The sequence below is a fragment of the Aptenodytes patagonicus genome, chromosome 5, assembly GCF_965638725.1.
Source record: "Aptenodytes patagonicus chromosome 5, bAptPat1.pri.cur, whole genome shotgun sequence".
Classification (NCBI taxonomy): Eukaryota; Metazoa; Chordata; class Aves; order Sphenisciformes; family Spheniscidae; genus Aptenodytes; species Aptenodytes patagonicus.
In genome coordinates this window covers 21,512,912-21,653,094 of record NC_134953.1, presented here as the reverse complement: position 1 = coordinate 21,653,094, position 140,183 = coordinate 21,512,912, and the positions used below count along the sequence as shown (strand labels likewise).

Genomic DNA, 140,183 nt, shown 5'->3' with positions numbered 1-140,183 from the left:
CAATATTATTTGTTTTCTGGTTCAGCGAGGGCCAAGGGCTGGTCAGCGCTGTGTAGCTAACAGATGGCTGATCTTCCAGCAAAGGAAAGGTAAGATCTGGCAGACAGGTGAGGCAATGCATGGAAACAAAAAGTTTAGCATGCGGTGCTATCTTTGCCCGAGGTTTAAAGTGAGTCTCAGGTGTCCGCTGATCATCCACAGAAAAAGTGGCTTTGTGTGAAGTTCCTTCTTGTTACAGCAGCAGAGAAAGCCCCTGAGAGACCAAGCGACAGCCACTTTCTGCTGCCTGTAATCATTTGAGGAAGTGAAAGATGGTGACTCACGGCTCAGAGAGGAGCAAGAGCACAGCTGTGACACTAATGCATGGCCCCGGATTAGAAGGTGGATAGTCACAAGAACGTGTTACTTTGCACAGACAGTTAAATTACAACACTTGTAAAAATGGATCAAGTGTGTTTTACTAGGCACTGCTATTTCTGCATTTAATACATACAGCGTCCAACTTGGCATTCAGGCTCAGCATGGGGTCTTAAAACTCTGCAAAGATTTTCTCCATTCACTCTCTTTAAAGCCACAGTCCTCATCCCCACGTCTGCTTTTTGTCAAGGTTTTTTCTCTTTTGCTGTCATACCACGGTGCTTGGCTTGGCACGATCCAGTGTGGCAGGAGCACTGCCCCCTCACCCCCAGCTGGTCCCTGCCTTACCAGAACGCACTAGCACAAGGCTCACTCGGACGCCGAGGTATTTCACCGGTTGTCCTACGTGGAAATAAATGGGTGGGTGTATTACTGCTTGTGAACAAGCACAGACTGACTAAGGTTCATGGACTTTCTTATTCAAGAAATCAACATAAACAGTTTTTTGTCCAAGCCTTACAGCATTTCTGGTGCGCTGCCATAAGAGAGGAAGAACAGTAGCTGGGCCAAACAACATTGGTTTAGGGTCTGGATTTTGCAGTAGAACTGAACAAGGGCAAAGTGCTATACAAGTTCCTATTCTCCTAATATGCAACGTGGTTACTTGTGCACATGGAGAAGTTGTATCTGTAGGTTTTTTCCCTCAGCTAGAGTCGCATTCTGTGTTAGTGTGACTGTCAGCTAATGGTGATTTTGGCGATGAACTTGGCAAAATGCTGACTTTCCTGTTGCTGATGCCTAGTTTATTAAACATCTATGATTTTAGATTAAAACTGTTGATTTTTTCAAAGTATCTATGCCATGGGCGTTAATGAGCACTCATGTAAAAAACACTCCTAGCTAATAATTTCAGCTGAGATTAATATGCTTACTGCATCTCCACATATGATTAAAAACAACCCCCACCTTTTACAATGCCTTTTTTGGTTTTCCAGTTGTAGGAGTCTGCATGCTAAAACTGAAATCCTGATCTAGTTGCTCTTCTAACTTGCATGAGTATAAATCAGAAGCAGCTCTCTGGTATACATGAACTCACAGCCAGAATATTTAATTTTTAGGAGGATAGATTAACAAAGGCACAAGCAGAACCCAGGAAAAAGAAAGGGACCATGAAGTAGAAAAGTGATGGAGCCAGGCACACACAGGATACTGTGTCCCCAAATAGTTCAGCGTCAAATAACAAAAATAGCTATAACTTCATTGCTTTAAGAGCTCAATTAACCATAGAGTTACACAGTAGCAAGGAAACACATCTAAGAATAAAAGATTATATCAAGTCAATGTGCCTATTACTCCGACTAAGACCTTTCTTTGGTTCGTGCCTGAACCTGTTTGTTTCTCTGTGACCTGAAATTTAATCTTTTGTGAATTCAATACCCTAAATGTAATCCTCTGTGAAATTAATAATATATAATCAACCCTCCATTATCAGGGGAAACGGGGGATTCAAAAAACTGAAAGATGGAAAACCTAGATAATACAAGTACTTCTGTGCCAGGGTTAGCCTGTTCATAAGCATTGTGCCCAAGCGTAAATGTCCTGCTCAGTTAAGCTGCAAAGTGCAGAACCAGTTTAAGTACCACTGCATGTGTAACATGGCTTATTCCCAGACTGGGTAAGGCACCCAGAAATAATGGAGAATAAACATTTTTTTACTGTCATTACAGTGCACAAGAATTTTAATTCATGTTTATAAAGTGTGATGTAGATAGTCTTGTGATGGTTCTGCAAGCAGCAATAAAATAGTTATTAAAATACAAAAATGACTTCATGAAGAATAAGATGTCAGGTCTTAAATAGGATTGAAGTAATGTAAGTATCCAGTTGCAGGAATAAAAAACTTCATCTAGGAAGAATGGCAACATCGTACTCCTTAACACACTGTGGAGGGAGGCAGGAAAGCACTCTCTTACTCGACTTCTGAAACTAATGAAGGAAAATACCTACAAATTCCATAAAAAAGGATGAAAAACACTTCAGGCCTGGCAGATTATGATTATTAACACATTAGCTTTTCCCAGGTTACACCGAACCCTGTTTCTGGAGTTTGCTGTGCATGTTTGCTTGTTGTTCTCCCCCATTGTTGTTTGGATAGAGAAGCTGAAGACTGAAGCAGAAATTTCCAGTGCTTGGGTATACGAAATCTGCCTTCTGGGTAAGTCTCTATTTGCTTCTATGAGCTTTTGCTATCAGCTTCTCCTGAAAAATACCTCAGTCAGCACCGCTTTCCACTGGTTCCTTTTTGGTGATTTTCTTTTCACTGGATGTGAATGGAAACAGGTGGCCACAACTAGTCGGTGCTTTTGCAGTTACTCTTGCTTTGCTTTTTCCTGCACCTGCGTGGGCTCTGCTGCCCATGACTGCATGTCAGTGGAATGGTGATGTTCAGAAATACTCAGGGTACATTTACGAAGGACCAGGTAAAATTTAGCTTAGGACTGCAGGCTGCTTTATAAGCAAACAAAAAAATTTGTCTGATATTTGAAAGTACCAGAAAGTTTCCTAATGGTTTGAAAGGCAAATACAATGGAGATCTAGTGCTTTAAAAGTATTTGGCTACAAAGCTGATGTTTTTATAGGGGAACAGCATCACCTGGAGAATTTGACTAAACCCATTAGGTGGGAAGCATAATAATCGCCCCATGAACAATCAGAAAATGAAGCTTCATGAATGACACACCAAGAAAGCCAGGCCTGTTCCAGATCTGCGAAAGGAGACGGACAAAACTCGGGAGCTGGACTGACCACTGCAGTGATGATCATGTGCCTTCAAGATTCAAGCAGATCAAGATGTGAAAGGATAACCTTTGGAGACAAGCTAGCAGACGCTCAACCATGGATAGCTGGGACTTTCAAATATGCCAGGGCAGCCAGCTAATGAAAGGCACATACTGCAGAATTCTGGTCCTGATGCAGAACAACGTGGAATAAATTAATGTTGCCCTTTTGCATTTACTGTGAAAAGCTGTACACCCCCTCAGCACCTCAAGCTGGTGACAGTGTAATCCTCAATTCACATATTGTAAATTTAGAAAAGATTGGAATGTGCAACTGATCATACCTAGGATGTTTACACATGCTGTTTGATCCCAAAATACTGGCTTATGTCATTAATGGCTTGTGTCATGCTCCTTTCTAGCTTCAGAAATGGCAAATGTTTACCATTTTAACTACATTAGCTAACTGCTTAAAGAAAAGCAAAAAGGAAGCAAAGAAAGCATAATGGGAACAGTAAAAAATGAATGTTAAATTACCCTGAGGAACAACTGTGCTTTTAAAAAAAATCTTTGATGTTACTTTCAGCTTTTGAGATAACCAAAACATGCATGTTAATAACCCAACTTATCTTTCCATGCCTTCACTATTACACACTTCAATTCATATCATGGCGTAACTGGTCTGTTTCCAGTCATCCTCACTTCTGGTTCTCATCCTTCATGACCCCAGAAACACAAGAGAATTTACAGTAATTGCTTATTTATTTGTTTATCCCACCCCTTTCTAATGCATCTGTGCGTATATTGGGAACTTTTTCCTCTCATCCGCAAAGTTGTGGATAATAACTAGTAACCCTTTACTATTAGTGAATATAGCCATAACTAATATATTTAGTACAGATTTTACTTCAGTAATTTTTAATTTTTAAGCATATTAGATTAGAAATAATATCTAGCCCCTAAAAAGCTTAATTTTTCAAGCCTTTAAATACTAATTCTTCTTTATGTGCATGAAATTCTATGGATATATGTATAGCTGGAGGCAAAGTCTAAACCTTAATGGTTTCTCTCCCCATGGAAAAACACTGGTTTTTTTCAAAACTGCCGAGTACCATTTGATAGCGATGAATACTACTGGCGCTCAAGGACAAACTGAACATAATTTAGATGCAAAGTAGGGAGGTTTTGAATTTTATATGAAGACAACTGATTTCTAAAAGTATGCCTAAGTAGTTCAGTATGAAACACTGCACATCTTATGCACCTATAACTGATATTTGGCTATGGTGATTTTATCATCTTGTAGAGTTGGGACCTTATTAACCAAGCAAATTATTAATTTCATCGTAAAAGTCCCACATGAATTTTGCTGCGAGTCGTTTTAGTATCAAACCAAACCCCTCTTCACTTAGAGACGCACTTGATTATTGATAGTTCTTGTACACTGCTACTGATGCTGAACACCAGCAGGGACAAAGCTGAGCATTTAAAGCATTTGGGTTTCAAAACAAGAAAGAAGAGTGGGTAGCTATCAAGAAAACCTTGCATTTCCTTAAGAAGTACAGTCCATGGGGGTTTTGTGCTTGGCATGCTCTCTCCAACACAAAATCAGATTTATTTTTTTATTATTATTTTTTGATGACAATTTTCTCAGATCCACATATTGGAAACATCTGGCAACCGATGGAGTTATCATACCTAAGTTCTGCTTTGGTGTCCTGAGAGCCCAGTGTGTGATGGGCAACGGGAAAAGATAAATATCACTGAAAGTAGCCAGGGATGAGAGACCTATCCCTGTCAGGAAGTCTGGTCTGGACTAAAATGACTCACACACACTGATCTGGTCTATGGCAAACAGATCTATTCCTGGGACCTCTCACTTGCAGAAGATGTTCTGCAGGACTGAGTTTTTGACAGGCCACTTGTCCAAGGCCCATCTGCTGGCGTGACCTGCCCAGGTGCTCTGACTCCGGGAAGGTGCAAAGCTGGTGCAGTGCAAACACCAGAGCTGCACTGCCTCCCAACGGGCTCAGGGAGAGCTCCTTCCCCCTTGTCTGCTGACAAATTGCACAGCTGTGGTGTTACATGTCAGCACTTGCACTGCGGATCTCCAGAGACAAACCAGGAATGTTCTGCATGCCAGACAGTGGCGCTGAGCCATTACATTGAGACAACCTTCTTGAGGGAACTGTGGGCCCTGAGTGAACAAGAGTGGGGAATCCACTGACGTTCTGACCTGCAGCTGTGTAACAAGAGGCAGCCTACTGCAGCGAGGCCAGCTCTACAGCTGAAAGAGAAGATGTCTTGCAAAAGTGTGCTAAATCCATGCACCATTTGCTGCACAGGTACTACACTGATTTGAAACAAGTCGCATGGCATTTAGATAAGGTAGGTGAGACTATATGTCCCTGAAGTCTGAGGTATGCTTTCATCAACATTTGTGGTGAGCGTGAAATTATTTGATGAAGTTCATCACCATCTGGAATGCTTCCAGTGGAAAACATGGTCTTGCTGACCTGGAATTTGACTCAGATCCTGCGACCTATATATTCAGAGTAAGAGTCAGACAAATTCACATTGACATTTAATGCAGAGAAGCAAAGGACTCTCGAGTTACCTGAAATGATCTGCTCACCTGTTGAGGTCATCTTCTAAAATTAGCCTTTCAGTTCAGGACCTACAGTTCTTGCTTGTTTCACTGAACTACCACAGCTGCTAACCTTTGTCCAGGTCCTTCCCCTTTAGAAAAGCTAAAGGGGCTTTTAAAGTCATAGTCCTACTGGGAATCTGAAGAATCTCCATTGGATTGCAGAAATAGATTTTGTAAATAATTATCACAAGGACTGAAAAATGACAAAGCAGTCTTGAGAGATAGACAATTATGGAGGGAAAAAAAACCCCATTATTGTAACCATGGAGGAAAAGGTAACCATTATTATCTGTGATGAAAGATTAGTTTATTGAAACATATGACATCTAGGATAGGGAAATAAGAATAAAAAAACCCCCTTTAACTCTGGACGGCTTCTCCTTTGTTATTTCCCACTTTAGTAGCAAGTTTACCTCTTTATTTATCAGCATCTTGTGAGAAAGGGCATAGAAAAGGAATAGCAAGGACAAATATTGGGATAAAAAGAAACATGACTTGAAGAGCAATAACTCATGGCCACAGGTAACACAGCAAAAGCTTCACTGTCTCAGAAAATATTCTTAAAAGAAAACTAGTGACACACTGTAGATGAGGCTACCAGATGGATGCACAGCTTCTTAGAAAACTTCACTCAGCTGGTAGGAGTAGTTTGCTGTCAAACTAGAAAGGTATATCATTTGGGAATCTGTAAGGGTTAAGTCCTTTTCCTATGTTGCTATTTGGCAGTCTGGGTAACAGAACAGGTCACACATTTGAAATCTGCATGTGGGGTAAGGTGCTGTAGGCAAACTAGAGCAGAGAGAGTTTTCAGAATGATTTGGAGAGATCAGAGAAACGGTCTGAAAGACACAGGATTCAACTGAGCAAGGACAGGTGCTAAGTCCTGTACTTAGGAAGGGAAAATATTGTCTGGGAAAGTACAGGATGGGGAATGACTAGACGGATAACAGTTGTTCTGCATAGGACTTGGGGAGTATTACAGAGGATCAGAGCTGAACATGAGTCAACAATATCATGCTGTCGCAAAGAAGGCATATCCATCAACCTGAGCTGTACAAATAGGAGTTTTGTCTGACGTAATTCCCTTATTTTTCTTGGCGGTGATAAGGCCTAAGTAAGAACACTACATCCAGTCTGGCAGTTGTACTTTAAGTAGGAAGTAGATTGAGCAATTCAGAAGAAAGGACAGGACTAATCAAGGACTACAAAAGGAGAGCCACAAAAAAAGGATGATCGAAAGGGTATTGTTCAGTCTAGAAAGGAGAAGACCGAAGGCAGAAAATAACCTTTAAAGAAGAATGGAATAAATTGTTTTTGATACCCAGGGTGGAGAAGATGGAGGAAAGACTTAAATTACAGCAACAGAAGTTCAGATTAAACCTCCTAATGGCAAATGAGAGAGTATGCCAAATTTTGAAACCTCTGACACTAGCAGTTTTAAAAGTAGTTTGCACAAAACATTTGTCAGGAATGATTTAAACACGATCCACCTTTGGGGCAGGAGGAGGGATTAGATCACTCCTAGGTGTCCTATTTTGCATGATTACAGGAGCGAGCAGACTCTGAGGTGGCAATGAAATATGCAAAATCCCTTGGAAAGCAAGAAGAGCAAATGTTGATATAACCTGTGTAGTTTGCAGGCTCCAGCAATTCTTTAACAGTCCTTACAAGTCCACGGTTCAGGAGATTTTAAGATGGCCAACATTACGTTCATAAATGGCAAGACCACGCATCTAGAGAGGGTCTTGAAGGTGATGAATAGATACAGTCAAAATAGGGAAGAAGAAAAGGCTGTTTTATTAGGGGGAGAGACAGAAGCAGAGATCACACAAACATTTTAAATATTTGTATTTATACCTAGTGAGAAGGTAAGTCATGGAGTGTCTCTAAGAAATGCATCCCTCTCCCAGACACAGAAGCCATTGCAGGCACAGGCCCTTAACAGACAGCAAGATTTCACACATGGAATACGTCTTAAATTCAGCTCCATCCAGGAGGCCCTGAACCAGAGCCTGAGGAAAGCTTAACTGACGCTTGTTTAAGTTCAAATTATTAAATGTTTTAGCTAATAGGCAGTGTCTGTTTAAGCAAGAGACCTGAAGAAGCCATGTCTCCACATAGAAAATATAAAATAAATACTGTCATGTCAGGATACTCTGCACTTAAAAAGAATCCTGGCTGAACAGAGTCAGTGTCGTGGTTTAACCCCAGCCGGAAACTAAGCCCCACACAGCCTCTCGCTTACTCCCCCATGGTGGGACGGGGGAGAGAATCGGAAGGGTAAAATGTGGGAAAACTTGTGGGTTGTAGATAAAGACAGTTTAATAGGTAAAGCAAAAGCCGCACACACAAGCAAAGCAAAACAAGGAATTCATTCACTGCTTCCCATCGGCAGGCAGGTGTTCAGCCATCTCCAGGAAAGCAGGGCTCCATCACGCGTAACGGTTACTCGGGAAGACAAACGCCGTCACTCTGAATGTCCCCCCCTTCCTTCTTCTTCCCCCAGCTTTATATGCTGAGCATGACGTCATAGGGTGTGGAATATCCCTTTGGTCAGTTTGGGTCAGCTGTCCCAGCCGTGTCCCCTCCCAACTTCTTGTGCACCCCCAGCCTGCTCGCTGGTGGGGTGGGGTGAGAAGCAGAAAAGGCCTTGACTCTGTGTCAGCACTGCTCAGCAGGAACTAAAACATCCCTGTATTATCAACACTGTTTCCAGCACAAATCCAACAGATAGCCTTATACTAGCCTCTGTGAAGAACATTAACTCTATCCCAGCCAAAACCAGCAGAGTCAGATGCTTTAATCCACTCATAAACCCAGCCCCTTTTCCCTCCACTGTTAAAAAAAGATGTGTGATGAGAATGTGGCTAGTAATCCCGGAGTGAAAGAAGTGGCATAAAACCCACCCATCAGTCACAGTCCACAAAGCTTTTACTTGGATTGCCCTTGGCTGTGATAACACACCATTGGTAATCTTCCAAACATTACACACATACAATCTGGAATGCAAGAACTACCATACAGTCCATAAACAGAGTGAAGCAAAGCCATTGGATTAGTTCAGTCTCAGGATTCAAGGGGAAAAAAAAAAACCAAAACAAAAGCACCCTTCAGTCACAGAAAATCCTTACCTGAAATCACTTATGAAATTAATTCTGATTCCCAGAAATGCTCAGTTATAAAAATGGGAAAACTCACAGTAGTCTCCTTGAACCAAACAACACATAATCCATTTTAGGCACGGAAAGCTCCCTTAGCTTTAGTAGTTTACAAGGAAATTAATTAGGTTGTAGTTACAAGATACAGACTTTTCCATTTTTTTTTTCTTTAATTAGGCACCTGCAGGACAAAAAGCTATAAAAAGAAAAAGCAGCTTTTAAAATTCTACCTTTCCTCCTCTCCCCCCCCCCCTTTCCACTTGTTTTTTTGTAGACAACTTGATATTTCACACATTTTTTTCCAGTAAGCAGATCAATTGCCGAAAAAAATGCAGCCTCAGGCAAACTTATCAATCAGGTCACGTTGAACTCAGCCCATGCGAAAGTTGACACTCCTGAAAGAATTATATCACTGATCTTCATTTTTCTCACAGTCACAGTTGTGTCCTTACCCTCTTAGTTTCAGAAGAGACACTAAAACTTTAAGCAGTGTCACAGACATTACAAGTGAGGTCAACATGCTCGAGAGAAGCAAGGAAACTTCTCAGGACCCCTGTGATATAAACAAAAGCCCAGTGATAAGGACAAACAGAGGGAAGGTAAGACAGACCTCGAAGAAAAAATTTAATCCTGAATAGTTCCAGTTTGATAAAATTGTAAGTAACTAAAAAGAGGCTCTTAGTAAAGAGAAATGTCGAGAAAGTTCAAACTCCTCTGCCTTTTCAGAGCATGAATTTGAACTGCAGGTTCCCATCTCTCCAAAGATACCTTAATTACCAGTCTGTTAGGTTTCTAGGACTGGTCTCTTTTTTTGTATTGAAGCTACTTGAGCTAATATAAACACACAAAAGGCAAAGCAGCAGGAATTCAGTTCATATGCACATCACCTCTCCCTAGGTCTGACTTCTGGTGAAGCTTCCACAAGATCTGAGGTTATTTTTCTTTCTCTTTGCTTTGGAATAAATACCTAAGGGTAAAACAACTTCCTTCAGTTCTCAAAATGTTCTCATAAAAGTTGTTTTTTGGGTCAAGCTGAAACAAAACGGAGTTTGGCCAATGACCAGAAGCAGTTCTCTGGCTGCAGTATTTGCTTCCAGCTGATCTTTTTGAAGGTCTCCAGCTAAAGTGTCTGTCCTTTCCTAGGACACGATTACAGGACAATATATTATTTGGTTCACATTGTGAAAAACAACTTTCTGAACTTTTCATCAAGAAATTTGGCACCTCCACACTGTGAAGAAGAGACATGAAGAAGCAAGAGATCCAACTGCTCTTCTTATGTTTGCTTTTCCAGGGCATATTATTTGAGTAGGAGAAGCAATGGGGGAAAAAAAGTTTGTCAGTATGGAACCAAGCATGCAGCCCTCCTCAGTACAAACGGGTGACAGGAGTTTGCTCAGCATGACTTATATTATACACCCTGTCTGCCTCCGCATCAGCACCAAGCAGACAAGTCAGCCACAAACCCTTCCTAGAAGGCCCTAAGTGCAAAAGGCATAACGGATTTGTAGGCAGTGGGAACTAAGGCTGCTCATCTTACACTGGCCGCAGCACACAAAGCTGCAGGCATCTTGTATCCCAGGGAGCTTGGAATGAGGTAAGGAGATACAATCACTCATAATCTTTTTCCTGGCCCAGCTACCTGAGGTGCAGTGGAGTCATCGCTAGAGGCATGTCAGAATTAGGCAATGAGGTCCCTAGAAATTCTTCTTCACTGGCACAGATCACGATGCTCAAACTGTCTATTAAACATTGCAGTCTGATAGCATACATTTATCCCCTCCTCCTCAACCATATTTTCCAAGAAATCTCTTCTGCTCTGTTCTTGGTGTAGTCAGGAAAAGCCAGAAGCCCTAATTAACTTCTGACTGAACTTTCATTAACTTAAATATGTAGGGCTTGCAGCCATTATCACAGCCTGGAAGACAACAGATGTTACATATGTTGAAGTAAGCTGGCACCAGCCTCACTAGGTAGCCTCAGGCAACCCAGGAAAATATCAGTAAACTTCTACCTAGCAAAATCCTCTCTAAAGATGAGACCCAAAAATTTTCAGAAATTGGTGGCTCCTTCTCCCTGTCCTCTATGACTAAAAGCTTGGAAAAAAATTGCAATCTGTGTTGCATTTCCTTAAATTCCATCTTTTTTTCCTGGTAATCCTTCTGCCTTATTAGTGCTATGTAAAAAAGTTTTTCTGAGTCATCTGAACAATCTCCTGCTTTTTTCACATAGGACTTGGCTGAGCCATCAGTGACTTAGCTGGTGGTGATCCATACCCAGCCTCTGCTGAGCGTGTTCAGCCAAGAGCTGCTAATACTTATCCTGGCTTCCCAAACCACAACTGCTGCTGCTGGTTAAGGCAACACAAGGCACAGGGACTGTGAGCCCATCTCCTGCTGACAGGAGCAGCCTTCCTGCTGGGCCCTCTGAAGGGAAGGAGCGCTGCTCCAGGATGGGGGGAGGCGGTGGAAAGGTGCAGCTTTTGCACCTTATTGCCTAGAGTGCTGAAGGAGGAAAGTAGGACTGGGAGCCAGAGGGGAGGCAGCAATAGCTAAAAAAGGACAGAAGCTAGGGGATAAAGCATGGAGGGAGCCAAGGACTGGCTGGACTTCCAGGGTGGGGTCTCCTGGGTACCTCTTGGCAAAGCAGTAGCAACCAACCAACCAACCAGAGGTAGGGAACCTCAGCTCTTCAGAGCCTCGAGAGGCATTGAGCGTTCACCTCCAAGGCCCCTGCCTGAGCAGTGATGAAGCACTGCAGCAGAAACACCACCCTATCTCTGGGATTCAGCACGAACAGGCAATTCCAGCAAAGGACCTCAGAGAGACATAGAGTATGTGTGTGTGTATATATATATGCATTTTAAACCAGGAGAGATGGCTAAGGCTCCATCCCACAAGGCACTGCCCAGCTCCTGTAGCTTGCAGAGTCTCTTGACAGCACCAAAAACACTGCTAGAGCTTATGAGAGATGAGGGCAGCCGGAAGGACCCAGCCCAGTGGGTCTGAGGGTGCAGCACTCACCAGGAGCCTCCATCACCTCAAGGAAATGGCCCCAGTTACACAAGTTACAGACAGCTCTGCCATTCCCCAGGCAGTGAGAAGAGACCCCCTTTCCAGGGGAGCATCCACATAAAGGTATGGCTGGATGACAGCATGTAGTAAATGATACCATGAATTGCTCAACAGTAACATATTGTTCCACTGAGGTATCTGCTTCATTATTCCAGCTGGTGGTGAGTTTATGCTCTGAAACATGAGGATTGGTAGCCCTTGACATTTTATCTAAGCTAGTCTGACTACAGATGCTGCTTTTACAATCACAACTGCCTAATCCTCATTTGCAAAATGTCTTTAAATTGTCTTGACAGCATCCTACAACTGTAAGCACCACAGGTTAAATAGAAGTTATTATTTGTTTTATATTAGCAGTTCACAACCCACTTCTGAAAAAAGCCCTAAAGTGTGAGGCTGCGTGGAGAGCCTTTCACACTCTGTCCCTTCGAGCAATCCCATTACAATATCTGGCCCCCATTCTGGATATGGCCCCAGTGACTTGCCCTGAGCCATCCAAGAAATTTGTGGTAAACCCGGGTATTGAAACTAGCTCTCCCAAGGGCTCATCCAGAGCTTATTTAAGTCAACAGCAGTCTTTCCAATTGATTTCAATTAGCTTTTGAGCAGGTTCCGAGTCTCGGGGCACTGCCCTTGCTGTGACAGCATGCTTTTTATACTGCTCATTTTATACACCTATCAGATTTCTTCCAACAATTCTTTCCAAATTAAATTGCCTCAGTGTCTAAGGAAACGTTTCAGAGAGATGAAGGATTGTAAGCTATCCTATTCTCATTGAAAAAAATCAATGTGACTTGGATACCTATCTCCAATTTATGCCATTTTAAATTTTCCCTTTAATCAAGCCAGACCTGTCTGCAATGCTTTTCCCTATTTCTCTCTCTTTTCTGTGGATAATTTTTGCTGTCTTTTCTGATGCACAATGGGAAGATGACAGGAGATCCTAGCACAGCTAGACACTAGACATTGCTGAGAGACTGATGCCCAAGAAATCTATCTCAAAGAGTACAGGCCCAGAAAAAGGATTTATTAAAAATGGGTGAAATTGGGTATTAGTTTAGTTGAGATGTGCTCCTCCAGTTTTATCCTGATTGCAGTAGTACACAAAAAAAGCTGGAGTACTGCCATGACAAACTAGGCCTATCATTTTCCAGTGGCTTTAATATGGGTCAAAACATTTAATCAGCCAATATTAATTTATTTTAGTATTCCCTGGGGAAACCCAGGGTGACTTTAACATAGTTAAATTCTAGCTATTTAAACAAAGAAGAAATGGAAGGACATCCGCTGTGATTTATTTTCTCTGGATGATCAGTGGAGAAATTGGATACGCATGACACACATTCATTTAGTCCTCACTTCCCTTTGATGATGAGGGCTGAATTTGCGTTCTGGTGTATGGGGATTTGTGTGTGTCACTCCAAACAACAAGCGTCATACATCTAAGTCCAAATGTAACTTTCCAAGAGTGAAGTTGAGAGGCACAAAACTCCAGTGTAAGTGGCAAAAACAGAATATTATAATTGCATGCAAGCAATATTTATGTTCTAAAGTTGAAGCTTCAGCCTCACAGAGGCTTGACTGAGTTTGTAATTAAGATCCTTTCCCCAGCTTTAGTAAAACAAGCACATTGGAAAGATGTGCAGGCATCAACTTAGTTAAATCTATAACAATTGATTAGCCCTTTCAAAACATGTGTTACTTGGTCCTTTGTACACTACTGCAAATAACCTCAATAATGAGGTGTGACCAATTGTTTTATTGCATGAGCATTGCAGCCTTAGTAGAGGAGGGATGAAGAGGCATAGCTGTAGCTCGAGCTGATTGCAGTGAAATGCTAGGTCTGTGTAGCCAAGTGATGGAATTTCATTTGTTTATAACAATTGTTTGTTTATTAATATAACCTTTTTACAGACCATGAGAATCAGATCGAACTGTGAGCAACTGTTTTTCAGAAACAGTCCCTTTACGCTTCAGGACTACCTGACATTCACTAGAAGAAAGGACTTCTCCAAACAAAAGCTAATGGAAGAATGAAAAAAAGCTTTATAATGGATTATAAAGCTTTGTAATCGCTGCTGGCAAACCCAGCAGCTACTGAAAGGCTACTACTATGGCGTAATATTTTCCAGTTTTCATGCGGTCCCGATGTCAAGTGATACAAGCAATAAAGCTCTCCCTTCCCCTGTAAGACTATTCCATACATCACATTGTGAGCAAGTTTTATTTTTGGACTGTGATGAACACCTCACAGGATCAGGCCAGTAGCAAGGCACCAAGCATGTGGCAATGATACATCACATGGATTCAAAAACAACTGCCTTTACCACTGCAGCACTGGGCGCACTCATTGAAATGACCACAGAATTAAAAATACAGCACAACCGCACTGCTGTATAAAACCCAAAGAAATATAATCTTGACTAAATAATCACATCGCACTCAGATACTGAACATCTGGTAGAACTATTTTAAGAATAGACACGTGCCACCCCCTGGCCAGGTCTCAGCACTAGAGTGGAGATTTGGTCCCAAGGAATCAGATGCGAGCGCTCATAACCACACAAGTGCACTGCGAGAATGGGAAAGACTGACCTTGAACACGCCGAGCTGTACCCAGCAAAAGTCAGGTGGCAACAGCAAGCAACTGAAGCTCTACTTTGAGGAGGCAGCAGCTGTGAAGCTGCCTCTGCTTCATTTGCAGGTAACCATCCTTGACCCAGCTCAGGAGAGGGTGCTAATGCACTCAGTTTCTGAAACACCTCAGTCTTCTGTGTACATACATATTTTATGCATAAATCTGGAGAAGGGGGGAAAAAGGCAATGGAAATATAACTTTTTGGTACCCAAGGTTTATGTCTGGCCGTTTAAGAAAACTGTGCAATTCTACTAAGCTGGAACAATGCTACAGCTCTGTTTCAGCTGGGAAGCTTAAAACAAATTGCTTGAGGGAAGCGAGAGAAGAGCAAAGGTTTTTGATAGGCATTGTCATGCAGAAGGAGTGAAACAGAGAAAACATTCTCTTCTGTTATTCCTCAGCAGAGTTCAGATTTCCTAATTTCAGGCATTAGTGTTTCAAAACCTTTGCAGTGTAAGCTCCAGAGGACTCCTGTGCCAGCAGGAGGCTTGGGCTGCAATGCACTCAGAAAAATTAAGTCCGATAATCCTCACACAAAATTTCCATGCTGGAGCATTTAATACTGTAATTTCCAGCACACATGGATAAACCCCTGCTGGAAGGATAACACAGAACAAATGCATTCCCACTGGACGGGCTGTTTCAGCTTTGATTCCACATAATAGATTGCATAATACACTTGGGGAAGCTGTTTTTTCAGCATCTTCACTGAATATTCCAGAAGAATTTCAGTGGAAACTGTAATACTAACAACATCCTATGCACAAAGGCAAGGGATGGGCAGGCCTACAATTTCAGGACAAACACACTGTCCAGCTGGAAGTCTTCCCCCAGGCTGTTCTCAACCTGTATTTGCCCTCCCATCCCCCAGACAGTTTTCCTGACGGGCTAGGCAGCAGGCAAGTGATCTTTTCCTGTCACCATCCCAGCTCAAGGATTACAAGACAGGACTTTTGCTGCTCTAAACGGGACTCCTTTAAATGAACAATAAATGACTAGTCTTAAAATTTAATTTGAATCATCTATGATAAAATTTTTCATTGGGGCACAGTTTCTGGTGCTGTTATAAGGACGTCAATTTTGGTGGAAAGAAGGTTGAAACCAACAGAACACCCAAGTCCCAAACCCATAAGCCATCTCAGATATACTCTAACTGGATCCCACCAATGAACATGATTTATGGACCGTGGATACTGTTAAAGTCTTACTGTAGAGAACTGTTAACGCTTGTGAGTTTTGTTTGGCTTTAGAAGTATTTTTTTTTTTAAGGAGCTGGTCTTTTAGGTCATATGTGAAAATATGGAAACAATTTAGCCTTTCAGACTAGTTATTGATACACCAGTTATTGATACAGAGTGTAGGGTGTATCTGTCCTGGTTTCAGTTGGGATAGAGTTAATTTCCTTCCTAGTAGCTGGTACAGTGCTGTGTTTTGGATTTAGGATGAGAACAAAGTTGATAACACACCGATGTTTTAGTTGTTGCTAGGTAGTGCTTACACTAGTCAAGGACTTTTCAGCTTCCCATGCTCTACCGACTGAGAAGGCTGGAGGGGCACAAGAAGCTGGGAGGGGGCACAGCCAGGACAGCTGACCCAAACTGGCCAAAGGGGCATTCCATACCATGTGACGTCATGCTCAGTACATAAACTGGGGAAAGCTGGCCGGGGGGGCTGCTGCTCAGGGACTGGCTGGGCATCGGTCGGCGGGTGGTGAGCAACTGCATTATGCATCACTTGCTTTGTATATTATTGTTGTTGTTATTATTAGGATTTTATTCTATTTCAATTATTAAACTTTTTATCTCAGCCCACGAGTTTTCTCACTTTTACCCTTCCGATTCTCTCCCCCATCCCACCGCGGGGGGGGAGTGAGCGAGCGGCTGTGTGGGGCTCAGTTGCTGGCTGAGGTTAAACCACGACAATTTCTTACTCTCTTTCTCTGCAAATTTGACAATTAGATGGGTAAGACGACACATTTTGTATGGATTATTACAGTGATAGGGGTTAAATGCACTTGGCCTACAGCCTTGTATGTCACTGTATGCCCAAGGCCTCTGATAATCCTTCAGAAATACACTGTGCATCGAACCTTGTTGCTTCATTAGAGGCATACTTTCTCAGTCTGCTTTCCAAAAATCTTTCAAGGCATCCAGTAGTTGTGTGGTAAGCCACTCAAATTACAGGTGGTGGAGGACCAATAAACCAGACTGAAGTAGACTTTATTGGCAAAAAACTTATGCATGTTTGCCTGCAGCTGATTTTTTACTGCAACTACTTTCCCTCTTTGGGGTTCCTTCCTAAAAACCTATGATCCAGATCAACGTGTAGAAATTACAGAAGGGTTGAGCTTCCCATGGAGCATTTAGACACTTCCACAATGTTTACTGTGTGCTCCTTCACCTTGTGTCCATGTCCGATTCTATGGAAAGCCTTTCTTAAATATTTTTAAGAAACTGCTAAAATATTGCCATACCATTTTTCCAGAAGTCAATAGCAACTGTAGATCAAATCTGAAAAGAATATGTAATTGATGTGACAAATATAGTAAAAATTGTTATTCAGGTCCTCACACCAGCGTGGGCTTAAACTGGAAAATTACAGCTAAGTATCCTGAAGAACTTAACTCAAAATTGACTGCTATAAAACATTTCAACTTCTTACAAAAGCCACCTATCACCACCCTTTACACATCAATCTGACTGAAAGATGAGATAAGCTGAGGGATCAGCTCATGCAGCAGAGTGAACCCACCATTACAAAGGTCTTTGGAAATGGGTATGTTTTAGCTATCTCTCACCCAACTTGCAGTTAGGTCTCATTTCCGAATGACCACCTGAAGAATTGTCTTCTCTCCACTTCCATTCTCAAAAAAGGGTTGTATTTTTCCTAAATCCCAAATTTGTACAGAGAAAACTCAAATTGAATAGAGGTATTTTCAAGGTCTTATAAGAAAGCATGAAAAAATTGGTATTTTTCCAACTCTTCGTTAGGACAGGATTTTTATTTGCATATCTCATCTGAATGGTTTTTAAGTAAAATTATTTATTTTAATTAATTGTAACAGTTTAAATTAACTATTTAACTATTAAAAACAAACAAAACCTATTTAACTATTAAAAACAAACAAAAAAAAAAAATCAAACTCCTGCACTTCTGAGCCCTTAACACGTGTAGTACAGACAGCAGAATTAACTGATTACGTATCCCAGAAAGTTCAACTTACGTCTCTATCACAGTCCACAGCTTCAGCTTTTATACCCTTATCCAGGCATAATGCCACACTCTTTTGCTGTAAAGTGACGTGAAAGCAGCTGTTAGCATTACAACCACACGTGACAATTTTTAATAAATTTCAAAATTAACTAAGCCCCTTTCCAGTGATTCTTTGATGTCATCTAGTTTTCTGCCAGTTGGTAAAGTCAGAAAGACAGAAGTCTCAAAGTAATCTGAATTTTATGGTTCCAAACTTTTCTTCCCTACAAGGAGCAAACCATTTTCTGCTTTGGTCTTTGAGGGATTATGAAGACAGAGGAACTATTATAACAACAATGAAGGGAATATTTGATTTTCATATCAACTCATAAGCCCACCTCTGTTCTTGAAACTGAGATCCCTTACACCGTGGTATACACTGAGAACCGATTAAAAGTTGTCCAATCTCAAAGGCTCATTAACACTTCAAGACTAATAAAAGCATCAAGAAAACAGTCACATTAAACTTTTAGTCACCCCACCACCAACACCCCCTTTTCCTCACACTGAGGTTACATGCAGTCTATTCATTTTCTCTTCCTCTAGGTCACTTCACAGTAAGAAGTCCCAGTAAAGTCACAAAGAGAGGCTTAAGGGTTTTTTAAGCTAAATTTAAAAGATGTGTTGACATGGTGCTTAGGGACATGGTTTAGTGGTGAATTTATCAGTGTTAGGCTTATAGTTGTACTCGATGATCTTAAAAGGTCTTTTCCAACGTAAGTGATTCTACGATTCTAAATCCCAGCAGGAGGAACTGAGGCTACGTTTGTGCTGTCTCCGATGGGAGGGCCAAGGCTCCCTCATGGCAGATCTACTCATTCTCTATACTGTGGTCCTGCAAGTGCCTGTGAATGTATGCTCCAGACCACGTGTGAGGGGGTAGCACAGCATCCAACTCAGTGCAGCCGCTTTTTGTGCCAAGGCGGGCAAGCACAGGGACTCACATACCTGTGACCGCTCGAAGACCAACCTTTTGGTGCAGCATAGGCAGGACCTCATCTCAGAGCAGCAATCTCATCTGTCAATAGACAACCACAGTTGAGTCTAGGCAGGCTCTGATCTTTATGAGAGGCTGGACTCTTCTCAAGGGGTGAGAGCAGCTATTTGTATTTGCAGTTACCATCCTTCAGCATCAAACTCTTCAGCTGCTTCACCCCCAGACGGGACTGCTTGGACCCACAAGACAAACCTCTGAACACTGCAGCCAAAACAGGTGCAAAAACATGTACTTGAAGTTAGCCAAGTGAAAAAGAGAGCTGAGAACTAACAACCCCTTGGAGTTGTTGGGCTAAGTAATATTGTGCCTAGAATTTGCATAGCACAACTCATAATTTTTCCTTGTCAGAGATAATCCTGATCTAGAATCACAAGAGTTACTCTTTTCCAGGCATCCTACATCTGCTCTGTCGTCAGATGTTGTTTTGATTACTTACTGTGTGTAGGAGTTTCCCCTTCTTCCCCATTGCTGGTCAACTCCATTAAATCTCATTCCATCATTCCCTCCGCTAGCTCAGTATCACCTCTTCCAAAGACATTAATGCAAATCTCATGATGCTCTGTACCATCTTTTAGGCCTATGTGATGGAGTCATATCACTGCATGGGAATTTCAGGTTTCAATTAAAAAGAAGTTCCTGGCCTTCCTGGGTACACACAACTGCTTTGAAGTATGGTTTTCATGCATCTTTAAAGGCCAAAAGGGAAATATCAAACAAAAAGAACCTACTGCCTTCTATTTAAAAACAAAGCCCCACGATTTCCATAGTCTCACTTTTTTTTTTTTTAATACTTGACTCATCATTTTGTAACACCACTGGCAATACTGCAAAAGTCCCTTCCCTGCAGAGCTGCACAGGCGCTCATATATCCCTATGATGACTGCCAACAGCAGTAAATAAGCCTTCCAGTCTTACACTCATGCTAAAGATCTAGCTGTTTACAGGAAAGCTTCCCAGAGATTCCCCAAGTGCTTGCAGAAATCTTTACCACTGCAAGCTGTTAAGTAAAGTCTTTTGTATTTACGCACTTAATCAAAAGCCCAATAAACTCAGTAGAAAAATTCCCATTAATCTCATAAAGCTTTGGATCAAGTTCTACAGTTACTAATACTACCTTGGTTTATAGGGGTAAACCTTCCTATCTGTTTGGCTGCTGATACGTATGTCACCATCACATATTTTTATTTCAGGCAAGGAGCAAAGTGGAATGAGCCAAGACAAATTTACTTGGCTTTCTATTTCTGTTTCGTCAAAGCTTTCATCTGTCTCAGTGATGTCTAAGTGCATCTGCATTTCACATTTTCAGACTTATGTTCAATCCATTTGATTTCAAGTGTCCTCTGCCATTTTTGGTGCAAATCATGAAGCATCCCATTTATGTTTTGAAAAACTAGCTCACTCGTTAACTTTAAGCCTAAATGAAGTACTCAAGTATTAGCTACATGCATGAAGGAAGTTCCTATTATCACATTCTTAATGTTACTGTAAATGGATCCCTCCTCCTTGCATGGCATCTCAGACCTGTGGGTGCATAACATACTGAAGAATTACCCTAGGAAATTGAGGACCGAACCATCGTGGTCTCAGCAGTGAAGGTCACAGACCCAGGCTCCAGACCTTGACCTTGGCTGACTGTGCAACAGTGCCAATATACCAGGAAAGAGGAGAGTGGGGGGAAGGGTCAGCAGACATTGGAGACAGATGGCCTAATTCATCATCCACCAGAAATAAAAAAAAAAAAGCTGTTCCAAGCATTACACACAGAGCAAGAGCGACGATTGTAAATTCCACAACTGTGGAGACCTGCCAAGCCATTATACACACACCCATACTGCAGTCACTGTGCATAGCTCCTGAAAGGTGAAGTCAGGAGAAACTACAAAGCATAAAGGGTGCTCAGCTCTCAGGAAATTGGTTCATAAAATGATTATCCAAGCCCCAGTGGAACGAAAAACATGTAGAAGTTAGGGACTGACAGGATATTACAGTTTATTCATAAACAATACATTTATGCAATGCATAACTAAGTTATCCATGGATGTGATTCTAGATATTATGTACCCAATTAGCTTCTTTCAACCTTTTTTTTTTTTATTTTGCTCTTAATAGTTTCCCAATTGGAGCTGCTTGATTGCATGTCCTGCTAAATAAAGTTCTCTAGTCACCAAGCAGAGTACCTCATAGGAACTGGCAATGCTGGTGACACTGCTCGGGAGCGATGGCATGCAGACCAACCAGAGTTTTCCCCAGACCATGTGCTTTGGTTTCTCCGCAAAGAGAATGAAGGAGCATCCTGGGTCCTGCCTTGGATTTTTTGGCACCTAGAAATTCACAGAGAGCCAGGAAGCAGAGTGGTATCAGTAATGCTGTTTGTAGCACAGGCTGAGTGCTCCAAGTGGTTTTGTGAGCGCAGCTTCCCTACAAAGACAACAGCAGCCATTGAGTTGCTGAATGTCACAAAGCAAGTGCCAGAGAGCTTGATCACGGCCTTTGTCCAGCCCTTTAGCCCTCTTTCTACACAGGCCAACGTCTATGCACTTACACAACAAAGAGTTATTAATACAACCTCCACAATCAGCCAGTGTAAAGACCCACAACATAGATCCGAGGGCTCCATTGAGGGATTCCTTAGGAGCGCATGGTATGAATAATTCTGCAAATTCTTGTCACCGATCTGAAATCGGTGCAACCCACTGAGCAGTCCTTCCTTTTATTGCCAGGTGACCTTGGAAGGATCAGACAGGAGAAGATACTTGTTCTGTGCAAGCAGGTTCAATAAGCAAACACACTTGACAATCCAGATGTCCTTATCTGACTGCCAGTCTCCAAGTTTGTGATTCTGGGTTGCTCTCCTAGAAGCTGATGGTACGTCAGAACCAGCACAACATTCCCTTCTGCTACCTCAGAGCCCCCATTGGCTCCCACAGTGAAGCCACTTCTCTTGAACTCTTATATAGTCAAGATAAAACAACACGCTGAAAGCCTGGCTGTCCTGGGAACCTCCTCTCCAGTTTTATCATGCCAGCTGTATCCATCCATGCTTTCCCCTCGTCTCGCTGCACATTCCAGAAATCAGCCCAAGCTGCCTCACTCAGCAACTCAAAAACAAGGAGGAATTAGACAACAAAGCAGAAGTGTACCGTGCTAAATATTTCTAGCTGATCCCCGTTCTGACAGGGAACATTTTAGTCGCTGTTCGAAGAACTACTCTACATCCAGAGTGTCCCAGCCTCCTGATGAAGGGGGAGGAGGAACTAAAAAGCAGAAAGCAAACAAGCATTCTCCAGTTGCTCCTGCTTACTCCAGCTACCCACCAGACTATTACTTCACGAAAACGAAGTCCTCATCCTCCATCCAGTTTGTGGTCTCCCCGCTTTACCTTTACACTGGACACTGAGGGAATATTTATATGATCCACCCTTGAGCATCTAATCTAGGTGTGATTCTCTTACAGCTTGTACCCTTGATGTCTTATGTAGCAGATGGAGATGCCTCCCCCAGGAGACAACTCCAAATGGTCATTAGGGATTCGGGTGACTCACACCAGTACAACCCCAGTTATTTTACTTCCCTACCTCTTTTGAAGGAGCACAACTGTGTGGGTTCCCTTCTCTTATTTACCCTGAGATTTGCAAGACACCTTTTACAGACTTAATCCAGATACACAGACCATTGTGCATAAAAGCTTTTACATATATTCTGTAAGTAAAAGGTGTGTTCACAACTATAGAGTATTAAAGAAGATATTTGAATGTTGCCATGCTTCTGAGTTGTGCATCCATCTTAGCTAGGTACCCACCTGAATCTCTTTCTTAGCATGAGAGCCATCTTACAAGCTTCAGCATAGTTATCTTTGTGGGGTAAGAGAGGATTCATGAAGGCAAAGAGAGGACGAGTGATTTGAAACTTGCACTCGGGAGCACTGCCTGGTCCACCAGAGCATTTTTCTGTTGGAAATTTGTTCTCTGAATGAACCAGAGAACAAACCCAATAATGCCCAGGATCCAGCACCAATCAAGGAAGATCAGCTTAAACCTCATCCTCGGTCTGTGTCACCTCCGGTAAGGCCCACAGAAAATCCTGGGGCACTGACTGAAAAGTGGTCAAAGAATTGTCATGCATAAAAAAAAAAAAAGAGGCTTGGCAAAAGACTTTTTTTTTGAAAGGGGCTGTAACCATTAACAGCGATGGATGACTTGGTATCTTTCCAAGATAAATAATCAACACCATAACCCATCAAATACCCCAAAACTGTTATCTAGTGGCAAATCTACATGATAGTATTATATGTAAGTACAACTGGGAGAGAAATGTTAGGACTCCAGAACTGTCCTGGCCCATGTTTTTTGAGCTTTTTTAGAAAACACCTTTTTAATTTTTTATTTTTTTAAAACAGGTATTAGATGCCAGCATCATGCATTCTAAGAACTGTGTGTAAATATGTCCTCTACATTACAGTGCTTATCATCTAAGCAAGCAAAAGCCATCAGACAGAATATTGAATATAGCACTAGGCTAAAGTGGAAAAGAGTATTTCCTTAATAAGTCTTTATATATTCTAAATAATTATATTTATAAAATATAAAAAATATAAAAAATTTTAGATTAAATTTCTATATAAATATTTATATATGAATTATATATATTAATAATAGAATGTAATGTATATTATATAATGTATAATATTATATAATATACGTATGTATTATATAAATCCCTCCTAGCTGTTACGGCAACTACATAGAGGAACCCTAGTACAGTTTTGGCTTCTGCAGTATCTGTCAGTCTGTAGGTAATCACAAAGCAGTGGGAATGCAATTCACTCCCAAGCAGCCAGGGTTGCGAACTACAACTGTACTTGAGAGATTCCAGCTACTCAATATTTACAAGTTTGAACTCTAAAACCGACCAGAAATTCATTCACAAGCTCAGATTTCCCCCCAGTTTAAGCAAGGGGGTGAAGTGTTCTCCCCTGCACTACGAGGGCCTGCATCCAGCTGGCTAGATGCTGTTTGGGTGATCTGAACACTGAAGGTCATGGATGCATTTTTATCCTTAAACTAAGTAGAAAAACTTGAGCTCTTCTGGAGAGACAGAGGCAGATTTTCATTGTGCTCAAAGCTCCACCAGCATCTGCCTACAACCTTTAGTGATATCAACAGCAATTAGATGATGTACTTCTGACTCACATGTATGCTCTGTCTGGAATGCCTCCTATTTAAAGCATAGTATACACAGACACTGTTATCTTTGAGGTCCTGTAACCCAACAAACATCTTACTGATACATTCTCTCAGGCATAGTTGCAGAAGTGAATTCTAAATGCTGTTCCCACCTGATGTAAATCTCATTTCTAGAATGGTAGGAACTGTCAGGCATCAGAACCCGAGAACGTGCATGTAATTTCTCATCTTTACATTTCCACACAGAGGAATAAAACTATCCCACATGCAAGCCATGCCTATAGTAAGAAATTACAAGTTCTTCTTTGCCTTAGCAAATAGAAGTTTGGAGGCATTTCAAAAGAATAATGTAATTCTCCTAGAAGTGAAGTACAACGTGAAGCAGCTGCCGATTCAGGAGCACTGAAAACTGATGATGGGCTCAGCATCATTACAAAAATTTATAGGCACAGTTAACACTTAGCTGAAACTGCAGCAACAGAGGAATCCAAGGACTACCGAACAACGATTTTGTCCATCATTGTTGCTGCATTATGTAAGAAACATTTGTCTGAGACAAAATACATAGGCAGAAAACTAAAATTAGAAAGCTGAACTTGAGGCAATCAAGGTTAACAAAAACAAGAGATGCCCCCTTGTGGTTACAAAGGTAGCAAACGAAAGACAAGTTTGAGAAGGAAAGAGTAGAAATAAGGATCTCAAGCCTAACTGGCTCCTCTCTGCACTTCAGCTGACTGTAAGAGGGAGAAGAGACACATCATGCCAGGACCGAGGTGAAAAATGCCTCCAATTAAAGTAATCCCCAAATATGCTTATAACGCACTAAAAGGAAGTGTTATGTATTTGCTTTTCTGTAAAACCAAATCCACTTTTATAACCCTCTTTGAAAAATAAGACAGTATCACTAGTTAAGTGAACTTAAGTGCACATGTGAAAAGATTTAGATTTTGTTACTGGGAATGCTTTTATTGACTATTAGGGAGATAGTAAAAGTATCCATTGTGCCTAATGAGGAATGAAAGCAGATGCTGGAAATAAAGACCTTCCAGGGTCTAAGGTTACCTTTCCCTAGGAAAATATTTTGAAACAGTATCTGAAGACTCTCAGCTTGTAAAATCAGCAGGGCTCCACTAAGAGTCAATAAAAGAGTGCCATTCCTCCCCAGGTGAAGAGCTGTTGTCTATTAGAACCTGGTGCTCCAAAAGCATAGCAGCTGTTCTTCAGAAGTGCTCTTGTGTGCCTATGGATAAATACACTCAGATGGGAGCAGCTGAGAGGATCCCAGCAGTTGCCAACTTCAATAGTCAGGGTAACTCACTTCATACCTCCAATTTGAGGGAAGAATTTTAACAGAAGCTCATCCCCTCTTCATCCCTGCCTTAGGAATCATCACTTCCCATGCCCACAGGTTCAGCTGCAAGGAGAGAATGACGACTTCATTCACTAGAAAGAATTATTAGTCATTTCTCATATAGGAACCGGAGGCTTATATTTTTGTGACAATCTGTCAATTTTTTTTTTTTTTTTTTTTTTTAACTTTACCCATACAATGTTTATTTTTACATAAGTTTATGCATACATTTTTCTGGAATGGCAGTTCTACCCAATAAGAACATTTTAGCAAATTATTAAAGTCTTAAAAGGCTTTTATAAATTTTTAAGCAAAAAGTGTAATTTATTCCCATTTACTTACATTCTTGTCCATGTAAAACTATTTATAATTTGTATTTCTCTATTTGTTCAGGATCCTTATGACCACTGTAACAGTCTCTGGAATTCTGAAAATCTCATAGAAAAGCTTTCATTTTACCCTCAACTTTAACAATAAAGCAAATTTCCTTTTTGCATTTAGTCCAGTTTTGCTCCATCTCCTGCCCAAAGTTAGAAACTACATCTTGTAACATTTACGTAAGATTAAAAATATGAAACTCAAAGGTGTTAACCTTACAAAATATTTGAAGAATGTTTGCTAGAGGTGAAAACTATCCTAAGATATCAGAAATGATCAGCAATTCAGTTGATAAGTTTCACATATTGATAATTAAGAAAATGAACAGTTGAACACCTATATTGGAGACATTCAGCAGTTACATTACATTGGTATTCCCCAGGTGACTTTCAAGCTTGCAGTAGGAAACGCAGCCCCAGGTGGACATCCAGAAAACAACAGTTGTGTTTTAGTGGAAGGACAAGTATAACCAGAAAAATGAAAATAAAATGGTAACATTCTCAAGTTTCGTGTTTCTGGATCATACCACCAGTGATTTTTTCCCAGTACACCAGGGCAACAAAGCTGTACTCCTGACACTGACCCAGAATACAACCACCAGCCCTGCGTTGCCAGGTTTCTGAGAAGCAGCTACCAGAGCCACTATGCGGATCCTACAGTCAATATGTCTAAGCCCAGGCTCCCTGGGCATAACAAGCAGGTGCACCATGGGGCACCCAGGATTTCTACAATTTCTGGGATGTCCTACAGTTCAGAGCAAGTGTATAGTGTCACTGAATTCTGCCTTAAACTTCCAGGTGGAAAAAACAGGACACCTTGTGAAGAAACTCAAGGACACAGTAACACCCAAAGCAGCTTATTTTTAAGATTCTAGGAAGAATTTAAAGTACTAGCAGATAGAAAAGGCAACTTGTACACTACTACATTGAGTGGACCAGATATGAACCACCACAAATGGAACACAACAAAACACATACACCTTGGAAACCTATCACTCCAATCACTGCATTTTGCAACAGCTGTGTCACATTTTCAGATTTATGCAGCAATCTGAAGCAATTCATTAAGGCACAGACAACAAAGAAAACTTTTCTGCCACTCCTGACCTTAACCATGGTCAAAACCAGGCTAGGAAAACCAAAATCCTTCTTTAGGTTGTATGTACTGGCATTTTTTCAAGACAACTCTTCCTCCTTTGTACAAGGACTTTCCTTAAAACATACAGCAAAGGATGAGGTTCTGGTTTTCCTACTTTCATGCAGTTCTCTCTCATGTAATGTATTTTCCAATATAGCGAGCTGGTATGGATTTTGCTAAATAACCTACCTTACTCCATCCCTGTTTGAGGCCCTCTTCAATTCTAACTATAGCTTCTAACATAGCAACCCAAGCTCACTGTAGGGCATCCGCAGCACCGAAGGCTGTGCTTTGACATCTGGAGGAGGTGCTAAGTTATTCAGCCTTTCCCATTCCAGTCCCATGCATGCCAGCATTAGTGGTAACACACTCAATGAACCAGATGAAGGAACTGATGCCAATTAAGTTTTTTTGCTCTTGCAGTATGTGGCTGCACAGCAGAGGGGCATCACAGCATTGAGAATGAGCATGTGGGAAGGGGTATGCTCACAGGAAAACAAGGTGTCATCTTAGAAAGTAGCCTCTCTATTCTGTCCTTTAAAAGTGGCATTTCTAAAGTTTAGTAGTCATTTAGGTTTAAACAAAAAAAAAAAAACCAACCACCACCACCCAAACTTACCTTGAAAAGGGATTCTGAAAGTCTTGATAAATCTCCCGTTTTGTGCAAGTAGTTCTAAACCTTGGTCTTTAGCAGACAAGAAATTGAAGTGATAGCTAAAGGCTTGTCTATTCTTACCCTGCATAGCAGCAACCCAGTATTCAGTTGTTTCCACCAGCTTGCTAGAGTTAGCCATTTTCCTCCTGTGCTTGATAACTTAATGCTAGACTCAACCCAGAGGAGAATTCCTAACACAGCTGATATTACTCAAGTTATTCAGCTGCATTTAGGCTCTATTATGCTGAGCACCATACAAAAAAAAAACCCCTCTACTAATCTACTCCCACTTTAATGAGATTATTTGATAAAATTCATTATCAGTCTTAGATGGATTTAGTACACTTCTTAATAAGCACAGTAATTAGCTTCATGGCCTATGAACTGCTTATCTCTTCCAAAATTCAAACTAACAACTGTCAAGCTGATGCCCTAGCACTAGCAAGCCTAATGAGTTAGCTGAGAGCACAGCCTGCTATTACCACAGGCAAGTTATGTATCTGATCATCACAGATTACAGACACTTCCAAGTGTGTCCTTACATGCACTGGATCAAATGGCATGAGATCAGTAACCTTAGGTATGAATCTGTGGCTAGGTTCTTTAGGTCGTTCTCTGGACTTTGAACTCACTTGTGAGTAATTCAGGAATGCTTTGCTCTGTAGCCACCCTAAATGCATATTCAGAGCTCTGTATGCAGAGGACAAATTTCAAATTCTTCAGGGTTCTCAAATATAGTCTATTCACATGCTAAAAATTTGGGGGGCGTTTGGGTTACTTTGGCTTCAAGAGTTTGTTTCATGTTTTGTACCCTACCCTCTCTTCACTGAGAGAAGTCTACTATGTAGCTAGTGACTCCCTAGGACTACAGAAAGCTTTGTTATGTCAGGTACAACATCCTCCTCCTTCTGGCTTAGATTTACTGTAGGTAGTAATTTCCTGCATGATTATAATTCCCTGGGGAAGTTACTCCATACCAACTTTAGTATTCTTCTCTTACCCTGCCTTGTACGGCAAGTATATGCACTCCTCAGCTCAGGAGGCTTGCAATGAGTTCACGCTCTCCTTTCCTGCACTTCCTGGTTCTCAGTGGAGAGCAAGGGTGCTTGCAGATGAAAACCTGTAAGACAGCTTTGTTCTTCTGCTTCATCGAAAGTGCCCTACAGAGTAAATGCAGTATACAAGTTCACTGTTTCTCACTGTACTATTTAAAGTTACATAAGGTACTATTTAAGGTTATTTTATTTTTTTATATATACACTATTGCAACACCAACTGATTTTGTTTTTACAGCTGCTTTGCCAAGAAATATATGGTCCATGGTAAAACCTTAAGTTTTCCAGAGTAACACATCAAATTATTCAATACCCCTTTGCCAAAAGCCTAGACAGTAGGAAGCGATTCACATTTTGACTGGTGACTGTCGCTTGGCTCAAGTTATGCTGGTGTCTCAGGCTGAAGGGATATGATGGAGGAACTGTTACACTGGCCAGGGTGCCAGGAAAAGAGAAGGGGCTGTGATTTGTCTTGATACAGTTTCAGACTTCTCAGTATCTTCTGATACTTACATTTTTTTCAGTTCAATAACCAGAACACTATGAATTTGGACAAGCACAGATTTGGGGCGGTTTTCTGCTGGCATCGGCAATGTGCAAAAGAGGGGAAAAAGAAGTAGGAATGGCTTGAAAGAATGGCTTTGTCTCATACTTCTGAAATATGCAGCTCTAATATGACCAAATAGTATTTACTGCATCTCAGTGGAATCCTCTAAAGAAAGACAATAGAAACCAAAAACTTAATGCATACAAGTTACAGCGATAAAACCAACCATTTTAATTGAAGCCATTTAAAAAAAACCATGGGAGGCAATATAAAGGATAAAATTATACTTAAGAAGGAATAGCTAGCACTTTCTGAAAAGCTTTAAAACAGCAACAGACACTTTACAAAAGATTTGAGGGAAGAGAATAAAATTTCCAAACTACAGGTACTGTATAAAGGTAACATTAACAATTATCTTATAAAATACAGCAACAGAGACAAAATGGATACTTAAGCTCCTTTGAAACTAAGCCTTCTGGGGTCTTGGGGTCTTGGTTAAAATGTATGTTCAAAAACTATTTTAAACAAGGACTAAATACTTCATATTTTAAATTTACAGGTCCCTGGCATAAACATAGCACTATACACATCTTCCAAACAAGCAGTAGGTACAATTTCGTTTAACCATGCGTTGTATCATCTTCTACAAAGTCTTTGGCCATTTCTGCCGTTATCACATCAATATGACTAACCTGGTGGAACAAAAAGAAGTATATAGTTATTACATGTCTCCCGCAGAATAAGACAGACTTATTTATGAAGGCTCCAGGACTCAGCAACAGGCCTAATAATCAACTTCTAATTTCCTTTAAAGAACATGACAAGGGACATCTGTAGATGTTTAAATTCTTTTCCAGGAAGAAGGGAACTTTTACACAAGACTGCAATATAACTAGAAATCCATCACTGAAATAAGACTGATTCACTTTCAACTTGACTTTCAAGTCGAGTCTCAAATGCACAACTTGATAAGGCTCTCAGTAAACACCAGAACTAAAACATTATTTACCTTGTTTCTGAATTTTACACCATAGAACTTGTCAGCCGACTCAAGAAGTTCAGGCCTAAAAGTTGTTGTAATAAACTGAGCATGTTCAGCTAGTTCCATAATCATATCTAAAAAAGAACACAAAAATTCTTTATTAATGTAATCTTTACAATAAAGTGGAACAGGTCTTAATATGAGACAGGCAAAGGGTTTGCTATCCCTTATTCAAAATGAGGTTTTGGTTAATTAAAAAAAAAAAACCACAACAAAAAACCCCCCAAAAACCACACAACCCACAAATCAAGAAAGGATCCATACCAGGTTTTTAAATATTATCATTAATTCCAGTACCAACTCTGACAAGTCCAGCCACTCAGCAAAATCTGTGGGGTATTAAACTTCTATGATGAAAAACAGTAGGCACTTTTCCAACAATGTAATGAGCTAAAAGTTCATTTTTAAAATCAAACTACACTTCAAAACAGCACTATTTCCACCACACTGAAGTGTAGTAAGGAGACCCTTTAGACACAGTAGACAATGCAGAGCTTCTACCTAAAAACAAGTTCATGCAAGTTTCAGAAGGCACAAAGTTAAATTCTAACACACGTGTTGGGATATTCAGAAATGTGCCTTTATGATTAAAAGCTTTTATCTTAAACATCAGGGATGAGAAGACAAAGACTATCACCTTCAACCACAATGAAGAAGAATAAAGGTAGACAGTTACCTGAAACAGCTTTTCTGTGCTGAGCATCCAAGGCTTGGTCAATTTCATCAAACAAGTAAAATGGAGCTGGATCACATTTCTGGATAGCAAATATCAGGGCTAGGGCCACTAAGGATTTCTGTCCACCTGACAGTTGCTGCATTTCTCTCATTTCACCCTGCTTCCCTGTGAATGATACCTAAGAAAACAACGCAACAGCAAGATGATTTCAAAATATTAAATGACATCATCACTTGCTATTATAGTAAATAAACAGTACCAGGTAAACATTGCCTTTTGAAAATATAGTTAAAAGGCAATCTAAATGAACATTCAGAGTACTGAAACACAAATATTTTTCTTTACCCTTATGCCAACTCCAGTGAACTGGTCTACAGATGGAACACTGCTCTGAGATCCAGATCCCCTTTCACTCTCAGTGCTGCCTTCACCTTCATCCTGGGACTGACTGCCCTCCACATCTCCTTTCTTCATCACTAACGTGGCCTTGCCACCAGGGACTAACTTCTGGAATACTTCACTGAAATTTTTTGACACCTGAGAAAGAAACAGTCAATACACCAGCTCACTTTTACATAATTAAATCAATTGCAGACAACAGGTGTTTTTACATGATCACACTAAGTATCTGCTTCAAAGCAGAGATCCACATTCATTCTCAACCACAAGTAGAAGTGAGAAACATATGCTATACAGAGGTTGGTTTAAAAACATCTAAGCCAACTGTTCTTGTACTATGAGAATTTTCACCAATTTTTCAAGAAAATGGTAGAAAACAACAGCAAAAGCAAGTATTATTTATTTCAGTAAACTTCAGGTGAGATCTCAGTTAAGCAAATGATCTTTTAAGAGACGACTTCACATACTTCATAGTTAAGATACTTTGTTAACATTAAGAATTACTTTCACTAAATCTGGAGAATGGTTTTGGTGCGGAGACACTCCGCAGAAAGGGTTGTATGTAGTACAAAGAGATTCACCAGAAAGGAAGTATTTAAGAGCTTTAAAGCAAAACTAGATTTGTAATACAACCAAGATGAACACGTATTTAAAATGCTAGCCTATTTCTTTTTCAGTATTTACAAAACCCACAAACCTCAAGTCGCATGATACTACCTTCTATTATTATAGAATAGACATACTTAGTATCTGCCTCTTCCCATATAGCTGCTACATAATGGGACAATTTGATTTCAGTACAGTGCCTTTACAGTTGTTGTCATTTTGTTACCTGTTTGAAAGTCAGCTGAATAGCCTCGTATTTCCTGAGCTCAAGGACATTCATCAGCTCCATGATGGATTTGTAGCCCCTGTCCAGTTCCTCTTGTCTTTTTATCAATTTTTCCTTCTGCTCCGAGAAATTCACAAACTGATCTAAAGCTTTTTTATTAACATGACTGTATTTCTTCAGTTCCGTGTTGCACTGCTCTAGTTTGCGGAATAACTGTAAATGGAAAATATTAACGTATCAAAGTGACTTGCAATTCTAGCCACATTTGACACTCAAGATGTACGTGATGCTAACATTTCAGGTCATGAAACACAAAACCAAGCACGCTTATTACCTGCTTTAAACTTAAAGTCTGATACTTTTCAAAAGCCTCCTGTGGAAGTGAACCCAACTCTCGGATTTTCTTCATGCATTCCTCTTTCTTCTTGAGGAGCATACCTTGCCTGTTAGTCATTTTTTCAAGTTCTTTTGTGTCATGGTTAATGGCATCCATATGCTCCTTTTCCATGTTCTTCCAGCGTTCCATGCTCTTTTGAAGCTCTTTAATTCCCGCTTCTGTTTTGTCAATAGAATTATCTAGATCTGAGACATTGGGGGACAGCACAAAACCCGAAGTGGTAAGTCTTACATGCCTGCATAAAATCAGCAGTTATCCAGTCAAGTATTTATGAAGCAAAAAGATAATCTAAAGAAAAAGATCTTTTAAGGAGTAGGAAGTTAATTTTAAGACAAAAAGCTGAAAATCCCTCTCTTCTCTTCCCCATGAGTATATGGCTTAAAAAACCTAACAAACATACTAAGGTCATATTGTTAAAGGCTAGAAAGGAAGCAAAAAAAAGTTTGAGCAATACAGATGCTATTTCCTATTTGACAGCAACTTAAGTTTTAGATAGGTTAGACGAAGTTCAAGAACAACTATACAAGATCATGCTTGTATGAAGATTGCTTCAGAAGTACTATGTCCTGAAGCCAGAAGTCTGTTATTACCAACACGTACTTATTGGTATTACAGTGTACAATTGTGGACACTTATTTATGTACAACATGCACAAAATCTTGTTTCACTTATCTTTTGCAGTAAGTTCCAAAAATCTGTTGCACACTATGTAACTACTACAGCATATTGAAATTAGTAATTACTTCTCATATTATGGTTTATTTTCTAAACCAAAATATGGTATGTGTGAACTTTCAAAATCCCAGAGATTTTTCTTTGAAAAAAATGATGCTACCAACCATCTGACCGTGCCAGTGTATCTTTCACTCGTTTGTTGATAGCCTCAAGTTCCGATGTTGTGGCAGTAAGAACTGTGCCACCTTCTGTTTCTCGTAGCTCATTCAGTTCCTACAGGACAAAGTAAATGCCACCAAGCTTCAGCATGGAGAGGAACAAAAGTATAAGCCAGACAAACGAGTTATGTCCCACTACTCTACAGATTAATTATTTTATTAAATATTTTAGTGAAGTTTTAGAGAATAGTTAGATTTTCAAACACATCTGCCGTTATGATTATACATAGGCTGTGGATCTAGAGTAGATTTCTGTCAAAAATTCACATGCCTAAAATACTGTGCTGAAATTTAAGTAAATAACTCAGCTTGGATACAGGGAAGCAAAACCCACCACAGTTAATACAGGGTAATGAGTGAATATTTATCAAGTGATTAATACGTTAAAGCCCTGGAAATAAACTAAAAACAGACTGCAGAAGTACATTTAAGAGAAAATCCTTACTTGTTCCACTTGGTCTAAGCGTTTTCTCAGATTCTCATTGAGATATGTTTCAACTCTTGTGATAATGCCTTCTAGTTTAATCCTCTCATTCAAAAGCTGTCTGTTTTCCTGAAAAAATAAAAAAGTATATTAATTGCCTTAACTGACTCCTAAACAACTATTTTTTCCTTTTAAAAAAATTAAGACCAAAAAACCACTCTTCACACAATTCTGCATACTAAAATATCACACAATTCTTTGGACTGTTGCTCTAATTTTAACAGGTAGAAAGAACCAAGCAGTAAATATTTTTGCAACTGTCTAACATAAGTCAATCATACAAATCGGTAAGTTTCTTAAACTGTATTAGCATCTGAATCCAATTCTTAAACCAGAAGAGCTTTAGAAAGTATACTGCAGAAGTAGTATTTTTTCAACATGGATGCCAGACAAAACCTTAGTTTTGGCTCATCTACCACGTGCCTAAAGGCACTGTTTCATTTTCCCCACACTGTGCATCGTTCCTTTCAGATGATATCCATTTGTATTTATCGTTGTAAAGTCCAAGAGCAGGAGCAAGGACGCCATGATGATTCCAACACAAATAGCCATAATTCTCACACAATACAGCTAGTATCACACAATACACCCAGCATCTGAGAAAAACATGCAAATACACTTTGCAGATGAGAAAACTCCAAACATGCCTACCTACTGATGACACACTACTTTAATTACACTATATTCATCATAAGTGACTTTTCATACAAAAGGACAAGAGTTTATTGGGAAGAAAATTACCACATTTAATGGCAAGACATTTTCAATTCCTTACTTGCTGTAGTTGTCGAATTTCATCATTAAGGGCATCCACACGTTTCTGATCTTCAAGACTGAGCTGAGACAACAAATCAGTCCCCAGTTCTGCTTTTAATGATTCTCTGGTTGACTCCATAGCATGTAAACTTGCCTCCAAGCTCTGCAAACTGCGTTGCTATGGGACAGATATTAGACAAAATCATTCCTCAAAGTGATCTGTAGATTTATATGAATTTCACTTTTCTGTTTACATAAACACATTTTTGTGACATATCTCTAGTCATGTCTTCATATTTCATATTATGATATTAACCAGAAAGGAATGCAAGTTTACAGTAATATTAGTGAAACAATTAATATAAAACCAGTAACAGCTTTCAATATCCCCATACTATACCTTAGGCATAAACGTCTTTTCAGACTGCTGCCTTTTCTCCTTCAGCATTTTCATCTCTGACAAAATACTGTCTCGAGAGGCTTTGAACTTTCTCTGCTGTGTCTCAATTTGCTGCATTTGGTTCATTAGCTGGTCAATCTCATTATTAATCCATACCGCGGGCTAAGGAAAACTCTGTCCTTGTTTTAAAAGGCATTTTATATCTACTAGTACCTTCAATTTTTATTCCGTTTGGCATATCCAGCTGCCATCAAAATAAAAAAAAACCCACAAACAAAAACCCCCACAAAACCAACATATTCAGTTGTACAGGAGAAATCAAGAACCATCAACAGAAGTAACTTGAGCACCCTTATCAACACCAAGAACAAACAAGGAAAGATTCATTTAGCTGTTAATTTTACAACATGGCACTCAGAAGAACACAGGGATGCATATGAACTTGTAAGGAAAACTCAGATCTTACAAAAATATAGAAGAGCAGATGCCTACATTTAAAAAGAAGTATTAGAACAATTCAATTATCCCTTACTCAATTCTGAGGCAAAAAGTGTAATTTGTTCATGCTAATTTTGATATAGTCATGGTGCAGAGCTTGCAGAGGATTCTGTTTTAATTTATGTTGAATTGCTAACATCATGTTACTCCTACTACAATGTATATTTTAACATGACATCAACTTAAATGCCCCAAAAACTAAATAATTCCCCTAGGCAGAGGCTACAGTAAAACACTTCACTACATACTTAAAACATTCTGCGAAAACTAAATGAGCTACAGAACAGAAAGTTAACAGGAATGGGTATTTTACTTTCAAAATGACTGAGGTCTGTTTGTGGTACGTTCTACAAGTTACTGTCAAACTGCAGTAACAGCTCTTATTATAGTCCCTGATCTACCACAGCTGAAGGGTATGCCGCACAGGAATTTCTATCAGTTAGATGAGCACTCTACCTAAATCCTCTATAGATCCCTCCTCAAAAAGAAAGCCAGGCCTAAAGATTTTGACTTAAACGATAGCAAGAAAGATTTCTCAGTTCCAAAATAGTAGTCCTGGTTAAAAGTTATACTGAAACCAAAGGGTCCAACAGGTAATTGGGGAATTTAACCGCAAGCAGCAGGAATTCAAGCTCCCATTCCTAGTTACAAAAAGCAGGCTACCTGTACAATGCACACTGGCATTAGTGTTAAAATTAGTTTCTGCACAAATCCTTTTAAACCATATGCCTACATATTTGTAGTTTAGAAAAAGATGTAAGGAAGGAGAAAATGCCACACTTAATAAATAAATAATTGTAGATACACAAATTGAGTCCTGCACATTGTGTACAGGTAACAGTAAGAAATAATGAATAACATTCATTATTGCTGGTGCATGTAAAGCCAGCTGGCAAATTCAGTCTATTTAAGTCACGTTTAACAGACCATTTCAACATTCTCCCACTGACTTAAGACATAAGTACATACTTTTTGAAGTTTTGCTAACCAGCTGTGGATCTAAGCATAGGCTTCAGTGTTCTGCTTATCTGCTGCCCCAAAAATGTCTCTAAGGCACTGCTGCAGGTCAAAAAACAAAGGAGTTCAGTTCAAAGGACAGAATGACCTGGATAAAGGAGAAGAAAATTGTATAAGCCTCCCCTACCCCTGAATTCTAGACATTGGATCTCAAAAGGACACTGTAGCATTAAAGAGGTTAGAGTAAAAGGTGACAGTTACTTGATTTTTCGTACAAAGACACTGAAAAGACCAAGACCGTCAAGCAACTCAGAGCTTAATTATAATATAAGGCTCTCCATCTCCTCCCCACAGCATAAGTGGACTATGTAACACACCAATTCAGGACACAAGTACTAAAAATATAGCATGAATCAGAAGAGGCAGTGAAGATTAACACAGATAAGAATATCTGGTTATAGTAGTTATTACAACAAACTCTAGAAGGAATAGAAAGCCTCAAAGTTAAGGGTTTAACCCCATCTCTAAACTTTAAAGATCGAGATCAAATTTTAACAGGGACAGATTACTAAAGCTCCTTTTTTCTGAAGCCTACAGTGCCAGCCACTCTCTGAAGCAAACTATTGGACAAGGTGTACTTCAATCACTATTTTTCAGTCAAGTTTCCCCAGTATGGAAGTTTTAGCAAAAGATTAAGAGCAATGGTAGAAATAGAAACTATTTCTTAACTAGTTGCATTGATCTAAAAATTATGTTTAAAAAAGAATGCAATTCAGGCACATAAACAATGGATGTTTTAAAATCTGTTATTTTCACTGGTTGTACACCAATTTTCACATGCAGTGTTTTTGTTTGTTTGTTTTATCATTGATTTATTTTTTACTAAAATCTCTACAGTAACATATAAAACCAGGTTGCACAAGCAACAGTCAAAACAAATGCCACAGCCAATATGTAGCATTGTTAGTCTCCTGTTTTTCATCTATTACTGTAACCACAAAACAAGAGCTTTGTCATCACACAACCTTTCCCTGAGAACAAAAGGATATTTTCAATGTTTCTGCGTAAGTTTTCATTGAGTTTTGCTTCGAGTTCACCAAGTTCTTCTTCTGCCTTTCTAACATCTTTTTGCAATTCAAGCCGAGATTTCCTTGTGTCGTAATAACCTCCAGTCAAAGCACCACGATGGCTGACTTGATCACCTAAGAGCATTAACAGAATGAGACTATAAACTGCACGCTACACACTCTCCATAATGTTCAGAGCAGTTTCTACAACACAACTTAACAGATTAACTATAACATTTCAACTAACCTACAGAAATGCTGCACCAGTATCAGGAATCACATATGTAAGTTTACAGTAATTAGGGAAATGTTTATTTCTGTATTCAATTTAAAGTGAATTTCCTTCCTCAAGACCACAGAGAGCTATGATCTCCTTTAAGCATTAGCCAATTTTTTTTTTTGTTTTTAATTAACTTCTGAAACCATGCAGCTTGAAGGAAAAAAATACTTATATTAAGGGGAAAATGTAAATGCCTAGCACTACCAGTTTAAAAAAAAAAAAAAAAACAAACCTCAGATCTTCTGTGAGGGAGAAAACAAAAGAGAGCCTGAGTAATTAGCATCATCTGTGGCTTGTAGAGTATACTACCACTGAAAAATTAATCATTTCCTCCTCAGACATCCCTAGAAATTTTTTCAGATTGACTTGAAGAGACAAAAAGACAACAATAAGCCTGCGAGCAATCTTCCCTTCAAGAACAGGCAATTAACAAGAGATATAGATTACTTCAGAGAACATAACATGTAAATGTGTCTGTATCCTGGTTCCGGCTGGGATAGAGTTAATTTCCTTCCTAGTAGCTGGTACAGTGCTGTGTTTTGGATTTAGTACCAGAATAATGTTGGTAACACACCGATGTTTTAGTTGTTGCTAAGCAGTGTTTACATTAGTCAAGGACTTTTCAGCTTCCCATGCTCTACCGACTGAGAAGGCTGGAGGTGCACAAGAAGCTGGGAGGGGGCACAGCCAGGACAGCTGACCCCAACTGGCCCAAGGGACATTCCATACCATGTGACGTCATGCTCAGTACATAAACTGGGGAAAGCTGGCCGGGGGGGCCGCTGCTTGGGGACTGGCTGGGCATCAGTCAGCAGGTGGTGAGCAATTGCATCGTGCATCACTTCCTTTGTATATTATTACTTTATTTCAATTATTAAACTGTTCTTATCTCAATCCGCAAGTTTTCTCACTTTTACTCTTCCAATTCTCTCCCCCATCCCACCGGGGGGGGGAGTGAGCGAGCGGCTGTGTGGGGCTCAGTTGCTGGCTGAAGTTAAACCACAGTCTGGTATGCAGAAGAATTCACCTTGCACTTATCAGTAATTAAGGCCGTACATTCACACCCTAAACACTGCTTTTAGTTTGTGGAAAACACCATAAATACTCCAGGAAAACAAACGCCTGTTAAATTGGATACAACAAATTGGATTAATACAAACCTAATCTGCTTTACAATTCTCAGGATGGAGATACATAGCTACTAACTTTTAGATCATAAGAAAATTCAAACGGCTTGTGAAGAAGTTCTGTATTTTTAAGCACTGTACTTAACACCAAGTGCAACCTTGTACATCTCACTCAAGTATACTATTATTTAAAGTAATCTTATTTTGACAACACTAACAGACGATGCTTAGTGAGCCTCACATTCCAGCCATCCCATTTTTACAATAAATAATTTTAAAAATTGCAATATTTACCTTCCAGAGTAATACAATCCATAGTGAAAGCTCTGGCCAGCTGGGTAGACACTTCCATGCTACGACAAATTAGAGTCTTTCCAAAAACATGTTTGAAAGCTTTGTCAAATCTTGGATTGTATCTCAGCTTACTGATCATAGGAATAGCATCCTGAAGTGACAGTGATTTTAATGAGAACAACATATTGATACAAATATGGCATGTATATTGCAACTAATTCATACACAGAATTCAAGAGAGCCCTGGAAAAAAGAAACTACCATCAAGAGTAAAACCAGAATACACTCTAGCCTTATAACAAGAATTTCTAAAAGTTTAGCATATCTCAAATTCACTGAATATTAACATTGGCTTCACAATCAATAAACTTCTAGAATGAAGACTTCTGGAGCTGTGTATATAGTTATTTACATACAGGATGTCAAACCTGAAATCAAAGCACAATATTGTGAATGATACTTTGGAAATAAACAGCTGTCAGTTGGTAGAAGGATGACACACTCACTGAACATTCCCAAGACAAATACATAAACACTATGGAAATCAAGTGCAAGATTTTGCCATTTTAGCTTTTAACAGCGAGGCTTCAGCCTTAAGTCAACTAAGAGTCTGCCAGGAATCTCATCCGAGTATTAAATTGCTACTGAAACAAGTTGAGTAAGTATCATAAATTGGCAGTACAATTTTTTTCCTCCAAAAAATTATTCCTTTCTGTAGAGAGCAGGACACAAACATTACTAGTAAAACTGTGTTAAAGCCCTCCCAAAATAAAGATGCTACAAGTCTAGTTGTTTCCTGTTTATTTTTTCCTACATTTATCTGAGGAAAAAAGAAAAAAACAAACTATTTTTAAAGAACTTATTCTACCATGATTATTGTAGGAAGCAGTTAACATTTACACAATTAATTCACTACTAAAATTTCAAATAAGAGCAGATACTTTCTTGAAATGTATTTCAGAATTACTTTTAAATGGTTGTCACTGAAGGTTTATTTATGCATTTTTAAATATAAAACCACAACTCATTTCCAATAACTTTGAGAAATTGTTACATGTTACAGCTGTAACACGTAACGTGGCTCTTCAGCTTTTGTCCATGGCAGCATTTCACCTTAAAGAATTACAATTCAGTAATTCAGGCAATTATTGATTATCAGGTTACAATAAAATTCTACTTCTTTTTAGTATCACCTATTTACTTGTAAGATGAAGTTAAACTTTAAAGAGCAAATACCTGGTAGGAAAGTTAAGTATTTTCCTGTAACAGAGTTTTTTATGTTGAGAAGCATACATTAGAAATAGTATTTAATTGCAGACATTCAACAGCAAAGCAAGTTGTGGGCAATAAGCAATATACACAAGCAACTCAAAATACGAGGCTTTACAATTATGAAGTAGAGGAAGGTTCAAAAGGAACTCTAACTCACATTAGTCTCAGGATAAGCAGTATCTCTAACATCCAGCTTGTTCAGAGGGAGGAAAGTAACTTCTCCAGGAAGGTTCATTTTGTTAAATTCCATAAGGATCTTTGTACTGACCTCATCAGAATCCACAATGTGATAAAACAACCTAATTAACAACAAATTAACAAACAAATAAATGCCCAACAAATAAGCAAAACTTTACTATGCTAAAAGCACTAACATATTTGTATGGAAACAGTAAGCACGCAGGTACCACTAAACAACATATCAACATAAAGCTGCATTACATTTTCTCTTCAAGCCTGTGCCTTAGAATAAGCAAGTGGATACACTCTATTCGCTTTCATTACAATAGAATCAGGCAAGAATTTTGCATTCCACCCTCCAGTCACAAGAGCAGCTCAATATGCGTACAGTGTCACTGTGTACACAGTCTTTTTTCATTCAACTGCAAACCTCTGTCCTCCATACCATTTCAATATACAATATTCAGCCCTCTTTGCATGGATTTACAGAGTTTGCATCTTACGCCTCTGTACACAATCAACAGAAACAGAGACCACATCTACCTTTCTGTGCATGATTGGGACTAGCATCAGAGGGATTGAAATAAGTGATCTTTCTTTTGCAAGTTGAACTAGTTTGCTTGTTACTGCTTTTCCCAAACTATGGGGCACAACAGGATTCAGAGAAAACTTAAGTACTTCGAAGAAACACCCTTGTTCATACAGACACAGATGTTTCAGATGAGGGACTGCATTTCAAATTGTGATAGCATCAACATTTCCATATGATAGTTTGCAAGATCATGTCACCTCTGTCCTCTTTCCTGCCCTTATGCCACTATCTACATTTCATTAGAACAAGAATTTGTATGACTACTCATGAATTGGAACAGGGGACTTGTAACATGAAAAGACAAATTAATTTGAAGTGTCAGATGCTGCAGGAAGCGGTAGATCACCCAACAGGCACTTACTTCTAGAACACACATTACACACAGACTCATTAACAGTCAGCATCTTTTCAGATAGCTTTTAAATAGCTTTTTTAAATAGCTTTTTTGGCAGTTTAGAGATCATCCTCACCCATGAGATTTTCTAGTGTAAGTGAAAGAATTCTTATTGTTATCACTGAAACATCAGCATTGCTTACTGTAGAATTCTCCAGACCAGAAGATGCTATCCACTTTATTCAGTATAGCTCAGCCTCACCACCAATCCTTCTCATAAATGTCAGGAGTGTGGGTCCGGGGCCTTTTTTGGGCATCTTTGTGTCGTTTTGTTTTAGGTTTTTTTGGACAAAATCAAGAGCAGCTAGGGTTAATTTTTAGATAGGCAGGATTCTTCTTAGTTCCTTCTCAAAGGAATAGCAGTTTGATCATGCTATATAGAAGGTACTTCGACAAAAAAAAAGATGAGAGCTCAAGTTCAAAAGAACAAAACTTTCAGTAGCAACTGGCACCAACAACTAAATTGTAACATTGCAGCTGCTTTAACTTAAGTAACACTAAAGAGCATGTAATTACCTGTTCCCTGCAGTAACTTCAACACAGGTGTAGAAAGCCGGTTCGCATTCAAAGTTATTCATCACAATGCCATGATAGCCATTTAGAACATGCTGGTTTATGCCTTTTCGACGGAAGTGCTCCAAAACTTTGTTTATGCTGTCTATACCATTCAAAATGGCCTGTTAAAATATAACTTATTATTGAATTATATATTAACTGCAATTAAGAGATGTAGAAATAATATCCATTTTACCTTTAACTTTGTGAAAGTCATAACCTTCTTTTTCACCAAGTTCCTGCTAACTAACCTACAGCTCTAACAGAAGATACCGAAGTATTTGAGTCCACCACCTTTCAGGGTCTCTTTTTTTTTTTTTTTTTTTAAAGGAAAGCAAAAAGGTATCAAAAGAAATTTTTAGAAGTATTCCATTTCTACCTGGTCTACTTACCTCTCCCCAATTACCTTGAGCTTACAAAACTAATTTCCAAGTAGTTCTAGAGCTATAAATATTTGAAAAATTCAGCTTACAAATATAATTTGTCCATCTTAATTATGACAGTAAGACCATAACCAAAAGAAACAGCTGTCGTATCTTTCAGACATGACTATGATTTGTCCTTTAAGAATGAGAAAAGCTTCCCTTCCATGTGGAATTCTCAAATACAAGGTATCTTACCTTTCCTGTTGCTGCTCTGAGAAGCTGCTGTTTCTTTTCTAAATCCTCCCGCTTTGCGGCAAGAGCTTGTTGTTCTGCATTCTCTTCTCTCCATAGGTAACTACAGAACAAAAATAATTAAAATATTTTAAGTGTGAATGAAGTCTGAGGGTTTTAGTAGTATTATTATTATTATTATTCTCAAAGACTGCTAATCTAATGGGAAGGCGAAGTGCAGGAGCTCATACAAGGCTATATTTAAAAAAAAATACCTACATGCCATGTTAACAACTACACAATTGGGGTCCTTCACATTATGTGAGGTTCAGACATATTTCAATTAATTACTAACTTTCTTTCGCTCTGTAGTTCATCCTTTTTATTTTTCACTTCATAGTATTTTCTGTCCAGTTCTTCAACACGAGCCTTCACTTCATTAAGATCCTGGTCCAGTTTCTAGCACAAAGAACAGAACAGTATGAAACTACAGCTCTCTATGTTAAAAAAAAAAAAATCACTTTTATTCAATACTAAATTACTACTTAAAATTCAGAAACAATTCCTGCAAACATTTTAACCAGTTTACAACAAACTGCAAAAGCACTAAGAATAAATACATCTTTGTAAGGGAGCAGTAACAAGGTGAAGTTATCAAGTGGACTGCAAGGCAGGCACTGAGTTGAACTGTGCATCCGGGTATTACTCACTGAATGCGAGTGAAATGGCTCACTAAGTCATAGTAAGAAACTGAATCAAAACAGTAACTATCATACACCTATGTGTAATCATGCTCTGAAATAACATTTGTGATAAGAACATACATACTAGTCTTGCATACCATGCCATACTGCTATTAGTCAAAAAATCTTAGCCTGCTCTCCAGCAGTACTAATACTTTACCACAGCTGCTGTCAACAGCATGCTGTTTAAGCCAATGCACAGACATCCTCCCCTTGCTCATTTAACACTTGCAATTTTCAAAGCCGCTCAGGGCTAGCACTCAGATAATATTTTCATAGTTATCTATGTGCAGGGGGACTAGCTGTGTTCTCAAAACATAACCAAGTTTTTCCAATCTAACTTTGCAAGCTCTCTATCCCATTCACCCAAGACACCTCCCCTTTGAACAACAAAAAGCTATACAACTCTTAGCCTAAGCATAAATTGACCTTCCTTAAGGAGAAAAAGAAAACCAAGACATGTTTACAAAAGGAATCAAAGGCCACCTCAAATTTAACCTCTTCAATTCTATAGAATTCCTGTTGAGCAGTACAATACAATTACAGTCAGTGGTAAATGCCATTTCTTTCATTCACCGACTCAGAGAATCATTACTTTGCTAATGTGGGCCCCATCCAAACAGTATTTTAGCAGAAGACCATTGTCTCTGCACAACTACATTCCTAGATTTTGTCAGACTGATCTTCGATTTCAGTAGATATATTATTACACAAAGACCAAGAACACTGTCTATCAGCACACACAGGGTAGCAACGTTGGCACTGGATGCTCTCCCACCATAAGTGCAGGGATTTTCACTCCTGCAGCTCCTAGCAGGAGTGATATTTTTGGATTGTACTGCTGTGTTTGCAGTGTAAGAGCTGTTTCTGAATGGAAATTACAATCTAAAAGTTATGCAGAAAATACTGAGACAGATTAATCTCCTAACATGGATAGGGATGCAACTTCTAACCAGCTGCAATCGTGGTGCAAAGTTGCAGTGCTTGCAGCACAGTTTAAGATCCTGTTTAGGGAAAATAAGAGAAGAGTGAAAGCAACCAACTCAGACCTCTATGAAAACTTAACAAATTGTTATCTATATGAAATGGCGATGTTCAACATAGATCTGCCTTGCTGTTGTCTAAGTCTCTTCCTGAAAACTCAGGCCAAACACAGGGGAAAGTACCAGAAAGAAAGTCACATACAGAGTGAAGTTAGATGCAGTGCTAAAAGGGAGTTTAGTTTATCTGCAGATGTTTTCAATAACACATTTTTAAAAGACCTCACCCAACCAGAAAGTCTCATCCTCCTTTATAAATAGGCACTGAAGTCTAATTGTGCAAGATCAGATTGAGTATTTAACCCTTCTCTCAAAAATACTGAGAAGTAATAAGCTGAAAACTTACACTGTACTGTTCCAAATTTTTCTCCTTGTTTGCCTCTGTATCCTCTAAATCCTTGTGTATAGCTGCAATCTGCCGCTTCTTGTCATTGATGGCTTGATCTAAAGACTTCAGTTCTTTCTTTATCCACTTATCCCTTTCTTCTTTGGAAGTAAACTGGCTTCCTCGACCTTGTTTTGCATAAAGATCTGTTCTTTCCTGTGTAGCCTGTGCAAGTCTATTTTGAGAAGGGAAAGCAATGCTGTATTATAAAGAAATCTTGAATTTATTAAGAGTAAGCGTTAAGAATTACCATAAGAATTTTCAAAAAGTGTCAAACCAGGCTCTAAAACTTAAGCACCAAATCCCTAACAAAAAGGATCATGTTATAGATCATAAAATCACCCAGAAGACTTCACAAAACAAAAAGTCGACAATAGCCCACAAACGTGGTTAAGCTTAAAAATTAGTTTCACCAAATACTGTCCCCCCCCGACAATAAAGGAGGGTTTTTACAGACCATCTGTAGTATATATAGCTACCCCATTCTCAAGCAACAAGTACAACTCTTGAGTTAATTGCACATATAGATAGCATTGACAGTATCTTAGGGTTTTTTAAAAATGCTTTGACTCCCCGCTGTAGAATGCCACAGACCTAGCAATTCCCCTCTCTTCTTTTTCTTTTACACTGTTGAATTTTGGCTCCGTTTCTGCTAATTCTTTCTGCTTCTCCTCAATCTTCTCAAGAAGCTTTTGCCTCTCTTTTAACAGTCTTTTCTGAAAGTCAAACAAAGCAGTATTTAAAGTTAAATAGTATCAGGATGTATTATTAGATAAATACACGCTTCTAAAGAATAATTTAGTTGTAAGATTGCAAGATGCCATTGCTTATCTGATACTACGCTGTTTCAACACTTAACAGAAGTGAATTCAGTTCCAATCAGGATAGCAAAGAGGGATGAAATGAAGCATTCTCAAGAAGCTGAACTATGCAAGCAAGGAAGGTCTGTATGGGCCAAACAACCAAGTTCAAATTAGTGCTACAAACAAAAACCTCCTTCCCAATACTTGCAGCAGTTAAGATCAAGAGAATTATAGGCGCTTGATTTTGCAGTGTGCAGGATGATAAAAAAATGATCATAACACAGGAGTCTATGTTTATATCCCCTAGAAGCACACAAGAGACATTACAAGAAACTAAGATATCTGTCTGGCAAACCTTAGAAAATAATGAAAGGCCGCAGTCTAAAAACCAAAACTTCAATGTACAAGTATACCATCATGTGCCAACGGCATTTTAAGACTTCACCACTGTTAACGTACCCTTTGTTCACTGTTGCCAGCCAATTCATCCTGCAGGTCTTTAGCCTTCAGCTCCAATTTAGTCCTCTGTTTAATCTGCTCCTGCCTTTCAGCACTAAGTTGTTCTTTCTCTTCTTTCATTGCCGAAATCTTTGTTTTCAGTTCTCGAACTTGCCGTTCTATTTCCTATGCAAATTTAAGTATGTAGTATCTTAAACACTGCATGCACATTTCAGTATGTATCAAAACTCACACGATCATTATTAAGTAGATCAAGATACACTGTAAGTGTGAAAAACTTCTCCCCTTTCCAGACAGGATGAAAGCATAAATTAGAATTTAACATGGTTTTAAGACACCCCCCACCCCACCCCACCCCAAAAAAAAACCCAAACACAAAGCAAAACACACCACTGGAGAGCCCTTGTTAAAAGTATTTTTACCTCCATTTTATCCCTAGCATCTTGCTGTGCATCTCTCAGCTGCCTGGATTTCTCCCCACTTGTCTCTCGTTTGGCAGAAAGCTGTATGGAAATATCACCAATAGCTTAAGTAGCAAGATTCTGTTTTAATAGTAGTTCCAGAAAGAAAATGATTTGTCAAAGTAGTGAAGAACATTGACAGGATTCTATCAAGGAAACGTTGGCAAAAAGCAAATCAACAGCTCATGTCATTTTGTATTAGCCAAGATATTTTACCTCATCAAGCTTAGCTCGGGTTTCATTAAGCTCCTGATTATAAATGGTGTATTCTAATGCTCTCCTCATTTTATCCCATTTCTGGTACTGAGCCAGCTCTTCTTTCTCCTCTTCTAGGGTATGCAGTCGCTCTTCAATGTACTTCAACAACTCATTGATCTTCTCTCGCTTGCCCTCTTTAGAAAAGATGACAAGAGTGAAGTTCAGTTAAACACACTAATGCATTCCCACACCTTTAAAGCTACCGAATCTCCTCCAGCGATTACCTATTTGTCAACAGTTATGAAATGTGAAAAGGAGAACCCGTGTCCAAAGTTACCCAAAAAAACCCATCCTAACAGCAGAACTGTTCATACTAGTTATGTAAGGCAACACAAGCATGTACTCTCTTGGCTCACACACTTAAAATAACTATAGACTATACTACATAAACTTTAGTGTTTGCATAGCAGTAGGTATCCTGATTTTTGGATCATTGCCAGCTGACATCACTCATGTGTTTTGAGCAGTACAAATATCCCTATTAGCCTAGCTAAAAAGTTTTATTACTAAAAACTCACATGAAGCCACTTACTAAATCTTTTGAGATATTTAAAATTCAAGGAGGAAATATAACATGTTCTGTATCGTTTAACATACCACAAATAAAATCTATCTAGCAATTAGCTTTACTGAAAAAGCCATAAACCTTTAATGGAATTACTGTGGCATAAAAAATTCATTTCTTAAACTATTTTTACCTGTTTCTTTCATTAGTGAAATACTCTCTTCTTTACGTTCATCGTACACTCTGGTACCAGCTACTTCTCTTAGCAACTTCAGCCTTTGAGAGTCAGGAGCTGTGGCCATCTGGTTGATCTGAAAATTCAAGATCTATGATTTCAATAGCCTGCTCTGGATGTATGGCTAACCACAACAGATCAAAGATTGCACTTTTTTTGCTGTGCCTGCTTGCCTGAGGCTTTGGCAGGAAGATTCAGATACCTAGTATATACCATACTGCTTTCCTTTTGAAACAATTACTTTAGGATGGCAAGTATTTTGTTTGTAATGAATTTTGTTCATTTTCAAGTGCTACCAGTTATTGCTAAAACTCAAGATACTAGCATTACATAAACTGAAGAGATCATTACCCGCTCAAAATTATGTTTAGAGAAACTCAAGCTTGGGCTTTGTAGTCCTGGTGCTAAACCAAACAGTTTAAACACCCCCATAAAACCATACCAAAATGCAGGGGTTATAAATCTTAGAATAATTCAGGTCATGAAACACTCATTAATACAACATTAAATCAGTCATACAATTAAGCCTCAGGTAAAACTCACTTTCCTTCAATAGCATTTCAGTGGTTGTATCTTTTTATAAGAAGGTAACTGTTTCTAATTTGTATTATATTAAAACCAGTATGTGTATTTTAGCTGTGAGAGTCATGTGCACCAATCCCCACCACAAAATAAGTGACTTTCCAGCTGACGTTGTTTCTTCCAAATACACGCGTTCAGCTGTATAGGAAAATTTATCCTGATAAACATTTGAGAGGCTGAACTGCTGTGTCAGCATTTCTGCCATCAAGTGCTCCTCAAGTCTCCTGCATTCCCCTTTTAAGTATGCCTTTCAGTTATCTTCTGGAGCTGACAGTTATCAGTGCCTCCATGGTGTCCCACCCTGTGAGCCATTACAAGTAATGTGTCCTTTGTCTCCAGATCTGGGTGTCCTTTGAAAGCTCTGGTAAGCGTGCTTAGGTCTTGAAGACCAGTTAATACACGCCATGCTGTGAGCCCTTTCTCTGCTTTGTGTTCACTTTTGGTGCTTCCACATGTTTCCATTCATCCTCCATTAACAGTATTTTTAGCCTCTTAAAATTCTCTACAATTACTTTACTGTCTCACCTTAAGGTCCAGAAATCTATGAATTTACACTGAAATAGTCACAGGAATTATGTTTGCTTTGTATTTAAGTATACAGAAAAGCATGTGATTGCAAAGATTACCATAAAAAAACACTTTTCTAAATATCAACATTACAGACATTAAAACTTTTTTCTCAAAATCGACATAAACTACTAAAACAGTAATATTTGCAAAAGCGGCATCTACAAGAAATGTTTCAAACTAAAATGGATTTAGGTTTTGGTTTACTTCTACAGTGATTGAACTAAGTTTGGCATCTAGGAAACATGATACTCTTGATAGTGATTTCTTCCACTTTGTGAAAAAGAATCTTACCTTTCCTTGTTTGACAATATAGTAGGGATTACTGCGAGAAAATCCAGCACTTTCAAGAAGGTTCATTACATCATTTTTCCTGAAATGTTATTGTGAATGTATTAAAAACACTTACAGCAACAGTGACAGCTGTAAATATTCAGTAAAGTATCACAACTATACATCAAATACTATAATCACTATGTGCAATGCATGCTCTGTTTGAAGAAGCCTCCTTATTTGATAATAGCTAATTCTAAAATGAAATGAGAATAAAAATGGAAAAATATCTAAAATGCTGTAACGTTGGAAGGAGATTAAGAAAGAAGCATCTTGAAGCAAAGAGGAGGCAAATACAGGTAAAGATATCACAAGGAAGGATATGAAACAACCTAAAGTCTGGTAACTCTTCTATTTAAAAAAACCCTGAAAGAAATATTATATAAGCAGTTAAACATCACGTTAATGAATGCATTAAACCGTAAATTCAAAGTCTGCTGTCTATTGCACAAGGACTGATGTCCTTGCTGTCAAACTACCGGTACTCAGTACCACACAACTAAATTAGTATTGCTCATGGAACTCATGAGAATTTATTTCACACTAGAGATGCAAGTGTTCGGTGTGACTAGAGAATTTTACAGAAATACTACTAGTCTTATTCAGCTAAGGAAAAGAAGTACCTACGTCACCATTTTCTTGTCTAAGAAATATTGGTCCTTCTTGGCTCCAATGACTCTGCGAAGTGAGACTTCCTCTTTATCAATCTTAAGAAAACAAAACCCAGTAAATTCAACTGCTTGCAGTAGCTATGTATAACTAATCCAGAATGTTTATGGCACTTTTTACCAGAACTAACTCAAAAGCAGTTACCGTACTGAAGACTTCTATAATCCTGAGATACTAGAGTCTGAAGTGATCATCTATTTCTGAAGCAGTGTATTCAACTTACCGGTAACCTGTTGTCCGAATTGTCAAAAATAATTTCCACAAATGCTGAAATAACACGAGGACCTGTACCTTCCTAAGAAACGAGATATTTTGGTTAGATAATTCCCACCTTACAAGGACTTTGAGCTCATTCATCTCCCCTTTTCCCCAACAATCCCACTTCCCCTTTCCTTCCAAGGATTTGAGAGTCAAGAGCATCTACATAAGATCCAGTACCTGTATTTCTATTTCTGAAAATCTTGGATACACATTCACCAATGTGCATTATCAGCATAATGTATTACTTTGTAATAAATTCCCTTTTGCCAAAGGAAAACAAAAAACGTTTAAGGATGCTTCCAAAATAATTGGCTTAAAATATCCACAGCCCAGCAATTTACCATTTTTGTAGTAACACTCAAATGCATTAGCTTATTCTTTATTCTTGTTGTTAAACACCTTCACTTACATGCAACAAAGCCAGTCTCTGCTCTGGGCGAAGATGACTGAACTCATCACTGAGGACAAACTGAATTGCTGTAATAAAATAGTAAAGAAACAGAAGACTTATTCTTTCCTTTAGGGAGATATGCAGCAGTTTCTTTAACTCAAAACATACTGTTTTACTGTTGTATAGTACAGTCATACCACTGCTAACATCTTACAATGTTTCTTCATTAAAAACCTTAGTCTGCTGGATGTTTATCATTCAGCCAGCTGTATACCAGAATTTCTCTGAAGACGTCTCATTGTCACGACCTTACTAGTTCACTGCATAAGCATTAACAACGCTGCACAAGTAGGAATTCATGAGCTTTCCTCTACAAATACCTAGCACACAGGCTAGGTTAAAAATATCGCTAAAATACTTAACACATGGCAATTTATAAAGACTACCATCACAAAGGCCGCTAACACCTTTGACTAGCATCTTTGCTCCCCCACTGATGCTCCTACCCCACAAAATCCCCCTCATAACCATATGTTAAAAGGTTGTATAAGCTGTGCCATACTGCTATGGAATCAGCTTAGAATTCAGCCACTAAGAATGTCTGAAGTAACTGCAAGTATCACAATCAGCTTTCAGTGTGGGTGACTTTTAGAATCAGTTTCCTCCTGTAAATACTTCTTTGCCATTTAAAAATCTTAGAAGGCCCTTAGTAAGGGAAGCCAAATATTGGGGGAAAACCTGAAGGTAAGTATTAAACAAGTGCATTGAGATCTGCCTTTCATCATTGTCAAGTAATGACCAATCTGCCACTCCTTACTGAGGAGGAACATTTGGTAAACCAACTTCAAGCAAAAACAAAGAAACCTGGTATCATCAGCATCCCCATGCTATTATGTTAAGAAATCCATGCTTACCATAAAAAAAGTTGCTTTTTCCAGATCCATTCCTTCCCACTGAAAATTAAAACACAAAGTATACCCTCAAGTTGACATGAGTTAACATTGCAATGTACATTAAATTTTGCATATATTTATGCATTTATTCAAAAACAGAACCCAAATATAACAGCCAAACAAAATCTCAAGGGAATGAGGCAAACTTAGTAGGTGGATCACTTAGTCATTGTCTGAGAACAAGAGAGCAGCCCTTTCCCCACTCAAATACATTACAATAACTTAGGAACTCCAACACTATTCCACAATGAGAATAATGGTTAACCCAATCCTATTTATTCCCATCCTTTTCTTTTCAATACTGATCTCCTGGTGGGATAAAAACAGTAGACCTAAATCCAATTCTTCTGGTCCCAGCATCATTTTTTTATATTTAACCAAAGGAAATCACTTGCCTGTACATTCAGGTTGACTGTATGAACTTCAGGTAGAGTACGAACTTCTTAATACTCCACTTGCTAATTCAGCAATGTTTTGTTTTAAAAAGACTGGAAGAAGTACTATTTCTATTTAAAAAATAAAGGTGTAAGAACACTGCACTACGCTAACATATAGTAACCTCAGTGTTCATTCTGATGTGTTTCAGCAAGGCTCAGTGTCTTATCTTTAAGATCAACACCTACTGTATTAAATTCAAAACTGCTTGCCTTCCAGCAGCAATGAGCATCCCAGGCTTTTCATCCCTTCCTACCTACATGCCCTCCAGATTCACCTCATCCCCAAAACTACTTGGGATTGCTATGAGATCTTTAAAACGGCAAAAAATAGCGAAGCCAAATTTTTTTTTTTCCTTTTAAAAGCACTAATACCTGGATAAAGTTTTAGCTCCCACTGAAGTAACATTACATAATAGGACATGCTATTCAAGTCACATGCACGTTTTTTCCAGTCTCAGAGTAAATCCTGGCTACTAAGTTTTTATGTCCAAAATTGACTGTTTTCCGTTGGGTCAGCAGTCTCAAACTTGCTGCACAGTCACTAAAATCAATGAAAATGAAAAGGCAGGACCAGGCATCCATGGGCATCTCCATAGGAAGAGGCATAAGAATGGTGGACAACAACATGCTGCTAGATTAGGTGTTATGAAACTACACTTTGAAACTTGTATTATACTTTTTGACAATCCACATCCCAGAAATGCTTTCATCCAAAGCTGGAAGAAAGAGGATCTTCTCTGCAGCAGTTTATAATAGCTAGTGTGCTTACTTTTCAAAAATGATCACACTTGCATACAAAAAAAAAAAAAAAAAAAGAAATCCCATAAATTCCCTGCTGCTGTTCCTGCAAGGACAGCCTTCAAAGGGGGTCTGGCTGATACAGAGATCTGCACATATGAAGGAATTTACAGACCTCACTCAATTTCTGAAGACTCGGACATACTATTGTCACAGTAAAATTGAATGCTAGCATTACTTTGCTGTAAGTAGAATACACTTTGTGACATGTTACAGACAACTGTAAAGAAGTTTCTGAAACAGAAAATAGTCATCAAATGTAGGCAGAATATTAAAAACTATAAAGGACTTTAATGGGAACATCATCTGAAATAACAGTGCAACTCTAGTTAGTATTAAAAGACAAGTATCAGAACTTACCAATGACGTTGTGTTTTGAGCTGAATGGGTCCACAATGGTTTGGTCCCTGTAGCTTCGAAAGCCCTGAATGATTACCTAATGAGAAGAGTGAGTTATTTTAACGAAGTTGCCTCTGTTCGTGAGCAGTTTTTGAACTATGAGATTTTACAGAATATTTACATCAATTATAATATATTTGATTTCCCCCACACCTCCTGCACACACTTCAACCTTCCAGCTCAAGATCAGCAACTTACATCACAAAACTTGCCCCTCACCTAAGCATCACTTTAGGGACAGATTTTTCCTCCCCACATCACAAGAGATGCTGGTACTTATCTAGGCCAAAGCACAGTGAACAAGAGCGTTCTGAGAGTCTTTTTGTAACAAACTACACAAAAAGATGCATTTGCATCAAATATTACATACAGGAAAGAAAACTCCAATATAACAAGCACTTACGCTAGTAGGGTCAGATTTACATTTAATTTTTATAATGCAATCCACATACAGCATAAGAATTCTATTTGCAAATTCTCAAGTAGAGCAACTGCAGACTGCAAAAACTATACCAGACTCTATCTATTTTACATGCAATACAGTCTTATTTTGTTTTACTGTGCAACCTAAAGGGAAAAGTAAAAAAGCAAGCTATCTTGTGGTTCTAGTAAAGTCACTTCCTAAATAGACAAATACAAACCTAGAAATTAACTTCAGGAGCCACACAGCAAACAGCATGTCAAATTTCAACTATTCAATTTCAGTAGTTATTTGAGGTTTGCCAGGCCAAGTAACACACAAGGTACAGAGTGACAGCATCCCGATACTTCAGCGGTTTTACACAGCAGTGAAATTGATCCAGCTTCCAGCATGCGCATTCCAGCATTCAGTAACCTCTTCCAAACATTAAAGCTGTGCTGAAAGACTATACAGCAGCTTTGCTCTGCTCAGTAAGACATCAGAAAGACAGCAGCCATCTGAAAAGCTTTGATGTTTGCAGATCTTTCAGCAAGAACGTTTACAAAAGGACTAGAGCCGACATTTAATCGTTATGTCCTTCACCCAGCTCTTCCCCAGCAGAAGCAAGATATTGTTAAGATAATGCCAATGTTCCACCGTGATAGCTATCATAAACTAAGAATTACTTGTTAGGAAGACAGCAAAACGTCTTACAAGATATTTCTCAATATTATTACTGCTGAAGTTTAGAATGTGAAATTATTTAGACTTTGTTTTGTTTGTAAGGTCTATGGTCCCATCACCATTTTCTATTTTTCTTAACATGTCATCCCTTCTCTCACATCTTCAAATAGCCCATGTTCCACAAGATGAGCATAATGCTTGGTATCCAAGAAGCACATAAAAACTTCAGCAAAAAGCCTAGAAGTTGTACTGTAAACATTAAAGCAAGCCTTTTCCCCCTACTATAAAAGCCTACATTAACTGTACACCTGAGGAACTCAAGAAACAATTACTTTCAGAACCACATTCATATTCTGTAATATTCTGGTAGCACATTATACAAACGGTGGGGAAAAAATCCTGTCCATAAAATTTACTAGACAGAAGACTAGGAGAAGAAAGTGCCCTGATTTATTCATGTCAAGTACGGTCTTAAGTCTTTCTCCCACTATGTGACAGCCCATTATCAAGCATTATCACAGAAAACTCCGCTTACCACCTGTTTATACTAATGGATTAAAACCATCTCACTAATACTGAATGAAAATGCCATGCCAGACGGCAAATCAAGCACTCGAGTTTATAAAAGTTGAAATGAAATAAAACTTAAAAGACACTAACTAACTTTTAGTCAGAAATCACATATGTCACAGTGCTCTTCCCAGGCACTACATCTTCCTTGTCAAATCCTCTTTGCAAAATTATTTCATTACTGGAATCTGAAGCTAAGAATATGGGCAGGCAGAAAATTCCTAATCCTTGACCATCAAACATCAGACCTAAGCAACAGCAGCTATTTTGGAAAAGCAATAGTCTGCCACTTCCTCCAATACTTTGCCTATCTAAACCTCTTTTGAATTGCAACTGTCTATGCTCCCTCTCCTCGGGCAAGACACAGTTCTCATTACGTACCTGCACTGTATTCAGATCTAAATCCAAAGCAACTGTATTGGAAATAGTTAAGGATTTCAGAATGTAATGGACCAAACTACAGAAAACAAGTTTAAGGCAATGTGTTAACTGAAGACTACCCAGTCACTGTGGCTGTGAACACAGACCCCCACCTCCCCTAAAAAAAACAAACAGTCTGCCTCATCTGCCAGATGGAGACTTTCACAATAGCAAGCTTTGCCTCAGTAGCAGTGGCTTTCAACGGGAAAAACAGGAACAGCAAATCTTACTCAGGTCTTGCCACCAACTCTAGGCCACAGCAACTATGTTCACTCATTCTGATTTTGAAAAATAAATAAAAAGTTAAAAAACAAACAAAATAAACAACATTTGGCAAACTGCTGCTTCCCAATTCACCAGATTTCAAGAAAAAAATGAAAAGATGGGAAAAAAATTTGGTCTCTAGTACTTTTACAGTTTACCGATAATATTGTAAAAACATACAGATTGGAATAATTCATCTACTTTATTCTCATAAGAACCTGAAAGCCTCTTCAAAAAGGTAAGAACAACCAATCATTATTTCTTGGACATTACTATAGAAGCACAAACTTTTACCACCCACATACTTAGGCACCACAAGAGTATGATACAGGCAGACTCTGAACACCATTTCCCCCCACTCTCAAAGTTTTTTCCTAGATGGCTTCTCAAGTCATCCATCCTACATATTCTGAAACATCACAACTTCTTTATTGCCTTGTATAGCCTCAGATTAAGACTTAAATAATTTTAATCTTCAAACTTCAGGAATGATTTCTGGGAAGCAACAAAATAAGGGATATTGCTGGAACCAAACTCACCCTCATCCGTTTTATTCTCACGTTCACACCTTGTTATGCTCTCTTCTATGCTTCCTAGAACAGTATTGATTACTGACCACTTAAATTTCTTTTATTCTAGATAAAACTCACTCCCCTGTTCTGACTTAATTTGGACTTCTTACTCTGACACTATGTATCTTCACTACTGTTTACTTTTGTGCAATTCAAATCTGGAGAACAAGAATTCTTATTCAAAGACTTTAAAGCAATGTGCGCACCTGCAATGATAAGTATGATTTACTAAAACACGATCAAAAGGCATCTGAAACACTCCCTAGTCAGCCGAACAGTCGATGAAAACCCGATTTCTATGTAGAACATGCACCTTCAAACACCATGAAGTATTCTCAATAAAGATACCCGTAGGGTGTCAGACAGCCAGGTAAATTTTGAGTCCGCTGAGAAATGAGAATTCTAGTAGGCTTTGTATGAACATGCATAGGCAGTGATACGAAAGCAGCCATAAAAATTCAACCATACTGTGCAATATACTACGCAATACGACTGCAGGAATATAGCACAGAAATAACACTAATGATCGTCTCAATCTTAAGAACTGTTTGGAAAAGGTCCATACAAGGCCCTTCTTTTTAACTGAAGGTTAGCTCTAGACTGCTTGTCAAGAATGAAGTATAAGTTAAATGGTCCATGCCCGGGGGCCTAAGGCACCACCTCAATACAAACAATAACTGTTGTTTCTCCCGGGGGAAGGGGCAGACAGAACCAATTTGAATTGAAACCCCAAACACAGTCACGTTTCCCCACTGAAACCACATGCAGATTTTAAAAAAAAAAAAAAGTAAAAAAGAAGAGAACCCACAACTTTAACAGCTGAAAGACGCCGCCTGACAGCTGAGGAGAGCCCTTTGTTTGTGTACGAGCCCCGCGTGGGTACGAGCCTCCCGGCCTTGGGTCGGCCGTCGCCTAGAGGTCCGGGACACCAGGGCTGCTCCGTCCAAAGGGTCCCAAGAGAGCCCGCGAACAAGTCCCGGGTCCAAGAGGGCCTCCCCCCAACGCCACTTCACACCTGCAATGAATGAAACCAGCCGCGGGAACCGGGGAAGGAGAGGCACCCACCAGCCTACATGGCGGACTTGCTCCGTGGCTGGGCCGGGGACGCCCCCCCCAGCAAGGGCCGCGGTCTCCCCCGCGAGACAGCGGCGAACGAAGCAAAGGCCTTCGGACCCACGAGCGGGCCTCTTGCTGCGGGCCGGGACCTGGCTCTGCCGCTCGCCCGGAGGCTGAAGACCCCCCAGCGCCGGGGCGGGGCAGGGCAGGGCAGAGCAGGCCGGGCCAAACCGACCCAGCCAGGCCCAGGCCGCACCGCACAAAGCGGGCGGCCTGGACCCCGACGGCCTACCTGCTTGATGTACATGTCTGCGAAGGATGGGGAAGGCGCCCGCCCCGGTGCCTCCTGCCGTCGCTCAGCCCGCCCTCACCGTCTCTTCCCGGCACGAGTGCTCGGCGTGACTCCCGGGTCTTCGCCGCCTCCTCCCGCCCCTTCAGCCTCCCCAAACTTCCCAGCACAGCGCCCCGCTCACCCCTCACGCAAACAAAATGGCGGCGGAGCCTCCCCCATCCCGACCCGGCGCGAACCATTCAGTACCCTGTGGAGGGGGAGGTGCGGAGTAGAGAACGCGCCCCTGCTCCGCCGGAGAAGGGACACCGCAAGGGACAGTAGGGAGTTCGCATTCTCTCAGCTTCTAAAGTGCCTCACTGCCCTTTTTGAAGGTGCTCTGAAGCAGAGAATGCGCGTGACACTGCCCCCGTCGCAGTAGGGGTCCCCCCAGGGAGTTGGGAAAAGTGGTTTCTCCCCCTGAGGGGCGGGTTGGGCGCCAAAGGCAAGTGCGAGCCGAGCGGGGGAAAGTGGCGGGGTGGGAGGGGGCGCTGCCGCGGGCCAGGGCACGGGACATGGCGGTGGTCTGACCCCAGGGGGGAGGGCGCTGTGCAGCGTGCCCTGTCCTCTGCCGAGGTGCAGGGGCAGTAAAAGTGCTCACCCGCAACGTAAAATAAAACCTTGATCTTAAATCCTGTCTTTTATTCGAGGATTAAAAAAAAAAAAATCGATTAAGAAAAAAAAGGCGGAATTGGCAGCGTTAGGGGCTGTGGCTGGGCCCCAGCGTGCCCCCTCGCCCCCAGTGCACCCCCTCGCCCAGCCATCCCACCAGGCCAGGGGCTCCCGGCCTGCCCCGGTGGCTGCGCGGGGCTGAGAGCATAGGGCCGTGAGGCGTGGATTTCAGTCCCTTCTCCAATTTTAACTTAATTTACATCCGGTTTTGCTCTTTGTTCCCACTCTGCCGACTCCAGTCCCTCCAGCGCGGCAAGATGAAGTCGCGTCGGACAGAGCCGAGCAGCCTCCAGGTGCGAGGTGCCGCGGCGCAGGGCCCAGGCGCCCTGGCAGGCCTCGGTGCCTCTGAGAGCCGAGCTCTGCGTCCGCCGCGAAAGGCCTGGGCGAAGCCAAGTACGTGCCCAGGGTGAGCTGAGTAACAGGAATGGTGCGAAATCTTCTCAGGAAAACAAAGATTAGCTTGAGTCTGTACCCACTCCTTTATCTCCCAGAGAGCCGCTGTTCAGCTCCCCAAAGAAGCTGTCAAACACACAAAATGAGCAAAATGAAGGAAGAGAAACATTAATTTTCTTCTAATCTCTTTCAGTTACAGTAATTTCAGGTGTTATTGTGACAACAGTAGGGGCACGACATCTCAGAGAAAACACAATTTTCAATTTGACAGTACTTCAAAAATGCAGCTGTAGCCAACATTTCTATACACGCGATAGAATTCCTGTACTGATCTTCTTAACACTAATAAAAATTAGATTTAAACAGAACGGTCTAGTTCCTGCCTCTCCTAGAATAATAGGTGGATGAATTACTTTCCTTGCTTAACGGGAAAACCTCCCCAGTCCCAACCATTCTTAACTGCCATGTAATGAAATGGTTTTACTAAAGGCCCATCAGGAGGCTATTGTAACAGATGTCACCTGCACCTTTAAAGAAATGGCTCATTGTTTCTTCAGAAAACACGGTGCTTAAAAACTAAAGTATTTAATGATTGCTCCACAAACAAATTCAGAATGAAAATTTCCTGCCTGACTGTTCTGTGTTTACTTTTAAATAGCTCAGTTCAATGGCACTTGGGGAAAAAGATATTTTCTCCATTTGCATTTTCAAAATCCTTTTCATTTTAGGATTTTGGGGAATTTTAAATCCTTAAATGAGTCTCACAACATCTTTCTGGGATTGGTTTGTGTAATGGAATTTACTCTTCACTTTTTCTGGGCAAAGTGAACTGCAGATGCCAGTACTTCGTGTTCCAGCTGCCTGGCCCATCCAAGGGGACTCACTGGCAGGGGGGAGAAGAGAGTTTAGAAAAGAAAGGGAAGACGAATTCCCCACTTTTCCTCACAATACACTCAACCAATCCTATACCTGGTTAAAAGAATTATTTACATCCATTTTTGTGTTAATATTTGCATGTAAATAAATTGCACAGATTTACACATTGTAGATAAACTTGTAATTTTCAAAAATCACCCTGTGAAGCACTCAGGCGGGAGAAAACAGCAATATGTTTTATGCATTTGAGACTCCATCGGCACCACACAGCAGGCACCACACACCAGGCAGTGCAGTCTGACCTCTGCTGAAACATGTCAGCGAAGGTTTTGTCACAACAAGCAGCTGGGACATCTTCTCACCAACAGCCTTCTCCTCCTGCTAAAGACCAAGGGTAGAAGGACCACCCTGTGTTACTCATCCTTGTTTCTCAGGGCAGTCATAGGCATAGAAACATTTTTAAATTGACAGGTTTTAAAGTTCATTCCTCTTTGTCTTCTGCTTTTAGAGGTACAGGATGCCTTGAGTCATGTTTTCGAGGTTTCCTTTGTAGTTCAAAAACTTATTTTCACTTAATCATAGACTCCCAGAGCAAGGATTTAATCTTCCTCCCCTAAAGATGGGGTTCAGGGTCACCAGGGTGGCCATCACCTGAAGAAAATTTTGCCTTTTCTCTTGACTGCTGCACTGACATTATTGTGCCTGGATGCACCAAGTCCTCTTGAAAACCCTGGCTCGAGTCAAAGCTCTAAGAGCCGAGATCCCACAACCTGCTGGTCTACATCTGGTGCCTCAGGCAGCCTGCTGTTGTTGCGGTGTACCAAGAAGCACATCACCCTCTGAATTATGAACAGGCACAAATAAGGACCTGGGATCTTTTTTATCCTCAGGTGTTCATTCCCTCTTGAGGACTTTGGATACAGCATACTCCTGCAGTTTGGAGATGACTTATATGTGTGTACAGATGTGCACAGACACTGGGTTATATTTATTCATAGGAATAAAATCATATTTCACTGATACTTCATCAACAAACACTCCCACCAGTGTGACGTGCTTGCAAAAATAGCAACTGTATTCATTACGGATTAAGTGGCAAATGATTGTCTAGTTCAAAGAGTGTTTCAAATACATTTGTAGGCCCCTGCATAGCAGTTTTGTCACATAGCTTTTAGAGATTTGTGTTTGAGGGAGTGGAGGGGTGGGGTAGGTGTTATATTTTTTGTTATTCTTTTGGTTTTGTAGTCCATGCTGAAAATATGCACCCCACCCAAGGGCGATGCGTGTCATTTTTATTCTGTCAAGCTGCCGTGGCTGTAGGAGTGCCGAAAGCTGGCAGCTAGTAAAACAGCACATTTTATTCAGAACCTGTAAACATATAATCAGTGCTTGCTACGCGTGGAGTTCACCTTGCTTCAGTAGGTGCCGCAGAGCTTTTTTCTATGGCCCTTTTTTATAAGCAGTGTTTTTCTATAAATACACTAGAATTAAACAGTAGCATTAGAAAGGAGAAAGTGGGAACACTGCTTTAATTCATCTAGGCTACATCAGCATAAAAATACGTCAGGCATTTCTTTCATGAAGCTTAACGGGAACACAGAGATGGGATTTCAAGTCTGTAGTATTTTTTTTTCTCTTCTCAGTAAAATTTCTCTTAGAAAAAACATGTTAAATGTATTGTGGGGAAAAAAAGGCATTTTAAGTGTCTTATTAACTTCTTCTATTACCACTTCCAGTTGTGAACCATGTGCCTAGACTGCTTTCATTCATGAATGGCTGCAATCACTGAGGTATTTACTGCCATTTTTAAATGACTGTAGAAATCGGTAGGCTCATCACAACACCAATCACTTGTGCTTCATCACTTGAAGTCGGTAGCAAGTGGCAGGGGAGGCAGAGCATTGCTGGGGACACTTCTTCTTCCTGTTGGTGTCGCAGCAGAATCTCAGGAGCAAACCGGAGACCTGGGCTTAGACACTTCGATTAGAACCTGCAGAAACCGGTGTTTAATGGCACCCTGAACACACGAGCAGATATTCTGCCATTCTAATTTCAGCTTATGAAACAAAGGCAGTGAGAAAGTATCTTGCCCAAGGTCAAGCAGGGTAACTGTGGGACAGCCAAGAATATGTCTGCTCCTAAACTACCCAGGTCAAGCACAAATCCTAAGGCAGCAAGGCCATAGCGCATCTTTCTCTCTCCTTTGAATTCAGTGGAGATTCTGGCAGGTGAAGTGAGAGAAACCAGCCCTTTCTCGACAGACCTGGGCATGCACGTTGGTCTCAGTGCACTCAACCCACCAGGCTCCCGAGGAGCAAGGAGTACTTACTCTGAAAAACATGCAAGCCAGCCACACATAGCTTTCCTTTCCAAGAAATTTTTTTCTCTTGAGCAAAGTTACCAAGCTTTTTTGCTCTCAAGCCCTGTAGTCGCCCCTGTGCCTTACAATGCAAGAGTCTGACCCCTCACCAAAACCTGCAGAAATGCCTCTATCTTTGCCGGTGAGCAACTGCTGGTCAAAAAACTTAGAAGTGAAAGCCCTAAGTGTGCAAAACCCTTACAAAGCTCTGTTTGATAAGGGGTGGATGTAATTACAGGTTCAGGTGCTGGCTGCACAGTGTTAGTGATATCTGTGTTGCAATGGTGGGCACCCTTTGCCATCACCCGCAGACCCTTTTCTTGCTCTTTTTTGTCTCTGGTGCCGATGTTGCGGCAGGGAGCGGACACCCCTGGTCCCTGCCTGCAGCTGCAGTGGGCCCCGAGGGGTGCAGGGTGTGATACACCATAAGGCATCTATATACCTATATACAAAGTGCAAAAGTGCAATCAGTGGTGATAACGGCACTTGTTCCTGTGATTTGGGAGCGATCCGGTGCCGCTGGCCTGAGCTTCTTTCAGAGGAGGCGAGCAGAGCGCTGGCTGCTCAATCGCTCCTGCCAGCCCAGCCCCAGGAGGCAGCCGGGCAGTGGGTAGCCGTATGCCTCCGCTGCCCAGCACCACGTGCAGATCATCAGCTCTTCTCCGCAAGGCGGCTGCCGTGTGTTTTATAAGCTGCTGGGGGTGGAAGAGCAGCCGTCCTGCCAGGCCCCAGGAGACCTGCCAAGCTCTCCTGTTACTTCTTCATGGTGGGTGCTCTGCCGACCATGAAAAGCACCAGAGTCTTTTTTTGCTTTTTCTTTTCCAATTCTGTTTCTATTCACGTTAAACAACTCAAAACAGTCAGGCAGTTTCTTTTTAAGAATAAAAAAAAAAAGTTTCTCTTGATCTTTATGATCCTTTGAATGTGTGAAGGTAAATAATTATTGTTGACTGTTAAGTATTCATCCATAAGCCCATTAATCCAACAACATTTTAAGAAAGTTAACATGCTTGTCAAGAAGAGAGTGGCAGGGTAAAACAAAGGTGTAAAATGAACAATAGAAAAAAGTCCCTTTTAAAAAAAGTGTATTTTATTATGAATTAATCTGCTACAGATTAATAATAATTACAGGAAAGCAGTTGTTCTGCTCATCATCTTTCAGCCGAGCCTCTCTATGAATAAAATGTGGTTGTGGTTGAATTAATTTCACTTGGTTTGCTAATTTTATAAAGCAAGCCATCACACACACATGAAACGAATTACACACCCGGGTGCTGCGGCGGGGCCGTGCCGGGAGCTCTGCCGGCAGGCGGCGCGGGCCGGGCTGGCTCTCGCTGTGGGGCGAGAGGGGCTGCATCCTGCCGAAGGGTGGAAACCATCTATGTTTTTCTTTGCTCTGATGCAACAAAGAGCTTTGTTGCATTTCGAAATTTTGTGAAAGAAACTATTGCTCTGCGTTTTTTCTTTTTTTAATCCCCAGACAAGGGAAGAGCCCCACAGTGGGCTGTTTACGGGGTCAGCCATGCTGGAGGGCACCCCCAGATACACCCCCAGACCTGTTTTCAGGTGGGTCAGGTGTGAAGGAGAAGTGAATCAGGGACACTGGATCCCACAGAGCCATTGCACCTGGTGGCTGCCTCAGCAGCGAGGGTGGTAGCCCACAGCACCCCTTGGCTTCGGTGGGGGCTGCCCTGGAGTGGGGCTGGGTCGGCACCAGCTCACCAGCATCAGGGCAGGGGGATGGCTGCTTTCAGGGGCCTGCATGACATTCCTGGGGGGGGACACCCGCTCATCCCCCAGCAGGGCTCGGGGACAGCCCTGGGAGGCCAGGATCAACTGGTTCTCATCAAAATAAATCATAAGCAAGGGCGATCTCTGAAGACGTGCCTAATCCCAAACACCAGGTGAAAGGTCGCCAGCTCAGACAGCAGTGCAAGCATGGGAGATCAGGAGGTGAATTAGCAACAGCCAATTTTACTTCCGAAGAATATCCTCATGTTCAAGCGAGCAGTAAACGCAATCTTGGCAGTAAGAGAACCACGCAGACATCAATATATGCATCCCGTCTGCGGGACTGGCTGCTTGCTCTGAAGCTGCGTCTGCAGAAAGACTGATTATTTGCTGTTATGAAGGAGTGGGTGAGGGACTGAGGGGAAGCGGTGGTGCCTGTCCCAGCCCCGGAGGTGTTGCTGGTTGGATGATATCATTCACCAAAGGGATATTTTGCAACCCGTTCCCAGCAGTGCCAGGACACAGACTAACCGAGGGCCACAGAGACTCCCTGGGGGAACTGGCGGGTGGATGCAGAGAAGTGGCTGAATGTTTGCGCTCAGCATGCGTGGTGAGCCAGGCTGCGGGGCAAGGGGTAGAGAGAGCTCGCGTGGGTCTTTGACCCGTGCCACCTCATTTCGGGGCAGCTTTTTCAGTCTTTGTGGACAGTACAAACAAAATTACATTGACAGAGATGCCAGACTGGACATCTGACTTCCACAGAGCATCCTGAAATACCAAAAAATCCCTTTCCTCCTGCCTCTGCTCCTCATTAGCACCCTGGAAGGAGGCGGCTGCGGTAAATTTGTAATTGGATTAGAACAAAAACATGATTTTGGCTGACCACATCCATCCCACAAAGTAATACACATCGAAACTGGCGAATCACATCAGAATCACATTGCCTGAATTTTACTCCCTCTTTGAGCCATCCGTCTGCAGCCTCCGGATCCACAAACAAATGTGATTTTCTAATCAGGGCACCAAAACCACCCCCAGGAAAAGGCAGACTCCTTTCTGCGAGGCATTTTCACACTAAGGCAGGTGAGCTGCTGGCCTTATGGCATCTGACCGACTTTCACAAGCTGCATCAACTTCACCTGACACCGGGTGGCCTCCCCTAAGTGTGAAATTTCCTCCTGTCCTTTGAAGATCAAAGGACAGAGAAGATAACTTCCAGCTTTATCATGGAAACAAAAACCACTACCCCAGGGATTATCTTGGACCTCCCTCCCGCTCAGCATCAGTGCTCAGCATTTCTCAGGCTCTGCCCAGGCTGAGCCCAGGGGCAGTGGACATCCTTCTCCTATCACACCCTAGCTGGCAGGCTTCACCGGTGCAGCTTTTCACAGTTCAATCTAGATAATGGGCATCTTTGTTATCTTTTCCAGCCCTCCAACAAAGCGTCTTGCTGTTTATTCTACATGATTTCCCCTTGTCCTGGCCTGCTGTGCGCACTGTCTCCCCTGGTGTCCTCAGCTCCCTCCTGGAGGGGGGCTGAAGAGGAGGAAATGGGAAGAGAAACCGAGAAACCGAGATGGGAACACTGTCTGAAGCCTCTTGGCAGCCTCCCCTGCTGTCTGCAGACATCCTCCACTTGTCCAGATGACCTTTCCCCAGGATCCCGCAAGCCAGAGCATCAAGCAGGGCAGTAGCTGGTTGTGCAGAAGCCTTGTGCTTCCCCTTTCCTCCCCACACACACAGCCAAGGTGTATCCCCATCAGATGTCACATTCAAGTCCAGAAAAGCTCCTCGCAGCTGGGTTTGGTAATCAGAACTGCCAGGAGCCACTTTAGCACTTAGTAACACAGGGAACAACATACCCTCCCCTTCTCCCTTCTCCCCAGTGGTGGCCCCTGATCAATTCTCTCGAGCATATCTGCCTGTGTTTGTCATGCTGACTGCCAGAAAACCAGCTGCTCTTCACAGCTGGATTTAGTAAATCGAACCATGTCAGTGCTTTAGCTCTCAGTAGCACACAGATTTCTTGCCACCCACCCAGGGCTCCCATCGCCTGCTTCCTGGCAGAGCAGCTGCTCTACCCCACAGTGGTTGTCTGGAAGCGCTGCCCGATTGGTTTTGTTTTTAACTAAGTAAAACATTATATCCTGGGGGGAAAAGAGAAAAAAAACCCAACAAACTCTCTCTTGTAATATGGAACATATGGCCTCACAAGCACAGTACAATAAATACATCATGGTAACGAGATTTTGTGCTTAGGATAGCCTTTGTCCATGGGTCTAATGTGCATTGCAAACATATGAAAAAAGCCTTATGCCTTTCTCAGAATGAGATCGATATCATTATCCGTGATGCAAGGCAGGATGCAGAGACATACAGATAAGTCTGCGAGAAACATTTAGAGAGAAATTCAGGTCCACTCTAGCAGCAAAATGCTTCTTGCGTGACCAAAGCCACATCAGCAAAGCTCTGCTTTGTACCAGCAGAGCAGAAACATCTTCTGCAGGAGAAATGAGCTGTGCTGTGGAAAACACAGTTTTGCTGCTACAATTCTTTTCTATATACTCAAGGGATCCGTTTGGTCAGCTCGGTCAGTCCAGGTCTCACTCACTTCCTTTATGCTTTTGACAAATGTGGCTGTGCCAGCAGGAGTGTACAGGGCAGCTGCATCGCTTGCCCTGGAAAGCCAAGGGCAGAGCCCACAATAGATCCCAGACTGCCTGACCCCCCAGGCTCTCCGTTAGCCACAGTAATTACTCAGGGCAACGTGGACATTGCTGGGGAGACTGTGGGTTGAAAGCATCTCTAGGAGATGAACACGCACAGTTCTGCTCCATCCCTGTTAGAAATCTGCTTCTTCTTGGCCAGCCTCTTGGGGCCCAGCCGGATGGCAGTTAATGGTCATGCTGGAATTCGTGTCAATTGATTTTCCAGTTAACTTGACTTAACATGATTGGAGGCATTAGAGCAGAGAAGATATACCCGTTGTTCCAGTTTGAGTCCTGTAGACCTCATATTCCATTTCAATGCAGCATCAATTTTAGTTCCAATTAGAACAAAACGTTCCTTAAAATAAAGATTTAACATAAAGATTCATCCAGGGCCTGATTCGAAGCCCATTCTGTTCAGGAACCGTTCTCCCTACTGAAGGCAACAGGCTTTGGATCAGGGCCTGGAGGCAGCTTGCAGTGTATGGGCAATTTAATAACGGGAGATGACTCACTATCAAACGCTGTCTGCTTTACAAAGGAGTCTCAGAAATGGAGTATCTGTGTGACAGAAATAAACCACTATTCACACACGCACACACACAAAAAAGAGAGCCCATGAAAAACTACATTATCGCTTCACTTGGGAGATTTAAGCCTCGTTCGATGAATGTTTACTCATGTGAGTAACTTTACTAACGTGAGTAGCTCAGTAAAACCAAGTCTGGAAAAATGGTTATGCCAAAGGGGTTTGAGGTCTTTATTAGTTTGCCTGTCATTTCTGAGCGTCTAACAGTCCCAGCAGATCAGACACCTTTATGTGCTGCCTGTCCTGAAATCCCAGTCGTTACCGCAGCGAGCCTGGGCTGGGGCAGGGACCCCTGTGTCATGTAGCTGTAGGATTTACACTACAGGTGTTTCCCACTTCTGCTCATGTACAGCACGCCCAATGGGTCCCATGGATCCCATGCATGCTTGTCTGCTAGAGGTGCTTTCCACCTGTGGTCTCCCTAGCATGGGTCCTATTCTGGCGTAGACAAAAAAATCCCTGACAGAAATATGAGAGTCCTAGGGCAATGCTGTCCCTTTGGGGCTTTGTGCTTCTTCTCCCTTTCTACCACTGTCACTCCTGGGCTTGAGTTACTGGCTTTCTGGGTTTGTTTGGTGTTTGTACAGCTCTTAGCACAACAGGTCCTGCTTGGATTCCCAGGAGCTACAAATAACAGCCAGTGACTTCCGTGGGGTAGGCTAGTACTTGAAAGGGATATCTAGGGGCCATAAATCCTCTTTAATAACTAGACAAAGCTGGAAGAAGTGCTGAGCATTTCAGCTATAACCACAGAAGCCATTTCTCTTGGTAACCTTTACATTTCCTGCAAGTGTTCATAGGCAGGATGCATAGGGATGCAGCACCGCTGCTAATAGAAAAATGAACCCATTTGGTAAGCCTTACTTAGATGTCAGAGTACTTTGAATTTTGAAGCTGAAATAAACAGATTTAAATGACCCCATAGTTTATAATGAGGGGATCGGGTGTACCCTCAGTAAGTTTGCAGACGACACCAAGTTGGGCGGGAGTGTTGATCTGCTCGAGGGTAGGAAGGCTCTGCAGAGGGACCTGGACAGGCTGGATCGATGGGCTGAGGCCAATTGTATGAGGTTCAACAAGGCCAAGTGCCGGGTCCTGCACTTCGGCCACAACAACCCCATGCAGCGCTACAGGCTTGGGGAAGAGTGGCTGGAAAGCTGCCTGGTGGAAAAGGACCTGGGGGTGTTGGTCGACAGCCGGCTGAACATGAGCCGGCAGTGTGCCCAAGTGGCCAAGAAGGCCAATAGCATCCTGGCCTGTATCAGAAATAGTGTGGCCAGTGGGACTAGGGAAGTGATCGTGCCCCTGGACTCGGCCCTGGTGAGGCCGCACCTCGAATACTGTGTTCAGTTTTGGGCCCCTCACTGCAAGAAGGATGTTGAGGTGCTGGAGCGTGTCCAGAGAAGGGCAACGAGGCTGGTGAGGGGTCTGGAGAACAAGTCTGATGAGGAGCAGCTGAGGGAACTGGGGATATTTAGCCTGGAGAAAAGGAGGCTGAGGGGAGACCTCATCGCTCCCTACAACTACCTGAAAGGAGGTTGTAGCGAGGTGGGTGTCGGTCTCTTCTCCCAAGTAACAAGCGATAGGACGAGAGGAAATGGCCTCAAGTTGCGCCAGGGGAGGTTTAGCTTGGATATTAGGAAGAATTTCTTCACCAAAAGGGTTGTCAATCATTGGAAGAGGCTGCCCAGGGAAGTGGTTGAGTCACCATCCCTGGAGGTATTCAGGACATGGCTTAGTGATGGACTTGGCAGTGTTAGGTTAATGGTTGGACTTGATGATCTTAAAGGTCTTTTCCAACCTAAACGATTCTATGATTCTATAATGCAGTGGTAAAACAAAGTAGGACTTTACAACCGAGGCCTCGGAGTCAGAACTTCATTTTATTTTCTCTGATGACTCAACCTATTTCACAAGCTATTTTCATATTCCTTATTTAGCGAACTTACTCATGTCTCAGTAAAAGCCTATGATGTGATAAAGCCAAGGAACCGTAATGTGTAGTACTGGTAACACCTCCCACACCAAAAAAAATCCTACTTCCATATTTATGTGGCTCTGCAAATTGGTTCCTGCCTTTTTCTCCCCAGAGAGTGAGCTGGCAGCGTGTCTCCTCTCCAATTAGCATGAAGCCGTAAAAAGTGGAGATGGAGGGTCAAATTCACCATGCCTGGAGCCTCACTTATTTTTGCCATGTTACAGGCACATTTGGACCTTTGACTTCCTGGCAAGGCAAGTGTTGTTTTTAGCATAGAAATAACAACGCCTGCAGAATACTTTGTTCATTCACACTTTGTCTCCTGAAAAAAGAAGCTTGCCACCAGAAGGCAAGAAGCTAAGAAGAGCTACCTACCTTGTATTGCTCAGGGACTGGGGATGGGCACCTCAGTATAAATTCCCCATGGAGCAGGTGAATTTAACCTGGGTTTTACTGGTCAGGATGTAATTTCTGCCTTTTGGAAAGTCCTTTATTCAGAGAAGCAGGAGAAGCCTTTGTAACTAGCATAGTCTGCAAATCACACCAGCAAATGCATGGACTAAAAGAACACATAGGGACACTTAAGGATTACACCCACCCATCCACCCCAGATCTCTTCACAATCTGATTTGCAACCATGTAAAGACATGTATTTTTTTGTGGCAGTTTTTTTGAGGAGTTTGTTTGTCTTGGAGGCAGAAAGGAAAGGCAGCATGTGCAAAGCAGAGGCAGGGGCTGAGCAGCAGTGCTCACACTTGCAACATGACTGCTCTTTGCAAGCCTAAAAGCATGGGACCAAAAGTTACATGGCACAAGCCCTCTTCAGTCCCACACCAGGATCTAAAACAGCTCCCGACTAACACTGAGGAGTCCAGGACATAAGGGTGCACTGTCAGGAGTGTCAATGGAGATGCTCACGTCCCAGCACAGCCCTGAACCAGCACTTCCATGGGCAGCAGAACCTGCAAAATCCCCTTTTCTGTGACATTTCATAGAATCATAGAATCATTAAGGTTGGAAAAGACCTCTAAGGTCATCGAGTCCAACCATCAACCCAACACCACCGTGCCCACTAAACCATGTCCCTAAGCATCTCTCATCTTCTTTGGATTCAGGTATCATAAGGGATAAGCTCTAATCAAAGCTTTGCCTAAGGGTACAGCATTCCTACCATCTTTCCCTCACTTGCCTTTTCTGATGTCTGAAAGCATCCTGCTATAGTCTTCCCCTTGCTGTTACAGCTACGTAGGCCTCTACTTTCCATCAGAACTTTGTTTTTGAGATCCCTATTCCTCTGCCAGGCTTAGCTAGCAGATGGACACAGGCACATTGAACCAGCCAGTTCAGCCCCCATCACTGTCAGCCCCCATCCTTCAGCTCTGACATTCCCCACGCACCTGCCTGATCTGAACTCCCATCCCCAGGAGTGAGCTACCCAAACCCAAGCCCATCTGGGCTATAAAAGCCCCCTAAATCTTCCATCCTACCCAATCTGGTGAATTTGCTCAGCACACAAGCCACAAAACACTGTTGGAGCTGTTCCTTTCCCTAAGGATGGAGGTAGATGTTGTGTGCTGGTGTCTGGAAGCAGAGAACCAGGGTTCCTGCCCATGCGGGTTCAAACTCACACATCCCATTGCCCAGGTAGGTGCCATCCTGATTTGTCACACTCACCTTCACACATTGGTGCTTGGGTCCTCGGCTCCTCCCTGCTCGTGGGAGCAGCGTGGGCAGGGAGGGAGGAGAGCGAGTACTCTCACCCCAGACCCCTGCTATCAGATGTCTGTGGTGTCCCCCCAGGGAGGTGGGATCTGCCAAGCTGGCCAAGGGAGGAGCTGGGCTGGGGGCAGAGGTCTTACATTAGCACTGAAACAGCAACGCAGGCACCAGCATGAGCATGGGAGCACATCCCTCTGGGAGGCAGCATTTATATTCCACTCTGCCCTGGATGCTGGGTCTTCCTTCTGGAGGGAGGAGACATGGGTTGGGACCAGCCAAGCAGAGGGGAACCATGCCCTGGGCAGGAGCACAAACCCCAGGCTCCTGTGCCCAGACATGACAACAACCCCTCTTCAGGCTCCCTCAGGGCTCTGGCCCTCCGTCCTTGCTGAATCCCAGCCCAGTACCTCCCTCTGCGAACACTATCCACCAACAACACGCTGTGCTAAAGCCCGGGATCAGAGCTCCTCTCTAAAGCCAGAGCAGCTGCCTTCCCCCTCTGCTAAATACCTGGCTCTTCTGCCTGGCCTGTGATCTTTTCCAGCTGCTGTGGTCATATCTGCCAAGGCCAGCAGTCCCTCCATTAACCCCTTCAGGCCTCTGCCTTGTGCTTTGCAGGTTCCCATGGCAAACATCATCGGCTCTGCAGAGGGTTTCAGCTTCCTCATCCTTGAGAAACAAAGCTGGTCATTCCCCCAGAAGGGGTTTTATGCCATTTTAATGAAAGCTGTTGGCTGCTCTGTTTCTGTCAAGGTTGTAGGTCTCCATGGTCAGGGCGCAGCCCCTCTCGCTAAGCTTACCAGCCTTTCTGCTTGGGGGAGCTTGTGGGGGCCGAGAGGCCTTTTCACTGCAACTGGCAGTGAAACCCAGCTCTCTGGGTTTCCAGAGAGCACTTTCCAGAGCAATCAGATCTCTTAGAAAATGAATTGATCTGTTCTTATTAGATCACCTGCCTCACCTCCCCAGCTGCTGGTTCCCATGTTCACATTTCCCAGAGCCCAGGCAGAGCTGCTGTCACGTCCCCCTGACACAGGGAAGAAATCCAAGGCTCATCTCCAATGATAGCTTCTCACCTGTCAGATTTGCTTCCCTGGGGGTAAGAAGTTACAAATGGATGAACTACACAGGGAATAGATGCTTTGTAACCCAGACATCTACCACAAATTTTTCAACTCGGTATCTTGGAAATGCAGATTGTAAGTGTGCTGCAGTGAGAAGTCAGAACGAGCCTAAAAACTTCCAGCTGAAAAGGGTATGAAATGGCTTAGAGATACTGGCACTTCAAATTATTTTTTTTTCGTTTAAAAAAGTGAAAAGATGAGCATTAGCCACATGCCCGGGTCCCCGGCGTGATACTCGTGGGTGGCCTGTGGCACCCTCTGGGGCATGCAGCATCCCGTGGCGTGTGCTCGGGAAGGAAGTGGGGGCCATGCCTACTTCAGATTTTCATCTTCAGCAAGATGGCAATCTTATATAAAACATGTGTAAATCAAAACAGAAGTGCCTGCCTGGCTGCTGGGAAGTGACACCACCATGACTCATGTCACTCTGTTTAAAACAATCCTCCCCCTCACCTTCTCCCCTCCATAGAGATGCACCTTGGAGGCTTTCAGCACACAGCCCAGTGATGCTTACTCTCCTCTTCTACCTCCTTACACCGCTTTTGGGCCATGGAATTTCTCAGGTGACATCTCCTGCCACAGAGCTCTGCCAAAGCACTTTTGTAGCTCACTCCAAGTACAAACAGCTTTCTTTTCCTGGCATTTTTTTTTTCCTTTATTTTGTTTTTTTTTTCTTTTTTCTTTTTTTTTTTTCCTTTTTTTTTTTAACACTCCATAAAAACCATTGCAGGTTTTCTTTCACATTCACGAGATCTCCTGGAAATTATTGCCATTTCCCATACATATTACATATTAAAAAAAAAAGAAAAGGTCAACAGACAAAGAGGCGCTCGTTCTGAACTCCCTGCAGACACAGAAGCCAGCGTGAGCGAGAGAGAAGCCAGTTTTCACAGACAAAGGCTGGCTAGGGGTGACCACACGTGCTAAGCAAGCCATGTAACACTGAACAAGACCACTTGACCACACACAGTACACATCGGGAACACTTGGGAAGGGATGGAGGAAGAGTTGGCTTGGAGCCAAGCTTGTCAGGTTTTTTTGGTGTAAAATCCAGCAGTTACAGTGTTATCTATCTGATGGGAAGTAACTCTGATGAGGATTGCAGAGACATTCAAGTATTCTAGGGCTGTTCTTAAATAACAGATGGGAGGATAATAGCTCAGCAGGGTAGCCCGATAGCTTCGGTTGGTTAAGTCCCCTGCTTTAGTTAAAAGCACATCCAGTACAAAGGCAAATGCAGAAGTACAGGAAATGCCACACCTGAATGGATCCATGGTCTGGTTTGGTGTCCAGTTACACTGTGGTCAGTACCTGACACTTCAGAGGCTGGAGCAGGAGAGGGGATTTTCACCTGGTTGTGCAACAGTGTCCTGGGAAAGGAGCTCCCTCCCGCCACCCCACCCCTTTGCTCCCTGAAACATGACGCAGGAGAGGGGAGGAGGAAAGCTGGAGAAAAAGCAGAACAAATATTCACTCCCACCACCTCTGCGGTTGCAGAGGTGGTGCTTTTCGTTTTGCTTTCTTCCCCGCTGCTCTTTTTTATTGCTTGAGACTTTAAATAAGGGTCTTCTCAAAAATAAGAAGGGAAGGAGATGGGAACTGAGAACATACTAAATGGATTTCTCATTGGTCCCCAGGAATCTGGAAATACAGTAGTGGGTGCACACTCTGTGGATAAAAACCTAAAAAAGCACTTTCTTTTTTTTAAAAAAAGGACAATAAAAGTTCAGAAAACCCGCCACACTTAGAGCACTTGCGTCTTACGGTCACAGCATACGGGAAGTATGACCCATGACAACCACTCCATCTCAGACTAAGTTGATGAGGTTTCTCTATTGCACATTCATGAAATGTTCTTGTTGGGGTCACAGTTCGGATCAGAGGACCGCACTGGCTCCGGTCTGCCCGGGGTGTTCAGCAGGACGAAGATGCCGTCATCGGGCTGAGTTTCAGCTGGTGAACAGGAGAGTGGATGGGCACAGAACTCAATACTGAGGTAGGAAAGGCGAAACACGAGCCTTCAAAGTTTTTGCCTAAAGTCAGTTCTTCTGCAAAGAAAGACGCAGCTTCTCTTTTGCACGAGGCAACGGGAGGGCTGGGAGTGGAAGACAAGATCTCCGACTCGTATTGTAGCAACTGGCCCATGAAACCAAAGTTTGGTGAGATCAGGCTCCGGCGCTGCTTGATGTAATCGAAGGCTTCCTCCAGGCGGAGCTTCTTCGTCTTCATGAGATACGCCATGCAGATGGTGGGAGAGCGTGAAATCCCCGCTTCGCAGTGCACCAGGATCTTGCCCCCTGTTCGTCTGACATAATCTAAGGGGAAAAAAGTCATCACAGACATCAGTTGTCATTGGGGATGGAGAGGACACTGTGACATGCATACAGTGCTGGCAGTGGAGCATGGTACACAGCCAGTCCACCAGCAAGGAGAGGCTTGCTCTTTTGTTGGGTACTAAAGGTAAGATGGAAATTAAAAGAGAAGGGGGACAAAACCCAGCCTGAGATGGAGCTGAGCTGCAAATGACACGGTTTCAGAATCTGTGGATCCCGATTTGGTTCTTTCTGCATTTTTTAAGGAAAGTCCTTCCCTGTCTCCTTCCCATGTGCCTATTTCTCTTTTAGAACAACTGACTTTGCAGAGCATTGTGAGACAGAGATCAGGTATCTGGGCAAAGCTTGTGTTTGCTGTACCTGCATTTCTCTGCCTGCAGCTCAACATGCTGACCCAAGCACAGCCTGGCCAGCCCTCCCACCGCCAGGTCTTTCAAAAGCTGCAGGGCTGCCTTCCTCTCATCAGCTTTGCTAGAAAAACAGGACTTTTCTTTAAAGTCCAAACTTAACTCGCTGCTTGGCCAGCTAGCAGCAAATGGCAGTACCATTAGCTGAGCCCTTGGTGGGTGCCCTTGGGTGGAGAGGCTGAGCTCACTCCCTGGGGCCTCACCACAAAGCACACAAGGACTGGTAGGCCGTTGCTAATTACAGCCTGGTTAAAGGATACTTGGACTTAAGTCAGGATATAAAAGGCTTATGCAAAGCACCCATTTTATACAACAGGAGCCACTGTGGTTACTCACACAACACAATGATTGTTATTAAAGAGAATGTGCTTAAAAAAAACCCTTTCCACACAAAAATACAGTTCAAAAATAGATGTTCTCTGCTTTATTGCCTTGAGCGATATGTTCAAGCTCCAATTTATGGATAACTGCGCTGAGTGTAGTGCTCAGTGAAACAACTCAGAGCTGAGCAAGTTATCATTTGCCTGTCTTCAATTGTCTGCCAGGGGACCGGTGCCACCACGACCGGTTATATTTAACTACTGCACAAAATAAGGAAGACATGAATTTGAGTCATCCCCAGCATCTACACCACAGGCCCAATTTTAAAAGAAAGTGAAAACTAAAGTCATCCTCGAAATCTGGGAAATTTCCAAGTGACTCAACAACTATCAGAAAGAGTTGGGGATGAGACAGAAGAGTGCTTTGAATTAGCATTTCCCTGAAAGGTGTGAGAAGTCCCTTACCAGAAAGGGGAAGAGCTCAGAGGGCACCCTCAGATCAGGTTTTGTAATTCTGCCTGCACTGTCAAAGGACTTGAACTCAGCTGTGCAATGAGTCCAGCAGGTCTGTAACTGGGGTTTTATTCTGTTTCTCTCTCAAATGTTCCTGGAGAGCAACAGCACTGATTTCAACACCATCTCCACCCAGGCTCAGGCTGCTCCACCCCATTAAACCACCCTGTGCCTTTCAGGAAGGAGCCTCTCCCTCGTGCTACCTGGCATGGCTGCTGTGCCGCTCACCTAACCAGCCTAACACAGGAAGATTTGGGAGGGGGTGGCCCAAAGTTTTCTAAAGGCCTCCTGATTTTTTTTTTATTGGGGTATTTGATTAAAGGGTGAGATACCGGCATGATCAAAAGGAGAAATGGAAAGAGCTCTGTGATAAGGGGAGACGCTGGATTTCTAAGACCCCGGCTTTAGGATATCTCAGCACAGCAAGGCAATGAACTGACTCTGCTTCACCTGGCTTTTACAGGGTCTGGCATGCAAGTCCAAGGAACCAATATGTTTTTTTCCTTTACAAAAGTCAATAGACTTTGGTGTTATTCAACCATACTTCTTTGCTCCCTGTCATGCTGAAGTTACGCCTATGCTTGCTTTGAAAAGAAAATAAAGCTAACCAGCTCACTCGCCTCGTCTGCCTGATGGCAGTCAAGAGGCAGTATTTTCCTTCCTTAGCCTCCAGCCTGGAGAGAAGGACAGAGACCTTGCTCTGCATGTCCCTCTTCCTTCCTTCCTCGTGGAAATCCCTCTGCCAGGAGAGATGCTGGAGAAGGGAGGGAGCTTAAACTTTTGCTGTGACATCTGGGAACATATAGAAAATAATGTGTCCTTCTGACCAATATGTATTTTAAAATGAATGAGATCTGGAAATTTGTTAATTCGGACCTACCGATGAAGTCGATGGCTTCCTGGAAGTGTGAGCTGATGTCTGCTGTGTGACTGTCCTCCACCGGGATCCACTTGTAGCAATACTGGTCTTTGAAGGACTCCGAGCTTTTCCTGGAGACGTTGAGCAGGGCCGTGATGTGCAGGTTGGCGAGAAACTCACACTTGGAAGCGTGATAGGCACTACCAAGGTAGAGAAAAGGCAGGATTTCGACTGGACCACCCTGAAAGAGAAGGAGCAGAAACATGTAATTCCTTTTCAAGGGTATTTGAGTCCTGATACCTGAGAGAGAAGCAAGGGAGCCTGCATGGATGCCCACTCCCTCCCTCGCTGGCGTTTTTGGATCCCAGTGCTGCCAGCCAGTGAATCACTGCAATGGCAAAGCCCACACAGGAAAGGTTTTCATTTTCTTGTCCACATCTGTGAGGTACAAAGTCAGATCCAGCCCACTTGCGTGCAGGTTGTTTCTGGCTTTCTTTAAAGCGCTGCCCCTCAGGATGCACACGAAGCGCTTTCATATGTGAGGTCTGTTTCCCCTGAGGCTTTACCAAAATACGGGCGAGGCGGGGAACCACGTCCGAGCAGGGAGGAAGAGGAGGACAGAGGAAGAGGCTGCTCTAGCTCAGCCCAGGGCTCAGTCCCTCTGCTCACACCTCCAAAGGTGAAGCAAAGCAAAAAAATTAGAGCAAGGCTCCCCATCCCCCCACGCCTCCCTGGGGCACAGCACCCACCACGTCACCCGCCCCAAGATGTCATCTCAGTTCCTCCTTCCTCAGCACAAGCAAAGGCTGGGTGACGAGACCACAAAAAAAAAAGCCACCGCCTGACACAAGGGTTTTGGAGATCACAGGTAACTTTCCATGATGCACAAGAGCCGCTGCCAGCCCCCGGCTGCGAGAAACCAGTTTTCCAGCCCCCCGAGCTGCCCACCCGGCAGGTCTCACGCACCAGGGACAGCCAGAAGCTGCCTGCGGTGGCAGGACGGAGCCTGGGGCGGAAGGCGCTCGTGGAGGAACAGAGGGGCATTGCCTGGGGGCTCCCCCCAGCACCAGGAAACACACGCCCCGGCGGAAGCGGCCCGACCACAGGGTGACATCTCAGAGCACACGTATTCCCCAGGCTGGGTGGGGGCGTGACGACTTCCCCCATGGAAACCCCACTCCCCCTGCCCAAGGGTGGCTCTCAAGAGCCACTGCCTTTTCTCAGAAGCGGTCCCACAGCCCCGGCCCTCCTCCGCCAGCACCAGAGCCCTCCTGGGTTCTCGGAGGAGGCATGGGCAAAGCGTGCTCCTTCATCTGCCAGAAAAATGACATTCCTGGCAGCCTCTCCCCTGCCCGTTTTCAGTCTCCTGGGGAGGCGTGAGCTGCTCATGGCTCATGCTGCCCGGCTGTGTGATAAAGACAGGTCGCAAATACAGTTTTGGGGCTAGACAGGGTTTTTTTCCCTCCTGCTGCTGCCAAATTTTGAAGCCAGGCAGAAGCGATGCTGACCAGCAGCACACACAGGGCATCTTATTCAACACACAGGCTGCGACAACTTACTGACAGCCCGTGCGAGCACGAGGGCCCTGGGCACCCTGCCAGCCTCCAACAGAGCCCAGTGGCAGGACAGAGAAGACCCAAGGGGAAGGTCACCCACCGCAGCCGTGTCACACACCTGGTCATAAGCGGGTTTGTGGTTAGCACTCTGCTTCTCACAGTGGCTGGTGAGGTTTCTCTCTGCCTCGGTCCTCTCTGGGGAAATGAGTTTTCCATCCACGCAGCACTCAGGATATTGTGAGTTAAAAGTTTCATATCCCCCTAGGGAAGGGCAAAAAAAAAAAAAAAAAAAAAACAACCAAACATGAATGTTTGTGTTTCCAAAAACTGGTTTAATTAAAGTGGAGGAGAAATGAAGCTCTGGCACTTGCAATGCAGTGGGATAGCGCATGGCAGTGGGCCCTGGGGGGTTAGTGAGGGATAGCGGTCCCCTGGGGAAGCGGGTTTGTTCAAAAGGCTTCGGGCACCTGAAGAAAAACCTCTGATACCACTGACAATTATTAACTTGCCAAAAGCTGGTGAATCCAGATTAAAACTGTTAAGTGAATGTAATTCTGTGGAATCTAGCAACCGTTAACTCCAGTACAGTGGGGACTAAACTCCCTCCCCCGGTTTTACATATGAGCACTATTCCCAGCGTTTGAGACAGAGATTTCTGTACTCAGTAGTCATCCCCTCTAAATCTGTTACTACTATATACGCTATGACAACATAAGAAGTGTTTTATTTGCATTTTTGAATGGACATAAGCAACAAGAGTTGCATTATTAATGCAACTGTGTCATTAATCACCACAATGCACAAGACAGCAAGGTAATGAAGACAGTCCCACTGAAACCATCTATAAATAATCTATTAAATAACAGCTATAAAACTTAATGAAGTCCTGTGACAGCATTTGACAACTGAATAGCCCCACATGAGCTATTCTGCATGGTTAAGTACTGCATTCGTTTCATTCAGTACACTAATGAAAAGGAATTAATCCTATTATTACATTGTTACTCAAAGTTTGTCGTCAGCTAAATCGTTGCGTGTTTCCAGGCTGGGAATATGCTGTACGGAAGCGCACAATCTCCAAAATGAATGTGAATAAGTCAGGTAGCAGAAGCAGCCTGGAAATGTCAGTGGTGTGCCACGTGTCTGCCACCTGTGCTTTTTCAGAAAAAAGATGAACGGCAAAAGCTCTCAAACAGCTAGATTCAATAACCTTTCAGAGTGTGGCCCTCAAGTAAACAAGGCTCGGAAAGCAAACCCTCTGATGCAATTCATTCACCTGCAACTGTTTTGCCCTGATAAGCAGTGTCAGTGTGGGTGCCCCAGTGCAAGGAAGGATTTCGAAACGAAGCGCTGAAGATCTGAGCGGCCGCAGGGCTCCCGCTGCCCTCGCTGCCAGGGCTGCCTGGTACAGCTACCTCTGACATTTCAGCCCTGTAACACCAGTGTCTCATTTGTTTGCAATGTTTGAGCAGATGTGTGCTACTGTCGCCCACTCAGTCCTGCCACGGGGCCCTCATGTTGCAAGCGGCCGGCACAATCCAAAGCCCACTGAATGTGATGAAAGTCTGTTTTCCATGACAGAGGGCGGGAGGGTGACTTTGCAGTCAACTGGCACTCAGCACCTGCACCTTTCCTCCCACTCCCCAGCCAGCTTGCCCCAGAGCACACAGCGTGAGGCAGTGGGTCAAGCAGCCAAGTGACCGTGGAGACCATGAGGAGGGGTTGATAAAATGATACCCACAACAACTGGGTTGATAAAATGCTATCCCTAACAACTTGCAGTGTGGAAAGCCAACAAACACAAGCAGCTCTCCAGACCTCCAACTGCCCTTCATGGAGTGGACTTTTAAATCCTCTTGTTTTGCATAGCTGACCTTATCTCCCCCCTCCCCCCCAACCACTGCCATCGCACGGGGAAAAATATGTCCAGTTTATATAAATAGCCATTATCCCCCATTTACACCTCATGTTGTTGTTTTTACTCTTGAATGAGCACAGAAATCTGCCCCAGCCACATCAGCATGTGTGTTCAAACAGATATGCATGTCTCATGTCTCTGGGGCAGCTAACGCATGCAGCTGGTGAATGGTTAATTCAAGCCTTGGGGATCAGGGTATTTGCAGGCCGTTCTTACAGTGAGTCATCTTCTCATCCTGTCCTCCAGCAATCTCCTCTCTTCCCCCTCCCCACTCAACCTAGCTTCCCTGAGGTCATTTCTGCAAATACTAGATTGTTCATCACAGAGAGCTGGGCTGCACTTTGGTTTTAGTCAATAAATAATAGAATCCTTCTCAACATGAAGGGAGGATCCACTATTTTATCTTTCTGCAAGCTCTTCTTCCCCTGTGACACAACCACTCTTGCCCTGCTGGGGCTGAGCTCACCCAGAATGAAACTGCACCTACACAGACAAAAGATGTGACACACTCAACCCCTAGAAGCCAGAAAGCGAGGGAAGGTACAGGGCCTGGCATGCAACTTGGCATGCAACTGCTCTGCGCTAGCTGCCCTGCCTGGGGCCAGATCCCCAGGATGCTTGGTGACCTGGTGGGGGTGACCTGCTCATATCTTATCTCATCACTGTGACTTCCAAGACGAGACCACCTTAGCCCTTAAGTAAACAACACCTCCTCCCAGCTCCCCCACACCTAGGGGGAACTGGAGTATGAGGGGGAAACCTCAAGGAGGTTTTTTTTCTGGTGGTTTTACGGATCATTATTTGCAAGGTCGGTGCTACAGACCTGCAAAGGACCCTTTCTTCTGATCAATGCGCTGTGCTTCAGCACGATTTATATCCCCCCTGTTCCAGAGATCTTCCCCCAGACCACAACAGCTTACTGGGGGTCCGTGGCCCCAGTGAATCAGCAGTGCTGCCCACTGAGTCACAGGCTCCTTGGGCCACACTGGATCTGAAACGGAGCTGCAGACTTCACGGGCCTGATCCTGTGACCCAGAGCACTTCCAGCAAAGCAAAGGGGAACAGCAGCAGGAAAAGGAGGAAACTTTCTCATCCACTAATGGGGAATCTTTTTAGCCTCAAATCGACAGGCTCTTAAGGTAAGACACTTTGCAATACACTAAAGGTACAAAGCAGAGCCTACCTCAAAACCCCACCCCAGATAAACTGCCCACAGCCACAGTCACCACTTCAAAGCATGGGGCTGGTACACGAGGAGGGAAGGACGATCTTGTGGCTAAACGAGCAGGCTGAGAGTCAGCAGAGCTTAATTCAGCCCCCGTTTTGCCACAGACTTCCCAGCGTGACCCTGGAGATGTTGCTTCATCGCTACTTTAATGGGGTCCCCAAGGATTTGCCTGGCTCAGCACAGTGCAAGTATCCCTGCCCTGCAGCAGCAGAATTGGTGCTTTTGGGGTGACTGTCAGACCCCAGGGCAGGCTGGCAGCGCCCAGACAGAGGCAGGGTGGTGGCAAACCGCCCTGGGAGTCTCCCTCCCCCTTGGTACCGGGCAATACCCAGGCTGGAGGTGCCTCTACCCCGGCAGGGATGCTCTCCGGGCACTGGTCGTTATAGGAGGCACAGACTGGGCACATCAGGACAAAAAGTAGTGTGGTAAAAGGTTTAATAAAAGTGAATTAATCCTCGCCGGTGAAGACGCAGGGGCAGAGTTTATTCAAGAAACATCGCCTGGTTTTCTCCTCCATTTATGACCTCCCCATGGCCTCAGGGTATGGCAAGGGGGGTTGTTTGGGAACTCTTACTTCGGCGTGGCCCCGCTCCGGGGAGTCCCGCGGCGCCGGCAGCCGGGTGTGCGGTGCTACGGGCGGGAGCGTCGCCGGCCGGGCATGCACCCCTCGAGGGGAGGCACGGGGGAGGGAGGGGGGGCTGAGAAAACAGAGAGGGCAAAAGGACAAAGGCGCTGCCCGGAGAAATGAAGGGGAGGCAGGGATGGGAGGGCAGAGAAAGGGCGGGCTGCTATTTTTTATCGTTTTATTATCCCCGGATTACACGGAAGGAAAACAAAGAACCGCAATCAAAGGGCTGTAATACACGTGGGGGGAGGAGGTATTTCTGTCCCCCGACAAGCCCCGGAGTTTCGACTATGGGTTTCCCCTGCCAGCCTCGATATGCCCGATAGAGAGAGAAACCTCTCCGCTCTGGGTGGAGGAGCGGGCACCGATCCCCGGGTTTCGGGCGCCCAGCACGGCCCGCCCCGTGCCACCGGGCGGAGAGCGAGGAGCGGTGGCCTCGGCTCTCCTCTTACCCGCGGGGCTGATTTTGTTTTCCACGCAGCCCCAATCTCTCTCGTCCCCCTCTCCCTTTGGTAACCTGCAACTTTGGCCCTTCTTAAGAAGGGCCTCTTAAACGCGCGGCGGGGGCGAGCGGAAAGGCATTTGGGTCAGCCCGCAGAGCCTATCCGGGATTTATTTCCAGTAGGTGGAAAAGAAACGAAATCCCGGCGTTACCTCCCTGCCCTCCACCAACAGTCAGGTTAACCGCGGGGCGGTGGTGGCGGAGGAGAGGGGACGGGAGCACCGCGGGGCCGCCGCTAGCTGGGGAGGCTTTGAGGGTCGATCCGCGCCGCTGCCCCCAGCCCCTGCCCCCCCTTTCCCCGCCGCGCCTCTCACCTTTCAGGAAGCAGACCCTGGCCCCGGCCTCCGGCAGGCTGGAGAGCAGGGCGTTGAGGACGATCTGGGCCGTGCTGTCCTTCTTCAGCTTCTGCCAGTGCCCCGTGCCCTGGTCCAGCACCACCACGGCTGCCAGGCGGGCGGTCCCCGCCGTCCCCTCGCTGCTCAGCAGCAGCCGGGCGCGGGCCGCCGCGTCGGGCACCACGAAGTGGAGCGGCACGGCCCCGCCGCGGGCCCGCCGCATCACCACCGAGTTGAGGTTGACGTTGAGCGAGCCGCGGAGGCAGGAGGCCGAGTAGGACAGGTAGGGCCGGCAGTCCAGCACCAGGCAGCGGGAGGGCTCCTTCCGCAGGAGCTTCCTCAGCTGGCGGCAGTCGAGGGACCTGACTTTCATGCCGGCCGTGGGTCGCGCCCCGCCGCAGCCGGGGCAGGAGCGGGGAAAGCGGCAGGAGGGTGCCCGCTGGGGAGTCCCGGTGCTAGCGCGGGTGCTAGCGCGGGAGCCGCGGGGGAGCGCGGAGCCGCAGGGGCTCGGCCGGCGGCGACGGGACGGGAGGAAGGGACGGAGGCACCGCGGCACCGCGCCGAGCCCGGGCAGGGAATCCCGGCCGCCGCCACCGGGCATTTATATGAATGGGAGGCCGGGCCCTGACGACACTGCCCATATAAGGGGAGTGACGCGCCCGCCTTCCAAACATGGACATCCCCCGCCCCGCGCCGCCCGGCGCACCGCCCCCTGGCGGGGATCCCCTCCCTCCCTCTCTGGCAGCGGGCGGGGGCCGCGGCCGCGCAGGCAGCGTTAGTCAGGTTCGGAGGCAGAGGAAGCTGAAAAACGCCGCAAAAATTCTCCAGTCATCGGCCTGAGGCTCATCCCAGCATCACCGCTCCCCCTCCCCAGTCAGCGAGGACAGCCGGGAAGCGTGCCGGCGGGGGGGGGGGAGGGGGGGGGAGAGGAGGAGGAGGGGGGCAAGGAGGAAGGGGCAGCGCTGGGGCGGGTTTCTCACACCAGGTTGCAAAGGGGGTTTCAGTTCCCCTTATTCCCCCCTCACTGTGTATGTCCTCGCCCCCGGCAAAGCCCGAGCACAGGCAGGCCCGCCTGCACCTGGCCTGCGAGGGCACTGCTGCTCGGGGGATGGGAGCTGCCGGCTCCTAGACCCCCTTGGAAAGAGCCGGGTCCCCTGCCTGGGCCGCAGTTTGCATCAGGGCAGCTCTGGCAGCCGAGTGATAAGCGTGGACTGCCTGGGGAACACCCCCATGGATGTGGTTACCGGGCCCAAGGTTTACAGCCTGGCAGCAAAGGGGGAAACAAGGAGTAACAGGTTGGGACAAAGCAAGATGTGCCGTTTCTGCAGAACTAATGAATGCTCTGGAGGGGGGGGTCGGGGACGGGAGGGCCACCTGCAACAGAAAAATTGCTGGCATGGCTGTTCGGGGCTTCTAGGCTGCAGGACTGCGCCTCAAGGACCTGCGAGACTTACACTACAGACCCCAGGCTGTGCCTGTGTCCAGAAGTCTTAGACACAAGGGAATTAGGAAATTTGGCACTTGCCCTTTCCTTGTAGATAAGTTTTGCAAAGTGACGAAAGAGAGAACTGGAAATCCCTGGAGGAAGTTAGGCAGAAGGATGAGGTCCAGCCAAGCTCATTACTGCCTGGGCAGATTACAGTGGAGCTCTCTAAGAGCAGGGTGTCATTTATTCTGATGGTGCCCTGAAAGTATGTTCACCTCAATAGCAGGCAGGAAGTGCCATCCCTGCCTCAAATTGCCTGCAGCTGAAACAGAGGAGCACGAAAGAGACTGTGTGAGGGAAATGTTCAAGCTGATTGAAAGAATAGCAACTACTGGTTTCGAAACACCTCCTACTCCTCTTCCTCTTTCAAAACCCCTGCAGCCCCCAGCTGGCTCCTTCTAACCTGACCCCCCTCGCTCCCCTCCTCTGAGTCAGTCAGGGTATGAGACGGAACAAAAATAGAAATAGCTTGTGGGTAGGGGCAGATGTTCACGGAGTGTCTTAGCGTGGGTGTTGTTTTCACCTGGCCACTGCCGTCACACGGCAGCCGGGCTCCTTCCCTTCTGCACCCGCCCCGGGAGGCAGCTGGGCATTGCCTCCGGCCCGAGCCGCGTGCCTGGGTTAGGCGCCCCCGCTTGCCGCCGCGGTCCCTGCCAGAACTGGATCCCCACCAGGAGAAGCATCGCCACAGCCATGCCGAAAACCTTCACATCATCCCGTGGGCAGGCCGAGTCCTCCCCTTTATTTTTCACGAGGTGGGGAATCTGGCACGGGCAGGGGCGCAGTGACTTATTCCCGCTCACACAGGAAAACTCCGGCACCGCCTGAACGCAACCTGCCTTTCCTGCCTCCCAGCCCCCAGCTTCAGGAGCCGCTTCTTCCTCCCCGAGAAGCAGCCTGACTCCCTCGGGGCTCGGCCCCCAGTAACGGCCCAGCTGGCGAACTGGTCCCAGTGCGGCACCGGGAGGGGAAGAGGGGCTGCGGGCAGACGCTAGAGCGCTCCTCCCTCCTGGGAGGAAGGAGGGGGCCAGCGCCGTCACACGAGAGCATCATTTCCTCTCAGGAAACCCGAGTGAAATGTGGAGGGGTGGGAAAAAGAGCTTTTTTCCCCCCACGCTGCTGGCTGAAGTGCTAGTCTGAAGGAGGGGGCAAATCATACCAGCCCAGAAAATAAACTCTGGGGAATGCCTGAAGTTTGGTCGGTGCTGGCGGCAGGGTGTATATCACCAGACCTGACCTGCAGCTGACCTTCCTCCTTTTACACACCTAATGCTGAGCATCCAAACAACTGCCTTTCAGTAGATTACAGCTCTGCTTTTGTTTCTTAATGGAGTGAGTCATGACCACCTTTTTATTAGAAGAAAATAACAAGGCTAACAACAGCAGTACTAATGCTTCCTCCGCTGCAGGGTGCTGGACGCGGAGTGTCCCTGACTTCTCTGCCCACCAGCGAAATGACTCGGTTGTACTTGGAAATAGATGAGCAATCGGGGCTGATGCTGTCAGGGCTGTGGGACGGACACGGATACTTTTCCCCGCTGGAGCAGCTCCTTCATTTGTCAGGTGCTCCCAGCCAGAAGGGAGAAAGGGGCTCGATTCCTGCAAATGGAGGTGGTTGAGTGACTTAAACCATCCTCTGCTTTAGGTAGGAAACTCCCCTCCTCCCTGCAGCACTTTACATCATTCCCACTTAGGTTCTGCTGCATCTTTCTGCTCCTCCTCCCGCTTCCCCTTGATAACCTCCCAGGCTCTTTCGTCCTTTGTCTCGGGCTTTTATCGGGGCTTTCAGATCAGCTGGTCCTTTCCTTTTCTTCCAGGCTGTATTTCCCCTAACCTAGCTCATTCTTCCCTTCTCCCCTCCCCACCTCCTCCGGGCTCTTTGTTTCTGCCTGTTCTCAGTGCTGCAAAGGGAAACTTTCTTGCTGCAGCTGGGGAGGGGTGGCCTCAACTCCTGGGGGGCACAGTTGGACCCCCACCCCAGGCACAGCATCCGTGGGGTAGCATCCAGCGGGCATTGCTAAAGAGTAAAATGCTGCCTTTTGGAGAGAACAAAATTCAAAAGGAGCTTTAAAAAGGTGCTTAGGTGAATAAATGAACGCCATTTCTTTGGAAGCAGAAGAGACAGGATCAGCCAAGTTTCTGGGGCTCGACTTGCCTGAGCTGAGACAAGGGACACCCTGTGCTAGGTGCTACATGTGTGCTTGTCACCCCAAAGAGGTAACCCCCAACCTCAGCAAGACCAAAGGTGAGAGAAAGCCAGCGAGCTCTGGTTGCTGGAAAGGAGACCGAGGGGAAGGCAGATCAAGGGTCACACAGGAGATCGGTCAGGGAGCTGGTATACAGAGAGTAACCTAAATGCCGTGGAGTCCTAGTCTGGGGTTTGAACTGCATTATATCCCTGCTGGGGCACAATCCTGAACCTGCATTCTCCGGTCGGTTGTGAAATGCAAGAAACTCCTCAGGCGAACAAAGCATAGCACAAGACAGCAGAGAAGATGGGTTGGTATTTCTTTAATGTTATTAAGTTTTCCATAACATCAGTTTCTAATTTTGGAGTGGCTGATGTCAAAACACTTACAGCACAAGCGGTGAGATAAGTTTGTGCCGGTAAATGGAGAGCTGGAAGACAGGTAAATTTATACCCAGGGCTAAGGACAGCCAAGCAGTGGCAACAGGAGATTGTCAAGCTGAGACCTCATCAGTGTCATGACTTGGTCAGTGTCATGACTTGGTCACTCCTGAGACAAAGTCTAACAAAACAGATCAGATCATGAACATTAGCCTCGTTACAAATTTCTCAGTCTCAACAGAATAACCTGTTGCCAAAAGCTGATTCTAGAAGGTGACAAGCACTATCAGACACAGACTCTGCGGCAGGACAACCACCCCCCCTCACTACATGGCCACATAGATGTGATTTGATATTGAGCTGGAATCTTTTTTCTTCCACCAGAAAGTTAATAAAAAGATTAGTAACTGCTTGGGCATTTTCAATAAAAGAGTTCATACATTTTTAACTTTAAATCTACATTCTGTAACAAATCCATAATCATAAGTGACTATTCCCAAAGGATTAGAAAAAAATGCATGCCACAACCTATACAATTAGGAATAACCAACCGAATTTTGGGTTATTGTGGCCTCAGTGTCTCTCAGACCTGGTTTATATTCCCAGCTCTGTTGCTGTAAAACAGAATTAAGCTAAATGGTGGGTTGCCTTGAATGGGAGTTGCCTGCGCTCAGCACTCTGAAAATCAGGCTGAAAGGGAATTTCAGACTTAATGTCTGATTTTTACCTGACTCATGCCTATGTGACTCCACTGACTGCTGCAAGCTGCTGTCAACAGCTGCTGTCAGGAGTGAAAGAGGAATAAACCAAACCTCCTGTCTCCTTTTAGAAGCCGGTGTTCTTTCTGTTCCACTAGCTGATTACTTACTCCTGCGTACAGATGGACAGGCAATTTTTAAAACAGGGATTCCAGCTATCTGCACAGTCAAGTTTCAATTTCTCTGCTTGCCTGACATGGCCCAGAGCATCACAAGCCATATTGACAGAGCACTTGCTGGACCCAGTTACGAATGTAAAGAACCCGTCTTCCCATTTGCAACCACGTACTATCCCTGGGGTAGCTGCAGTAACTGCTTACATGGGAAAATGATTTGTGTAGTTAGCTGCCTTTAATGTGAGACAAAGCCCTTTTGTTCTTTTATCAACTTGCCAGTTCTCATTTGTTCTTTCCTCTTCCTGCCGCCGTTTCCCCGCACGCATTTCTTGCCTTCTTGTCCTGTCTCTTCCCTTTTCCTGGATGTATTTCCCAGGAACCTGTTCCTCTTCCACACCGGCAGATCTCCCCCCACTAACAGCCATCGTCAGCCCGGCCGGGTTTTCACTCACATCTCCCGGCTATTCCTGCCCATCGGTACCCAACCAGCCTCTCATGCTGCGAATCGTAGTCATTGTGTGTGGTTACTGCTTCTTTAGACTGCTGGGAGCCATCAAATGACATGAAATATTCTTACACGCACCATTTAATTGACTATTAGGACAAGCATATCTTGGAGAAAGGCTGGTTACTTTGGTCCAGATCTTTTGGAAGCAAATCTTATCGTCGCTGAATCCGATTCCCTCTGCCTTGGTCTTTCTGAATGACTCATTTCTTAAGCACCACGTTGTTGCCTAGAGGATATAATCACATAAATATAATCCACTGTGCAGTGCGTGTTACTATGCCCACTCCACTGAGAATGAGTACAGCTCCTGGGTACAGAAATGACTTTTTAAGCTCAAAACGGAGCAGCTCATGCTTTTAGCTGAGAATGTTTTGGAGCCATTTCAGTGAGCTACACAGATATAAGCAAACAAAATAAACACATTCACTAAAAACCATTACACCTCTGTTTTCTATAGCATTGCCGGTAGCAGAACCCCCCCGCCACCCCTCAGCCTCTGCTTGTTTTCAGGGGTCCCCAGGCATAGCACAGGCAGGGCAGCCAGTGGGTTGTGATGCAGACTACAAACTCCCTCTCTTACTCCAGCACAAGCATGGCATTGCACATCCCATGCCTGAAAAGCTCTTTATCCCACCTCTGCAAAGAGAAAACAGACAAAAAGTAGATCTAGGCTTTGGCCTACCCTCTGGATATCACTCTAGATGGTATTCCTGGAGGGTATTTGGGTCTGCTGCAGAGTACGCAGAAGGCAGCTGCAGAGCTGGCCGGTGGGGAAAGAGGAAACAGCTGGAGCCGGTGGGCTGGGGGCGGCTGTGGTGACAGCAGCCTGCAAACATGCCACCCAGAGCTGCGAAGAGGAAGGAGATAAACCCCCTCTTTCACCGGGGGGTAACACAGGAGGTAATGGGTTTAAAGTGAAGGAAGGCACATCTGCTGTAGGTGGAGGGAAGTTTCTTGGTGGCAGAGAGCACCGGCGCTGGGGTCGCTCGCCGCGGCAGGCTGCGGTTTTCCACCTCTGAGGGCTCCAAGAATAGGCTGAACAAAAGTCTGTCCGGAAAGACTTAGCAGAGTCGATCCTGCCCTGGGGTAGGGGTGGGCTGGATGACCTTTCAAGGAGCCTTCCTACAAGTCCTTGTTTTACAGGCTTGTGTGGATGACGTTCAGGCACACAAGTCTGTGACTTGGTAACTATCCTAAAATCTATTAAATGACAAAGTAACCTGAATTAATAACTTGATTAATTTCTTTCTTTTTACTGAGCGTCCTTTCAGCTGAAGTTGCTCTATGGTTACTTCAAGTGTTGTCTCCCTCCCCTGACATCTGAATCATCCAGAGAAGAAAAAAATAATTTGAATTAAATATTTTTTTCCCAAAATAAACCTAGTGAAATAAACTTGTAAAAGAGAGGAAATAATTTATGTCTTTTATGTTCATTTCTCCTAGGCTCCTACTTACTTAACCCCATTTAAACTTTGTATCAGCTTATGACATCCGGTGAAAGTACACCACAGCTTATTAAAATTTAAAGCTGTTACTCCAAGGGAAAACACTGAAAGCTCTTTTATGGATTAGCCAAGTCGGCAGGATGTGGCTTCGACTGTATCCTTTTGATGGCATAGCCCACTTGAGCATCTTTATAAAATAAAACTTCCCCATCACTTTCAGCCCGTTACAGTTTTCATTCTGTGCACCAAACGGTTTCGTGCCAGTAGGACTATGTTCCACCCCTGTATTTCACAAGCAAAGTAAGAGGATATCATACGCTAACCCCATAAAATACATAGCTATATTTAAGCTGAAGTAAATGTGGAAGTAAATACTAACAAAAATGCCATTCATTTAAAAACAGGAGAGTTAAAAAAGTTGGATGATACCTGCTATGCATTTGCTCACCTTTGTCCTGTAGGAAGGGCATGATCTGAGACCAGCAGGCCCTGAGTGATGATTTGTACTGGTATTATCAAACACACAGCTGAACCAGTGCAGCACCTCGGCTTCTTTTAAGTCAGCTTCGTACTGGAAACTCTTCCCAATACAATGCTGCTGCTTATAGTACGAGTCTTCGCCACAGTTTCCTACTGGCAGAAAAGAGCCCGTGGGGTGACATAGCTGATTTCCTCTCCAGATAATGGCAAACGACCTGTTGCACAGGAACTCTTGCAACAGAAACGGCCTTGATGCTAGTTTTGCAAACTGCACCCACAGCACGCCCTTGTAGGTATGGACAAAGTCATCTTTTATTTAGCTCACGTTCCTGGGAAAGGGTGGTCGCCTCTGAGAAAGAGGCTGTTCCTATATGGGCTTACTTGCAGATGAGCTCCTTCAGTTGATGCTTTGGCTTACGCAAGTGCAGACAGGCCTTGGGTCCCCATCTCTCTGGTCCCTCAACTTCAAGTGCATTTAATCTCACTTCCTATGACCTCCTCCCTGAGGGCTTGGGGGCCTGAAAGAGGCTGGTGTATCAAATTTAAAAGGGGGATTTCCAGGTTTATTAAGACTCTCTTGTTTAATTAAAAAGAAAAAATTTCAAAGCCAGGCCTTTCCCCTAGCCCTTCCCAAGTTTCTCCTGGGAAATGCCCCTTCCGACAGGGACTGCTCATGGTGAAGGATCTCTAGGGCTACCTTATAGCCTATGGCTACCAGATAGTCCCAGCCTACAGTCCTGATAAAGCAAGTAACAGCCAGTCCTCCAGAGCAGGAGGAAAATGCTAACCCTATAAACTGCTGCTCACTCCACCCCTCCTGCACCCAGTGGGTTCTGCTTCGCTTTCCTTTGCTAAGTTATCCACAGAAAGGTCACCGCTGAGCCAGAAGTCATCACACTGTAGAGGCTGGACCATCCTGCACCATCCCTTCCTCCGGCTCCGGGGTGTGGAGTGTAACCTCTGGCTGAAGATCAGCATGAGGCTGTCACATTTCACACCACTGCAGATGTTTGCTACATGAATGTGTGCTGGAGGTCTTACAAAACACGGCTTTTGGGCTGTGAGCTTTGGCAGTCTTTATTATTCATGAACTGTGAGCAGGGACTTCAGTCATACAGCATCACGCTGCTCTCTGCCTACATGTGGGAAAATCTAGAAATCCAAGGGAAGAAAGTGTGCATCAGTACAACCTCACCATCCCATCAGCGCACAATGGAGAGGGCGTTCAGGATGGTCTGGAAGCATCTGTGTAGGCAGAAGTCGACTCACAGGGAAAAAGGGGTGGGAAGGGAACGGGGCTGAGCTGGGAAACAATTTGTCACGTGCCAGAACATTTGTCCAGCATCGCTTGCGGTGATACTGGAAGCCCAGTTTGGTAGGGGGTGGTGAAGTGACCCTCCATGACTGATGCTCAGCTCTTGTTCCTACCACTCTCCTCCAGGAGCGTGGTACAGACATGCATGTTGCCTTTCCTGCACCCCCGGGACCTCTTGGGAGCCCCCCAAGAGGCAGCGTTCTGGGAAGTGTGGTTCGAGAGACAGCTTCCCAGTTGGGAAGGCTGGTTGCTGGGACATGCCACTACCCAGACCTTACTGGTGCTATTTTGGGAACTGGGACATCTGACACATATTCCACCGGCTGAAATCACTGACAGTTTTTGGTTGTTTACAATACATCTCTTATCTACCAGGAAGGGTAAAAAATATTTGTTTGGACTGATTTGGAAAGACCTTGGGCACCTGAACCCATGAAACAGCTTTGCCTTTAGAAACTGTTCCACCAAGGGAGGTCAGTCCTAGAGAAATTGGTCACTGCGCAGCCGTGGTGTTCCTGTCATGCCACTTGAGCCTACAGACAACAGGCTGCTGAAGCTGCCACTCCTTTTTTTATCCTAGCGACCCCCAGTACTGACTATCTGTGTAGAACAACTAAAGCTTTTCTGGGAATAAGCACATTTGTGCTAGCCTGCTCCTGGGGCTGTGCCTGGCACTGCGCTGAGCTATGCATGCATGGTGATGGGGACTCTCTTTTCTATACCTATACCACATGGATTGCAGCAGCACCTTCTGTGCATCGTGCGCTGCTAGCTAGCCAGAAATACCATCAGACCATAAAGGTGTCCCGCCAAGAAGCACACACATGGTGTGACGCCTCTGAACACAAACTCCAGAGGCAGGGAGGGAAGGCAGCCAGGGACACAGAAAGGATGGAGCTTCCCAGGGGTTCCCTCCACCCGCTCCCTTCTTGTGGTGGGATGGCAAAGGAAGAGGAAAGTTGTAGCCACAGAAGTGCAGCAGCAGGATGAGACAGGCCTGGAGAGTCACAGCTCAGCATGAATTTCCCATATGGTGGCACCATATGGTGAGTCTACCTTGTCACAGGGTCAGCATGACAAGACTGCCTGTGCATTTTCTACTGATGTGTTTAAAGAGGGGAGAAACCACCCTTACTGCAGCAGGGAGACCACAGGAGAGCTGTTTGCACATTTTGGCAATACCCCAACGTTGTTCCTAAAGGCAGGTTAAGTATCTGCTCCCCTTTCCCACTGCCTGCCCAAGCCCTCTCCTCAAGGTGGCCTGGAGCCGCACAGAGCTCCTTGCGGGGGCCATGAGCAGAGATACGAGTCCTCCCTGCCCAGGGCAGACCTACAATAAGTTTGGGACAAGAAAGACATTTCACTGTGGGATTTCACTCTGATTGACACAGGTTAGACTATCATTTCCAGAGGGCTCAGCTTGGCTAGCTCACACTTTGGATATTCTTTGCCCTTTCCATGCTGCAGCTTTAAGCCCAGAGGAATGAAACGGCGTGTCTGCTTCATGCTGGCCATCCACCTTGGCGTGGCATAGGCGGCTCTATTTTAAGGTAATACCCAGGTTGTAAAAAAAAAAAAAAATCTACCAGGTGAGAGGTAGATGTGTCTGCTTCTGCTGCTCTTGCTGCGGGGACAGAAACCTGCAAGAGGGAGGTGGTGCGGATACCAGGGGGCAATCACTCCCCTGAAGGAACAGCACGTAGGCATCCTTCCCTCAATTGACACTCACCTTCACACTATTTAGATCAGGCCCCAGGGGCTGGTGCTGGAAGGTGTTACGAGGCTCAGCCTCCTCCCTGCAGGCTTATTCCTTAACAAGAGGGCATTGTGCCTGCCTGCGGGAAGCCTGGCCTCGTGACACTGAGCAGGACAAAGGCGCGATTTACCCTGTGAAGGGGCTGGAAACCAGGAAGGGGCCGGAGGCAGCCAAATCCTGCTCTCCCGTCTGAGACACTTTGGATTTTGAATGCAATGGGGTGATCAGCTGCGGGCACAAGGGAGCGGGGCTCGGGGCTGCCTGCCTTCAGCAGGAAGCACTCTGGGACAGTGTGGAAGTTGGAGGTGTCGGGGCCTTGTTGCTCCTCTCCATTTCCCATGGCATAAATCAACAAGAGAAGCACTCCAGATACTCCGCAGCCAGACATGAACACACTCATTTTGTGTTTCACTTGACATTTAAGTTAAAGCCTCCTGCATTGCACATCCACCCTAGTGCACAAGAGGAAAAATGGAGCCTGATGTTTGGAAAAGCCACCTGTGATCCTCCAGCCCTTTGATGCTGGCAATGCTCTGCCCGTTTCAGAGGACGATGTACAGTGTGTTGTTCTTTCCAAACGGTTTCTGAACTCCAAAAGAGTCCAGAAACTCCTGCCTCCTGCCATGCAGCAAGATAACCAAGACAGGGATTACGGGGGACATTCAAACATCCCCCTGAATGCAGGCGAGGACCTGCAGAGAGAGAGAGGAGGGATCCCATGCCCAAAGCCATCAGATACCTGTGACCAGACACAGGGCTGTCTCTCCCAGGACAAGTCACGCTGATCAGTAACAGCAGCAAGACTCTTCGTCTGTCCTCCTGGAGGGTTGAAAGGACCCCTTGTTCCACCACCTCTGAGTTAAAAGAGCCAAAAAGGGTTGAAATTAAGAAGATAAGGGGAAAATTGTGGCATTGTCTGAGGGAAGGTGGGAACATGGAGCCACAGATCACTTCATACATCTCAGAGGGGGAGGAGCTCAGGGCAGGCAGTGATGGGGACCACATAGGCATCTGACCTGGAGCAAGTCTTGAAACTGTTGTGAGAAATGCCTTCCTCCAGCCATAAACGGGTCAGTTTTCTAGCTCACCAGATAATGACTTGGACAGGTTGATCCTGACACCCTCCAGGCTGCTGTATCCAGATACAAGCACACAGACATGCAAAAAACCTCCCACAACCAAAACAAAAAATATTCCCACCCCAAGCCCTTACCCCAAAGCACTTGACTGGGTCCAGGATTTAGCACCCACCATTTTTCACAGCAGGCAATTTTATCCATTTATGCAGCTTCCATTCTTTGTCTGCAAATTCAGTACTTGGGTAGAAGGCATTTCTCCAGTCCAGTCACAACTGACAGGATCATTACAATACATATTTATTACTGTGTATTGTAGCTGTCAGCCTAAATTGGATCATTTTGGACACCCTGGGAGAAGCTACAGTGAGTGTCTGTCACGTTGGCTACCATGCAGATGTGGTCCAGGGAGGCAGGAGGTGATGTGACATGCTGAGCTCAGTGCAGAAGGAGGTGGCCACACAGCCAGAAATAAACCCTGTCTTGTGGTGGACACTCATCAAACACTTTGCTGCAAACGATTCCCTCCCTCCCTTCCAGGCAGTTCAGGCACCTATGTCAGCTGGGTACGTTAGAGACAAACTGGAGGAATGATTGACATGAGTTTTGACCCTGACATTTGGGATTACGGGACATTATGAGTGCATTTCTGTCACATCAAATACTATCCCATTAATTCTCCAGTGAGCACAGGTCAGTGGGAGACAAAGCCCATCAGCAAGCAGCAATTGTGTTGATATTTCCTTGCTGTTAAATGCTAACAGCTCCAGCTTGTAACTTCAGCCTCATTACCACACTGCAAAAACATCCAGATATGGGAATTCTCTCTTTCAGCTCCTTAAACTTTTTTCTTCTCTTTTTAGCTCAGAGTTCAAGAAAGGATACGGAAGTAGAGCCAGATTTGCTGTCAGGTCTTGGTTACAGCAGGCTTCTGTCTACATGATTAATTGCAAGGTTGTTTTAGCTGAAATGTGCATCGCAAAGGATTTATAAAAACAACTGTAATTAAACTCACATTGAGGCATTTTCCTTTGCTCTCACACATAAGAACTGGATTGCATCTGTACAGCAAGCTGTCAGCCAGCTTATTCTGCAGAACTAAAAAAGATGCTCTTGCTGTGGGTTGCTGCGGGCCTGATTTATGAAAGGTTCCTCCTAACAATGCAATCCCAGCTTGATTAGCTACATAGTGCCTATTCCTGAAAAGGAATTTTTCTATTTCTGTTTCTTCCTCCAGCGGGGGATTCCCTCTTAATTAGCTGCAGAAGAAAAATTGCGACAGAATTGGAGGCAGAGAGGGAGGAGAGTGTGGAGGTCAATTCTTTCAAGTCAGAAGGGTTATTTCTTGCCAGCTGCTGCAGAATATTTTGTCCATCACTTCCCTGGAGAAAATAAGTTGCAGTCCTATAGAAAATTTTGCAGGATTACTAGAATTTGAACTTGAAATGCTCTCAGTCATCTGGCCTGCTTCCACTGCACATGGTGGATGAGACCAGCACAAAAAGGCAGCAATGGGAAGCAGAAGTCAACCAAGTTCATGTGAGAAATGAGACTCACATTTTTAGTAGTGAGGGTGATTAACCACTGGAACAAACTACCAAAGGAAATGGTAGAGTTTCCCTCTCTTGATGTCTTCAAATCAAAAAATGCTCTAGTCAAGTAGGAATTGCAGGGTTTGGCTCAGGAATCGCTGGATCATATTGTCATGCCTTAAAAACAGTGAAACCATGTACATGATGTGAAGACGCAGGGATCACATGGCTGTCCCATGTTCAGACACACTGGTTGAAACCCATTAGCAACTCGCTGTATTGTAGCTACAAATAAGCCGTGTTTGTAATAGTTCAGACTGGCCCTTTTATCTCTGTGAAATGAGTAGGCAGGAGAGGGCATCCTTTAATGGGTGAGCGGGTGTGCTCTCCTGGGAAAGCAGCAATTTTACAGCTATAAGCGTTTAAAAGCTGACAAAGACATCTTCCTGCGTGCTTGCAGCACCAGCCCTAAACTAAGTCAATATTTTTAAGACAAACTCGTAACATGTCATCAAAGCCACTGATATTTGCAATGGCAAGTGAAAAAAAGGTGTACGGGAACACCCAGCTTTTGCACTGAATCCACACAGAGATCAAAGCACTTACAGAAGGGAAATAGACAGGAATCTCTCTCTGTCCTGCAGAGAGAGAGCGGGGAGCCGAGCTGCCTGGTGCGATCGTGTTTGGGGCTGGAGGCAGGGATCCCACAGCTCCTGATCCCCAGGCCAGGGTCTGCACCAAGCGGTGCAGCGGGACGGTGCCACTAGCCCTCTTCTAGGAGGGAGCTGACCTCCCCAGACCTCATGGTGGGAATGGTGGTCCCTGAAGCCACCACACAGTCAGGATCCACCTCACTATGGCCACTGTCACCTCAAAGGACGAGGCTCACACACATCTGACCCAATAGACTTGAAAAACGCTTCCAGCCTCAGCATGTCTGAACAACGGAGGATTTGTCCTTGGTGGGTCCCCATGGGCGCAGTTCCCCTTGGTCCTCTGTGGTAGGTACACCTGGGGGTCTGCAGCCCCGGGGCCTGAACACGAGGAGTGCAGCTCAGATCCTCAGGCAACACAGGAAAACGGGAAGAAAGTTGAGTATTTATATCTGTTGTGGCTACAGCCCACTTGAGACTAGCAGCTGTTAAAACAGTCTCTGAAGTACAGCTCTACTTCCACCCAAACCAGGGACCACCTTGCCCTTGCAGGGAGGTCATGCTCTTCAAGTTCTCTTCATTTCTCTTGCATCTGGTGTGAAGAGCATTCAAATGTGAGAGTACACAAGTCTCCTGCCTGCCCATGGGCAGAGAGATCACCGGTGCACAAACTATTAACTGCATCTGGATTAATTTTCCATTTCTAACGATTTGGGTTGACGCAAAGTAAAATCCTTCAGCGAGTTCTCCTCCACCAAGTAGGAGAAACTCTCCTTCTGCCATACTAGAGACAAATAGAAAACCCAACTGGGTTATGCTTGCACTTCCAATTAAGCCTTAGCCAGCAGGCGGGATAAAGGGGTAATTGCTTTGACTGATACCCACCCAAAGGTCAGCAGTGTGCCTTGTGCCTTGGCGATCCCTGAGCAGGCGGACAGGATGGACATGGCGAATCCCAGGTGGGTCCACTGTTGACCTCCCCATCAGAGGGACGGTGCAGCCTGCCACCCTGGGCCGGCTGCCACGATCACGCCCCTGTGCTTGCGGCACGACACCTCTGCGGCTCTGCCTCCTCCGTCCCTCTTCAACGGCCAACCTCCACACCAGGATCCGGCCTCCTGTGAAAGGCAATGCACGTGCCAAATCTGCCTGGGATGGAAGTGCATGGCCCCCGCCCCGGGGCCACTGTGCTCCGTGTCGCCTGGCCGGTCACCAGCAAAGCTTGTGACTTGCTCCGGCTGCACGCTGAGCACGGGGGGACCGTGTCCCTGAAGGGAGCAGCGTGTGGGTCCTCCAGCACCAGCAGCTTTGATAGCACATCTTCCAATTCAGGCCATGACTGATACTTCAGTTACTTTTTATTTCATTCAAGCAAATTTAGAAGGATTTCTTTGTTCATCTAGTGCTCAGCATTACCCGAAGAGCTGTGTCAGCCTCCCAGGCCATATCTGGGGTTGCTTGCAAACACTATCCCTTCACACTTTAATTCAGAGTGCCGGTCAGCAGGGGAGACATGCCCTCCTGAGCAGGGCAAATGTTTCACTTTCCCCAAGGCTGCAGCTTGCAGGAAGGCTGGAGGTTGAACAGTGTATACAGGTCATGCTTCCTGCATTTCTTCCCGATGCGCAGGAGGAGAGACAAATTCACTCTGCCATCCGCTGGGAAAGAACCGGAGTAGCTCAACCTGCAGAGATACAGGGCACCGTGGCTCGCTCCGTGGGAAGTCCTAGCAGGGCACGCGAGCAGAGGCAGCAGCAGTCATACGAACACTTGAATTGGCTAAACACGCTTGATAAAATTTCCTCGGCATGTAATCTGTACCGGGCCTTGTCAAGAGTGGGGTCTCAAAGGTGTAAACGAAGGTGGTCTCCAAACAAAGGTGATCTCCAGGACATCGTACTGCAGAGGGTTCCCTGGACCACCTCCCCATGTGCTGCTGCACAGCCCACCTCCTCGTCTGCTCCTAACTATGGACCATCCAGCAATTGCTTGCCCAGGGTAACAGCAGCAAGATATTACATGGATTTGGGCATTTTCTGATGCAATTTAATTGCTGGAAACAAAGCGGAAGAGTGTTTTCCCTATAAACTCAGAGAGTTTCCAGGGATCATGTGCATTTTAGAGCTCTCTAGTGGGCCCTTATACTTTGTGAGCACAGAATTAAACATCACAAGTAGTGGAAAGAGACACAGAGAGAGAGAGGCAGTGCCAGAGATAACGAGATAAGAAAAGCAGGGTGTCATCATGTGCCTGATCCTGCAATCCTTATCTTGGATGGCAATTCCCATTGCTTTCATCAGGGTCTCAGGCAAGAGGAGGAATGCTGGATCTGGCCCAGCATGTGTGATGATATCAGTGGTTCATTGTCACAGAGCTGGGAATTACTGCCAGCATGTTAACATCCCCTGCCACCCACGCTTTTATTCTATACCATCACATGCTCTGGAGTTGCTCGCTGCTGCTACGCTCTGCTCAAAACACCGTAGCCATAAAGCTTTGGCAAAGGGTCCCCAGCTTTGGGTTTCCTCCTGCCATTCAAGCCACTTTGAGCTCCTACCAAACCAAACCACAGGGCTCATCCATGCCAAAAGCCCACAGCAGGGCTCAGCAGACAGAGACGTGGGCAGGGGAGATTAGTCAGCAGGCAGAACGGCTGGGCTTCCCAGCCCATCGATTTGTTTGTCTGATTTCAAGCATGATGCAATCCGACAGTGGCATGAGGGTGCAGGGGTTTCATTATACACCCACTTGCCACCTACATTTTCTGCCCCTGACCCACTGAGGAGCAGCACACCTGCAGCACCAACATCAGCAGGTTTGGGAGCATTCGACACCGACAGCTGTATCTTTTGGCGCTATGCAGATCTGTAGTAAGACAGCCAGATAGTTTTTTATTTAAAAAAGCTATATAAGAAACAGGGAAGAGCTTGCATCTTCTATCGCCATTCATAACTGGGCTTTATATCTCTGAGGGTGGAAGGAGAATTGTTTCTTGCTCTCCCTTGCCTGGGGAGTCACAGTGCTTGCTGGGAAGGACCTGCATGGTTGGGCTCTGGTTGTGTGCACATACAGGACACATGCATGCAGAGGACGAGCCTGGGCATCACTGGTTTTGCTTTCACAGCTCAGGCCTAGAAATATTCCTCACGCCTGTTTATTATCTGGGTCCGCCAGCCCCTCAGCTCCCAGGATTTTGCTCCTGTTTCCAGTGAGAAGAGATGCGGTAACATCGCCGGTGCAGATGCAGCATTCCCGGTGAGCATGGGATGGAGCCATGCACGCTGCTCCCCTCCCTGGCTTTCAGCAATGCTCCCAGTGACTCTGCAGCAAGCAAACAGCATTCAACATCAAAGTGACAAGGAAAGGACATAGTCTGATTGAATTTGCTTATGGTCAACAGGAAACTTTACCTGTCACTTTATATGTTAATCCACCCTTCATTTTCTCCCTCACTCTCCCCGAGGTGAACTACCTCCTGGATCTGATAAGAGCCTCACCCTCATTAGGGCAATTAATTACCCAGAGAAACACAGCATGAAGAACCCAAAACCCAAGTAGGCCTTATGTTCCCTTTCAGTAATTCCTGTATCAAGCTTTGCTGAGATTTGTGTTTTTCAGTTGCATGCGTGACTCTCCACTGCTGGTTCCCTCCCCTGCCCACTGATCTTCCATGGATGTGCCTAAAAACAAGGGCGAGAAGTGACATTGCTTTAGGCCAGATTGTCTGTGAGGACTTTCTGAGTCCTCTTCCATTCAAGCCCCTGTGAAGCACCATGTGGAGCTCACCAGCTGCACGGCATGAGAGGGTGTTCCTTATGCACAGGGGCCTTAGACAAAGCAGAGCCCTGGCATCTGGCATTAGATAGGTATCTACCACGGGACCCCCCCTTCTGCTGGCCTATGACCAGCCTGCCCAAGGGTGTTTGAACTCAGAGCAATGTCTTCCAAATGTTGTCTTTCCTTAACTCATCAAGACTATGCTGCCACTTGACCATTGCTCAGGCACTACAAAGTTTAATGCACATCTGTGTCTTTGACACCTCAGGACCTTCCCTAATCTGTAGGATATCTCCCCATTTTTCCCCCTCCTCTGTAAAGCACAGAGGACAGGGCAGATGGTACACATAAAAGCCATGTCCCTCCAAGGACCTCTCCTTCACAAAGCTGCATGCAGAAATGAGATGTTTTGGGCGCCCTTGCATTGCACTGATAGCTCTCCAGGGCAGCACTTGGACCAGCAAGGGCAGCCTGCCCATCTCCTGGGTGGTCTTTCATAAAGAATGAAATCAGGGGAGTGAAACCACAGATGAGTCAGCACTTACTAGCTGAATAGAACCCAGTGGAGGTAAACTGGGGACCTGACCCTGAAAGCAGATATGACGGGGCAAACGAGTGGCTGCAGAGGAAGGGCTGCCTTGGTAGAGCGAGGGGCAGTCTGGCAGGGGACATGTCTGTCACCTGGAGACTGGCAGATCAAGATGAACGAAACGCAGGCTCTTGGAACTGTAAGAATGTGGTAGGTCAACAGAAGCTGGAAATAAGTACAAAGCCATGGGTTGCCTTTCAAACTTGGCATCCAAAATGAACAACAAAGCAAAGTCAACAAGTTCCTGGGGGTACCTGGTTTCCAGGCAGTTGGGTCTACAAACTCATAATGCACTCAGAGGCACTCCGGGAGAGCTGAACGCTAGTTTAGGTCAGTGCCGTGCAAACACTGCAGGGTTCAGGTAGCGAAAGGTTCCAGAAACCGAACCCCACCACTTGCTTTACAGTGGGAAGAAGTGAACCCACAGCTGCAGCTCTTGGTCTGCTGAGAGTGGGGCTTGGAGGGGCACCCCATGCTGCCCCCTCCATGCGCACATGATGCCAGGGTGCCTGGGCAGAGTGGACGGGGGACATGGAGTGGCGGCTCTCCACCAAACCCTGCCCGCCACCTGAAGATATTCTGCTTTCCACACAGCTCTGGCTCTGAGAGCCGTCCTGCAGTTGCACATCCAGCCATGCAGCACACGGCCGCCCGGCTCCCTCCTCACCCTCAGCAGGAGCACAGCCAGCAACACGCTGTGCAGTAAACCAGAGCAGGATTACAATCACTTCAGAGGAGGTTTCCCCTGGAGACTTGCAGACGATTGAATTTATTATACGTTTCCTGTTCGGTGAGTCCTCAGTGCTCTTTCATGCTGAAAGGTTACGGCCACCCTCTCACCGCAGCGCTGCCGGCAGCCCAAAACCCAAACATGAGTCGGTCTACATTTCTGCCCAAACTACCCCAAGGGCCCCATTCTTCAGGGTGCTGATGGAGGGACCGCATGGGGGCAGACCCCCTGCAGACAGGGCACTGCAGGAGGGACACAGTCTGCTTTCTCCCACTGGCCAGCCGATGTCCATTTCCTATTTCAAGGCTGTTTTAATATCCCTGAAGCAAACAGATCTAAAAAGCGGGATGATGTTTCAGCCCTCATTTGTGTATGCACGGGAAGCTCTAATTCAGGCCAGTGCTGACCTGAATGATGCCCGGTCCTTCCTCCACATCCCAATCGCTCCACAGCCGCTGGTGGGCTTTGGCAGCTTCTTGTGGTGGGGGCTTTGCCCCTTTCTGTGCTCCTGCGTTACCCCCATGCACAGCTCTGAAGGCGGGCAGCGAGGTCGGCGAGCTGCAAACACTCACCCCAGGCCTCTGCACTGCCCCATGGCTCTAATTGGCAACAGATGAAGCCAGACTATTTCCTGAGAGACAATAGTTTTAACAATCCCTAAAGCCTCTTAGGCAGCAGCAATATCCTAAATGGGAGCTTTATTCTCTGCACCGCTCAACAGAGCCTGTATTCAGACATGAAATGCTGAAATACTCAGTCAGGAGCCCCGCTCGGGACTGGAAACCTTCCCCACGGGCCTGGGGTGTCCTGGATCACCCCCAGGGAACTGTGGAGAACACTCTCACACTGATGAGCTGTAAAGGCCAGGGGGAACGGGATGCCCCAAACCAGAAAGCTCCTTGCTGGATTCAGAGGTCCCCCTTCAGCCCTGGACTCCCAAACCCCACCGAGTCTCCCTGTTCATGGGGGCAGCTTTCGTGTCCTGACCCATCCCCTGCACAGGAGGGCAGTGGCACACGGACGTTCCCAGCACTGGTGGTGAAACCCAAGAGTGTGACCCTTGGTGCACCAGGACACTTTGCTTTCTAGGAAACCAGAGGCTTCCCTACACTTGCAAACCAGGAAGATGGAGGGCAAAGCACCCCACTTGTCCCCTGTCTCATGCACAGGGGCGGAGGGCATATTGCCGATGGGGGCTGCAGGAATGAATCTGGGTTCACTGCAGCTAGCTCCTCTCAGTTTCATGCACCTCACGCCACTGTCCCCTGGCCTCCTCCCAGCCAGGGATGCACAGCCCCTGCTGCCGAAGGGTGAGGGAGCCAGCAGCTGCCAAGGGTTCACGTGAGCTCACAGCATTCCTCCAGAAGCTCCTCTAATGTTGGTGACCTCGGTGGGTGGACGGCAGCCAATTGCCATCACTGCATCCTAAGCAGACCTTGCTGCAAAGCCAAGGCAGTGTTACCACTGGGGGAGTTAAAAGGGAGGGGGGGGGGGAAGAAAAAAAGAAGAAAAAAAAAAAGCCGCCTGGCCAGTCTAACTGCATTTGGTTGATCTGATTTCAGGCGTCTGCTAAGACACAGCATGCCTATTTATCATAATCAGCTTACTGCACAAGGACAGCGTTAACTAGGCTTTACTGGATTAAAACCTGCCAACTAATTCATAGCACCTACCCAACCAGTACAAGTGGGCTGAGTCTCTGTGCTTTGTTTGAAACTTTTTAGCTGGCATTAAATAAAAGGGAGCACCTGGGGAAGGTGGAAGGGTACAAAGGCCCTATTGATCCATCAACATTACGAGCGATCCCGCAATGAAAGGGCACGGGAAAAAGAGGCTCACGGTCCAAGTGCAGACAGGTTAACACAGAGCAGAGCTGTAAAAGGACTGAGCACAAAGGCTGTATCTTGACAGGTTTCCTCTCATTCAAACTGCTCAAGGCTCTTTCTGAAATCACCAGCAATATGGCTTAGTGTCAGCTGCAAAATTCAAACTCAGCTGGAATTTGCAGATAAAACACATTGTTAAAACAGCCTGGAGGTGCTAATATAGGTGGATATGTTGAGGGGCTGGGGGATAAAGTAATGCAATATTTATTTTAAAAAGTCCCAAAGAGCAAACGTTAACTGCAGTGGAGCCACATCAGATAATACTCGTGTGAGCAAAAAAGGCATTTCACCAATCCTACAAAAGGAAATGCAAAAATAAAGTTATGCTTACAAAAAACCCATAAAAGAAATCCCCACAGTGGAGTATGGCTGGAAAAACTCAGTGTCCATGACAACACCCCGGGGCAAACCCAAGTCCCTCTGCCACCTGGGCCATGGGGCATCGCACATGCTATAACCTCTCATCTAAGACTCATCTGTCTGGAGTCCCTGTAAAGCACAAGACATCTGATTTAAATATTTAAGATGCTCCCTGTGAAGGTGATTGCTCTATAGAGAATTGCTCCACATTACAGTAAACTTCGGCTGGTCATTTATCAAAGGGGTCCTCGGATCATTTGAGAAAACTTCCTGACCAGGACCAGCCATTCCTAAGTGCTAGGAATCCTTGCTTGGAAAAAAAACCCAACACATCCAAATCCAGATGCCTTCCTGCCATCGTACCCATGGGTATTATCTCATCCATCCTCCTCAGGGAAGCAGTGGCCAGACCATGAATTGGAAGAGGCTGCAGCCTTACCAGTGAGTTGTTCAGAGCCATATTGAACCCCCCTGCCCAACCCTCTCATCATCACATCTCCACTTGTGTGCAGTGCTTTACCCCCAGTCCTCTTGTTGCTGTGGGGTTCTGGGACCCTGTATTTAACCACAAAATCCCAGCGACCCAGCTGGCAGCGCCTGACCCAGAGTTTTTGATTAGCTTGTGCGGTGCTTTCCAAGCCCAGCTCCTGTGGTCCTACAGGTTACCTCAGGGCAGCTGCTTTGATTAAAGACAACTGCAAACCACGTCCCCTGAAGTCTTCGACATAAGAAGGAAACAAGAACTCCAGTGTATTCTCTTTGCATGGAAATCCCACACTGGGGGACAAGGGGAAGTGGGTTGACTCAGGATTTTTGCATGGTTGAGGTTGGCAGAGCTGATACTTGTGCATTGACATATTAGATAATTAAACACAGGCAGAATCAGGTGTGGTCTGTAAGCTTCTTCCTCCATTCAAGCCTCCACCTCCTAAAATAGGGGATGACCTTTGATTTCCCAGCAACACCCACATCCTTACATAAAGATAGGAGCCGTTCCTCACCAGGGTGGACAGGGAGCTACTGCAGCTGCACTGGTTTGGCTGTGGCTCCTACCCACATCCCATAACACAATGCCTGGTGACTTCCCCTGATGGGTTCTGCTGCCTGCGCTACAGAAATCCCCAGATCCTGGAAGAGAGAAGTGGATGTAGATGAACTAGAGTAAAATGGTGCAAAATGGCAAAAAAATAGTCCCGGGAATGTATTAAGCCACTCTAAGGACCTGCAAGATGACCAAAGGCTTCATGCATCAACATCCCTCTTTAGCTAGTTAAGTCCTTACAGTGGTCAGTGCTTCTTGTCTTGGTCCAGACACACCCCAGAAGGAGGTGTAGGAAATAGTAAATGGGAGGACCATAACCAGGCATTAAGGCTGATATTACACTGACTCCATTAACCCAAACTGGCAAGTTGCACATTCCAGGCTGAGTCCCTTGGCAGGAGTTGCCAGACGGCTGACTCGAGCCCCGAGCATTTATCACCTGGCTCCCACTCGGTTTGGTGGGACTCTGTCTCTGCAGATAAAGCACATTTACTGCCTCCTCCCTGTTTATGCTGCTGCTTAATTTGCACATGAGCAATGTATTGAGGTAAAGCCTCCAACTGCTCCCCCTTGGCAGCAGCCAAGCAGCCTTTGCTGTGGTTGGGAGGAACGGGGCGAGGCAACGGGGCCGGGCCAGAGCAGGAGGTGGAAGGCACCAACCCCAAATATTTTTTGTCTCCCACCCACTCATGCTACTACTGGCACATTTATTCCTGCAAGCACTGATCCCTTGTGACTCAAGCAACATAAAACAGACCCAGCTCCTCTGCAACACCCACATAAGGACTCCCTCCTACAAGAAAGTCAGTCCATGTGTAAGGCCTTCCCAACAACAAGCCTCCTTTCTCATTCCCTGAGTCCTCAAATTCGTCATTGACACCTCTGCTGCCAGTATGGCCAATGGGGTCTTATCAGCTGGGAAAATGCAGCTACAGGGGGGTCAATCCTGACACCTCCAGGAGGACACATCCTGCTATCCAGCTCACTTGCAGCAGCAGATAAGGTCTACATTACACCCAGCTCAAGGCAGCATGCAAAACTATACCTGGGAGGCTTCTAGGACTTAGGACACCGTGATGGGGAGCTGCACGGTAGCGAGCATTATCTGAATGGAGCATAAAGGTCTGAAAAATGAATTTTTTTTCCTCTCTGGCTTGCTGGTTATAGTCTTCTCCCCACCCTGCATCTCAGCTTCCCCTTCTGTACAAAGGGGCCAGTGATGCTCAGAGCACAAACCATTGCATTGGCAAAGTGCTTCTTGTGGAAAGCTTGAGCACAGCATAGGAGTCAGCTTACTGCACTTTAAAAGTGGCACATGATACCTGATGCTTAACGTGCACGAAAAATGTCTGTGGACTTTTTGTACTGGGGCACTGTAAAGTCACACCCTGCCGACAGGTCTCCTGTATGCACTGGTCCTACAGAGGTGTGGGAAGGATTCATCACCTAGCCATGCAAGAGGCTCAGGATTGTTATGATTAATCTTTATCTGTGATGTGGAGGTACTAAGGGACTCTAGCCTTTGGCCAGACTGGCAGGAAACCAGATACTGGATAAACACAGACCCAAAAGACCATTTCTATCTCAAGGCATTTATAACCTAAGATGCTCAACAGGAATCTTATATGCAGCAGTGGAGAATCCAAAGGGAAGGTGCAGTAGTTACACGTGAACGTGGAAAATATTCTGGGCTATTGCCAAGTCAACTTTGCATACTACGGTGAAGAATTTGGGGGTGATAAAGCTAATGGTAGTTCGTAATGCCTATGTAGGATGGATCCAGCATCCTTCCCAAGCTGGGGCTATGCACTCCAGGATTCCCAGGGTACCCAGGACATAAAGCACTAGTTTGCTTCAGTAAACCCTGGCTAACATCTACCTCTCACAGAACATGCTCAGCCAGGCAATCTGCCCTCCCACTGTCCCAGCCAGCCCTGAGCTAAGTGCAGAGCCATCCTTCCCACCCAAGAGGCTGCTGATGGAGGAGACAGACACCTCAGGGGGCAGTTTTGCAGGTGCACTGATTTAACAGCTAGCTGCTTCCCCCCAGCCCCAGCGCAGCGAAAATACGTAGCCATTCCCTGCATAGCAGAGCAGAGTGAACCCACACGCCAAAGCAGATGGACAAAGATGTGCCCTGCATGCCCCTGCCAGCTCCTGTTCACACCAGCAGTACATGAGCCACACTGCTAAACCAGGCAGCTACCTACCAGAAATAAATACGTACAGCAGTGAAACTGTACAGATGGAAAACTCCTATTTCATCTGTGGCATCGTCTGGGGTTGTTCCAGCATTAGACACACCAGAGATCGGTTGTTGTTAGGTTCTTTTTGGTGTACACTCTTTAAAAAATCCTTTAATTACATCCTAAATTAGACTACAGACGGGAAGGCTTCAAAATACAAAAATCCAAACACTTCTGCTTCTCGATTGCAGAGGAACTCTTGAAAATCTCTTAGATTCTAAAAAAAACCCAGAACCAGTGCACTGACCACCTTTCACACTCTCTGTTTGCTTGCAGGGCATTTCAGATGTTTGGGTACTGATTCCCTTTCTTTCTGTTGCATGGGGTTTTCCCAGGATTGAGCAGGCAAGCTTGAAATCCAGTCAGTCACTCCATCACTGCTGTGAGCTTTCTAAAATTTCTTACAAGGCAATGATTCATGAGAATAATTTTGTTACTTGATGAATAATATCTGCAAAGAGGATGGACTGGCTGTCAGGAGACCAGTGCTTTGTTCCTCTGAATCGGATTGTGACTTGGTATAATTTTTATCTCCCTATCAGCAAGTCACTTTTTACCTCTCTGTTTCTGTCACTTTTCCCTAATTTTTCTTTTTAGATGGGTTAAATTGTCTCATGCTATCTCCTCCGTAATGGGGCTGGGCTGTGGTTCCTCGAAACTGCTCTACTGCTTTCCCTTTTTAAATGAAAGGTGGAACTGGGAGCACAATTTACGTCCCTCCCTTTAAAATGTCATAAAGCCTTTTAATTCTCCTCCTTTGAGAGCTGGGTGCTACTTTCATATCATAAAATAGGTACAGTGAGAGGATAAGTCAGTAAAAGTTGTTACTAAAATCAGAGGGATGTGGTTTTGTAATGGCTCAGAAAGGCTGCGTAAGATCACTTGTCCCCAGAGTGAGGGACCGAACCTCTCCCAAGCAGAGATTTTAGCAGTGCTCCAAACATCCTCTGTTCAGAGGAAGCCCTGTTCATTAATATCTTATATGACATAAAAGCCTTTTGCTTTTCTTTTGGTAGGATAGAGAACAAAAGTTATTCCATTTATATAAGCAGGATCCCAAGATAGCTATTTTTTTCCATAAGGAAATATGTGAGTTCAAGGTTTTTATTTTTAATACAGAAGGAGCCTCGGACTATCTAACAGAATACAACATGAAAACAGCCACCCTGGGAGAGACCAAAGATCCCTCTAACCCAGTGTCCTGTCTCCAGCAGTTGCCCACAGCAGATGCCTGAGGGAAAAGTGTGAGGTTGAACAGGTGGCGAAGCTTCCCCAGCACGGTCTCCCCTTCTGCGGCCAAAGGGTTTCCTGAGCCAGAGACACTGTGCTTATCTCTAACCACCGTTGATAGATATTTTTTTTTTGTCCTGCACCTATATCCCTGCAGGCCCTGGGCTGGTGCGATGCGGGATGCAGGGAGGCAAAAGCATGAGGGCGAACCTTTCATGCAGGACCACTCCGCTCGTCCGTGAGATGCTGCTCAGCCTCTGCTGTGATAAACGCCCCTCTCACACCTGCCCCCCACCTTCTGGCATGAGCAAGTGCCCAATAACCATAAATCATCTCAGATTTTCCTTCCCGAGGGCCTCCCTCTTCAGCTGCTACCTTCGGTAGGAACTGAAATAGGTCAATACAGAGAAACTAATGAAAATCCCACCCTTCATTAACAGTTACTTATGATATTGGCTCATCCTGAGTCATGACATAACTACCCGGTAACCCACATATTGTACACAGGATATATTTGCACTGCAATCAAAGAAATAATCGTTGAGATGTTTACTGCGGCCAGACGTTATATAATAGCTGTGGCTAGTCTTACTGGCTACATTGGTCACATCATTTAATATTTCCATGCTGATAACGTAAGAGTAACAGGAAACAAACAAGCAAAAACTCCACAGAAATCCAGTCAACAAAAAAACCTCTCGAAACAAATTTGCACTGATGTTGCTCTTCCGCCTCAAAACTTCCTCCCGTGTATCTCACTAGAGAATCCGGAGCACTTGCTGGGACCACCTCTGACCAGATTCAAAAGCATTTAGGTGCCGAGAGCCAGAGCAGGCTGTCTGGTCAGGGTTTCTAAAGCACTTGACTATTTCAGGTTAAAAAATCGATACAGAAATTTTAAGCTTGGGTTGAGTTCCCAGAGAAGCTATGTCATTAGGGTGGGATTCCTCTTCTGCCTGTGCCTGTTGGATATTTAGGAGTTTGGTCCTTCCCAGTTATCTAAGCCCCTAAGAAAAGGTACCTCCAGAGAATGACTAATCCCATCTTAAGATGGCAGATAAGGGGATCCCCTTAACCCTTTAAGAGGATAAGGGGAACTGACTTTTACAGCTGCTTCTCCCCTTTAACTATAGAGGGAATTACACCACCAGTTTACTCCTCATGTTTGGGTGATTAATACTAGGTGAGAAGAATTTCACTACTAGGTGCCCACATTTGTGTTTTAGATGTGACTTAAGTACTGAGGGCTTCAGGTCTCCTTCCAGGTAAAGGGACTTTGGTTTTAAGATGTTTTTGGAAATAGTCCTCTAAATATGTATTAACTATAACTGCAATGAGGGACGGGAAGCAGCAGAGCAATGTTCCCTCTCCAGTTCTGCCCAGGAGCTGTGTGTGTGTTTCAGCAAACTGCATGAACACCCAACGCCTTGTATATGTCCTCATGCAGCACTGAGCTGCTTCCCTCCAGCTCGGTCACTGTCAGGGTGGCAAGTCCTCACCGGGAGAGGTTTCTGCAGGGAGTCCTGCTGCAACCGCTGGTGATGCAAGAGCTCTCACAGAGCACACAGCATCTCAGAAGGTCTCTCAAGGTCTCATACGGCTCTCAAAACAGGGATAATTTTGCATTTTGGGGCCTTCTCCAGTTAAGTTTTGAGTATCCTCAGTGATGGCAATGCACAACCTCTCCAGGACCCTGTCCCAGTGTCTGACCACCCGCATTGCATAAAACGCCCACATCTGCCCGAGAGGGCTGCCCTGACGTGCAGGGGTCTCCCTCAGTTATTCTTAGCCACCATGAGCTTGCTGATCATTCATATCCCTCTGTATAAAAACCTAATTATGTTAAGGCTTAGACACATGATGATTGAAAACTGCTGGGCAGATTAAAAGCTTCATGTTCCATCTTACGCCCATCAATGTATCCTGTGAAAACACTACCTGCTAATTATGGGTATGTACACAGGCCCGCTGGGTTTGTTTTTGCTATGTTATTACAACGTTGTACCTGGCAGGGTGAGCAGAGAGGTCAGGGCTGCAGATCAGTAAACAGGAACGAAACTGGGAAATCTTGAAGACAACTGTAAAGCCGAGTTTTTCCACTCAAAGTTTGATCTATTATTGTAATGAATGTTGCATCCTGCGACAGGAAGGTAGAAAAATAACAGGAAGGATTCCAAGGAGAAGAGGACAAACCTGCAGTCAGAGAGAGCTGGGCAAAGAAAGTCTTTGCAAGTTCATCAGCTTCGACTGAAAAATGGCTTTCAGCTCACCCCGCATAATGTCATTTGCATGCTGTTCAGAGCAATCATTAGACGACGTAGTTAACTGGCTCTGTTACATATTATGCTACAGGTGCAAGGTCTGGAATCCCACATAATTGCTGCATAGATCTAGATTTAGCTTATCATCATATTTTACATTAGCTTTTGAAAGAACAGAAAGAGCTTTGCAGTTGCCCTGTGCTGGGCTGTGAAGCCAGTCACTCTCTCGGCTTTACCGGTGAACACCCGGTCAGGGGAAGGGCTGTGGCCTGGCAAGCCCCGAGAAAGGGATGCACAGTTCACACAAGGGCAGCGCTGCATCCAGCTGCAATGACCCGGGCAGCCAGATACAGTATTTCAAAGAAGAAATGAGCCAGGAAACAGGTAAGGACCACCTACTAGCTACCCCACTGAGTACACATGGGGCACCTTCCCCACAGGGAACCCTAGAGGCTCCCCAGCCTCCCGACCCCCTCATAACCAGACCCAACGGTGTCCATATGGAGGCTGATGCACAGAGAGGCTGAGGGGTTTGCCTGAGGTCGTGCAGAAGGCGGCAGTGGCAGGGATGGTACCTACATCGCGTCAACCCCTATCCTGGGCTTCACCGTTATGTAGTTAGGCTGTCTTGGTAAGGGGAGATCGGTTTTGTTTAGAAGCTTCTAGGAAAGCCATGCCCTTGAGGCTTGTTTAGACAAGTACATCCCACGGAGTTATTTTATAACAGCCTGCGCTGGTACTGCTTGCTGCAGCCCCTGCGAGGGGCACACATACCCGGCCCTCAGCCAGGTTCTCTGGCTGTGCCCCGGCTTTGCCAGCACTGCCCCTGCACAGCTCGGCACCCGTGGCCACGCCGAGTCCCGCCAGCCACTGCCTGGGGCAGTGTGTCACGGCATCCTACTAACCATGGCTCACCTGCCCTGGCAGAGTGACCCACACCGGTTTAATCTGTAAGTCCTTCAGCCTAACGCAATCCCCACTGGGACGGCTAGTAATTAACACCATGCTAGCCACTATCGAGGTGGGGCGCAGGGTGGAACCACTGGACGAACAAATAAAACCAGGACACTGAAACCAGGCTAGCGCCCTTCTAGCAATGTCACCTCTGCAGACAGCAGCCTGCTTTCTCCATCGGGACACCGAGATCACAGCTGTGATGGGGGTGACTCACGTGAGCTGGGCACGCCGACGTGCCTGCTGTGCAGGAGGGCTGACACAGTGCAACACCAAGAGCAGGTAAACGTCAGCCGATGTGGTGCTGTGCCTTCAGTCAGGTGTTTGCTAGCAGGGAGCAGTGTGGGCAGATGAAAAGGGTGAGCAGAGGAGGTCAATGCTCCAGCCCCACGGCTCAGCTTGCTCTCACCTGGTGGGAGTGAAACACTCACTGCAGAGCCAAGCTTCGTGCTCTGAGTTTAAGTGACTCCCCGACCTTCTGACACCAACAACGTAGCACTGCTGCCTCCATGGGACTGCTGTCCTCGCTCTTCACCCGGGCTCTTTCAAAGGGATTCCCCTTTTTTGCTCCATATACATGGGAGAAATAAGGCACGAGTGTTTTTTTTTTTTTGGTCACTGTCGTATCACCCATCCACCTTTAAGACACTATTTTTGTCTCTTTTTTAGGAAGGATAGATGAAAACCTCTGGCCATGGGAAACCAGGGCTATCCTCCCTCAGGAAATCCTCTGATTAGAAACTGAAATTTCAGATTTGTTTACTTGTCTGATTATTTGCTGTGAGGTAACAAGGACTTGGCCTTTACTGCAGGGAGGCAACTTCCCTGAGAAGCCAACTGACTCTGCTGCCATGAAATATAAATCACCTGTTACCAGAGGTAGGGCCTGAATCTAGCTGGGGACACTCTGTCCTCAGGGCTTTCCAGGTGCAGAAGAAACAGAAAGCCCCTGTCTCAACAAACTTACAATTTAGGACGAAAAGACAACAGATGGATGCAGACAGACAGACAGACACCTCAGGAAGTACCAGGAGGCAGTAAGAATCGCTAGACTAGTTGCAGGGCATTAGAGGCACCTTGGGAGAGAGGTCATGTACTGCTAGTTTAAGGATTTAACAACTAAGTAATGGGATTGCCAGTCAAGGAAGGTAGGAGCTGACATCCCAGGCCGGAGAGAGAGATGAGGGAGGGTGGGGATGTGCCTCAAAATGAGCCTGAGCAGTCTGCGTTCGATGTGGTAAAGAAAGCAGCACGGGAAGGAGTCACAGAGATTGGTGTGACCAAAGCAATGGGCTTTGACCCCAGCCCAGGCAACAGCAGCATTTTTAACCAGCTTTGTGGATTTTGTTCCTCTGATATTCCTGACGTGTGATGTTCTCAGGGAACTTATGCAATGTGGGAGAGCCAACCTGCCAGAGACTGAAATTACCTGGTAGCCTCTTCAGTAACCAACTGCTTCATTTTTTTCCAGTGTCACTGAGGGAGGGAGAGCCAGGGACAGAAGGGACCTGAGCAAACCTGTTTCTTTCCTCAGCAAGGTAAACCCATCACATTTCTGCAACAAATTGCGCTGTCAGGCCAAAATCTTCCCGGGGAGCACAAGCCCCGTCCCAGCCAGACTAACTCCTGCTGTGTTGGCAGGACTCCGAGCCTGCCCTTCTTCACCCCTTCCTCACCTAGTCCTCCTCTCTCCCTCCATCCTTGGCCAGGAATGCAGCATGGCTCCTCGCCATGCTCTACCTGCACTCCCAGCGCTGGAGGAGAGCTGACTCCACGCAGGAGCTGTTGTGACAAGCTGAGAGCAAATGCTCATTTCCATCTTCACGGCAGATAAGGACTCTCTCAAAGCAGCATTAAACACAGCAGCAGGTGTATATTAAATGACTTTAAGTTCACCTTATGCATGGAGGCCTATGGAGCCTCTTGTTTCCTCTGTAAATAATTAGGGGGAGTTTGCTGAGGTCTCACCAGGCTGCTCGTGGCTGCAGCTCGAACTGCTCCTGCATTTCCACCCCAGAGCACTCAGGGCATAGGGAGCAGAGAGCAGGAGGGCTCAGAGGCATCATTTAGCACAACAGCATTTGCAAAGACAAGGCCAGGTTTCCTGTTGCAGTGGCACATTCAGAAAGTGTTTAACTTATGGGAGGAAGGGGAAGGAGACCTGCTCCTCTCTACCCTCCATAGCCACCCAGTTGGGCTTTGAAGGGACAAGGCTGTGGCTTGTTGCGATGTACCAGGCACCTGTGGATGGAGGGAAGCCAGGTATGATGAGCCTGGCAGCAGAGGACTGGCTGCGGCCTGTGTGCCCGGACAGCCCACCATGGTTTGCTGGTCAGAGGAACCAGCCACACTGCTCACTAAAGGAGTGGGACGAACGCCCCACTCACCAGTTTGGGTTATGCTGCTACCACCAACATGAACCCACGCCTCTGCCAATGCCACCCCTCTGTGACATGCTCACCTTCACTCTGCTCATTTTCCAAACGCTCACAGAAATTAGGGGGAAGGAAGCACACGGTTGCCCAAAGCAACCCCCTCTCAGCTCCCTCCTTAGCTCACATGTCCCTGTGCTAATCAGCCATCACGTTTACACAGGGCATTTGTCAGTAATGATCCATCAGCTCATCTATGCTCAGCTCACCCAGAAATCCGCTCCATGGCTCTGTGCAACCAATGATGGTGAAAAGTCAAATCAATGCTGCACAGAAACGACTGAAACTGGCTTCCTGTTAATTAATTGCCTGCCAAAGGCCTCTCCCCCTCTCCTCTGTTTTTAGAAAGTGAACATTTTAAAGACTAATTCTCTTATGAGGAGCCCTAAGCAGGAGAAAGGGACAATTCATACTCAACCGAGTTTCTCTGGCTTGGCTGCCATTCACTAGTCAATCAAATGGACATCCGTGGGCACTCGTAAACAGCTTTGAGATATCTGTGAATGCTGAATGTCAACAAATCGATGCTGGTCAGCTTGATGGCCAAGTGTACTGGAAAAAGAGCATCAGCACACATTTGGCTTTTAGGTGTTCATGTTTGTAGATGCTTTGACATTTAAAGCAGGTTTTCCACTGGCTATGTAGAGCTTATTTCCCCTTGTCAATTTAAATAAATAAATAATAATAATAAAAAAAAACCCAACCCTTTTCACTTTAAAGAAAACAAAGTTTACCTTTTCCACCCTACCAGGAAATCAGATATAAATGACTTGAGATGCAGCCTGGCTGCCAGTTAAGGCTGTCAGCAGATGTCACTTGCAGCAGAACATTGCCTTGGTTCACAGGTTATCAATCATGTCACCTGTCTTAAACATCCACTGCTTTACTGACACCACTGCAGTTTTGTAAGTGGCAGAGTAACATATGCAGGACCTTGTGTAGGTGCTGGTCTAAAACCAGTGGTGGTTCGTAGGTGCTAGCTCTTCCCCTGCTGCTGTTCCCTAGGCAATACCAGAAGTTGCTGTTGGCAGTGGAGCAGCTCGTTTCCTCTTCAAAAGCCCGTATTTTAGGAGTCCCAAAATGCAGGGGATTGGTGAGAGAGGCTGGGGGTGTCAATTCAGTCCTGAGATCCTGTGAAGAACAGAGAAGTCAGAGAAGTCCAGGACAAATAATCACGTTAGAAGGGATGTGGTACCGGCACCAAATTTATTTGCACCCAACGGTCCCCTCTGAATCCAGAACCGTGATGGTGCAGGAGAGTTTGGATTTATACCATAGGGCACACAGTTTCCCAAGTGATTGAGTCTTTCCTGGTTGCAAATTGTCTTCTTGTAAAAGGAAAATGATTTCTAGATTACCTACGGAATTAGTCATTGTCCTGTTGCTGCTCCAGAAATAAAATTTTCATGGAGTAAAGCAACAGTCCTGAGTGGCAGCTTTGAAAGCCTGGAGCAGAAATAAAAAAAAAAAATCATCAAAAAGAGTTCTCAGTTCTTTAAAGCACTAATGTTGCTCCCTGGGGAAGAGTATTCATCTGTAATGAAAACCATATTGCTTACATTTTTATGGCTGCATAACTCATCTCCTGCGAGGTTGACTCACCTCTGATGCCTATATGATGGGAGACAGTAGAAATAATATTTTCCCCCCAGAATGAGAGTTCATCTCAGACATTCCCAAAGCAGTTGGTTATTTTTTGTGCTTCTGGTCAGGATTTGCCTCTAAAATCATGGCCACAGCAGAGAAATGAAGCCCTGAGCCGGTGAGAGAGCTCCATAGCATCTCTGCACAATCTGTGCTGTTTTACACCTCCTACATCGAGACACCAAGGAGGGCACATGGAGACTTCATGGCCCTTAGCCCACAGGTACTACCACAAATTTCAAGGATCCTTCAGGGAACAGAAGTCCCCGTGGGAAATCCCCTCTAACTCTGCTGCAGTACTATCACAACCTCCTGCCCATACAAATTCCTGTTTCTTTAATGAAAAAGGAAATCTTTTCTTGTTCAGCAAGAAAACCCTTTGGCTGCAGTTTCCAAAGAGCAGGCTCTGAAGGTTGGTGGTGAAAGGCTGGAGCTTGAGCTAGCAGCACTTCTAGAGAGCCAGACATGGACACCAGCAGCTGAGGAGTATCATCATATCTTGGACACAAGTTTGATATGCAGAACCATCAAAACCTGGCACATTGCGTTCTCTTACACCTCCTCCCCCTTCCTGTACGCTCTTTTCCCTAATGTAAGGCCAGAAAAGTTGGAGGACAGCTAAGATGACCCATTCGAAATTCTCTGAATACCTTCACCAGCCTCATTTTGAAAACCAATCTGTATTGGTAACATGTGGCACTCATGATTCAAGTGACAAGTTGCCATTTTGAGCAACCTACAAGTTTTGCTAGAAAATCTAACAAATTTCCAAACACTGTCCTGGAGACTCTTGTGCAGCCCTTGACAAAACAGGCAGGGCCTTTTTCTTACATTGTCTGAAGACTCCAGGGCTGTGTGAACATACGAAAAGCGACATGTTAGCAAAACATTCTTCCATTCACACATTATGGGCCAGGCTAGTTGGCTAGCACCTACTCGGGACCAGGTCCTGCAGAAATAGTCCACACTGTGGTCCAACAAGATTATCCCAAAACCCAACAATCCCACTGCAGCGGCGTGAAGATTTCAGCGAGGGATGGGCTTCCTACAACCACCAAGCGAAATTCTGCATTGAAAACTTCCACCCAAGCAGGTAATTGCAAATGAGCTAGGGGAAGACAGCCATTTTTGAAGGAGGGTGTTGTACCTGTGTCACGGACAGGTTGTTTCTAGGGCAGCCAACCTGTCTGGTCGTTGTAGCCAGGCATCCTGTCTCTGACAGCGGCCCGTAACAGATGCCTAGGGAAGATATAAATGCCAGGAAAGCCTGTAGTGAGACTTCACCAGAAATACCAGAGACTTCCTGGACCAAAGATAGTATCTCTGTATTTAATAGCTCTCAGTGGATTTTTCATTCACCACTGTGTGCAAGACAAATTGTGTGAAAAAGCATCTTCTATTGTTCTAAAAACTGCTACCTGATATTTTCATCTGATTCTCCCTAGTATACTGACTGCTCCCTCATCGTCATCCCTGTGCCACCCCAGATGTGACAGGTCCTGGAGCCCCATCCTAGCTGGTCGGACCTTGCCTACTGGCCCTTTGTACAGAAGCTGCTCCGAGCACTCTCCTTACCTTTGCCAGTTCTGCTATAAGTCAACAAGTGACACACCAAAACCTTCATACAGCCAAGAGCTGTGTGGTGTATCTCAGCAGCAAGGTGAGAAATGGCTCCAGGAGTGACTCGGATCCAAGATGACAGTGGCTCCCCAGGGCTCCTTTGGTTGTGTTACGAGCCAGGATGGCCCTGACCAGCCCTTTACAAGACAACTGGACTTAAATATAGAAGAAGGCGAGCAGACGGACCAGGAGAAATGCTTCTTTGTCCTTTTGTGTTCTCAAATCTGGTAAACTGTGGAAGAGACCCTGCCCCGAGGAAGCGAAGGAGAACCATGGCTGGTAATGTCTTGCACCAGGTGCACAAAGCAGGAGGGAATACGCTATAGATCAATGCTTCTCAAACCAGTTTTTGCTAAAGCTGTGCACAGCAAATTCTGTGGTACCACATATATCACTGAATACTGAGCATGTTTATCTATGATGACTGCAAATGAGGTCTCTGATAGTGACGCTCATGGAGGTCAAGCTCTAAAAGGACCTACCCATTTTCTACCATTATGATTGAAAGAGCCAGATCAAGTCACCAATGTCTGAAATTATAGATGGCCCCAAGCATCCCCCACAAGAGAGGAGCCCCGCGTGTTGTAACCATGGCAATACGTGATTCAGATGCAGGTAACCATCTTTTGTTTCTTCTGACTTTGGTCAGGCCTTAAAAACATTGAGTCAGGTTTCAAATCAGCATAACCTCTTGCCGTCTTTTTTTAGTGAGTGGAGATACAATCACTCAGCACCAGAATGATGACACAGAACTCTGCAGCAGACAATCAAATGTGCAATAACAAATTGATACTGGAGCCACCTCCTACAATTGATAGCTGCTTAGTCATTTCTCCCTCCACCTCCTGTGATCAGCCCCACCTCTGTTACCCCTTCCACAGCTCCTTTCCCTGGGACATCCCTAACATGGGCTAAAAACATTTGGTTGTGCTCTCAGGAAACTGCAGAAACAAGGGAAAGCGTGTCTTGTTGCTGAGCCCACTCTGTGTGTGCAAGTGTTATTTTTAAACCATCGTGCAAAAGGATGCGGTTCCCATCAGCCAGGGCACGTCTCAGCTGCTGTGAGACAAGGCTTTTCATTTCAAAAGGCAGAAAATGTGGCATGTGCTACTGCTGTTGCTGTGGCAACACCCATGCGCAGTGAATGCTGTAGCATTAAGTCACGTTAAATAAACACACAACTACAACACAAATTAAACTAGCCCAGAGCAGCTGTTATTTAGATGGTGGACATTTTCTTAAATTAAATGTTTTCTTTCTAATATTGCTATGAGGAGGCAGAGCATGCTAAGTCAATCTCAGCTCACCAGAGATTGACTTAGCTGCTCTCTCTCCTGCTCTGCATGGCTGGGGGACACATCACCAGCTGAATCATCTAGACCCAGAAGAACGGGGCTTCTGCTTGTACTAGCACGAAGGATCTGACTTGCTCCCCATGCTCGTACTGTTGCGGCAGTAGACAAAGTTGGAGCACCCACATTTATAGGTTGAGCTTTATGGATGGGGAGGAAAAGGATGAGAGAAGTGAAGGTGCAACAGGCAGAGAAGATACAACACAGAGAATGAGTCATGGATCCATCACCTGTGCTCCTCTCCAGCCCCAGGGAATACCACACTGCGAATCTCCAGCAAGTGGTGACGTCCATCTCATGGCACAGGCTGTACTGCTTGGTTCTCTGCCCAAGACATGATTCCCCTCTTGCCTCTGGAGCACAGCTTGCAGAGGGGACCAAGACTGCTCAGTGTCTTGTCTGTACAGACCTGGAAGCATCCTGAGCAGCCAAGGATGGACTCTCTCTGAGGGTTAGTGGCTCTGTCTGAGCTGCTGCTGCATGGGGCTGTTAAAGAAAGGAGCCTGCTTGGAGAGAGAGAGAGAGAGAGAGGACACGTGTTCCCTCTTCGGAAGCATTGGAGGCTTGTTTGTAAGCCAGCCCTTGCCCTTCGGCTGTTCTGTCTCCTTAGGCTTCAAGCCTAGCCAGCCACCCCATGTCTCCATCAGACACACAGGCCCTGTCAAGGTGACTGCTATCAAAGAGGGCATGACAAACCCTTTGACTGCTATTCTTCACCCAGACCCTAAGGAGCTTCACTGCTCATGCCCTGCTCTGTCTTATGACAAACACACTGATATAAGGACCCCCCGCACCACTACAGAAGCCCAGGTGATGTCCATCCATGGCTTTTTTCATCATGCAAAATCAACACATATGAAAAGCAGTCATTTCTATTAGAGATGTTAAAATGCAGTTTTGGCACCTTAGGATGGCTTTTCAACAACAACTTCAGCAGCTGGCAGCTCCCATTGAAGGATGCAAACAGATTTTCAGAGGAGTTCAAGTCCATTTGAGACACAAAAGGGCCCTTCTCTCACCTACACCAGCCCGTTTCAGAGCCTTGGCTGAGTGCCTTTGCTTATTACCTCTTCTCTCTGCCCTGCAAAGGGAGACCATTGCTGAAACCAGAGATTGTTTCCTCTCTTCAGGTTTCAATGTAATTTTAGAATAGGTTCATGCTGGGAAGGAGAAATCCTGATCTGCCTCCAACATGAATCTCCACTACAAATAATTGGGATTTTGGTTCAGACCAGGGCAGGGATGCAGGGGCCAACAGTGAAACTGGAATGAAGAACTGCCACTGATTCAAGGTCTTTCCACCCCTCTCACTCCTTCCTGACTTTCTTAAATAAGGGAGAATACTTACTTTGAAACCTGCCAAATTATTTTTTGTGGGGAAAAAAAAATTCCCAAAAGAAAGACTGTGTCAGTATCAGTGAAGTTTAAGTGTTAAGTTTCAACATTCTCATTAATTTTCTCTTAACTTGAAAACTTTTGTCCTGCATTGATATAGTTTTAATGTGAGTGATTTATTTCTTCATGTTGTCAGTTATTAAAACAATATATTTATTCTCTCTTTTTTTTAATCTTTCTGCAACAAGCAAATTTAAATTAGATTGCAATTAAATTTGTTGCTGTTTAAAACAAAAGCAGATGTCAATGGAATGGAATCTGGTTTCTCTTTATCCCTACTCTAAAGCATCCCATCAGAAGAAATCGAGGGAGCAAAGCACATCAAGAATAGCTACCTGCAGAATATAGTCGGGCACATATTCTAGGAAATTAAGTTGCACCTCAGCCCAGGAAATCAAACATGATTAAGCAACTGAGATGATCTATGAAAGCAGGAATCCCCCAACGATATGCATATGGAGTTCTGTCATTGAAGGATGATTAGCTGGAGATTTTATTCACAGGCTGGCTGACTCAAGTGTCACTGCAAGTGTGTTTCCCAGCAGCTGGCAATCCTCTGGGGTTTTCTGACTTCACGGCAGGCAGTACGGAGCATCACACCGCTCTGCTAACTATCCACGCTCAGCGCTCACGAGCTTACCCAGACCCTTCCCTCCCAGAGCAGGACACTGGTGCTTCCTCTCTCGCCTCTCTCACAGCAACCAACCTGTGAGCTCCCATTTCACTTCAACATGAAGCATTTGAGTTCACGGGAGATGTCAAACCCCCATGTGGCCAGCCAGCTCCTTACCTTGAGGACATGCCTCACTTTTGCTTTGCACATATCAGATGAGACCATCTATAATTCTCCCTGCAAAGATCACTTGGTTGCACAGGCACTGCCTGAAGTCTGAGGACTGGGTGGAAAGGAGGGTGTTGTACCACTAAGGAAGGGGAACTCTCTTCCACAAGGAAAAAGCATTGGGTTCACGACTTACACCCCTTATACTTCCTTCCCCAAGCTCACAAACGGCATTGGCTTCCTGTCACAGCATTACTGGTGTCTCACCAGCCTTGCTCTCCCTCTTCTGAAATACTCCCATGGTGTCTCTATCCAGCCATCTTATCTTGAATGGATCCAAAAGCTCTTCCCTTCCCTTCCCTTCCCTTCCCTTCCCTTCCCTTCCCTTCCCTTCCCTTCCCTTCCCTTCCCTTCCCTTCCCTTCCCTTCCCTTCCCTTCCCTTCCCTTCCCTTCCCTTCCCTTTCTATTGGCCTCTTCATTTCCAACACCACCTGCTCTTCAGCTTTGCCTTTGCTCTGCTTAGCACGGGGATTTTCAAGGATGCCATACAATACATGACATGTCTTTGCAGTACATGAAATCCCAAAGGCACCTCTGGATGTCACAGCTATGCAAGCAGGTGCCCAGGATAAGGCACCAAGAGCCAAACAAGTCAATCACCCACGTGTGTGTATGTGTGTGTTGGTTTGCATCTTTGCTTTATATTTTACAGGGAAAAAGGCAAACAGGCTCCCCCTTGCTAATAGTTCCTAAAAAGAGGCCTAAATCACAACCTCAGCCTGTCTCCTTCACACCAGCACAGGCATTAGGTCATCAGCCTTGTCCTGCCAGTAATTTTTAACTGCCCACAAACCCCTGATGAAACAGGTTGGAGAGCTTTAGGAGCTAAATCCTCCTCCAGGGTTTCAAACAAGTTTCACAATACGGTTCAAAGCCTCAGCAGCTGGAACAGTGATACGATGTCATGTGCTGCAGATGAATTGCTAATACTTGTCCATAATGGATTTGCTGGGATGTGTTTCACATTTCCTCCACCTGTTGCCCCTCTCTTGTGGAGTCCTCCCTTCCCCTGGGTTTTGCCTTCATAGAATCATTAAGGTTGGAAAAGACCTCTAAGATCATCGAGTCCAACTGTCAACCCAACACCACCATGCCCACTAAACCATGTCCCTAAGTGCCTCATCTACACGTCTTTTCAATACCTCCAGGGATGGGGACTCAACCACTTCCCTGGGCAGCCTGTTCCAAGGTTTAACCACTCTTCCAGTAAAGACATTTTTCCTCACGTCCAATCTAAACCTCCCCTGGCGCAACTTGAGGCCATTTCCTCTCGTCCTATCGCTTGTTATTTGGGAGAAGAGACCGACACCCACCTTGCTACAACCTCCTTTCAGGTAGTTGTAGAGAGCGACGAGGTCTCCCCTCAGCCTCCTTTTCTGCAGGCTAAACAACCCCAGTTCCCTCAGCCGCTCCTCATCAGACTTGTTCTCCAGACCCCTCAACAGCCTCGTTGCCCTTCTCTGGACACGCTCCAGCACCTCAATGTCCTTCTTGTAGTGAGGGGCCCAAAACTGAACACAGTATTGGAGGTGCGGCCTCACCAGTGCCGAGTCCAGGGGCACGATCACTTCCCTACTCCTGCTGGCCACGCTATTTCTGAGACAGGCCAGGATGCCATTGGCCTTCTTGGCCGCCTGGGCACACTGCCGGCTCATGTTCAGCTGGCTGTCAACCAGCACCCCCAGGTCCTTTTCCGACAGGCAGCTTTCCAGCCACTCTTCCCCAAGCCTGTAGCGCTGCATGGGGTTGTTGTGGCCGAAGTGCAGGACCCAGCACTTGGCCTTGTTGAACCTCATACAGTTGGCCTGGGCCCATCGATCCAGGCTGTCCAGGTCCCTCTGCAGAGCCTTCCTACCCTTGTGCAGATCAACACTCCCACCCAACTTGGTGTCGTCTGCAAACTTACTGAGGGAGCACTCGGTCCCCTCATCCAGATCATTGATAAAGATATTGAACAAGACCGGCCCCAAAACTGAGCCCTGGGGAACACCGCTCATGACCGGCCGCCAACTGGATTTGACTCCATTCACCACAACTCTCTGGGCCCGGCCGTCCAGCCAGTTTTTGACCCAGCGCAGAGTACACCTGTCTAAGCCGTGAGCCGCCAGCTTCTCGAGGAGAATGCTGTGGGAGACGGTGTCAAAGGCCTTACTGAAGTCCAGGTAGACCACATCCACAGCCTTTCCCTCATCCACTAGGTGGGTCACCTGGTCATAGAAGGAGATCAGGTTGATCTTAAGATAACTTAAGATGTCTGTTTGCGGGGAAGCAGAGCTTGGTTGACCTTACTCTTTTTCATCTTACCTTCTTGTCTCATCCTGACACGAGAGCTCAGCAGTTCCCAGGGGTGGAATGCATGGTCTGGGGAGAAGGAAAACAGGCACAGCCTCCTCTAAGGCTGTTACGCTAACCAGCTAATTAATAGCTTGCTGATTGCATTCTTAAAAGAAGTACAGTTAAAGGAGGACACGCAGTGTGTATCTTCTTTGCCTTAAGAGATGATTGTAAATGAATTTGCATATTACACAAAGCAGGATTACTTGGCTTGATACGTTATGTAATTATCTGGACCAGCTGGTAGGGAGAAATCATAACCAAAATCGAGCTCCTGCTCCGCTGCACAGATGGGATTTCTCTTCCCAGACCCACATGTTCAGTCCTGGTCCCGACATACTGTCTACATACACAAAGTGGGTACATTAGGTGATGTGACTTTCCTGCCAAACATATACAACCTCCTAGAAGTTTACAATTGTGAGGAGAGAAGAATAAAGGTCTGTGCTGTATCTAAACAGGCATCCTTCCAAGCATGCGCTCTCAGGCAGTTTGGGGGTAGGGGAAGAAAGGTTAAATGATTGGAGCTCAGGAAACCTGGGTGCTCTCTCCTGCTTGGGCCACAAATTTCCTGAGAAAATTTGGTTTCTGACCTCAATTTTTTCCCCTAAGAACACAAAAAAGTATTTGATGCTTTGTCCAAAGTGCCCATATACCACTAAAAGCTGTCTGAGGTCCTAGGTCCTTAGATTAACTCAGTGAGAGTCTGGTACTTTAAACCGTATGTAGGCACCTAAGACCAGATTAAAAACCAAACACACACACATAAGTGAGGGGACAAAGCATGTTTGTAGTTAAGCCGGAATCTAAACCCAGGCCTCTAGTTAATACGCAACTTATTTCTAAAATAGTCTGTCTGTGCCTCCATTTCCCAAGCTATCAAATGGGGTGAAAAGGACTCCACTATCTCTCAGGCACGAGGCAAAGCTAAACATGTTCAGATTATCCACCGTTCAGGTATTGCATTGATGTATAAAGGACCAGGGACTAGCAACAGTAACAAGAATCACAAATTAGAAAATAAAATTACTTTTAATAGCAAAATAAGCCATAGTACAAGTCAGGCCAAATCTCTTCAAAGTTCAGTTGCACCAAGGCCTGGACTGCGATGACAGCTGTGATAGAAACATTTTGCGGACAGTTCATTATGGGAACTAGCAGTGAAATGAAAACTGAACTTGCTCCAGCATTACAGTTGAAGGCCAGTGGACTACCAGATCACTTAGTCTGACCTCCTGTAAGGCGTAAGCTTTAATGCGTCACCCAGTGTTTCCACTCAAGCCATACAGCCTGAGACCATCTAAAGCACAACCCCCAGAGTCTTGGCTTAATAAGCTGAAGGAGCCCCTACCACCGGTCCCAAAGGTCAGTCCCCCTTCATGCGAGCGGAGGGGACGCCTGGCTCAGGTCACCACACTTGTCACCGGAGGTGCAGGAGGAGGAGAAGGAGGTGATTGCCTCCACTTTCCAGAGGAAGTCGCACGCCAGGTTTTGCAGCCCGGCTCACATCAGTGCCTACGTTGTCTTTGTCACGGCAACAGCAGGGGAGATCCGTCAGACAGATGTGCGCAGAGGGCTACGAACACAGCATCCTGCAGCTGGGCCGGAGCAGCATGACTGGTCCGGGAGAGTGCACTGACTGCGTCAGACCCTGCGGCTTCGGAGAGAAACCACATATGGCCCCGGCGAGAGCCGGGTGAGGCAGGCTGCACACTTCTGTGGCAGGAAAGTAGTCTGTATGATATGGCTGATGTCACGATTGACTGATAGGGGGTTTGAGGAATCCCCCTCCCTCTCCCAGTGGCTCAGCACCCCCCATGCCAGCTCACTCCCTCCCCCTTTGCTTCCCCCATCCCCAAATCACTTCCTCTGCCGGGGCCAGTGCAAGCGGTGGTGGGGCCGTGCTCTGGCGCTGATCCAGGTTCGTGCACACAAAGATCCATCCAAACCCAAACCACAGCCTGTTTTTTTTAGCAGGGCTATTTTCAACCCCAATGGCACAACAGAGAGTGAAATGACACGTCGTGGTGGAGCTGCTGCGATTGAAAGAGGGAAATGCTCTTCCTCCTCCCATACCTGCTCCTCCCTGTCACCATCCCCACTCCCAGGAGAAGTTCCCGTTGCCTCCTTTGTGTTGGCTTTGGGGCTCATAAGACCTGTTTCAGCTCATTAATCCAGCAGAAAATGATCTGTTTTGACTTGCTAGGTTATTTCTTTCACTGGGACGCTCTGTGAACCCAGGTTAGACCACTCTTTGTAACCTCCTAAAAAACCCCTCCAGTGATTTCAGTGGTTTGGGTCACAGCACAGGCCACCCACAGCTGCCCTGCGCAGGGTGGGGACAGCACACAGCTGCAAGTGGGCAGGACGAGAGCAGGGCTCGGGGTGGGGGGACCCTCTCAAACCAGCTTCATCTCCAAAGGAAATGGTGGCAAACAGCAGCCTGGACGCAACACCAGCCGTAATGATCCCAAATGAGCCTTTGTTTTCTGCAGCAAATAAGGTGTGTTTTGTTCTTAGCAACAGAAGAAAACCAGCCAGACCTAGAAGAGCACAGACAACATAGCAAAGTAACCTGATTTCTAAAAAACTACTTAAAATACTGCCTAAATATGTGCATTTAGTCACTGCATGTGGCTTTCCCAGTAAGTCAGTGATTCTCTCGCTATTTGACTCTAAGGACCTTTGCCAACCTTCAAATTTTCACCAAAAAGCGACCCCTTTTTCACTTCTAAGGCTGCCAAAGAGCAGAGTCAATGGGGAAAAGGCCTGAAAATCTTAACGCTTGGGAACGGGGTTAAGTAATTTGACAAGATGATCCACAGGGAGACTTGCAATGCTGTGAGAAAAGGGGACCTGCATTTTTCACGGTTCCCAATGAAACAGTAAAATACAGAGTTTTTCAGAAAGGTCAAGGATAAAGTTCATGACTGACAGTTAAAGAACTGACCAGGCCCAGTGCTTTTCACAGCTTGCTCCAGTAGCGAAAGGAGTGCTGCACACACACAGCTGGGATCTGTGCCCCGGCCGTTTTGCACAGGGGAAGCACCAACTGCCCTGATTTCCCTGCTGCAGCTCTGTCGCCCACAAATATCCTGTGGCCCAGCTGGGCTGCCAGAGCAATTATGTCTCCCAATTGTCTGATCATCTCTCTGGGTTATTTCTGAACTGGGGAGCGAAACGTTTGCAGCCTCTGCAACACATTCACGTGGTTGTCACATCTCTGCTTGCCCCGGCAGAGCACACGGCACGTACCTGCACCGGAGCACTGCTAACGGGACGGCCTGGGTGTGTGACCACCCCACGGGTGCCACACTGGGATGCCCACCAATATACATTGTAATCTGCTGTAGGTGCCTCCAGGCATTTGGGTTCAGAAAAAAACCCTGAAATTAGCTGTCCAGGCAAAATCCCTATCTTTCCACAGGGTCTTGGTACCTGATTCTTATGTTGGCTTCTTTTGTACTGCAGAAGTCCATTTGCCCTCCCCCCCCAAACACTGTAACGCCTTCTCCATTATAAAGTTGAAACCTCTCTGCAAAACCCTGGTATTAGTTTGCTTTAGTCTCATCAATAATCGTTGAATAATTAAAAAATAAACCTGAAGAATGTTGAGCACTTCTTTCTCCCTCCTCTTCCTCCCAATTACACAACACATTGATAAGATCATTAGTAATCATTTAACATCTGATTTTCATGTTTGTTGTTGCTGTTGCTGTAATATTTTTGCCTTTTAAAATTCCAGAACTTGGCTTTTCAAGAGTGACTGAGGTTGTGTGGGAGAGAAGTTTGCATCCTTGCCAGGGCCCCAAGGATATGCTTTATATCTGGACTGCTTAAAATCTCTCACACCATCAAGGCTCCTATTGCAGCTACCATCATTTCTATTTTGTCATTGTGTATGACCTTCTTAATCTAGAAATGTCACTCTAAGACAGAATGGTACTGCTTGCTTTCTCTTCCTGTTGGAAAACTTTGTTTAGTAACTTTAATTCAAAGGTCTCTTCTGCTCTTGAGATGAGTGAACTGGGACCATATTTCCTACATAACCCAGACCAGAAAATTTCACAAAGTGGCTAATAACAAAATAAGAAGAGAGGCTGTCCCTTCCAACCCAAACTACTCTATGATTCTATGATATAGGATGCAAATTGCTGTGACTTTTGAGGAGCTCCTGTTTGCTCTTTATTCTAAACACTAGGAAACAGAGTTCCAAGTGCCTGGACAGCACAGTGGCAGCACTCTTACCCTGCTACTGCAGAGCACACCTGGGGCAGTGCTGAACATGATTTGCTGTTCTGAAGGTGCCTTAATGCAAAACAAGAGTATGTTGAGGATCAACATCTATATATGCCAGACATCAACAGCGAACACAACTGTCCAGGCACAACCCTGTTTGAAGCCTGTACTGGGGTGCCCACTTGTCAGAGTCATACTTTGATCATCTGATGACTCAGTGGGGTCTTCTTCATACAACAATACCAATTGTCTTTAAGCTCTGTGATGGTCCTTGCTGAGCCAACCACTGCCCAGAGGTCTTGGAGACAGACTGCATCACAGAAAAGCTGCAAATTCCAAAAAGCCCCCTGAAAACCTGACTGAAAGTCATCTAAAAGCCTGGTACAGACAGAGAGCCTTCCCAGGAATCCCTTCAGGATAGCAATCCTTCTCAGGAGGATTACACTAAACCACTTACTCAGCTATAACAGACTTCATGGTACAGCGCTGTTTTAATCCTCACCCAGGAGATAAACACCTCATGCGATGGGAAGCCGATGTGATGGTGAGTACTCCATGTGTAATAAAACCTGCAGTAAAACAATGCTGCCAATGCATTACAAAGTCCTATTATGGATCAGTCCTACAGCTGCCTCTCGGGTAAAGCTGTTAACTGAGGTGATTGATTTACATTTGAACAAGCTGCAGTCAGATACCCACAGAAGACCAGCTCAGGAGCTCTTTGTTTTTGAAACAGATCCTTCTCTATCTGTGCATCGCCAGCATTCACAGCAGAGGTCCTCTGCTGCTGTCACTTCTTGGCATGTGACAGACTGAAAAGTCCCAGCTATGATGTCCTAAGCAGGGCTGCCCAGGCGATGTAGAGATCCAGTTCCTTTTCATCATAGTGGGGATGAGTCGTTCTGCTCCCCCAGTCAAGCTTGAAAAATCTCACCCTTCATTTTATTATTCAAAACGTCTTCAGTTTTGCGGAGGAGGGTTTGCTGATATTTCAGAAATGAGAAGACAACTGCTTCGTGATCTTTTAACTAGGGAGCAAATGAGAGCTCGTTAGGAAATGGGAAAGGATTGCAGGGGAGTTGCACATTTCCCACCTAACTCCTGTGGTTTTTTGCATTACAATTCAGTAGCTTAAACAAGGCTTCTACCACAGATCTTGTGATACAAGGTGTTTTCCAGGAAGCCCATCTTCTTGGGAGTCAGAGACATATCTAAGACCCTCAAGAGTTAATATCAAGAGTAAAAGCAGAGGTTTCTAGTTCACAGGACTGAAAAACGCGGGCAGTAGGAAGCCTCAAAACTGAGAAACAGGCCATCCATCAAAAACAACCCACACGGAAATCTCGGCTTTTTGTTGTTGTTTTTGGAGGGTGTCGCTAAGGCCTTTTTATTGCTTGTGCTTTAACCCCCAAGCACAGTGAGCGGTGTTACAGTGAGTACTAATCAACTTCCCTGCATGCTGCCTTGGGAAAGAAAACCAGAAATGACTGTCCCACGTAGGATAAATTAGCATGTACTTCTAAAGATAATGCTTCCTGGTCCATATTGTAAGGCCAGGCACAACCATAAAATTCATGTAGCCATTCTAGCCAAGCTGTCGTTGAGGTATACAGGGGATAGCAGACCAGAGAGCCTGTCCCCTTCTTCTCATACTAACAGCAGTGTTTTGCCTGAGCAGGAGTCACAGGGCTCTTTCTCAGGCAGTGGCATCTCCTCCAGGGAAATCCCACCCAACTCTGTCTGTATCCTGTTCCTTGCGGCATGCTGGGTTTTGCTTTGCAGTCCCTCCATCAGTTGAGGGGCCAGCACTTTTGTTGGACCCAGTTGGTCTCTTTCAGCTGGGCATAAGGCAGAGTAACAAATAAATAAGTACGCAGCTGATGTTTTGTGGTAAAATTTAAAGTCTCCTTTCTTCCCCCTTCTCTCAGCATTTTGTATGGAAAAAAGCTGTCGGAGATAGGCACTGGAATCTGGTCACTCCATCCAGCACGTACAGCTTTTTTCTGTTGTAATATGGCTACATTTCACCTACTCAGGGTCTTTGGAAGAACAGGGTGCCTAAAATATTTATACTTGGAGCAACAAAAATAATGTAAAAAAGCCAGTTGCAGACAGTTCTCTATCAAGTTCGTTATCAGTGTTGGATGTGCTCTTTGCTAGGCCGTTATTTTTCTCTTAAGGGAAATTTAAAAGAAGCACAAGGACTGTTAAATAAACCTTTTCTATCCAATTGTTAAATTGTCTGTGATTTCTCCTAGTGACAAAGCTGCACTGGACTGGTTACAAACTCCATTATGAGACAATTGTAAAGAGTCACCTTGAAAGTAATTAATCTTATCTAAGACTTTAATTGTAAATGCATGAAATGATAATATGCTAAGCTTAAGGGTGCTGCTGAATACTGGTAATAGGATAGCATTTGTGTCACCTTATTGATCTGTGTTTACACAACACCACTGAGTAGACAAGCTTAAGGAAAGGACCACATTTCCTTTGATAAGGGATATGCCAACTACCTCCCAAAGGCCTGAAAACAGGGAGGAAGGGAATGAACTTGCTCCCTTTGAGTCAGAGGTGTGGGCTGTGCACAGGTCTCCTTTCATTTAAGACGGAAGATTTGCAGGCAATATCCTCCTTTTTTATTCTCCCTCAAGAACATTTGGAGGGAGAGAGCCCATCTGAGCAGAGAAGACTAGGGTGCCATCTTCTCCTTAGTCGTGGCCACACCTAGCCGTGTTCCTCCAGAAGGCAAGTGTATAGGGAATTAATTACTTTTTTCTCATAGCATTAGTTCTCTCGCAGCTCAGTTTCCCAAACTGACTCACTTTTCAGCCACACCAATGCTAGTGCTGGCTCAAAGGAGGGAACAAGACCACAGCAGCCCTGACTTACATCTGCATGAAGATGCCGTGATGCTGCATGTCCCATTGCTGTGTCTGTAAAGGCTCTGCCCATTTCAGGTACCCAGACACCCCAGGACAGAGATGAGGAGCTCTTCAGAAGGAAGGGTCGCATTGCCTTGCATGCATGGGTGAGCCAAGCACACTGCAAGCAGCCCAGGGATACAAATCAGAAGCCATCATTGCTCTGGCTAGCAAACGATGTGGTGAGAGGCAGTCAGCCATTTCTAACTGAACAGTGGGGGGGACCTGCAGTGTAAGTCCATTCATCCACACACATTCTCTCTCTCTCCCCTCCCTCTCCCAAGAAAGTAAATGCCACATCTTTTGTATTTCTTAAAATATCCCTTACTAACATAATGAGGCCATTGACAGTAACCTCAAGTCAGCATCCTACCGTGATTCTGACAATTCAGCAGCATCCTCACTGCTCCAAGGAATTGGAAAACACAAGCAGTGCGGAAAACACAAACATCAATGTGCAAAACAAACACATCTGATGTATCAGAGCAGTAACAAAGAGCCTCCAGAGACTGCGGGGAACGCACCTATTTGTTGGGGAGAGCAAACCTGGGGGACATAATGAGCTGGTGAGGCACGGTTCAGCTTCTTGGGATTCGGAAGGTAATTAAAGAAGGCGGAAGTCAGCAGAACAGTGTATTACACCGTGACTTTGTTAAAGTCATCAGCACTCACCCCCTACCGAGAAGTCTTCTCTTTCCCTCTCCCCCCGCCCACGGCACATTTTATTACCAAAACCCAGGGTCATCTCACATAAATGGAGAAGTTAATTTTAAAACTTTCTCAAAATGCAACTTGGAATCAGACTTTCTGTGCAGGAAACGTATAGAGGAAATAGAAGAAAATCAAGTAAGAAGAAGGTTAGTCAGACAGTGAAATGAAATGAAACTACAGCTGCAAAACTTCATGGATTTTTATGGCTGGGGGAGCCCACAGCAACATTTTGGTCTCCTGCCAGCATAGGCAGCAGCACGAAACCCACCACCATATGGTTAGATCAGTACATATCTGCCACAAGCTCTACTGAAACCAGGCCTGATACCTGGTGCAAATACAGCTCCGTCCTGAGCTCAAAACAAGTGTTTATTTTAAACATCAATAAAAGAAAAACCTGTCTACAGTTGGTTGCCACAATACACTGATTGGAATGGGATATATCTGACACTGAAGAGTATGCAGGGCTAAAGGGTTGCTTTCAAGCTAGTATGGTTACATACTTCCACATTTTAAGGTCCTTGGAAATGGAGTTTTGGTAGGAGACCTTGTTCTCTCGTTTGCTTTTTCATTTTCACTCATAGCTAAACATCCTGTGTGTGGCCGAAACTGGACAAAAAAACATTGTTATGAGAAGGAGTGATGTCATGGCATTTCCAAGCAGGCAGGGTACCCGGGTATTGCAGCAGTGTGTTGCCATTACTGCAGTAACCAGAATATTAGGAGACTTTTCCAGAATGATGCAGTACAGAGAACAGCAGGCTTGCCTATGCTGCTTTGCAAGGCCAGCACCACATGGCCCAATACATCATCCCAGATGAGGCCAGACCATCTTTGCAAGCTTACATTTCCAGAAAAGAGGAAAAGATCAAAGCTGTGGGAGTACTTTTAAATACAGAGAGAACTGCCTCACTCTGTTCTGCTGCATGCGAGAGGGGCTTTGTTGGAGAATTAACTGCTTTTATGTCAAGAGAGTTACCTTGCACTGCCTCCACCCCATTCCCAGCCACGCTGACCTTCATTACACCTTGACTCTTTCAGCCCATCTGGCTATAAATTAGGACAGACGGGTTACACCCTTTCCTTCTCCTGTAATGCACATGAACATCTCAGCAGTGCTGTTGGCACATAAAAGCTTTTGCCCTTTCTGTTTCCCTCCCTAGATAATGAGCCATCTATTAAAGAGGCAGATGCAGTTTTAGCTGGTGATATCTTATGTAATTATGTAGGTGAACAACAGAGACAGAGAGAACAGAAGATGGTGGAAACCAGGAAAAGACAAACAGGCAGAATTTCCAGAGCCCCGAGAGCTGTAATGTCACCAGTGCTCTTCCCCTTCGTTACGTCCCCGGCGCTGGAGCCTGCAAGAAAAGGTTTGCTCCCCACAACTCCCAAGCAGCTCTTTTCCACACCTGTACTGTATCAGACTCATTTTAAATAAGCCTCAAAGTCCAGCCTATCCCACCAGTGTCAAGTTCTTACATCAACCAGCTTAGGACAGCTGGACATCAACCAGTCCAGTCTTAGGCCTGGACTCCCAGAGGAACAGGGTTTTGTCTGAGATTTGTGTGTCTCATCAATCCCCCACTCTTAACTGTCAGACAAATAATATCTTTCCACACACTTGATTTCTTTCATTTAACATCCACCATGTGTTTGTGTGCTGTTCCTTTGCTTGTGCTTATATTCACCTGGCCTTCCAGATGCTCTCCAGTCAAAACTGGTGCGACCAAGGCTGCCACCCTTACTCAGCCAGGAAATATTGCAGAGGCAGTCTTCTGAACAGGAAAACAGTAATCCTGGTACCAAACAGGGAACAAGCATGTAAGAAACACAAGAAGCTAAAAACATTTTTCAGACCTTGGGGAATATGGGTAGAACGAACAGTCACAGGTGGCAGCTGGATTTGGGTCCCAAACATTGCTTTGCCTCAGTGCAGATCTGTGATTTGTTCTAGATGCGGGTGCAAATCCACCCCAAGTCTCATAGCCTTCTGATCTGAATGCTAAGTTTGGCCTCGGCATGAAATGAAAAGGTTTTGGGTTAAGTTTTGGGCAAACTGCTACTGATCTTAGCATTTTGTTATTTTTACTCCAGTTACTCACCCATCCCTACTCTAAAGCTGACATAAGCTTGGCTCACAGACCTCTCCTGTGGGATCCACTTGTAGCTGCCAGCCCTGCACGCACACACACATTAAATCTTGCCTAATGAATAATTACCAGGGGACTGGGACATTTCATTTGCCTGATAACAGCACACACCTCAGGGAATGAAATAACGTTTCAAGGCTGGACACAAATGCACGTAACACAAAGATGTCACGGTTTACCCTACATGACAGTCATTGCAAAGCCCAGACACAACATGAGGAAACAGGTAGGAGAAAAAGTGCCCTATGGGGCTAGACTCTGTATGTTAACCTGGGAAGTGGCAGTTTTGCCTTGGAAGATTTTATAATTTAGGACAACAGTGCATGGGTGAGATGAAGTACTGCTATTTTCATATCACAGATTGGAAATGGAGGCACAGATGTGAGAAATGATTCGCACAAGATTGCATAAGAACTTGGTGGCAGAGCCACAGACCCTTTCTCCCTTGCACCCATTTCTTGATGCTTTACCTACAACATCTTCCCTCTTACTAGTGGTGTGTGAACCAAAGATAGTTCAGAGTGGGGAGCTTTGCTCGCGCAGGCATAGCAGGAGCACTAAAGGTCATCTAGACTTTCAAACAGAAGCGGGAAATCCTGCATGGATGTGCTGTCTCTGGCCCAGGGCTATGTCAGAGCCCCCAGCCTCAAGAAAATAGGTGCTCTCCTGGGATACTCACTCCAGAGAGCTGTTACACTGCCTCCTCTTCTGCAGCAAAAGTAGATACGATCACCTGCCCATTACATAGCCACAGACAGCCTTTACATCAAATGTGGCCGTGTCTCCCTGTTCTCCTCATTTTTATTTCATGCTGGTGAAAAATACTCGGCTGATTGCACTGGACTCTACTTACGCACATGCCAGAGTGATGAAATCTCTCCTTCACCTCACCCAGCCAATGCATGTGCACCGGGATGTACTGAGACCAACTTGAGGGCTGGAGGGGCAGTTTGGTTTCCATTATTCACTCCCACATCAGCCTCTCAGACAAAAATGCAAAGAAAAGACTGCCAAGTGGAGGAGGTCAGGGAGGCAGGCGCACACTTGTCTAACCGGATTTGCAGTGACACCACGTTTCTAACCCATAGGCCAGCAAGCACTCTGCTGCTGGTGCAGGGTTCATTTCCCTCCTGCCAAATGGACCTAGATTTGCGCTGGTAACAGATTTGCATTCAGTAACATACTGTAGTCTTTGCTTCTGATTTCTTGCATGGCTGACTCCTTTGCCCACCATGTTAGAAGGGAATTTGAGTCCAAAACGTGAAAGAGCATCATGCAGGAGGCAGAATGATATGGGGGAAAATAGCACAGGATCCTGTAAATAAAGACTACATGGGAAGGAACATTCAGAAAAGCTGCTGAATTAATATGTTATGGACAACTTTAAATTTGGATGCAATTTAAATAACTACACAGAATACAGAAGTGGATCTGTTTTCCAATCTCTAAAAGGGATAGTCTATAAATAGACTTTTAAGCCTATTAAAATATCTTTTCAGATCCATGAAAGCATTCAGTAAAGACATTAAATTATATTTATCCCTCAAACTCACCACAAAATGGCTACAGCCTTTCCCTTTTTTTTTCCCCTTTGAAAAACAATAGGAAACTGGTTTATCTTACTGTACCTGCTGTAAGTACCTTTATGGCAAGGTAATTGCTAAGTGCATTGTGTGGAACAATTCGTTACTTTGTTAAAGGAACATTTGTAATGCCCTTTGGAGATGGCAGAAGAGAATTCTCCTGTGACCTTTGGAAAATGAAATCAGTGGCATTACTCAGAAGCCAAAGTTGAGAAGTTTAAAAACAGACTTAAGAAGGGTTTCCCATGCCTCCTGAAAAAGACACGATCTGCACTTCCACTGGAGCCGAGCTAGCTTATTCCAGCCCTTTTAGACCATTAGCGATTTGTGCCTAACTAGCACTCAGGGTAGGTGATTCACTGATGAAAGCACTGCAGGGCTCCCTGTCCTGTGCACAGCTCTGTTCTTGTCATCACAGCAGTACAGGACATAACACCGTGGGCTGCCTGTACTGGAGAGAAGATCATGAGCTCGATTGTGTGTTACAAACAAAGGGAGAGCCATTATCAGACGCTGCCTTGCCAGGCTGCATGAAAAACCGCCTCTGCAAATTGCATAATGCCCCTGGATGTTCCCAGCAGTGCCATGGCAGGCCCACGGGGCTGGTGCTTGGACAGGGAGGAAGCCAGATCTCCTCCCGCCTGCTCTCCCTCCCAGCATGGGAAAGCTCAGGAGAGCTGTTGTGTAGCAAAAAACCCCCTCATTTATCTCCTGGGAAAGAGCTGTGCTGCTCTGGAGTAACGTCTGACGCACAGAGTTGTGGTCATGGATCAGAGGGAGCCTGGCATGGTGGCAAGGTGCAGCGCAGAGCTTTGGGGAGCACCTAGAGAGGGAAACAGGAGAGACATCACACTTGTTCTCCTTGTGCGTATACCACATCCCTGTCCCTCAGCCCGCGCTCATCTTGTTCACTGAGACAGTGCACCCCGCTTTTGATCGGTCCCTGTGCATTACAATAGGAAGCTATCTAAAGGACAGGAAAACACTGTAAATACAAAGCTGGTGTATACTGAAGACCCCATCTCACACTCAGCATGGAAGAGGTGTAGTTTAACAACACAGCGAGGCTGATGTGATACCTTGTCCTTTCCTGTCACGGGTCGGATGAACATCTGTGCCCGCACCAAAGAGGGACAGGCAGAAAAGCGCAGCTGGGGCAGAGGGAGGGGGCTGCTCGATTGCCTCAGAGGTACTGTCAAAATGCAGTGTGAGGCTGAAATCTCCAAGGAGCACAAAATTCCCACCAGAACAGCAAATGGCAACATTCCCAGCTGATGTTGAGTGGGCAAGATTTCACCATCAGCGAATGTGACCGTGATAAGCAGTGTGTGTGACCTACCCGGCTTCATTTCACTTGCCTGAGAGTCCATATGCTTGGAATGCCTCCTCCTCCACCTCCTCCACCTCCTCCTCCACTGTTACTGGTGGCACCAGGGATTTACGAGGCAGCAGGGAGCATTTCCTAATATTGGTTGGGTGTAACTTTCCAGCATGACTGATTGTGCTATTAACTGTGGCAAAGGGAAGAGCACAAGTGGGCAGGCAAGGGAGAGCACTTCAAACCCTGGAGATGAACGATAAGTAATATTAAATAGTTCTATGTATGCAAAATAAATGTTTGAAGCTTGCAAGGCTATTGTTACAGACATTGCTGGGTTTATTAGAAAAGGGGAAAGCTATTTAGAGAAGTAGAGCCTAGTAGAAAAATTGAGATCTATGTAAACAAGACAGAAAGGAGCTGGGACTTAATGGAGTTAGAGTTGCAGGAGAGTTTTAAATTAAAGACTGGGGGTAAGGGAGAGGTATGGAAGAACATGCAGTTTGGCTGAAGATCTCAAATCTCTCTGTTAAGAAAAAGGATAGGACAGAAGGCAATGGAGATAAATAGAAAACAGAGAAGACCAGTCTCTATAAATGAAGCCCAAATTAAGGTGCACGCACACACACACACAAAACACACAAAAATAGGTAGCTAGCCCACGACCACATTGAAAATAATTTCTATACAAATGGCAGTGATATGAAAATAAAGGAAGATGAACTAGAATGCCTGGCTTTAAATAAGGATATTGGCAACACACATATCTGGGAAACTTTCTAGAAAGAACTAATTAGTAAAATAATATTATACCAGGTTTAAACAGTATAAATGTCAGAACAGTTCATGCCAGGGAGGGAAAGATAAGTAAGTGACTCAAGTTCTCAGAAGATCTATGTAGATCGAATGTACAAAATTAAACGTTTACCTTTAAAAAGGGGAAGCACATAAAAGTGAGGAAATTCGTTGAAATCAGCAGCTAAAAACAGTAAAGCACTTGCAGATGATATAAGATTGTTTAAAGACACTCTACAGCAGGCTCAGCATCAAATAAAAAATATTCAAAGGAAAAGAAAAAGTAAGCCTGCGTGATTAAACCATGTAACACTTCTGAGATATAAAAATAAATTCTTCAAAAAATAGAGAGTTAAGGAAGATGGAGAAGAACACAAAGTCTGACAAAGTGGATGTGAAACTACAATAAAGTACAAGAAAATGAAAAGTAACTTGCTAAAGGCATAAAACTCAATGACAAGGCTTTTTCAAGCACAGCAAAAGCAGGAGGCTTCCAGAGAGTTTGTGGGGTCCATGGATGACCTGTATGTAAAAGGAACACTTGAGAGAGACAGGCCATAGTAGAAAACCAAAACAAATTCGTTGGTTGGTGTTCCCGGTAGAACTCCCACGCTGGATTACTCTTTAAGGAGGATCAGTCTTAGGGGGCAGTTTCATGACACCTTCAACAGGACCAGGCTGAGGCCACTGTGACTTCTCCTTTCTCCTTGGTCAGGGTCTCCTGTCCCGTTCCTTGCGTCAGCACTGGTCATTGCCTGATCCCATAGTGAGCCAGCTCAGGCAGTGAAGGCAGACCCAAGTGAGTCACCGAGGGTATGGGCAATACTGCACACAGCCTGGGATGCCAGGGAGCAGAGCCAGGCTCCAGAGCCAGGGACTCCCTGCCTTGGTGTTACGAACTACCAACTTTCCCAGGGAGAAGTTTGATGAGGGTTTTCCAAGACTGGGGGATGCGGAGGGAAAAGCCATCAGCTGGAAGCTCAGCCCAGCATGCAACAACAAAAAGACATTATGAAGGAGCTGTGAGAGGGGCTGAGACCTTGGACATTAATGTAAATATGTTCCTGGGTCTCGTCCTTGCCTGAAAATGGGCATGTGTTGGAGGAACCCCAGGACTATGCCATAAACATATCTGGGTCCACTGCTGCACGCAGGAGCCAACAAATCTCACCCCGCTGAGCACAGAGCCAGCACAGCCCATCACGTTTCCTCACCACGCTGTGTCTGGGTAGCACTCAGCAGGCAAGGAGGGACAATATGTTGAGGATGCGAACATGACATTTCTGAGCTGTATGGTTCAGAGACAAAGCAGGTGGACGTTAGTCAGCCCACTGAGGTGATTCATGGAGGCTGGTAAGGGCTGGTATCCTTTACCCGATACAGAACTGACACAAAGCAAAACATTCACTCTCCATGCCTCATTGAACTCCTATATAAATTAGGATAATACCCACTTCATGAGGTTGCTTCAAGAATTAATTGATACGGCGAAGGCTTTGAGATTCTTAGATGCATGCACAAATTATTTAAACAGCTTTTGAGCAGTTCTCTTTTAAATGTGAAACAGACACAGTTACGTCAAGGTCCTTTCAATTGGATATGTGACCAAGATGAAAGTGAGGATCTGGAGCTGATCATCTTCAAAGTGGGAGCACCTGGAGTGGCTGCTCTGTGTGGATGCCAAGCACTGCACAGGCACTGGAAATTCAAAACATTCCAGCTGGTGATTTGTTACACCAACCTTTTTCATCTAAGCTAGATCAGGCTGTGAATCAACATGGCACAGACTTCCTGTGATGGACAGAACCATGCTGCAGTCATTTAAAGTAGTGGCATACTAAAGTTGTATGCATTTCTGCTTACCCAATAATTAAGCAATTAAAAAACTTCCAGTTTTCCCATAAACATCTGCCACAAGCAGTTACATTTGTAACTACATGGCTAAATACATTTAGCCACGTCTCGGCAGGTCTTAGTTCCATGAGCAGTTTTTTTATGATCATTTCTATTTTTTTAATGGTAGCTGTCCAAGACTTCATTTGGAACCACGTTGTGCTATCCAAAGGAGAAATAGAGACTTCATACTTTATCCAGACCCAAGAATAGGATTCTCTGAAACCAAGCACAGCCAGAAATACAAATAGATGACTGTCACAATATCTGACATACTAACACTAATTAAAACAAAATTAAATGAAGATAACGAGCCTTTGACAATTGCCTCTTTTCCTTAAATTTGGTTATTTGGAATTTCCTAGCCACATGGCTCTTCCAAACCAAAAATTCAAGTGTTCTTTTTCTTCTGCAAGTGTCAGCATGCTCTATCTGAGGGCACTAGAGGCTTTTCAGGAAGGTGTGGTTGGAAACACTGTCTCCTATCTGTCCCAGCCAAGCTCCTGAGCCACGCTGGTACAGGGAGGGCAGGTGAGGTCGGTGTTCAGATTCTTCTGAGTGAAGCTGGAAATCTTGGCAAATGCTTTGGATGCGCTGGGTGCTTTATTCCTAACATCCCTCCCTGAAACATCACATGGTCCAGTCATGCCATATGGCCTAACAAACAAGCTTAAGGTTTAGGTTGTTGTTGCTTTTTCAATCAGACCTTAGGTCACCATCTATTAGGTCTTAGGCACTTTGAAGCTCATGCATGTAATTAAATCCAGTTAAATAAAGGCTAAAATCCATCTTGTCTTTATACCATCTTGAGTGCTGACCTGAAATAAGTTGATGCTGTGTTTGCACTTTTCAGCACTCTGCAGTGGAGATCAAACACATCCCATTTCTCATGCTGGGATTAATAAGTGACTCCCGGCTAATTGAACCTCTCAGCTTCCATGATACCAATACATCCAACACTCTCATTTCCAAATATTTTAGCCACTTTCATGGTTGCCATTACGGCGGTCTCTGATCAGTCTCATAGTCTCGAATGCATATATACCCATCACATCTCTGTGACTGACAGCTGCTCTTTTGCCAAGAGTACAGACGGACATCTCCGGGCCACAGAAGAGAATACGTGTCCCACACCATGGCAGACACCTTCCAGCTCCTTGGAGTCCTCGGCAGCCAGCACAATCACTGCACCAACTTTTCTTTCCTGTTTTCCCTCTAGCAAAAGGCACGGGCCAAATCCCACTGGCATCTATGAGCATCTTACCATGGACTTCACAGACCTACTGACTTCAGCAAACTTGGCTCAAACCTAATTGCTCCTGCTAGCCTTCCTGTGTTCCTGAACTTTGCAGGGTAACTGCTAAGGACAGAAATAAATCCTTTGTTTACTCTGGTAACTGGAGAGCTGCTTTAACCTCTGGCTAAAAACAGGTGCATTTTCCTATCAATCAGGTTCATGAGTCACTCATCCCAGGAAAGACTGGTGAACTTGGAAAGCCCAGTGCTCACTGAACAACAGGAAAGGATGACTTTTTAATTGAATGGTGGCAAATTTCATCATCTGGTTTTCCTGGGTGGCTTTTTTCTTTTTAGGTCATGTTAAGTCATTGGTTTAACACAGCTCAGGCCTGTTCCTCGCAAATTCCTTTTCTGTGTGGTATTTCAGCATCATATCCAGTTTGGGATGGAAAACACTACTGGTGTTACACTCCTATGGGGAATAGCAGGTGTAATGTGTGACTACATAAACAGTGCAGGCAATTAATACCTCTGTAATAGATTTTGTGCTTAGTCCAGCATAATCAGACCTTTCAGCACAGGGACTTGTATGTCTTTTTTTTTTTTTTATGTGAAAACAAAGTGCTCCCCTTCTACAGAGCTGTTTTCACAGAAAACAGTGTTGCTTCTCACATACTGTCTGGCCAGGAACAGCCAAGGAATTCTTAAAAGGTTACCTTCAAAGG

General features: G+C 44.9%; 2 protein-coding genes and 1 long non-coding RNA gene across 3 annotated transcripts; 1 reads left to right on the top strand and 2 right to left on the bottom strand.

The window, feature by feature from the left end:
* Positions 1–2,245: 2,245 nt before the first annotated feature.
* On the top strand, positions 2,246–6,153 carry LOC143160816 (uncharacterized). The gene is made up of 2 exons (XR_012995438.1): positions 2,246–2,572; positions 2,997–6,153. It is a non-coding gene; the product is annotated as an uncharacterized LOC143160816 (long non-coding RNA).
* A 23,263-nt stretch (positions 6,154–29,416) lies between these two features.
* SMC3 (structural maintenance of chromosomes 3) lies at positions 29,417–57,585 on the bottom strand. The gene is made up of 29 exons (XM_076338987.1): positions 57,438–57,585; positions 53,141–53,216; positions 51,507–51,545; positions 50,611–50,678; positions 50,164–50,235; positions 49,899–49,978; positions 49,233–49,311; positions 47,748–47,865; positions 47,008–47,183; positions 46,753–46,833; positions 46,331–46,495; positions 45,663–45,784; positions 45,030–45,243; positions 43,256–43,359; positions 42,925–43,024; positions 42,266–42,426; positions 40,741–40,882; positions 39,312–39,462; positions 37,593–37,745; positions 35,089–35,240; positions 34,708–34,866; positions 33,894–34,001; positions 33,395–33,503; positions 32,493–32,740; positions 32,159–32,371; positions 31,273–31,464; positions 30,928–31,105; positions 30,219–30,325; positions 29,417–29,901 (listed from the first exon to the last, which is right to left on the bottom strand). The coding sequence occupies exons 1-29, from the start codon at positions 57,450–57,452 to the stop codon at positions 29,830–29,832; spliced, it is 3,654 nt and encodes a 1,217-aa protein (XP_076195102.1). The 5' UTR covers positions 57,453–57,585; the 3' UTR covers positions 29,417–29,829.
* A 14,670-nt stretch (positions 57,586–72,255) lies between these two features.
* DUSP5 (dual specificity phosphatase 5) lies at positions 72,256–82,758 on the bottom strand. Its single transcript, XM_076338986.1, has 4 exons — positions 82,195–82,758; positions 77,726–77,868; positions 76,073–76,292; positions 72,256–73,934 (listed from the first exon to the last, which is right to left on the bottom strand). Exons 1-4 carry the CDS (start codon positions 82,586–82,588, stop codon positions 73,534–73,536), a joined length of 1,158 nt encoding a protein of 385 aa, XP_076195101.1. The 5' UTR covers positions 82,589–82,758; the 3' UTR covers positions 72,256–73,533.
* Between the last annotated feature and the right edge of the window lie 57,425 nt (positions 82,759–140,183).

Bases quoted from the DNA above. Each gene is read 5' to 3' on its own strand.
- DUSP5 (XM_076338986.1), bottom strand. From the start codon at position 82,588: ATGAAAGTCAGGTCCCTCGACTGCCGCCAGCTGAGGAAGCTCCTGCGG. The intron at 76,293-77,725 runs GTGTGTGACACG...CTTCTCTTTCAG, and splicing joins ACAAACCCGCTTATGACCAG to GGTGGTCCAGTCGAAATCCT. The intron at 73,935-76,072 runs GTAGGTCCGAAT...TTTTCCCCTTAG, and splicing joins GGAAGCCATCGACTTCATCG to ATTATGTCAGACGAACAGGG.
- SMC3 (XM_076338987.1), bottom strand. The intron at 51,546-53,140 runs GTAAGTTCTGAT...TTTAATTTTCAG, and splicing joins CTCAAAACACAACGTCATTG to TGGGAAGGAATGGATCTGGA. The intron at 49,979-50,163 runs GTAAGTTGAATA...TGTTTTCTTAAG, and splicing joins ATTCGGACAACAGGTTACCG to ATTGATAAAGAGGAAGTCTC.